The following is a 144,179-nucleotide window of genomic DNA, read 5'->3' as shown; positions in this document are numbered from 1 at the left end:
AATTGACATCCTCTTATCTTCCAAAACAATGCCCCTTTTTCAGTTGCGAGCTTGTTCTTTCGGATTTATCAAAATAATTATGGCCTCTGACTCGATATTGTTGCGCATAGCTTGATGAAGTTACCTCTCTGATGACCCACATTTATTTATAAATGCTTGCACGTAGCCATGTTTGATATTTTAAGTTATGGTCGATATACTGGGATGGGTACTCCAGTTACATCTCTATATCATCTGTTGAACCACCAGTGTCGAACACCTTGATTCCTTACTTGCTGCTTGTAGTCTCCCACCTCCCCCCCTCAGCCATTGCGTAGATAGTTCGACAAAATTATCCAAATCAATTTTAACCACCTGATTTTAGGGAATTAACTGTGCAAGTGAATGTGGCATTTCTGACTCAAATGGACCGAAACAAAAAGCACACCAATTCACTGCAATTTTGATGCACAAATTGAAGGAACGGTTTCTGTGACAGAGAAGTGTTGAATATGAGGCCAGCAAGGGGGAAAAAACAACATTATTTGGCATGCAACCCTCGTGAGGCCTACGGGGTTGGAGCAATCAGTCTCTCCGTGAGTCGCGCCGAATACGAGTTCCCCTGCTAAGGGGCTGGGGAGCCCGAGGTCATTCATAATTGGGATCTGTATAAAGTTGGCCAGGTATGGAACTGACAGGACAGACTCGGCTGGGATCTGATATATATGGTAAATATAATTGCTTAACAATAAACCAAGCTTTCTTTTTACCAACTCAGTTCGGACTCATTTGTGGCCTACTAAACTGATGCTGACAATGAGCCTGGCAGGTGATGGTGCAGAGTATTTAACCCATATTCCTGTGGGAACACATCTTGTATGTACACAAGTTTGAAGAGGGGCAATATTTCTATATTTTAGAGTTATTGTAAAAATTTTCCAGTTTAGGGGTGGCACAGTGGTTAGTACTGCAGCATCACGGTGCCGAGCACCTGGGTTCGATCCTGGCCCAGGGCCACTGTCCATGTAGAGTTTGCACACTCACCCCCACAACCCAAACATGTTCAGGGTAGGTGGATTGGCCACGCTAAATTGCCCCTTCATTGGAAAAAAAAACATTGACCAGTTCATAACACAAAGGAATCGCCTGTCAATTCTTAGTTGGAGGGAGAGGAATAGAAGGAGGCAGATAGAAGGACAGGGGTGGCAGATGCATGGCAACATCGCCATCTGTTGGGTTTCCCTCCCAGTCATCATCATCCTGACTTGGAAATTCATTCACTGTCGCCATGTCAAAATCCTGGCACTCTCTCCCTGGAACCGTGAGTGTATGTATACCAAATGGACTGCAGCGGTTCAAGAAGGTGGCTCAGTACTGCCTTCTCAAGGCAGTGATTACTACAAATGCTGACATAGCCAGCGACACCCACATTCCATGAAAATATATATATTTTTTTTAATCCCCAGTTGTAGTTCCGCTTGATATTAAAAGACAGCAAGTAAATTGTCACAGATGTAAAACAAAAACACTTTGCCTTCAGATGTTTGAGGATGTTACGGGTGCTATATAAATGCAAAGTGAATTTGTTGAATTGGCATGAAGTGCAAAGGGGCAAATGGGCATTTCCTGTTTCGTGGTCACCGGTATGTCTAAGAACGGATTATTTTAATTAAATATGCTTTCGTTCAGTGGAAATTCTCGTGTATTAGACAATGGGCTATTTAGCAATCTGGAAATTAAGAAGAAACTAAATGCAAACGCACAGTAAAGTTCACACACACCGAGAACAATTGCACAGGAGCAGGAGTGCCCTCTAGTGGTTTACACAAGGATTGATGGCTTCTGTCATCCGCCCACAATCCTGGGTGAATCCGACTGACAGTCTTCCTGAGGTTCCATTCGCACCAGACAGAATATCACATTTAAAAGTGGGACCACTTCAATTGTAAGCAGTTACTATAATGGTCTGAAAGTTCCATCAAAGGTCATTATTATTGAGAGCAGATCTCAGCTTCTGAAGGATTTTGTCATTTCATAATATTTTCCAGGCCTCGGGTAAAAAGGTTCCATTGACTGGTAAACGCTTCAGTCAATGTGTTGACCTCCTCTTTTCAATGAATGTCTGATAGAAGATCAACTAGAAACTTCATTGCTACGTCAAGAGTGCTCTGGCGTCATGTGTTCTGGTGTCTAACAAAGCAGGTTACATCGCTGTGTGTAATTCTTTTTATTCATTCAGGCGCTGTGGACGTAGGCCGGCATTCATTACACATCTCTATTTACCTTTGAGAAGGTGATGGTGAGCTGCTGTCTGGAACCGCTGCAGTCCCTGTGGTGTAGGTACACCCACTGTGCTGTTAGGATATTGACCCAGCGACAGTGAAGGAACAGTGATATATTTCCAAGTCAGGATCAAGACTTATTTGGAGGGGAACCTCTGGGTGGTGGTGTTTCCATATATCTGCTGCCCTTGTCCTTCTCAATGGTAGTGGTCATGTGTTTGGAAGGTGCTGTCTAGAAGCCTTGGTGAGTTGCTGCAGTTCATCTTGTAGATGGTACTCATGATTGCCATTGCTCATCAATGGTGGGGGTAATAAACAGTTTTGGAAGGAATGTCAATCAAGTGGGCTGTTTTGTCCTGGATGGTATCGAACTTGTTGAGTGTTGTTGGATCTGCACACACCCAGGCAAGTGGAGAGTATTCCATCAGACTCCTGACTTATGCCTTCTGGATAATGGACAGGCTTTGGGATGTCAGGAGGAGAATTCTTCGCTGACCTGCTCTTGTAGCCATTGTATTTATATAGTCCAGTTCAGTTTCTGGTCAATGGCAACCTTCAGGATGTTTAGAGTGGGGTATTCATTGGTGGAAATGCCATTGAATGTCAAGGGATGATGGTTAGATTCCCTCCTGTTGGAGATGGTCATTGTCATGGATTTGTGTGGTACGAATGTTATTTGTCATTTGTCTATTCAAGTCAGGATATTGTCCAGGTCTTGATGCATTTGGACATGGACTGCTTCAATATCTGAGGAGTCATGAATGGTGCTGAACATTGTGCAGTCAGCAAACATCCCCACTCCTCACCTTATGATGGAAGGGTGGATCCCTTCCATCATAAGGTGAGGAGTGGGGATGTTTGCTGACTGCACAATGTTCAGCATTGATGAAGCAGTTGAAGATGGTTGGGCCTAGGCCACTACCCTGAGGAACTCTTGTAGTGATGTCCTGGAGCTGAGATAATTAACCTCCAACCACGACAACCATCTTCCTTTGAGGTGTGACTCCAACCAATGGAGAGTTTCCCCCCCCCCCCCTGATTTCCAGTGAATCCATTTTAGATAGGGCTCCTTGATGCCATACTCGGTCAAATGCTGCCTTGATGCCAAGGGCAGTCACTCTCACTTCACCTCTGCAGTTCAGCTCTTTTGTCTACGTTTGAACCAAGGATGTTGTGTAAGCTCTGTAACACTGTCACAGGGAGATCCAATCTGCCTGTTAATTGAATATACTGATTGGGGCGGCACCTGCAACAGCCAAAGATGGAACGGTAAAAGACTATCCCACAAAGAGCCAATTACCCTTGGCCTGAGAAAAGATGGAGTGACCATATGTCCCCAATTTCCCTGAATGGCCCTGAGATGAGGCTATCAAGGATCACCCATAAACAATTCACCAGCCACATGATCTTGCATCACCTAGCTTTTGGTCAAGAAAGTGGGTGGGGCAATATAATGGGACAAACTCCAATTGCTGGAAGAAACGTCAATCTCTTGTTTTTAACCAATAGTATACGTGGGCACACTGAGGGCTGGCGTATGCGCATGTTATGCCCATCATCCTCAATGCCCAATTACCGCTCATAACTCCCAACCGCCTTCTCCCACCCCTCACCAAATCGCCTCAGCACAAACTCACCTGATCCTTCACAATTTCCCTGTGAAATTTGGTTAAACAGAAAACAATGTTGGGCTAATGGGGAGAATGGGACTAACGCAGTCATTTTCACCCACGGGCGGGTGTCGGGAGGGTCGCGGAGCCATCCATCGCGACGCTCCCAATCATGGGAATTAATGCGCAATGGCCACAGCAGCCCGCTTTTAAAAATGCCAGCAGCGACCGGCTTTCAGAATGTGGGTGCGCTGCACATGCTCATCAGTGCGCATGCCCGGAGTCCAGCAAGAAACACTGCCCCCTTCTGACGTCAGCATGCTGACCCAGGAGAAGATTTTTTATTTCGATGCAGTCTTCCTGCCTGAAGCAAGGCAGAGAACAGATCACGCGCCCCGAACACTGACATCACGTGCGATTGCGATTCCTCCATTTTGTCAGCACCAAACCAGCAACATTAAAATTTAAAATGGATCGTTTTGTAATAAGGAAGAGAGGGCCAGAGACACGAACAGGCCAGGATCTCAGAGCTAAACCTGCTAGAGAGAGTGGCTCAGGAGGGTCCACAGCAGGACAGAGCAGTGCTGGTGTGAGCTGGTCAGGAGGGTCCACAGCAGGACAGAGCAGTGCTGGTGTGAGCTGGTCAGGAGAGTCCACAGCAGGACAGAGCAGTGCTGGTGTGAGCTGGTCAGGAGAGTCCACAGCAGGACAGAGCAGTGCTGGTGTGAGCTCCAGGACCTCTGATGAACAACCCACACAGAAATGTAACATTGAATGACAAAGCAAGTGAGATTGTAAGGACCAAGCAGGCTCACCTGTCACATTAAAGGTGAGTGAAAATGGGGGGTCACGAAAGTCAGCCGACATGGGTCACGAAAGTCGGCCGACTTGGGTCACGACGGTCGGCTGGCATTGGTCCCAAAGGTTGGCCGGTTGATAAAAATGGGTCCCTGGAAATAAAGTCTGAAAAACAATGGACTAACGACTGGTGACTGAAGCTGTTGGAATATGCTCACTGCCTCAGATAGTGTGGGTGGGGAACAGGTTGCATGTCCCAGATTTAGTTTAGAAAATAGAGGGTGGAATTTGTGAAGGAACTGGGGTCTCACCTGTTGACTGGAGAGCCAGTGAGAGACACAGGCTGCTTCTTTTCAGGAAAGCCATCGGACACACACGCCAATCAGACTACGGCGATGACACCAGCGGGCCTTCCCCCAGAAACAAGATCCTGGGGGTTGGAAATCTCGCCTAATTGGCAATGCTAAACTATTCCTTAGTGTCCAAAGATGTGCAGGTTAGATGGGCTATGTGGATCAGAGGCCTCCTGTGCTCAGAAGCGCCACTGCAGAGACGGTAGCCTGCTGCCAGGAGGACAGGCACCGGAGCTCCAGGATCACGGACGATGTGGGTAAGTAATAGAGTAGAAGTACATAGACTCCCTACAATGCAGAATGAGGCCATTCGGCCCATCAGGTCTACATGGACCCTCTGAACGACCAACCTACCTAGGCCCACTCCCCACCCTATCAACGTAACCCCACCTAACCTGCACATCTTTGGACACTAAGGGGCAATTTAGAATGGCCAATCTACCTAACCTGCACATCTTTGGACAGTGGGAGAAAACCGGAGCACCCGGAGGAAACCACGCAGACACGGGAAGAAAGTGCAGACTCCACACAGACAGCCACCCAAGGCCAGAATTGAACCCGGGTCCCTGGTGCTCTGAGGCATCAGTGCTGACCACTTTGCCACCGTGCATGGGAAGGGAAGGGGTCATATGGTGGGGGTTCACCAGGATGGGGTGAAGGAGGTAGGGGATGGCTCTCAGCAGGTTGCCCACCTTCCTGATGTCCAGTCGAGGAATCAAGAGGTGACGAGATGGCCGCACAGTTATACCTGTTGTGCATGCTGCCTGTTGACAGACCTGCCCAATGAATTAATCCACAACCCTCTGCGAAACAGAATTCCAAAGATTTACAACCCTTTGGACATTTAGGACTGAGATGAGGAGAAATTACTGCACACAAAGATTTGTGGAACTTTGGAATTCTCTGCCCTTCTGAGGATCCCTCTGGGATGTCCCACCGTTGAATATATTTAAGGCTGAGATAGACTGTTTTGGTCACTCAGGGAATTTAGCGATATGGGGAGTGGGTGGGAAAGTTGAGTTGAAGTGGAAGACCCACCATGTTCGTATTGCATGGGGGAGCTTGAGGGGCCGAATGGACTACATCTATTTCTTACATTCTCATGTCCATCACATTCCCTATCCAATTTATTCACTTTTCCTGGATAAAATTCATGGCCCGTGTTCTTCTCACATCATTGTCAGAACCTCCTGTCTACTTTGCCATCTTCGTGCATTCCCAATGAACCCATATCTCCAAAGTTCTCCAGAAACCCGACCTCTTTCTCAATGTTCACGTGTAAGCCACACTCCAGAGAAAAGTCTTCACTAATCTTGGGCTGGATTCTCCTTTTTAGCGACTAAGTGCCGGTGCCAGCGGAATGTGTGGTCTTTTACAACTAAAAAATGGGCATGAAACCATCACCGATTCTGGGATGGGTGAGGGGCTAGCACCAGTGCCGAGTGAAACCCCTGCCTCCCGTGCCGAAAACTGCCAGATAATGGCCGTGTCCTGGGTCACGCATGCCTATGGCTGGCAACCTGCAAAGGTTGCGCTGTATAATATGGTGCGGCCATGCGTTGACCGAACCTGCCATCCGCGACCCCACAGCCCATCCCCTGGCCACCCCCCACCAGACCCCCCAGCCCTCGCAGAAGCCCCCCCCCAGCCAGCGGCATGGATCCCAGCCAAGTGTGGCGGTGCTGGACACAGTCCGCAGCCGCCACGCCGGGTCCCCACACGGTTGGGACCACACGTGTCTCGCGCCGTCGAGAACTTGGCCCATTGGGGACAGAGCATCGCGGGTGAGCCAATGCCAATGCAACGGCGTATGGCGCGATGATGCCATTTTCAAGGGGGCGGAGCATGACTGACTGGCGTCAAACCGATGCCGGCCCCGATTTCGGCGTCAGAGCCCAACCTCCGCCCAATCGCCAAACACGTTTTCGGCATCGGGCAACGGAGAAAACCGCCCCCTTGTCTTTATTTCCAATCAACATCCGCAATCTTCTATTAAAATTTCAGCCTTTCCTATTATAACTGTGGCTCTCACTACTTGACACATCTCTCACCTTTATACTTCCCAGATAGTCAAGTTGGCTCACCTGGTCTAACTGTTCCTCATTGAAATGGAAAGAATAGAAAGACTGAGATTTCCATAGAGAATCCCTCGCAACCCCAGGACACAAACACTTCACCAAAATATAGTCACTATTTAAAAGCGGGAAACAGCCAATCTCCACACAGCAAGACCTCGCAAACAGCAAGGAAAACACCACCCGGTAATCCATTTTCTAATCTTGGTTGAGGGATAAATCTTGGTTGTCACGGGATTTCGTACATCCGCCTGAGAGGGCAGCTGGGGCATCAGTTCAATGCATCATCCAAATGACAGTGCCTGCGACTGTGCAGCACTCCCTCAGTACTGCACCGAGCTACTAGCCGAGTTGAGGTGCTCAATAATTAACACAGAATGAAACAATGGGTCCATTTAAACGCAGCTCCCAGTCGCTTGCACTCTCCGCATTAAAATGGTCTACCTCGCAAAATAATTTATTCAACTTTCTCATCCAATATTACCACTGAACAGCACATTAAAAAGTGACAATCTGTATCTCAGCTGTCTCTGAAAATCCTGGGTGTTAGACACGGATATAAATCAGTTACACTCTAATTCTCTGAGGCTAACTTGCATTAATCTCAACAGGAGTGAATTCCATTCAAAAGACACTCATCCTATAACAGATTCTTAATGATGTCTAACATCACACAAGACTTTATATCTAAGCATACAATTACCTGAATACTTGACTAATAAACTAACACAGCAGGGATGATTCAACTGCTACCAGTTCAAATACCTACTTTGCTTTGATCTAAGCAGAAAACACTGAAAACCTGGTGATTAATCAGCCGGGCTGCATTGGGAGACATTTCCAGACAATGTTTGAACCATACTGGCAGTGCTCTGTTTATCTCAACACCATCACATAACTATCTGGACGAGGTCTTTCCAACCTTTCCCTACCAGGGGACACATTTCCAATTTTTCTTTCTCATTCAAACGGCAAAAGGAGAGTCCGAAGAGTACATAAGAAAGATGTTTATTCAGCATAACAGCAGTATTTGCACACGGCCCAGTTACACATCTCAGGGTCCTCACTCAGAGAAAGAAGCCTTTGCAAGTGATTTTCTGGCTATTATTGGCTAAAAAAGAATGGAACCATGTGAGAGAAGTTCCACCCAACATATATAGAAACATATAGAAAATAGATGCTGGAGGAGGCGATTCGGCCCTTCGAGCCTGCTCCACCATTCATCATGATCATATGGCTCATCATCAAGTTTAATACCCTAAAGCATCCTTCCTCAGATAAGGACATTAAAACTGCACACAATACTCCAGATGTGGCCTCACCAACGCCCTATACAATTGCAGTAAAACATCCCACGAGAGCACCATAATAGTGGAGAGGCGTTGGAGAAGGATGGTTAAATCATGTTAAGGATGCAGACAACTCAGGAAGGGTGAAAGGGAAGGTTTACCTTTGTTGCACCGTGACATGGAGTGTCATTTGTGACTTTGGTAAGAGCTGTTTCTGTCTTGCGGTGGGGAGGAAACCCGATTGGAGAGATTAATAAATGACATTCCAGGGAAGTTGGGCACTGATTTTGGAGGTAACAGCATGTTCAAGGACATTGGAGAGGAATGGAAGGTTAGAGATAGGACGGGGGTTTGCAAGGACAATGGCACCAAACGTTGTTATTGTGAGAAGAGGCGTGATGGGGACTGATTTAAAGGAGAAAGGAACTGAAGAGAGAGAATCATGAACAATATTGGCTAACATGGGGGCCATGAGGGGTAGCTGGGCAGATTAATGGGATTAGGGTCAAGGGGGCAGATTGTCTCAATCTCAGTGACCAATGAGTCCAAGAGCTCTTCGCACATATTGTTGGAGGGGATTGATACAAGGAGGTGTACAGAGATTGCCTTCACTGCGATTAAAGCAATGAGATTAGCAAGACCACGTGAGATGGCAAGGTCAGGGTGGTGGCTGTGAATCTGCACTGGGGAATTTACATTGAGGGAAAGATTTAGGGAGGATAAGAGGCCAGTAAACTCAGAGAGGGAACATGATGAGGTGAGATGATATGAGGGCTGTAATCACCGAGGATGAGAGGTTTTTCATTGCAGAGGCTCAGGGAGGAGTTTTATCATACTTTGGAGTGCGGGGGGCGACGCAGTAGGGAATGAGCCTTTTTATTAAGAGGTGAGAGAAATGAAACAAGGTGAGATGCTGAAAGGAGGAGAAAGTACCTGAGCAGTCGCGGGTCAGATCAAGATATGATCGCGTGGCAAGCACCACACCATCACTGTGGTGTTGGGCGTTCTGACACACAGATGAGCCAACACGGTTGTATATGGTACAATGCTATTTTATTTAAACTTTCTATGTACAGTTTTGTCTTGATACTCTGCACGTGGGGATTCCCTGTTTGTGATCTTGTAACAGGTGTTGTCCGTGTCTTTGTCCCCAGACCTACTGTCCACTAGGTGTCGTGTTTGTGCTTTTGTGTGGTTGCTGTCTTTGTGTGTGATTGGTTGTGGTGTTGTGTGCTCTGATTTGTCTGTTGGTGTGTCCATCATGATGTGTGTGTTTGAATATCATGACAATCACCATGATGCAGTGCAGGGTGAAAGAAAAAGCCAGGCAAAGAGATTTCATTAAGGGGATGAGGTGGGGTCAGCCCACAGCCAGGTTTCTCTTTCAGCCATGACGTCAATGCAATCATCCACAATGTTAGAAATGGCAAGAGCCTTGTTCACAATGAATGGAGCGAGATGTGTGAAGGGCAGGGAGAGGTGGTCTACTAGCAGAGTTCATAGGTCGGCAGTAGAAGGGGTGAGTTGGACAGGAAGTAGGTGGATACGTTTAACCCCTTGCAGTTTCACTGGGCAGAAGTTTGATGAGGGAGTATTTTATTACTAGTGTGTGCTCTAAGCAACAAGCCAAGCAATAACTTCCGCAGTGGAGATCTCTGAGCCCCCCACTGAATTTTGTCAGGAGGCAATCTTCAATGATGTGAGTCATTGATTGGGGGCCACCACTGCGGCAGTGTGGGTTCTCTGTAGGGCCCCATTTGCTGCACATAAGCCTTGGCCAGTGCGGAAACGGTTGAGGGGTGCCCAGTATTGGCATCGGCAGGTTGAAGCCGGGTGGGCTGGCTGTGGGATCTGTGATGAGGATGTGGTATTTGATATGTGTTTGATATGTAAATTCTATGATTCCATGAGCCATGATTTGCGGCCTGAAGCCTGTGGGGCCACCTTAAGTGGACCAATTAACGTTGGATTACAGTGGCGGCTTCGCTGGGCTGAGCGCCGGGAAGCTCGCGGCAGCTTCTGATCGCTGCCAAACTTAGAAACGTTTTCATTGAATCGCACCATTTATACAGTAAGAAAACTCAAAGGTAAATTTCCACATGAACCAATAAAGATAGCAAAATGGTAAAAACTAATGAAATGTAAGTGATTTTGCGAATGGAAACTTAAAAAATACCATTATCTCATGTAACCATGTGCAGGTTGCTGTACAGGTTTTGATATGATATCCTTTCCTGCTGCCGCTGGGCCTCTGCTGTTACTCCTTGGCGCAATGACCTTAGCCATACAGGTTGGTGTGCAGCAGGTGGATTGGCAAGAACCTTGTTTAACAGCAGGCTTGGGGTGCTGTAAACCTTCTCCAGATTTCTTGTTGCAATATCCCTCCTTATGTGAGGCAGTGGGATGTTAGCTCAAGACTTGGAGCGGGGGGTATCTACAAAATTGCTGTGGGATGAGTTGTACTGTACTCTGCAGTTGATTTGAACATCTGTACCCCACAGGTGCAGGTTTGCTGAGGAGGTTGTTTGTATTTTGATCTTTGCTGCTGTCTTGTTCAGGTGAGGGAGTGGGAAGGGGAGCCGGGTTTGCTGCTCTGAATGAGCCAACATCGAATGCTTTGATGGGCCTGTCAGAAGATGGAAAGAAAGGCACTGAGGGGAGTTGTCAGTTTAAAAAGGTACAGTAAAGCCTTGAATGGTAGCCAGAGAATAGGAAGGTTAAAGAGTGCTGAAAGGTTGAGGCAGGGATTTGGGAGGGCGGAGTACTAGAGAGTGGCGAAGTGATAGAAACAGATGATGGTGAAAAGGGACCTGAAAGTGGGGACGCCACTTCAGCACTCCCAGTGCTCAGCACTGGCCTCTTTGTGTCAATGTTTGACACAGTGCCCTGTCTCCCGATGGCCAGGTCTGTCTTTACACAGGTGCAGGCGGAACAGAGTTTGGTGGGATCCTTACACACCCCAAAAACAAGAGGACACCAATCTAGAACAACTCAGCAGTGACAACACGGATCTTTAATAATAATCTTTATTGGTGCCACAAGTAGGCTTACATTAATACTGCAATGAAGTTACTGTGAAAAGCCCCTAGTCGCCACATTCCGGCGCCAGTTCGGGTACACAGAGACAGAATTCAGAATGTCCAATTCACCTAACAAGCACGTCTTTTGGAAGCTGTGGGAGAAAACTGGAGCATCCGGGAAGAAACTCAAGCAGACACAGGGAGAACAGTCAGTGACCCAAGCCGGGAATTGAACCCCGATCCCTGGCGCTGTGCTACCGTGCCGCCCGTAATCTGAGGAGCCTGCCTCTATCCCTGTTGAAATCACTATCTTGTACAAACTTTAGTAAAAGGAAAAGTAAAGCTCTGCATCTGTACAGCAACCTGCACATGGTTACATGAGATAATGGTATTTTTTAAGTTTCCATTCGCAAAATCACTTACATTTCATTAGTTTTTACCATTTTGCTATCTTTTTTGGTTCATGTGGAAATTTACCTTTGAGCTTTCTTACTGTATAAATGGTGCGATTCAATGAAAACGTTTCTAAGTGTGGCAGCGATCAGAAGCTGACGCGAGCTTCCCGGCGCTCAGCCCAGCGAAGCCGCCACTGTAATCCAACGTTAATTGGTCCACTTAAGGTGGCCCCACAGGCTTCAGGCCGCAAATCATGGCTCATACAATCAGAGAATTTACAGTGCAGAAGGAGGCCATTCAGCACATCGAGTCTGCACCAGCCCTTGGAAAGAGCACCTCACTTAAGCCCACAGTTCCAACCTATCCCGGTTACCCAGTAACCCCACCGAACCTTTTTGGACACGAAGGGTAATTTAGCATGGCCAATCCACCTAACCTGCACGTCTTTGGACTGTAGGAGGAAACCGGAGCACCCGGAGGAAACCCACACAGACACAGGGAAAACGTGCAGACTCCGCACAGACACTGACCCAAACCAGGAATCGAACCTGGGACCGAGAAGCTGTGAAGCAACAGTGCTAACCACTGTGCTACCGTGCTGCCCAGCCAATTCACCGGAACCACACTCTGCAGTACCCTACCAACAAGATAAACTGCTCGAGCACAGCAAACGACACTCAGCTTGCAGGCATGGCGCCAAGGCGTCCGGCCCCACGATTCGGGATGCAGACCTAGGGAGGCTCCTAGAGGTGGTCTAGGACAGGAGGGATGTCCTGTTCCCCCGGGGGTCCCAGAGGGTAAACCACAGGGCAGCCATTGCCTTATGGGAGGAAATGGCAGCGGCCATCAGCTTGGGGAGCATGACCAGGAGGACCAGCACCTAGTGCCGCAGAAAGGTCAATGACCTACACCGGGTCACACAGGTGAGTTGGCACTGGACCACCCCATGGAAATGTGCCTGACACTGCCCCTGCCCCGCCCAGCACCGCACCGTACCATGCCCTGGACCACCCATGCTGCCCACACCGTCCCTCCCAAACCTCCCCCACCCCTATCCCGCAAACCAACCCCCTCACCCCAACTCCTACACCCCGTGGTGAACCATCGTGCAGCTAACGATGCCTTCCCTGTGTCCGCGCAGGAGAAGTTGTCCCACAACCGTCGGGTGGCGGGATGCCGGACATCAGGGGCGACATTCTCCGACCCCCGCTGGGTCGGAGAATCGCCGGGGGCTGGCGTGAATCCCGCCCCCGCCGGTTGCCGAAGTCTCCGGCACCAGAGATTCGGCGGGGGCGGGAATCGCGCCGCGCCGGTTGGCGGGCCCCCCCGCTCGATTCTCCAGCCCGGATGGGCCGAATTCCCGCCGATAAATTGCCTGTCCCGCCGGCGTAAATTAAATCACCTACCTTACTGGCGGGACCAGGCGGCGTGGGCGGGTTCCAGGGTCCTGGGGGGGGCGCGGGGCGATCTGGCCCTGGGGGGTGCCCCCACGGTGGCCTGGCCCACGATCGGGGCCCACCTATCCGCGGGCGGGCACTCTTTCCCTTCCGCCTCCGCCACGGTCTCCACCATGGCGGAGGCGGAAGACACTGCCTCCACTGCGCATGCGTGGGAAACTGTCAGCGGCCGCTGACGCTCCCGCGCATGCGCCGCCCCGAGATGTCATTTCCGTGCCAGCTGGCGGGGCAACAAAGGCCGTTTCCGCCAGCTGGCGGGGCGGAAATTCCTCCGCCGTCGGCCTAGCCCCTCAATGTTGGGGCTCTGCCCCCAAAGATGCGGAGCATTCCGCACCTTTGGGGCGGCGCGATGCCCGTCTGATTGGCGCCGTTTTGGGCGCCAGTCGGCGGACATCGCGCCGTTTCCGGAGAATTTCACCCCAGAATCCTCATTGCGCTCTCGCTTGAGCATGACAAGGCCAATGAGTCACGCCCATTGTTTGATGGAGAACAATGGGGAGTTTTGTCTGCAGAACTTGTGCACTGTGGGAGTCAGAAGGAGCGTGGGAAGAGTGTTATTTGCATTCTAACGTGTGGTCCTGGTGTCGGTCCACTGATGTAACCTCAGTAAAACCTGCATTAATAAGGGCATCCCTGGCATCCAAGATGGTAATGTGAGCTCTTGGTGCCCTTATCTCCTTCCTCCTCCCCGTATTTTCCCCAAACAATGTCCCCTCTGCACCTTGTGCCTTCCACAGGTCCCAAACTCGCTTCCGGGCAACCAGCCCAATGTGTCGGAAGGCCGGTGGGTTGGTGCTGCTTCCCGATACTCTATTTCATTCCAGAGTAGTGTCCAAACCTACACCTGCCACGTGGCTAAAATTCCCCCCAAAACCTCCTGAACAGTGTTGTGTATTCACTGGGTTGCTATTTCTCATATTTATCTCAGAACAATGTAGAGATTACTTAATTCTAAATCTAAACCATTCATTTAAAGACCTTTCAGGGCTCTTAACCACATCTGACCCACTTCCCGCAGCTCTATTCTCACCCCTTACCCTCCTCCCAGAACCAGGAGAAGGTGCCCCTTGTCCTCATTTTTCACCCCACCAGCCTCCACATTCAAAGATTAATCCTCCGCCAGTTCCGCCAACTGGTGGCAGCATGATGCCACCACCAAACACATCTTTCCCTCACTCCCATTGTCAGCATTTCACAGAGACCATTTCCTCTGGGATACCCTAATCCACTCCTCCATCACCCACAACACCTCACCCTCTTCCCATCTCATCTTCCCATCCAATTGCAGAAGTTGTAACACCTGACCCTTTACCTCCTCCCTGCTCACCATCCAAGGGCCTAAATATTCTTTTCAAGTGAGACAGCACTTCAGGTGCACCTCCTTCAATCTTGTTTGTTGTATTTGCTGCTCCAAAGCGCTCTACTCTACATAGGAGAGACTAAACACAGACTGGGTGATCGCTTTGTAGAACATCTTTGGTCCGTCCGCAAGTAGGATCCAGACCTTTCTGTCTCTTGCCATTTCAACTCACCATCCTGCTCTCACCTCCAAATGTCCGTCCTTGACAGTGAAGCCCAGCACAAACCCAGAGCACCTCATCTTCCGATTAGGCATGTTACAGCCTTCTAGACGTAACGTTGAGTTCAACAATTTCAGAATGTGAACTCTCTCCTCCATCTTCACCCCATTTTTATTTCTATCAATCTATTTTCATTCCTTCCATTGATCTGTTCTTTCCCCCACCATTGTTCCCCCTTCCCCCCATCCCACCTGGGCCATCTGTTCCCTGCTCCTAGTTTCCCTTTGACTCACTGCTCACCTTTCTTCTGCCATTAACACATTCTAATCTCTTTATGTGCCACTATCAGCACCTTTCTTAGCCTTAATCACCCCCATTTACTTTCCTTTTGTCTTTCTGTTCACAGCATCTTTGGGCAGTGAATGATATTGATTGGTTACCGGCTGATAACCTCTGCCAGTGTTGACCAACCTCCAGGAAGGTAGCGGAGGTGGGAACCTGTCGGGCTGCTTACTGTTGCTCTTTCTAGCTTTAGTCTATTTGCTCTGTTTAGGTCACCTTTGCTCATGAGTCGCCAGGTATCTTTATGATACCGCCACGTGGTTCAAGTTTAGGTTATGATTAATAACACAGCACACCGCTTAGTAAGGATTAAAACAACGGTCATTTATTATATACAACAAGCAATATTAATACCCTAATACTACTATTTATATAATAAACCTATCACTACTGGCCAATAGTTAACTTAGGAAGAGCCCACCAGGTCAGGGAAACAAATGGCTTGTCCAATCAAATCTGGCCCGCGGGATTCAAAAGGCTACTACAGGTCGGTGGCTAGGTGTCTCTACCGGATAGCGATCGTTGGATTCAAATTTACTGCTACCGGTGGCTGGTCTTTCGAAGGTCTCGAGCAGGCGAAGATGAGAGAGAGAGATCTGAACTTGGACCCCGCCTCCCGGGGCGGCCCTTGACCCTGAGTCCCAAGTGATTGGATTCTGTTCCCAGTCTCTGGGGTCGATGTGTCCAATGGTGAGGCGATTCCTCGATCGGGGGGTGGTCGCTCACCTGCCTTTGTTTCGGCCACTGCAGGCGCCGACAGGTCTGGCCCGGTATTCAATTGCTAATATGTTGCAATTGTTCCCGGGGATAGCCGATTTAACTGTGGATGTCTGAGTTGATTAGGTGTAAACAGTCCTGAATGCAACTGCGGATACCTGGGTGGAAGGGCTGTTGATAGCCCTGAGTATCGATCTGGGCCACGTTCCCAGAGCTGAATATGCGAACCTGTCTGCAGCTGCCTGCCTGTATCTTCTTGGCTGCTTTTCCCAGCAGTCTTTTGGGTTAGCCATTTTAAACTGGGTTTTGGCCAGATTAATCGGAACGCAGCCATTTTACATGGCTACATTACCTGACACTTATTTTCTCAGAAAATCCTCCTAATCCCGCCTTGAATCCCACCCCCACAGGACTACGAATATTCTGCCCGCAATCTTAAAATTAGCGCCAGGTGTCTCACGGGCCAAATCAAGAAATAACTGACCTGCACAAAAGGTAATGGAGATCTGGAATACTCTCCCCCAGAGAAAGGCTCCGGATGCTATTGTTTTATTGGTGCATCCAAAGCTGAGAGCAATAGATTTTTGGTGGGTGATTGTATTAAGGAATTCTGGGCGGGATTCTCCGACCCTCCGCCGGGTCAGAGAATCGCCGGGGGGCCGTGCGAATATGGCCACGTTGCCGGGACAGGATTCTCCGCAGAGCAGAGAATTGGTGCCATTGGGGCCGGCGCGACGCCGGTCGGGGGCCGCTCCACGCGGACCCCCCGCGATTCTCCGGCCAGGATAGGCCGAGCGGACGTTAAAAAAAAACAAGTCCCACCGGCGCCGTTCTAACATGCTCTGAGCCGGCGGGACCTCGGCCTTGAAGGGTCCGGGGGGCGGCCTGTTGGGGGGAGGGGGGTCCGACCCCAGGGGGGGAGGGCCTCCGATGTAGCCTGGGTCGCGATCGGGACCCACCGATCAGCGGGCCGGCCTCTCTGTCACCCGGCCTCCTTTCTTCCGCACCGGCACCTGTACTCCTGCGCCATGTTGGGTCGGGGCCGGCACGGACAAGGGAGACACCACGCATGTGCGGAAATCGCGCCGGTGGGATTGCGCATGCGCGGGTTCGCACCGGACCCACTGCGCATGCGCGCATCCCCCAGCGCCCTTTCCACGGCCGGATCAGCAGCTGGAGCGGCGTGAACCGCTGAAGCACCCTGCTGGCCCTCTGTAGGGGCCAGAATTGCTGATCCTGGGGCCGTGTTACTGCTGTCGAGACATGCAACAGCGTTTCCGACGACGTCAACACTTAGCCTCAGGATCAGAAAATCCCGCCCATGGAGTTTCTGATCTAATTGAATAGCCTGACAGGTTTGAAGGGCTGAATGGTCTATTCCTGTCCCTATGTGACATGCAAAGTTCTTGTTAAGGACTATGAAGAATCTTACATGGGAATACAACAGAGAAACTGACCACAAAAGAGAAACTGACCATCCAGCACATCAGTCCATGTTATTTTTTATCCTGCATTTAGGGAGCAACCAAATACCATGTCTCCGCCCTGTTCCTATGCCTCTTTGTCAACCTTTACGTTTTGTTAAAGGCTGCTCCCATTTGCATCATGCACTGGGGAGAGCAGAAGCAAAATGTTCTGAACTCACATCCTAAGGTGCGTTTCTGCCATTGCTGCTCGTGATCAGCTGATAGGAAATTCCAATGGATGTATTATTTTAATTGACAAAAATCAAAATTGACAGGTAAGAGAAAGGTCTCTCTCCTTTCTGCTACTCACTAACCCTCACTCTTTGAGACCAGCACCAACAGCAGAGGCCTCCAACCTGGCTCATCGGCCATATTTTCAACAAAGTGCCCCCGAAGGTGACGGTATCGAACCTCCTCCACCACCACACACACATCTCCAGACATTAAGACATCCCGTGAAGGGAGGAAGGAGGAAAATCCATCCCAGCTTCAGGAAGGCAATCGCAGCTGTCCGAAAGAGAGTTGTGCAACTGTTCCAGAAAACCTGGCTCATTAGCGGAGAGATTAGACAATTGATCTGATGGTAAGTGAAATTCTAACGACAGATGGACACCTTCCTGATGAGCTGAGAAAGTAGCAGTTTTAGCTGATGCGCAGACTAATTTACTCAGGGTGGTTAATCAGTGTCACTCACTGACAAAGATATTCATTGCAGTTTTTGTGGACACAAATTCGAAACAGCACTTCAGTTTCTGAATTATTGGTGGAATTGCGGATAGCGATGAGGACTGTCTGAGGATACAGCAGGATTTAGATTGTCTGGAGACTTGGGCGGAGAGATGGCAGATGGAGTTTAACCTGGACAAATGTGAGGTAATGCATTTTGGAAGGGCTAATGCAGGTAGGGAATATACAGTGAATGGTAGAACCCTCAAGAGTATTGAAAGTCAAAGAGATCTAGGAGTACAGGTCCACAGATCACTAAAAGGGGCTACACAGGTGGAGAAGGTAGTCAAGAAGGCATACGGCATGCTTGCCTTCATTGGCCGGGGCATTGAGTATAAGAATTGGCAAGTCATGTTGCAGCTGTATAGAACCTTAGTTAGGCCACACTTGGAGTATAGTGTTCAATTCTGGTCGCCACACTACCAGAAGGATGTGGAGGCTTTAGAGAGGGTGCAGAAGAGATTTACCAGAATGTTGCCTGGTATGGAGGGCATAAGCTATGAGGAGCGATTGAATAAACTCGGTTTGTTCTCACTGGAACGAAGGAGGTTGAGGGGCGACCTGATAGAGGTATACAAAATTATGAGGGGCATAGACAGAGTGGATAGTCAGAGGCTTTTCCCCAGGGTAGAGGGGTCAATTACTAGGGGGCATAGGTTTAAGGTGAGAGGGGCAAAGTTTAGAGTAGATGTACGAGGCAAGTTTTTTACGCAGAGGGTAGTGGGTGCCTGGAACTCACTACCGGAGGAGGTAGTGGAGGCAGGGACGATAGGGACATTTAAGGGGCATCTTGACAAATATATGAATAGGATGGGAATAGAAGGATACGGACCCAGGAAGTGTAGAAGATTGTAGTTTAGTCGGGCAGTATGGTCGGCACGGGCTTGGAGGGCCGAAGGGCCTGTTCCTGTGCTGTACATTTCTTTGTTTGTTGTTGTTGTTTGTATTAGAGGTGAAATTCAATTGCAGTGAGGGGTATAAATCAGATGAGACCATTTGACCCGTCTACATGGGTGGCGCAGTGGCACAGTGGTTACCAATAGACGGCACTGTGGCACAGTAGTTAGCAACGGGTGACACAGTGGTTAGCAATGAGCAGCATGGTGACACAGTGGTTAGCGATGGATGGCATGGTGGCACAGTGGTTAGCGATGGACGGCATGGTGGCAAAGTGGTTAGCAATGGGCAGCATGGTGGCACAGTGGTTAGCAATGGGTGGCAAGGTGACACAGTGGTTAGCAATGGGCAGCATGGTGGCACAGTGATTAGAGATGGACGGCATGGTGGTACAGTGGTTAGCGATGGACGGCATGGTGGCACAGTGATTAGAGATGGACGGCATGGTGGTACAGTGGTTAGCGATGGACGGCATGGTGGCACAGTGGTTAGCGATGGACAGCATGGTGGCACAGTGGTTAGCGATGGACGGCATGGTGGCACAGTGGTTAGCGATGGACAGCATGGTGGCACAGTGGTTAGCGATGGACGGCATGGTGGCACAGTGGTTAGCGATGGACGGCATGGTGGTACAGTGGTTAGAGATGGACGGCATGGTGGTACAGTGGTTAGCAATGGGCAGCATGGTGGTACAGTGGTTAGCAATTGGCGGCATGGTGGTACAGTGGTTAGCGATGGACGGAATGGTGGCACAGTGATTAGAGATGGATGGCATGGTGGTACAGTGGTTAGCGATGGACGGCATGGTGGCACAGTGGTTAGCGATGGACAGCATGGTGGCACAGTGGTTAGCGATGGACGGCATGGTGGCACAGTGGTTAGCGATGGACGGCATGGTGGTACAGTGGTTAGAGATGGACGGCATGGTGGTACAGTGGTTAGCAATGGGCAGCATGGTGGTACAGTGGTTAGCAATTGGCGGCATGGTGGTACAGTGGTTAGCGATGGATGGCATGGTGGTACAGTGGTTAGCAATGGGCGGCATGGTGGTACAGTGGTTAGCGATGGATGGCATGGTGGTACAGTGGTTAGCAATGGATGGCATGGTGGTACAGTGGTTAGCAATGAGCGGCATGGTGGTACAGTGGTTAGCAATGGGCGGCATGGTGGTACAGTGGTTAGCAATGAGCGGCATGGTGGTACAGTGGTTAGCAATGGGCGGCATGGTGGTACAGTGGTTAGCGATGGATGGCAAGGTGGTACAGTGGTTAGCAATGGACGGCATGGTGGTACAGTGGTTAGCAATGGGCGGCATGGTGATACAGTGGTTAGCGATGGATGGCATGGTGGTATAATAGTTAGCAATGAGCGGCATGGTGGTACAGTGGTTAGCAATGGATGGCATGGTGGCACAGTAGTTAGCGATGGATGGCATGGTGGTACAGTGGTTAGCAATGAGCGGCATGGTGGTACAGTGGTTAGCAATGGGCGGCATGGTGGTACAGTGGTTAGCGATAGATGGCATGGCGGCACAGTGGTTAGCAATGGACGGCATGGTGGCACAGTGGTTAGCAATGGGCAGCATGGTGGTACAGTGGTTAGCAATGGGCGGCATGGTGGCACAGTGGTTAGCAATGGATGGCATGGTGGCACAGTGATTAGCGATGGACGACATGGTGGCACAGTGGTTAGCAATGGGCAGCATGGTGGTACAGTGGTTAGCAATGGGCGGCATGGTGGCACAGTGGTTAGCAATGGGCAGCATGGTGGTACAGTGGTTAGCAATGGGCAGCATGGTGGCACAGTGGTTAGTAATGGGCGGCATGGTGGCACAGTGGTTAGCAATGGATGGCATGGTGGCACAGTGATTAGCGATGGACGGCATGGTTGTACAGTGGTTAGCAATGGGCAGCATGGTGGTACAGTGGTTAGCAATGGATGGCATGGTGGCACAGCGGTTAGCGATGGATGGCATGGTGGTACAGTGGTTAGCAATGGGCGGCATGGTGGTACAGTGGTTAGCAATGGGCGGCATGGTGGTACAGTGGTTAGCAATGGGCGGCATGGTGGTACAGTGGTTAGCAATGGGCGGCATGGTGGTACAGTGGTTAGCAATGGGCGGCATGGTGGTACAGTGGTTAGCGATGGATGGCATGGTGGCACAGTGGTTAGCGATGGATGGCAAGGTGGCACAGTGGTTAGCAACGGGTGGTGCAGTAGTCAGCAGTGCTGCCTCACAAAGCCAGGGACCCGGGTTCAACTCCAGTCTTGGGTGACTGTGTGGAGTTTGTACTTTCTCCCCGTGTCTGAGTGGGTTTCCTTCGGGTGCTCTGGCTTCCTCCCACAAACCAAAGACGTGCAGGTTTGGCGTATTGACCATGTTTAGTTGCCAATTCAATCTGTATTTTTGACGTTGATTGAGGGATGAATATTGGCCAGGAGACTGGTGGAAGCTCTCCTGCTCTTCAAAATATTTAAGGGGAAGATCAACTTGTATTTATACCCCAAAGCATTTCACAGAAACAATTAGCCAACAAAACATGACTCTAAACCACATGAAGAGGCAATAGCTTGGATTTTCATCGTCGAGGTGAGTATGGGAAGTCTGGGAAATTCCCAGCTCGATCGGCCGTTTCTGGAAAAGTGCTCTCCAAGGTGGGATCTTCATTGCTGGGGTGGGTCCAAGCTAGCGTCAGGCCAGCTGACTTGGGACGAAGTGTGGAGGCAGCCACAGAGGTTGTCGAGTCTGGTGGCGGGCTGTGTAAAAGGCCTGCCTCAGTGCTGTGGGACTGTCCCAATGGAAGAAAAATCACATAGGCCCTCACCCTGCACACCCCATTACACCCTCCAAACACTCCTCATGCCCCATCCATACTACTTCATGCCACCCACCCCGTATCCCCTCATATTCTCACGTCAAGCTCTGTCCTTCCACTCCCCCCCCCCCCCCCCCCACCCAAGGACCATTATTCCCCCTGTGCAAAGCTCTGTCGCTTCAAAGCCCATTGATCCACTGTACACTTCCTCAAACCAATAAACATCACAGTGTTCGCTTTCCCCTCTGCTTGAAAATAAGTCAGGGCAAGCTAATAAAAGTGTCAATCATCCAGGCCCTTTGCAGTTTCAAAAAGCAGCCTCAAGCCCTTGAAACCACTTTAGTGAAACCAACAAACATTGTGAAAATGATCGCAGGGACACTTTTATTCTTTCATGGGATGTGGGCATCACATACATGGCTGGTATCTGTTGTCCATTGAACTGAGTGCTTACGATGCCATTTTAGAGGGCAATTAAAAGTCAACCACATTGCTATGGATCCAGAGCCACAAGTAGGGCAGACTGAGCAAGGATGACAGATTTTCATTCCTAAAGGACATTAATGAAATTAACCAGGTGGATTATATTTTACAACAATCAATGATAGTTTCATAGTTTGTAGTTTTAGGAACTTCAAAGGGCACGGCTGGGTAACACTGTTAACAGCTTTTCCAGACTTTTTTTTAAGTAGAGGGGGAAATGATCAAAGAATTATATTTTTTCAAGCTTTATTTTAACACATATCACTTTACATTGTGGTGTACATGTTATAGAAAGTGTATCGTAGGTCAATGGCCCTGGAAATGTCAGAGCTTGGTACAAGTGCTTTAAGGGGACACAGTGTGTGGGTGGAAGAACAGAGCGTGGCATAGGAGTCAATAGGGGCCTGAGGCGATGAGTGGAAGGGCAGAGCTTAGCATAGACACTATGAGGGGTATAAGTGGCCGGGAGGTGGTAACTGGGCGTAGGAAGCGTGAGAGGGACTTTTTGAACTTACTTTTTAAAAAGGCATCTCATGCGCATGAGGGTTCATGACTCCTCTAAGGAGTCAATGAGCCATGACTCCTACAAAACACCTGACGGACTCCATAAAAATTGTAGAGGATTAGGAGATGTCCACCTTTGCAATGGAGGCAGTCAGGTCAGAGTGCAGGATGCAGGCATCTGACAAAATGCAGCCCACACCCTTTAACGAGACTGCCGAAAATCGCACAGCCCAGGAATGAGGTTGGGAATCCTGGAGTCGGGATCCACCCACCATTTCTAAAGGTATCCTGAGTGAATCCGAATCGGTGGAAATCCAGGCCTATAGGACAGATGGTGAAGAGCTTAGTCAATAGGGTTGTTTACCCTCCCAGAATGGACAGGGGCTTCTGGAATCAGCATCAATCACCCGGTGGCTATTGAAAGCAATCCAGAAAATTCTGAAATATTATTTTAAGCAAATACATTGATATCTGGCAAACTGGCGCTGATACAAATCGCGCAGGCACACTGCACTCATAAATGTCATTGCCTATTTTCCCCCACCGGGGAGGTTAAAGGCCAAACTCTTGTAAAGAGGAACAGTGAGTAACAGAATGGCGAGCATTATGATTCTGGGTGCTGGTTTGCTCAGGAGCAGGCTCAGAGCGACTGTCCCTGGCCTGTGAGGGGAGTGCGGTGTGACGGGGCACCTTCCAGAATATGTCCAGTCTATTGGTCAAAGATGTAAATTTAGGATAAAAGAGAAATTGAGAGATGGAGTGGTTGAGGGAGGGAATTGCAGACCACTCCTTAGGCCTCAGGCAGCTGGGGGCACGGCCACCAATGGTGCAGCGAAGAAAATGGAGATAGAGAAGAGGCAAAAATTCTGGAATACAAAGATCTCATGGAGTTGTCGGACTGGAGGAGGTTATGGAAACAGGGAAGGCCGAGGCCAGGGAGGGACTTGTAAACAAGAATGAGAATTTTAAAACGGAGGCGTAGCTGGACTGAACCAATCTAGGTTCGCAAACAGAGGGATGATAGAGGCAGTGAAAAAGACCAGCTTGTGGGTAAGGATACAGGAGACACAGTCAGGGGGTCCTATACCACATGATCCCCCATCATTCTGTGTCAATGGTGCTGACTCTTTGGTATCTAACAGGTGAAAAACTCTTGGTTGGTTGCCCATTGCAGCAGCAAAGAGGCCAGCCTCAGTTTTGAACCCTGGGCCTCAGCTGAATATGACGTGAAATCTTTGGAGGCCTTAGAAGGGATCTTGTTATTGCCTGCCATTCTTAAGCCTCAGGGATATTGGCTAGTTGGTCCAGAGACAATCACCCACAGGCAGGTAGTGAGATGGCAGGACTGTATGCCATGGTGGGTGCAAGGCTAGGTCAATGCAGGCTCAGGGTGGGGATAGAAATGGACGTTTATGTCCAGGCAAGGCAAGATTGGGCGGGCACAGGTGGGCATTCCAAAGCGGGGGAGGGGGGAACATTATGCCCAGGTGGGAACAGTTTTGTGGAGCCAGAAGATGCACTCCCAATATTTCTGGCAAATTCTCAATTGGAACTCAAGATCACGTGTGCAGAACATTCGCATCAAAAGCTCTGCCCTTAACATTGCCACCAGCGTCTTAATTCGATTACTAGGACCAGGCTGGCTCTTCATTCATGTCACAAATCCTCGAGGGTTGGCTTAGAATCTCCAGGAATTGATCATTTACTACCTGGGCACTGCTGATAGGAACAGCGGAGAGACAAATCATAACAGCCTTAAAATCATCATCTGTTTTGTCATTTTCTTTGAACACTTCCATTTATCAACAATAAAAATATTGAAGATGGAAGAAAAGGCTATTTGACTGGATCGTGATAGTGGGGGTGAAAAATCAAGTGAACAAAGAACAAAGAACAAAGAAATGTACAGCACAGGAACAGGCCCTTCGGCCCTCCAAGCCCGTGCCGACCATGCTGCCCGACTAAACTACAATCTTCTACACTTCCTGGGTCCGTATCCCTCTATTCCCATCCTATTCATGTATTTGTCAAGATGCCCCTTAAATGTCACTATCGTCCCTGCTTCCACCACCTCCTCCGGTAGCGAGTTCCAGGCACTCACTACCCTCTGCGTAAAAAACTTGCCTCGTACATCTACTCTAAACCTTGCCCCTCGCACCTTAAACCTATGCCCCCTAGTAATTGACCCCTCTACCCTGGGGAAAAGCCTCTGACTATCCACTCTGTCTATGTCCCTCATAATTTTGTAGACCTCTATCAGGTCTCCCCTCAACCTCCTTCGTTCCAGTGAGAACAAACGGAGTTTATTCAACCGCTCCTCATAGCTAATGCCCTCCATACCAGGCAACATTCTGGTAAATCTCTTCTGCACCCTCTCTAAAGCCTCCACATCCTTCTGGTAGTGTGGCGACCAGAATTGAACACTATACTCCAAGTGTGGCCTAACTAAGGTTCTATACAGCTGCAACATGACTTGCCAATTCTTATACTCAATGCCCCAGCCAATGAAGGCAAGCATGCCGTATGCCTTCTTGACTACCTTCTCCACCTGTGTTGCTCCTTTCAATGACCTGTGGACCTGTACTCCTAGATCTCTTTGACTTTCAATACTCTTGAGGGTTCTACCATTCACTGTATATTCCCTACCTGCATTAGACCTTCCAACATGCATTACCTCACATTTGTCCGGATTAAACTCCATCTGCCATCTCTCCGCCCAAGTCTCCAAACAATCTAAATCCTGCTGTATCCTCTGACAGTCCTCATCGCTATCCGCAATTCCACCAACCTTTGTAGCAACCTCGAGGAACACTTCAGGCCCTCGTGACAGTTCCAGAGAGCTCCATCACTCATGCTGAGTGTTGGCGCTATTACCAACCCTATCCGTCAACCTAACCACTCCATTAACATTAATTATCCCCATGTTACAATTGACTTTATATACCCAGAATTATAACAGCCAGAATGCATCTAACATACCTCTGCCATGAATAAAATTCAACAGGTTTGCTTCGATGTCACTAGCTTTCGGAGCGCTGCTCCTTCCTCAGGTGAATGAAGAGGCATGTTCCAGAAACATATATATAGACAGATTCAAAGATGCCAGACAATGCTTGGAATGCGAGCATTAGCAGGTGATTAAATCTTTACAGATCCAGAGATGGGGTAACCTCAGGTTAAAGAGGTGTGAATTGTGTCAAGCCAGGACAGTTGGTAGGATTTCGCAGGCCAGATGGTGGGGGACGAATGTAATGCGACATGAATCCCAGGTCCCGGTTGAGGCCGCACTCATGTGTGCGGAACTTGGCTATAAGTTTCTGCTCGGCGATTCTGCGTTGTCGCGCGTCCTCATTGTCTACCTCATACGCTGCAGGAAAGGATGTCCCGAAGCGTGGTACATTGGCGAGACCATGCAGACGCTGTGACAACGAATGAACGGACATTGCGCGACAATCACCAGGCAGGAATGTTCCCTTCCAGTCGGGGAACACTTCAGCAATCAAGGGCATTCAGCCTCGTTCTCCAAGGCGGCCTTCAGGACGCGCGACAACGCAGAATCGCCGAGCAGAAATTTATAGCCAAGTTCCGCACACATGAGTGCGGCCTCAACCGGGACCTGGGATTCATGTCGCATTACATTCATCCCCCACCATCTGGCCTGCGAAATCCTACCAACTGTCCTGGCTTGACACAATTCACACCTCTTTAACCTGATGTTACCCCATCTCTGGACCTTTAAAGATGTAATCACCTGATAATGGTCGCATTCCAAGCATTGTCTGGCAGCTTTGAATTTGTCTATATATTTGTTTCTGGAACATACCTGTTCATTCATCTGAGGAAGGAGCAGCGCTCCGAAAGCTAGTGACATCGAAACAAACCTATTGGACTTTAACCTGGTGTTGTAAGACTTCGTACTGTGCTCACCCCAGTCCAACGCCGGCATCTCCACATCATGAATAAAATTGAGTAAAAGGGATTGAAAGGTGGAGCTTAGTTGTTCAAAGCATGACATCGAACATCATCAGCTTTTAGTAACTGCAGCCAATTAAAAATCCAACCATAGGTTGGAAGAATAAATCATCACAGAAGGTGACAGGATCAGATCAGCTGTCTCTTCTAACCAGCACTCGATAGTTAATCCTTACTGACTTTAATGGAATTGATGGTCAGGCGCTGGGGGATAAGAGGTGAGCAGCCCAAAGCCAACTGTATCATCACCTGAAAGACACTTCTAGGCCCACCAAGCCCCGCACCCCCCAGCCCCAACTCCAGAGACTGATTTTACATGTGACTCACATTCAGTACTCAGCTTACAAATTCATACAGAGGCCATCAGCAACAACATTCTTATTAAGATGCAAAATCTTATCTGTTCTTTGTATTGTGACGAACTGAGAGGCAGCGACATAGTGGTATTGTCACTGGACTACTAATCCAGAGGCCCAGGGTAATGCTCTGAAGACGTGGGTTCGAATCCCACCAGGGCAGATGTGAAATTTGAATGCAATAAAAATTGACCAAGAAACCTTCGTCGATTGTCATAAAAACCCATCTGCTTCTCTAATGTTCTTTAGGGAAGGAAATCTGCCACCCTTACCTCGTCTGACCTGCATGTGACTCCAGATCCATAGCAATGTGGTTGACTCCTGATGGCATCACTGATTCCTGTTGGTAAAGTACCTCCTTTAAGACTGACAGCTCATAATTCCCCAATTATTATTATTTTGTCTTTATTCGTTCAGCCAGCGCCGCCCACATCCCATGAATGAATAAAGAAAAAATAATAAGAATAATTGGGGAATTATGAGCTTCCAGTCGGACGGAAAGTGAGACCAAGAAATACGACGAAGGACTGGATTGGCCAAAGGTGCATTACAAAAAAATGAAGACGGTGCTGATCAACTCAAAATTAACCAGGAAAGCAAAGCTGAGAATCCTGTAATGCTGCACCATACCAATTTTGACCTGCAGAGAAGCGAGGGTTGGATGAACTGTGAAGCAAGGCAGAGAAAAGATGAGGCTGCAGAGTTGTGGCTTTTGAGGCGAATAATGCCGATATCGTGAACGGGTCACGCCGCCAGTGGAGAGGTGCGAGAAAAAACTGAGCAGAAGAAATCTGTTGAGCAAGAGCAGGAAGAGATCGTTAGAATTTCTTGGGCACATAATAAAAGCTTACAATTTAGAAAGTCTGATATTGATGGGAAAGATCGATGGGTAAAAAGATCGAGGTGGACAAACAATAATCTTTCTAAAGTGGCTCACCAACTGGAGGAATGTAGCACCAACATAGATGATCCACGTCTCCAGAGCAAGAATACCACGGAGGTCCATAGCCAAGAATGCCCTCTTGGGTCATGGTATCCAAAGATAGAGGGATAGAGAAAAATCCCTATTGCATAGAGCTTACTAGCATTAATAGATTATGAAGGTGGGTAGCACGGTGGCGCAGTGGGTTAGCACTGCTGCCTCACGGCGCTGAAGCCCCAGGTTCGATCCTGGCTCTGGGTCACTGTCCGTGTGGAGTTTGCGCATTCTCCCTGTGTTTGCGTGGGTTTGCCCCCACAACCCAAAGATGCGCAGGGTAGGTGGATTGGCCACGCTAAATTGCCCCTTAATTGGAAAAATTGAATTGGATGCTCTAAATTTTATTTTTTTAATAAATTATTAAAGGAGTATTGATACCAGCATGACCTGACCATACTGGATAATCTCCAAACATTAATAGATTAGGTGTGGTGAACTGGCCAGAGCTGAGTAACCGCTTTCAAGGACGCTCACAAGCATGACATGAAGGCCCTAAACATGGACTATCACACCTGAGATTCAGCAGCTGGTGAAAGAGAGAAATGGCGGCACCTCCTGTGGGCTGGCGTTCACTATCGCAGTTACAGCAGCTCGGCAACAAGCGCCAACCCCAAAAACAACAACCCACAATGTGAATTGGCAGCTTCATGAGTGGTGTTTGTGGCAGAACCGACATCTCAAGGCATCACCCATCAACAAAGGTGCACCAAATGAAGACACCCCCACCGCCTCCTCCAGCCCCCCCCCCGCCCCCCCCCCCCCCCCCCGGCAACATAAATGGATTGCTTGATGCTTATTCATCATCTCTCGTAAATGGAAGGATGCAAAGACATGATACTCCACTACTGGGGCTCAATAGCATTACTAATGGGATGGTTTTCCTATTTGGGGAATTTAATTTGGGAATAGCCAGAAGAGCCAGTCATAGATATTCCCATTCCAATGCCATCCTGCAATGTAACAAAAGCTTCATCTGCGTCAACCCATCTTTGGTGCAGTTCTTAAAATATTTTCATCCTATTTATTTTATCTGAAATAAAACTGACACAAACTTTTGACAGAAGCAGAACAGAAAATGCTGGAAGTAGGACAGCACAGTGGCGCAGTGGTTAGCACTGCTGCCTCACGTTGCCGAGGACCTGGGTTCGATCCCAGCCCCAGGTCACAGTCCGTATGGAGTTTGCACATTCTCCCCGTGTCTGCGTGGGCCTCACCCCCACAACCCAAAGATGTGCAGGGTAGGTGGATTGGCCAATCAAAAATGCCCCTTAATTGGAAAAAAAAAGAATTGGGTACTCTAAATTTATTTTAAAAAAGAAAATGTTGGAAGTATTTATTCGGATAGATTTCACCTCTTGCCAGTGTTGAGAAATATCGCTGGTTTGGAGAAAGCAAGGGAGAGACAGACTTTCCCCAATAGAGTTCACCCTCGAACTCTAACTGGTCTTTCGCATTCTGACTCATTTATATATTGGAGCTCCAGCATTCTGTCATCACCTGTGTGTCCCACCATATTAAGGGCAGACTTTCACTGTGACACGCCTGTGTCGTACCCAGTCAACTGCTTCGGCAATCAATTTTTCAATCTGTTAAGTGTGCTGAGGTTGAAGTCGCGTTGTGATATTAGCAACAAGCACATTTAACATTGGCGTGTAACATTCCACTCCAATATTCCAGTCAAGTTCTTAACCCATTTATTGGAACACTTCTATGAACAGATGGAATAGAGGAATATCTTTCAAATGTGATCAGGCACATTATCAGACCAAACCACCACTGACAAGGCAAATCAGGGCGCTGAATTATAGCACTAATGCTTTTTGCTCAGTTAGAACCACATAACTTTCCAAAACAAGCAGCGAATGAGACCCATTAGTAGCCAGGGCAGACTTTAATATGGCAGCTTTTTCCATTTCCAGACCTTGATTATTGTTCTTCCCGACTCCCGCTCCTTACAATGGGTCAAATAAAAGGGCCAGTGGAATTCAAATGTAATTCACATAAGAGAAAGAAACAAAGGTATTTCAGACATATTCCTACCTGCCTGCTCTATCCTGACATTTACTACAGACCGTGTCTCATGCCACACTTTGCTGTGACTCCCACACTCCTTTCCATTATTGTCTTAATCTTGCCATCCACTCCCCCTACAAAATCTCTCTCTGCCCCTTGTCACAGCCATCTTCTCTCCCATCTTGCATTTCTCTTTAATCTCAGGTCCGTCTTCCCAGACACTCCCCTGGTTGTACGATTTTAGCCAGAATATTGGGTACAGATTTGCTCAGCTTACTTAAGGACTGCTATATTTGAACTGGAAGCAGGGAAGGTTCACTAGGCTGATTCCTGGGATGAAGGGAAGTCTTATTAAAGTCTTGATGTGGAGATGCCGGCATTGGACTGGATGGGCACAGTAAGAAGTCTTACAACACCAGGTTAAAGTCCAACAGGTTTGTTTTGAATCACTAGTTTCATCAGGTGAGTGAAGACGTGGGTTCCACAAACACATATGTAGACAAAGTCAACGATGCAAGATGATCCTTTGAATGTGAGTCTTTGCAGATAATTAAATCTTTACAGGTCCAGACAGTGTGACTGGAGGGAGGGATAATCACAGGATAAAGTGGTGTGAATTGTCTCAAGGCAGGACAATTGGTAGGATTTCGCAAGCCCAGGCCAGATGGTAGGGGGTGAAGGAAATGAGACATGAATCCAAGGTCCCAGTTAGACCATAAGACCATAAGACATAGGAGCAGAATTAGTCCACTCGGCCCATCGAGTCTGTTCCGCCATTCAATCATGGCTGATATTTTTCTCATCCCCATTCTCCTGCCTTCTCCCCATAACCCCTGATCCCCTTATTGATCAAGAATCTATCTATCTCTGTTTTAAAGACACTCAGTGATTTTGCCTCCACAGCCTTCTGCGGCAAAGAGTTCCACAGATTCACCACCCTCTGGCTGAAGAAATTCCTCCTCATCTGTTTTAAAGGATCGTCCCTTTAGTCTGAGATTGTGTCCTCTGCTTCTAGTTTTTCCTACAAGTGGAAACATTCTCTCCACGTCCACTCTATCCAGGTCACGCAGTATCCTGTAAGTTTCAATAAGATCCCCCTTCATCCTTCTAAACTCCGAGTACAGACCCAGAGTCCTCAACCATTTCTCATACAACAAGCTCTTCATTCCAGGGATCATTCTTGTGAACCTCCTCTGGACCCTTTGCAAGGTCAGCACATCCTTCCTTAGATACGGAGCCCAAAACTGCTCACAGTACTCCAAATGGGGTCTGACCACAGCCTAATACAGCCTCAGAAGTACATCCCTGGTCTTGTATTCTAGCCCTCTTGACATGAATGCAACATTGCATTTGCCTTCTTAACTGCCGACTGAACCTGCACGTTAACCTTAAGAGAATAGTGAACAAGGACTCCCAAGTCCCTTTGTGCTTCTGATTTCCTAAGCATCTTCCCATTTAGAAAATAGTCGACGTTTCCATTTCTCCTTCCGGTTGAGGCCGTACGCATGCGTGCGGAACTTGGCTGTCAGTTTCTGCTCGGAAATTCTGCATTGCCGCGCGTCCTGAAGGACGCCTTGGAGAATGCTTACCTGAACATCAGAGGCTGAATGCGAGATTCTTGGAGTTGAATTCTTTCTTTGTAAGATCACAGCAAAGCTTCATCGCTAAACCAGACTGAGATCATGAAAGACAACCCAATACCCAATAATTCTTTAAGAAGTAATCATTATTCGTAAGACAGTGAACATTAAAAGATGCTAATTATTCCAACCCCCAAGCTTCAAATTAGGTTTATCACCAGCCAGTATCCTAACCAATGGGATATTCAAGGACTTGTCGTTAATAAAACATCATAGAGAATGGATTTGTTACAAATTTTATTATTAATTGGCAAGGCGATGGGAACCAGAAAATAGCAATCAATGTTAATAATTCCAGTTGGAACCTTGGTGAAATATTTATTCCGAGGGAGTTTGACTGGGTGGATGAGGATGTTTCCCCTCAAAACTCCTCAGGATCTTATATGTTTCAATCAATCACCTTTTACTCTTCTAAACTCCAGTGGATTCAAGCCTAAACTGTCCAACCTTTCTTCATAAGACAGCTCACCTCGTCCAGGTGTTATGCTCATAAACCTTATCTGAACTGCTTCCAATACTTCGACATCCTTCCTTAAATAAGGTGACCAATACTGTACACAGTACTCCAGATGTGGGGCGCAATTCAGCGATTCTGTTGTGCCCGGCGCGTATCCAGGCGCAATGGGTAAATCGCGTGTGAGCCCGAACTCGAGCTCCTCACGCGAGTCTCCCGAATCGATATGTCCAGTGCGATCTGCGTTTCACCCTCACTGAGCCTGATCCAGGAACGATTATTTAAATGAGCTGTATGGCTTATTTAAATACCCAGACGCCGGATTGACCGATGTCCAGGACTCACCAGTCCCGCCTGGGAGATCTCAACAGGGCACCGTTTAGTACTGGTCCACATAAATGTGTAACAACACATGGGGATCTCTCAGGCCATTCGAGACCCTCGGGTGGTCGGGGACCTGGCACTTCCCCTGCCATCCGGGCACCTTGACACTGTCAGCCTGGCACTTCCAGGGTGCCCAGGTGGCATTGCCATGGTGCCAAGGAGGGTGCCAGGCTGTCTGTGCCAGGGTGCCGTGTGCTAGATTGGCATTGCCAGGGGTTAGGCCTGGCAGGGGCCTTGCCAGTTAGAGGGGGGTTGAGGGCGGGTTGATAGGCGCCTCCTCAAGGTCTCTGAAAGGGGTGGTGAAAGATCAGGGCGGCCTTTAAAAAGAGGAAATCCCTCTAAGTGCAATCTCGGTGGGGAGAAACTACCAGAGGCCAAAATAACGGCAAGTACCGTTGGGTCGCAGGGTATTTCTCAGTGCTGCAGCTGCCAAGAAACACCCCGCTAACCACGCTGTTCAGCGGACTTTACAATGCCCTATGTAACTGAAGCATAACCTCTCTACATTTGTATTCAATCCCCCTCACAAGAAACAATGACATTCTAGTCGCTTTGCTAATTACCTGCTGTACCTGCATACTAACCTTGGCAATTCATTCACTCGGACAGCCAGATTCCTCTGCATCTCAGAGTTCTGCAATATCACCATTTAGATAATAAGCTTCCTTTTAATTTCTTCCAAAATGAACAATTTCATATTCTCCCACATTATACTCCATTTGCCAGATTTTTGCCCACTCACTTAACCTATCTATGTCACTTTATGTCCTAATGTCACTTTCACAGTTTACTTTCCTACCTACCTTTTTATCATCAGCAAATTTAGCGACTACGCCTTCGGTCCTTTCATCCGAGTCATTTATATAAGTTGCAAACAGCTGAGGTCCCAGCACTGATCCCTGTGGTACACCGCTTGCCAACTAGAAAACTGCCCATTTATCCCAACTCTCTGCCTGCTTCATAGAATTTTTTTTATTTTTTTTATTTCATAGAATTTACATAGATTTCATAGAGTTTACAGTGCAGAAGGAGGCCATTCATCCCATCGAGTCTGCACCGGCTCTTGGAAAGAGCACCCTACCCAAGGTCCACACCTCCACCCTATCCCCATAACCCAGTAACCCCACCCAACACTAAGGGAAATTTTGGACACTAAGGGCAATTTATCACAGCCAATCCACCTAACCTGCACATCTTTGGACTGTGGGAGGAAACCGGAGCACCCGGAGGAAACCCACGCACACACGGGGAGGATGTGCAGACTCCGCACAGACAGTGACCCAAGCCGGAATCGAACCTGGGACCCTGGAGCTGTGAAGCAATTGTGCTATCCACAATGCTACCGTGCGGCCCACTTCCTGTTAGCCAGCCAATTTTCAAGCTATGCCACTATGTTACCCTTACACTATGAGCTTTTATTTTCCATACTAACCTCTGATGTGCTATCTTATCAAATGCCTTCTGGAAATCTAAGTACAGTACGTCCACCAGTTCCCCTTTATCCACAGCACGTTACGCTTTCAAAGTAGTCCAATAAATTCGTCCAGCATGATTTCCGTCTCACCGCCTGATTACCTTGAATTTATCGACGTGCTCCCCTATAAGGTATATTATATTTTTATATTATATTGTATTAAGAGCATCTAACATTTTCCCTAAGATAAATGTTAAGCTAACTGGTCTGTAGTTTCCTGCTTTCTTGTGGCCTGCCTAATCACCAGTGAATGGTTGGAAAGGAATTCTTGACAGAGGGCCTCGGAATTAAATAGAGGGTTTTTATGAATCTCTCCCTGTAGGTGGAGGAAGAAGAGAACTGAAAATTGAAGATGAAATCCAAAAGATAGTGGGGTCTCAATGCATTAGTCTCCAACAGATCCAAACATGAGGTGAGAAAAATGCACGCCATGGAGCACTTTGGGTACGATAATTTCAAGGTCATCTATTTTTCTCAAACACGCTACATTTAGCACACATTTCATGATTCAGATTACCGTCCCAAAATATTATTAGCTGGAAGAAATCTATCTGATTTGTATTTGAATAAATCAATGCCAAATGATTCCACTGCCTCCCGAGGGAGCTTGTTGCACAGATTGACCACTCACTGCAATAATATTTTGAATTAATTCCCCTTCAAGCACAGATCATGTCCTCTGCACAAAGTGAAGCAAGCTTGTCACAGCATTATCTATTCTTGGAGATGTTTGAAAATATCTCTGGGTTTGTCCAAAGTATCTCTGAGCTTGTTAAACGATTAAACTGCTGCAAATAATGGCAATACAACATTATGATTAATGGGGAAACCAGATTTGAGGGTCAGAATTGACAGTCTCAAAGGATGACTTTAAATTAAGTGAGGTAAATTTCAATGGGATTAAAAATAAATTGACCATAGGAACAATCTGGGCAAATTAACAGGCTGACAATAGGTAGTATGAAAAAGTTAGTGATGCTGTGGTGGCTCGAGGCAATACTAGGGAAACTTCCAGTATAACGAAACAAGGGTTTATTAGCAACATGTAACGGTCATTGACCTTCTTGGTCTCTGTATTCTTACAAGAGGTCAAATAGTTTACGCATCAAACAAGCGCTCTACACTGTAAATTATTTTCAACACCATTTTATTCTATACTTCAATCAAATACACTGGGCAGGATTCTCCGGCCTGTGACGGCAAAATCTCGTTTGGCGAGAATCCCCGTTCACGATGAAATTGGGGCGGCGCCGCTTTCTTGATGCTCTGCCCCCTCCAAAGCAGCATACTCTAGGAATATGCCGCACGCCGTATCGACGGCCTCAGGACGTTACCGGAGGCCCAACCCCCGATGCTCTACCCGAGGCGGGCCGAGTTCACGACGGCGTGGGTCTCTCATGCTATTTTGTGTCGGGAACACGGCGTGGCAGCTGCGGACTAAGACGAGCGCCGCAAAATGCGGGTGAGAGCTGGTCCGCGGGCAGGGGGGACATTGGCAGGGCTGTAGCTTCAGGGGTGGTGGGGGGGGGGGGGGGGGTTGCAAGCTTGGCCAAAGGGGGGGGGGCACTATTTGGCAGGCCGGGTCTGAATGCGGCCAGCGCCATGTTGCACTGCGCGGCCGTTACAGACTTCCGCCGTGTGCATGCACGATCATGGACCCAGCAATTCTCCGTCCGTATCGGCAGCTAGAGCCGGGTGCTCTACGTTACCTTCCTGCTAGCCCCCCACCAAATGCAGGATCAATGGCCAATTTGCGGTCATAAAACGTCACCAGGTATCAATGGTGGCTGCAGTAGAGGAAGGGCCACTACTGGACATGGGGGCTTTCCCTTGAGGACCTGTAGAGCATGACTGCGGAGGTGCCTATTTAATTCCTTTCCCTGCACGCTCACCAAACACAAGACCGGGCCTGATCACCGCACCAGTATCCCTTGGATCCACAATGCCCTGTCACCGAAATGCCAAACCGAGACTGCGTCGCCCGCAGAGAATTCCCTCACGGGCCTGGGTTGATGTGTTTCGGAATGTTCCTGCTGCTCGTGGATCTTCACTCCAATATGCGGCAGGGCAACGCTCAGCCACCTGTGCAGCCAACGGCTCATTAACACCTCTGAAGGTGCTACCCCGGTAGTGGTGTGAGGCGTAGTGCAGTAATAGAAGAGGAAACGGGCCTGACAGGTCCCCTGCGAATCCGAGGTCTGCTTTGGCATTCCTAACTTAAAAGTCTGTATCGCCAGTTCGGCCAATCCATTGGAGGACAGGTGGTAAGGCGCGGTCTCTACATGGGGGACCCCGTTCATCTTCATGAAAGCGTCGAATTCCACGCTCATGAAAGCCGTGTCGTTGTCCGACAGCTCGGGAAGTCCATGGGTGCTGAATGATTTTCGGAGCTTCTCAATCGTAGCCCTTCACGTCATTGAAGACATGCAGTGGACCGCCATCCACTTCGAATGGGCGTCCACGATGAGTAAGTACATGGCTCCTTGGAAAGGTCTCGCAGAATCTACCTGGAGTCGGGACCACGGTTGGCCCATGGGTAGAGTGGAGCTGCAGGGTGAAGCTTCTGGTGCTCCTGACACCGTGTATATTGTTTTGCCAATGCTTCGATGTCTGTATCTATCCCTGCCCACCATACATAACTCCGGGCCAGCATCTTGATCTTCAAGATGTGCGTTGTGGAGGTCATGCAGGATTTCCCCCAAGCTCCTCTCGGGTACAACCACCCGGGAGCCCCACAGCAGAATACCATCCATGACACTGGGCTCTGCCACCTTTGCGGTGAATGCATGCAGATCATCCAGGCGAGCGTGATGTGGCGAACCCTACCCAACAGTGGGTCGGTCTGCGTCCACGCGTTTACCTGGGCCACTGTGGCCGACAAAGAGTCCATGAAGTGTAACACCGTAATCACCTCATCTGATTTTTCCCTCCTCTCTGCTTCTTGCCCATTAACCAATCCTCTATCCATGCGAATATATAACCCCCATTGCATGAGCCCCTATCTTGGATATTAACCTATTGTAGGAAATCTAATCAAACGCCTTTTGGAAATCCAAGCATATTACATCCACTGGTCCCTCTTTAACTACCCTACTAGTTACATCCTGAAAAACCTCCAGTGAATTTGTCAAAAGGAATCTCCTATTCATGAAGCCATGTTGGTTTGCCCTAATCATACTATGATGTGTTCAGTGCATTGTTAAACTTCCGTAATAATAAATTCCAGCACTTTCCCGATGACTGATGTCAGGTTAACCGATGTGCAGCTTCCTCTTTTCTTGAATAGTGGTTTTAAATTTGTTAACTTCCAGTCTTATTGGACCATTCCAGAAACTAGGGAATTTTGGAAAATTATAGCCTGCTCAACCACTATCTCCCCAGCTATATATTTTCAAACCCGAGATACCATTTTGGGGATTTTTGGATAGGAGGTACACAGGGGCAGCCGGAGCCAGCCCTCTTGGCCAAGAGGAGGGAGTTTCAGACAAGGTTTGACCAGTTGTCCACCGGGAAAGCAGTGCGCCAGTTGAGAAGGGTAGGGGGGTGGTCTATGAGCACAGGGAGAAGGCATGTCAGCCAGCTCCGGAGGGAGGTGGCAGCGAAAGAAACTGTTCAGGTGCGGGATAAGATGGGGAAGACAGTGGTGGCCCCAAAGCAGATCAATAAAGTATTTGAAGAGTTGGACAAGAAGTTATATAGGTCGGAGCCACTGGGAGAGGAGCGAGAGATGAGGGAGCTCCTGGACGGGTTGGGTGAGGAGGATAGAGCAGGCTTGGAGGGACTGGTAGAGGAACAGGAGGTAAAGAAGGTGATTGGGGGGATGCAGGCAGGGAAGGCAGTGGGACCTGATGGGTCCCAGTGGAATTCTATAAGGAATTTAAGGATACGTTGGCGCCGCTGATGGTGGAAATATTCGAGGATGCGATTGGCGGATTTGTCTTGCCACAGACGATAGGGCAAACTTCGATTTCTCTGCTGTTAAAGAAGGATAAGGAGCTGCTGGGGTGTGGGTGGTATAGGCCCCTATCTCTACTGAATGTAGATGCCAAGATATTGGCAAAGGTTTTGGTGGTAAGGTTGGATGGGTGTCTCCCAAAGGTGATAGGAGAGGTTCATGAAGGTTGTTTTCAAACGTGAGGAGGTTGCTAAATGTAAATCCGGCAGAGGGAAGGGAGATGGAGGTGGTGGTGGCACTGGACGCAGAGAAGGCGTTTGATCGGGTAGAGTGGGATTATTTGATGGTAGTATTGGAAAGATTTGGAATCGGGCCGAGGTTCGCGGCATGGGTACGGCTGTTGTAGAAGGAACCGATAGCGAGTGTTCACACTAATAATTTGAATTCAGGACACTTTGCTCGGCACCGGGGTATAGGGTAGGGGCGTCCTATGAACCCCCCTCTGCTGTTTGTGGTGTACATAAATGATTTGGAGGAAAATGTAGCTGGTCTGATTAGAAAGTTCGCGGATGACGCAAAGATTGGTGGAGTGACAGATAATGTTGAGGATTGTCAGAGGCTACAGCAGGACATAGGTAGAATCATAGAATTATTAGTGCAGAACGAGGCCATTCGACCCATCGAATCTGCACCGGCCCTTTGAAAGGGCATCCTACTTAAGCCCACACCTCCACCCTATCCCCGGAACCCAGTAACCCCACCCAACCTTTTTGGACACTAAGGGCAATTTAGCATGGCCAATCCACCTAACCTGCACATCCTTGGACCATGGGAGGAAACGGAGCACCCGGAGGAAACCGGAGGGTAGCAGTAGAAGGGTGTTTTTCTGAATGGAAGGTTGTGACTAGTGGTGTTCTACAGGGATCTGTGTTGGGGCCTCTGGGGCGAAATTCTCCGTTATCGGCGCAAAGTCCGCCGATCGACGCAAAAAACGGCGCAAATCCGACTTGCGTCACGCCGCAGATATCGTCGCGAAGTCTCCGGCCTGAAATGGGCTAGCAGCGACGTGACGGGATCCGAGCTTGCTCACGTGGTTCACGCCGTGCAGCGTCATACACGCCGCACGGCGTGAAGGCTCATAAGGACGCGCTGCTCCCCCCCACACGACCGGAACACCCGACCGGAACACCCGACAGGATGGCCGGCCGCCGCTCAGCCCAGAGGTTCGAGTCACGGGCTGTGGAGGCGCTCCTGGACGCAGTGGAGCAGAGGAGGGAGGCCCTGTATCCCGGGCACGGCCGCAGAGTTGCCCCACGCCACAGCCGGCGTCTGTGGAGGGAGGTGGCAGAGGCCGTCACCGCTGCGGCCCTGACACCACGGACAGGCACCCAGTGCCACAAGAAGGTGAACAACCTCGTCAGAGCAGGCAGGGTGAGCCTCCCCCCCCTGCCCAATATCCATATCCCCCATATCCGCCATATCCCCCCTCCCCCATATCCCCCCTCCCCATATCCCCCATATCCCCCCTGCCCCATATCCCCCTCGCCATATCCACCATATCCCCCCTCCCCCATATCCCCCCTCCCCATATCCCCCCTCCCCCATATCCCTCATAGCCCCCTCCCCCATATCCCCCCTCCCCCATATCCCCCTCCCCCATATCTCCCATATCCCTCCTCCCCATATCCCCCCTCCCCCATATCCCCCTCCCCCATATCCCCCCACCCCCATATCCCCCTCCCCCATATCCCCCCTCCCCCATATCCCCACTCCCCCATATCCCGTCCCCCATATCCCCCCTCCCCCCTATCCCCATATCCCCCCTCCCCATATCCCCCATATCCCCCCTCCCCCATATCCCCCATATCCCCCCTCCCCATATCCTCCCTCCCCCATATCCCCCATATCCCCCCTCGCCCATATTCCCCCTCCCCATATCCCCTCCCCATATCCCCCATATCCCCCCTCCCCCATATTCCCCATATCCCCCCTCCCCCATATCCGCCCTCCCCATATCCCCCCTCCCCCATATCCCCCTCCCCCATATCCCCTCCCCATATCCCCCATATCCTCCCTCCCCCATATCCCCCATATCCCCCCTCACCCATATTCCCCCTCCCCATATCCCCCCTCCCCATATTCCCCCTCCCCATATCCCCCCTCCCCATATCCCCCTCCCCCATATCCCCCCTCCCCCATATCCCCCTCCCCATATCCCCCCTCCCCCATATCCCCCACCCCCATATCCCCCATATCCCCCCTCCCGCATATCCCCCCTCCCCCATATCCCCCATATCTCCCCTCCCCCATATCCCCAAGTGAATCCATCCGTAACCTTAACCTCTGCAATACACGCGCAACCGATGCGTGCATTCATTAACCTGTCTAACACTGTTGCCTTTTACCCCTGCCACCCCCCCGCCACAGGAGAAATACGCACACAACACCAGGGAGCATGTGAGGACTGGAGGAGGCCCCGCTGATGAGAGGCCACTAACCGAACACGAGGAAAGGGCCCTGGAACTGGCTGGCGGACCTGAGGACTGGGAGGTTGCTGATGCAGAGGTCGGGGGCGTACTAGCAAGTGAGCCACCGACAGCCCGTCCCCATATCCCCCCTCCCCTATATCCCCCTCCCCCATATCACCTGATCACTGCCTGCGTGTCTAATCATGCATGCTTCATTGTGTATCGCAGGAGCAAACGTCGAGGCACCCATCCCCACAGATGCACACAGCCCGCATGATGCCCCTCGGAGGCCACGGGAGACGGAGAAACCCGGACCCTCCGGATGCGACGCCCGCAGGATGCCCCTCGCACACCACGGGAGACGGAGAGACCCGGACCCTCCGGCATGCGACGCCCGCAGGATGCCCCTCGCACACCACGGGAGACGGAGAGACCCGGACCCTCCGGCATGCGATGCCCGCAGGATGACCCTCGGAGACCACGGGAGGCGGAGAGACCTGGAGCAACAGGGAGACGATGCCCCCGTCACGTGCGGGTGCGGCGACACAGGGGTGTGCCACCCAGCGACGAGAGGGGCAGCCACAGGCCCCCGTCACATCCGAGCCAGGACACCACTACCCAGGACACCACTACCCAGGACACCACTACCCAGGACACCACTACCCAGGGCACCACTACCCAGGACACCACTACCCGGGACACCACTACCCGGGACACCACTACCCGGGACAGCACTGCCCAGGACACCCCTACCCGGGACAGCACTACCCAGGAAGACGAAATACCGGACAGTGACACAGAGTGGATGGGTGGAGACGAACCCCCACCCCAAAGTGCCATGGACTCAGAGTGGGACGAAGAGCACGACACAACGCCACTGCTGTCACCAACACCCTCCCCCATCGCAGAAACACTCACCTCGGGTGGGCACTTTAGTGATGAGGCGTCTGCTACACTCACTGGTGCGCACAACACAGCCGTCCCGGTACAGCAGGTGGAGGTAGGAGCAGCAGAGGGGCCGGGCGGTCGGAGGGCAGCCCAGCCCAAGCGAACATCTGCCGCACAGATGGATCCCGGGTTCCTGGAGTTACCACACCCACCCATAGATCCGATGCAACCACCGACCCGGAAACGAGCGAAGAGGGTGACGGCCGGCTTGCGGCGGCTGCAGTCGCAGGTGGAGGAGTCCACCCGCGTCCAGGAGCTGGGAGTGGTGCCAGTCATACGTGCCACCCAGGCCGACACCGCACGGCTGGCGTACGCGGTGGAGGCAATGGGTGCGATGGTGTCAGACATGGGGAACGGTTTGCGAGGCCTGGGGCTTTCCGTGCAGGCGGCGTCTGTGGCCCAGGACATGGCTGCCCTCTCACAGGAGGCCATGAGCCAGTGCCAGCGCCAGATGGCAGAGGTGCTCAACGCCATGGCCCAGTCTCTGCAGGCCATGGCCCAGTCTCAGCAGGCCATGGCCCAGTCTCTGCAGGCCATGGCCCAGTCTCAGCAGGCCATAGCCCAGTCTCAGCAGGCCATAGCCCATTCTCTGCAGGCCATCGCTGAGGGCATCAGCGCCATTGGCCATGTGCGAGCCGGCGTCATACAGTCACAGACAGAGTTTGCCAATCCCCTGGGCTCTATGGCTGCAAACCTGCAGACCCCTGTCGATACCAGCACGGGCCTCCAGGACTGGCAGCGCCAGATGTCCGGGGGGCGTCGGATGGCCAGTCCGTTCGCATCCCCCACCCGTGTAGGGGCCTGGGGGCCATCGGGCACCCCGAGGGAGGAGGAGGTGTGGTCCGTCCCGGGTTCCCCTGGACGGGAGGTCCCGGAACACCGCGACACCTACTCCCCCCCTTCCGTCCCAGGTGCATCGGGTGGGCAACGGGCAAGACAGGCTGGCAGCTCGCCATCCCAGTCACGCGGGCCGCAGCCTGGCCCATCTAGGCCAGGACGCCCCAGGAAACGGCCGCCAAAGGGATCCAGTGTCAGAGGGCAGGAATCACAGGAGTCCACCTCCAGTTCTGCTGTACCGTCTGGGGAACCACGTAGACGTAGTCAAAGGGCCCGTAAGGCCAAACAATTAGACACTGAGTAAGTTGGCACGGGTGCAGGGCACAGATGAGTTTTAGGGGCTAGGGCACGTGCATGAACTCCTTTGGTTATTAAAGTCAATGTTACACCTACAGAAGCTGCCTTTGTGCTCTGTCCAAAGCGTGCGGTGGTGTCATGTACGTTGAGCACAAGTGTGTGTGTGAGGTGTGGTCTTACCTCAGCCCCAGGTGAGTCTGCCCCTTCCCCCTGGGCCGCCATCAACATCTCCCCGGGCAGAGGACGGGACCGTGCGCTGCAGTGTCACAGCCGCATGCAGGGATGGTCCGGGTGGATGGTGGTACTGTGGCCATGGGTCAGACATAGTCCAACGATGTGGAGCCAGGAGCTCATCGCAGGGCGGGTTGTCATCATCTTCCATGGCCTGCAATAGACACGCGTCCACCCGCAACTGTGTGAGCCCGGCCGTTGTGCCGCAGGTGGATCGACAATGGGGGGGGTGGTGTGCATGCGGGTGGGGTGGGTGAGGTTGGGGAGGGGGTGAGGGTGCTGGGTGGGTGGATGGGTGGGGGGTGTGGGTGGTCGGCTGTTGCCATGGTGTGCGGTCTGTGGCCGTACTACCCGATTCCCACGCCCATCTAGTCAGTGAAGCGGGCGGCTATCAGCCTGTCCCGTGCCCGCTGGGCCAGCCGGTAACGGTGGACAGCCACCCGCCTGTGTCTAGCCCGTCTGCCCTGACCATTGCCCCCATCCCCCTCATCTGGGGAGGACTGCGCCTCTTCCTGCTGCTCCTCCACTCCGCCCTCCTCTGCCTGCGGCACATCGCCCCTCTGCTGGGCGATGTTGTGCAGGACGCAGCACACCACAATGATGCGACCGACCCTATCTGACCGATACTGGAGGGCGCCCCCAGAGAGGTCCAGGCACCTGAAACGCATCTACAGCATGCCAAAGCACCTCTCTATCACTCCCCTTGTCGCTACATGGGCATCATTGTAGCGGTTCACCACCTCATTGCGTGGCCTCCGTATAGGCGTCATCAGCCACGATCGCAATGGTTAGCCCCTGTCGCCCAGCAACCAGCCCCTCAGCCGGGGATGGCGTCCCTCGTACATGCCGGTGATGGATGACCGCGACAGCACGTATGAGTCGTGTACACTGCCTGGGTAACGGGCGCAGACGTGCAGGATCATCATGCGGTGGTCGCAGACCACCTGTATGTTCATCGAATAGGTCCCCTTCCTATTGGTGAACACGGCCCTGTTATCTGAAGGTGGCCGCACGGCGACGTGCATCCCATCAATCGCGTCCTGGACCATGGGGAACCCGGCCACGGCAGAGAAGCCCACGGCCCGGGCATCTTGGCTGGCCCGGTTCACAGGGAAGCGGATGTAGCGGTGCGCCATGGCATATAGGGCATCTGTCACTGCCCGGATGCACCGATGCACCGATGTCTGCGATATGCCGGACAGGTCCCCACTCGGTGCCTGGAATGACCCCGTTGCATAAAAGTTCAGGGCCACCGTAACCTTGACGGACACGGGGAGAGGGTGTCCCCCGCCAGTGCCACGCGGTGACAGGTGTGCCAGCAGGTGGCAGATGTGTGCCATGGTTTCCCGCCTCTTCCGGAGTCTCCTCCTGCATTCCCGGTCCGTGAGGTCCTGGTATGACTGCCGGGGCCGGTGCACACGGGGCGCCCTCGGGTGCCTCCGTTGCCGTGGGGCCGCGACGTCCTCCTCCCCCTCCTCGTCCTGTCGGTCAGCTGTCCCTCCAGCCTGGGTGGCTGCCGCCTGCCCCTCTGCGGCAGCCTGCGCCGCCTCTCTGGCACGCTCCTCCTCCTCATCCAGGGCAACATGGACATTAGCGGCTGCCGCCATGGCGGCCAACATCGCTGGATGATCGGAAAACAAGACGGCCTGATTGAGGGGGGGGGGGGGAACGACGACATGTCATCATTGCCCATAACGCCTCCTCCCCCCAGCCAGGTGGCATGGACCGCATGGGTCCAACTGTTGGAGGCTGGCACCTGGCCAGGTGGACCAACTCACTTGCCCTCGCACCCCCCTCCCCGGCACGGACCCCATCCTCCTCCCATGCACGGACCCCCTCATCCTCCTCGCCGGCACGGGTCCCCCATCCTCCTCGCCGGCACGGACCCCCCCAATCCCCCTTCCAGGCCCTCCCCAGCACGGGCCCCCCATCCTCCTCCCCGGCACGGACCCCATCCTCCTCGCCGGCACGGGCCCCCCATCCTCCTCCCCGGCACGGACCCCATCCTCCTCCCCGGCACGGACTCCATCCTCCTCCCCGGCACGGACCCCATCCTCCTCCCAGCACGGACCCCCCCATCCTTCTCCCCGGCATGGACCCCCCCCCATCCCCCTCCCCGGCACGGACCCCCCCCCCATCCTCCTCCCCGGCACGGACCCCCCCATCCCCCTCCCCAGCCCTCCCCGTCACGGAGCCCCCCATCCTCCTCCCCTGCACGTACCCCCCCCCCCCATCCCCCTCCCCGGCACGGACCCCCCCCCATCCTCCTCCCCGGCACGGACCCCCCCCCCATCCCCCTCCCCGGCACAGACCCCCCCCATCCTCCTCCCCGGCACGGACCCCTCCCATCCTCCTCCCCGGCACTGACCACCCCCCATCCCCCTCCCCGGCCCTCCCCGGCACGGACCCCCCCATACTCCTCCCCGGTACGGACCCCCCCCATCCCCCTCCCCGGCCCTCCCCGGCACGTACCCCCCCATCCTCCTCCCCGGCACGGACCCCCCCCCATCCCCCTCCCCGGCACGGACCCCCCCATCCCCCTCCCCGGCACGGACCCCCCCCCCCATCCCCCTCCCCAGCACGGACCCCCCCCATCCTCCTCCCCGGCACGGACCCCCCCATCCTCCTCCCGGCATGGACCCCCCCCATCCCCCTCCCCAGCATGGACCCCCCCATCCTCCTCCCCGGCACGGACCCCCCCTCCCGGCACTCCCCCGGAGCCCAGCCCACTCTCACCACCCCCCAGGCCGTCACCCACCTCCACGCTGGTCGGCGTGAACCTGGAGCACAGATTGACGCCGATTAAAAGGAGGTTTAATTTACGTCGACGTGACCGGTCATCACGTCGACGGGCCTTCGGCCCATCCGGACGGGAGAATATCGGCAGGCCCAAAATCGGCTGCCTTGCGCAGATCGTGCCATTCTCCGACGTCAGCGGCGCCATTAACGCCCCGCCGACTTTTCTCCCTTCGGAGACTTTGGCAACCGGCGGGGGCGGGATTCACGGCGGCCAACGGCCATTCTCCGACCCGCTGGGGGGTCGGAGAATGACGCCCCTGATGTTTGTAGTGTACATAAACGATTTGGAGGAAAATGTAGCTGGTCTGATTAATCTGGTCATGGATAACACAAAGGTTGGTGGAGTGGCAGATAGTGTTGAGGATTGTCAGAGGATACATCAGGACATAGATAGGTTGGAGACTTGGGCAGAGAAATGGCCAATGGAGTTTAATCCGGGCAGATGTGAGGTAATGCATTTTGGTAGGTCTAACATAGAGGGGAAGTATACAGTGAATGGCAAAACTCTTTGGAATATAGAAAGTCAGAGAGATCTGGGCGTGCAGGTTGCCAGATTGAAAGTGGCAACACAAGTGGACAACGTAGTCAGGAAAGCATATGGAATGCTTGCCTTCATTGGGGCATCGAGTATAAAAACTGGCAAGTCATGCTTCAGTTGTAAAGAACCTTGATAACGCCGCATTTGGAATCGTCACACTACCAGAAGGATATGGAGGCTTTGGAGAGGGTGCAGAGGAGGTTTATCAGGATGTTGCCTGGTCTGGAAGGTATTAGCTTTGCGGAGAGGCTAAATAGACTCGGACTGTTTTCATTGGAACGACGGAGGTTGAGGGGTGACCTGATAGAGGTCTACAAGATTATGAGGGGCATGGATAGAGTGCATGAGCAGACACTATTTCCCAGGGTGGAGGGGTCAGTCACTAGGGGGGTATAGACTTAAGGTCCATGGGACAACATTTAGAGGAGATGTGCGAGGCAGGTTTTTTTTTACGCAGAGGGTGGAGTGTGCCTGGAACGCGTTGCCAGGGGGGGTTGTGGAAGCAGATACATTAGCGGCGTTCAAAAGGCATCTCGACAAATACATGGATAGGGTGGGTATAGAGGGATATGGCACGAGGAAGTGCTGAGGGTTTTGGCCAAGGGTGGTATCATGGGAACTGGAGATAAGGGGATCAGGGCTTACGAGGGGAAGGTCGTAGAATAGGATGAGAAGCATATCAGCTATGATCAAATGGCGGAGCAGATTCGATGACCTGAATGGCCCAATTCGGCTCCTATTTCTTCCTATTTTTGAGCACCAATTTTCATACCATCGGCGAACCTAGAGAGCAGGAAAGGAGGTTAGGGGAGCTGCCATTTAAGGTGGTGGGGACGAGCTTTAGATACCTCGGTATCTAGGTTGCGCGGAGCTGGGCCCAGAATCATAGATTGAACTTGGCCCGATTAGTCGGGGGAGATGAAGGCGGATTTTAGGACATGGGATGTTTTGCCGTTGTCAGAATGGATTTAGGTGCCTGTAGGTTTGGGATATTGGGAGGAGAGAGGTGCCGTCTTTCCCAGGGTTGCTGCCTCGGTGCTGCAAGATAAGCTTCTGTTGGAGGATGAAATAGGGGAGGGGAAGGTGTCAGATATTTACAAGGAACTGATGGAGAGGGAGAGCGCCCTGGTGGAGGATGTTAAGGGAGGAGGGGTTGAGAGAGGAGCTGGGGGCTGGGACATGGGCTGAGGCCTTTTGGAGGGTGAATGCGTCCTCACAGTAACTTCATTGCAGTGTTAATGTAAGCCTACTTGTGACAATAACGTTTATTAAATCATGTGCGAGGTTAAGCCTCATCCAGTTTAAAGTGGTGCACAGGGCCCACACGACGGTGGTGAGGATGAGCAAATTTTTTGAGGGGGTGGAGGAGAGGTGTGGGCGGTGCACGGAGGGGGTACCGAATCATGCCCACATGTTTTGGGCGTGTCCAAGACGGAGTGGGTTCTGACAGGGGTTCTCAGATGTTATGTCCGAGGTTCTGTTGGGTGAGGGCGGCCCTGAGTCTGGAGGTGGCGATATTTGGTGTGTCAGGAGACCCGTGATTCCGGGGGCAGGGAGAGAGAGACCGATGTATTGGCCTTTTCTTCCCTGACAGTCCGGAGACGGGTTTTGTTGGCGAGACTCTACACCGCCGAAGGCAGGAGTGTGACAAACCGACCTGGCAGAATTCCTGCGATTCGAGAAGATCTCGAAGCTATGCGGAGGGTTGTTAGAAGGGTTCACTCGGAGGTGGAAACCGTTCATCCATTACTTCAAGGAGGATTGAGGGGTCAGCGAGGGGGGGGGGGGGTAATTGGGTTAAAACGTGAAAGGTAGCATGTGATTGGGGGGTCGGTGTCGAGGGTTGGGTGATGTGATGTTCTTCTGATGCTCTTTGGTTGTTCTTTTGATATTTTGAATATTTATATTTTCGTTGAAAAGCCTTGAATAAAAATATATATTTTTTAATTGAGCCCCATCCCAGGCTGGACGATCGACCTGAACCCCTCCAGCCCCGCACATGTCCCCTGACATCAAGCCACAGAGATTTCACTGAATGCCCGGATTGTGCACTCACTGAGAAAAGCTGGACCAGCAAACAGCCAGCTCAACAATCCGAGCTGAAATGTCAGTGGTGTCGGTCCCTGTGCGCTGCACACCAGCAGAATGATGAGTTGACTTTGCAGGTGGCTTTGAAACCAGTCCCGTGAATAATGTTATCGCAGTCTGCCACACACAGTCTGAGCTTCAAGCGATGTGTCGATCTCATGAGCACGCAATTATTAAAGAACTGTTGTTTCAAGATAAAGGGATGAGATGACAGTGCTGTCGTGGTGTTACTAGACCAGCAATCCAATTCTGAAAATAAATCGCATTGGGCTCAAAACGTCAGCTCCGATTTAACCACCTGCGTTGTGCCTGGCATGGATCTGGACCCATCGGTTAAATACCGGGAAAGGCCAAAATCGACCCGGCCCACTCCGATGGTGAGCTCCAGATCACGCCCAAATATGGTGGGCATGTCATTAACTCTTATTTGCATTAATTTCCATCTTATTAGCGAGATTGAAGACGAATGCAACGGCCTCCCGGGAATTAACCTGCTCCCCAGTGAGAAATCACGCGGGAGTCATTTAGTATCCCTTTAGAAATAGGGAAAATGGGCGGCACGGTGGCACAGTGGTTAGCACTGCTGCCTCACAGCAAGGAGGACTCGGGGTTGATCCTGGCCCTGGGTCACTGTCCGTGGAGTCTCACCCCCACAACCCAAAATATGTGCCGGGTGGGTGGATTGGCCACGCTAAATTGCTCCTTAATTGGAAAAAAAAGTATTGGGAAACTGGCGCAATGGCTGCTGAGGGGAACTGAGGAGGTGAGCAGCCATTTTATGGCATGCAATCAAGGGCACTGGAGCTTGATTGGGAGACTGAAGGGCTCTGGGTCAGGGGTTGCCCCCAGGCCGAAATGGGGGGGGGCGGGGGGGGGGGGGGAAAGAGGGCGAGAGGTTTTTCATCTGTTAGGCCTTCAAGCCATCTTTAAATATTGTGGATATTCATAACAGGGGCAACTACAGCTGCTGCCTAAAAGCAAATTACTGCGGATGCTGGAATCTGAAACCAAACGGGAAAATGCTGGAAAATCTTAGCAGGTCTGGCAGCATCTAGAGGGAGAGAAAAGAGCTAACGTTCCGGGTTCAGGTGACCCTTTGTCAAAGCTAAAAGACATATAAAGTGGAAGATATTTATACTGTAGGGTGCGGGAATGAAGAATGAGTCATAGCCACAAAAACCAAGGGAACAAAGTGCTAATGGCAGTCCCCAGAGAGAACAAAAGGTGTGAAAGGCCAAACAGCAGAGAAACTAAAATCAGAGGGTAAACTGTGACACATGTAGATGTGGGGGAGGAGGGACATGGGTGGGAGAGATGGGAAGGGGGAAGCAAAGGGGGGATAAGATAGGGGGAGGAATATATATAAAGAAAGACAACATAAATGGTAAAAGACAGTTAAAATGAAATGGAATGAAAACAAAGGGGTCAAGGTGGAGTAGAGCTAATCATCCAAAGCTGACAGACAGATGTTGCCTGTCTGTCCAACCAAAATCTTCCAGGAGAGAGCCCTGTTCTTGATTCTATGCTGAAGGCCACTTTAACTCCCTTTCACTGTGAGCAGCCTCTAGCTTCACAGCTGAAGGCTATTGCTAATAATGAATTGACTCTGTTAGTTGTGAGAGCACTTCAGAGCAGCAGATTGTGTTTGCTGCTTGGTCCTGCTGGTGGCTGCATATCCCTGGAGGCGGCTGTTGCTGTTTCCTTCCTTTTCTGTAGCTGGAAAGAAGGACAGTTTTTTTAAAGATACTTGTGTCCTGGAACCCAGGGGGACATACGAGTCCAGACGTTGTGAAGCAAGAGGTGCTACGGGACCTGGTGCGAGAAAATAAAAATGAGCTGATATAGCTTTGTATTGGTACCAATATGAAACGGTGATGTTTCCTTGTTTAATGGTTAGTGTGATATGTGGAATGTTATGTAGTTGATTTTTAAATCTTTGTTACTGCTGACCGATAATAAACAAAATATTCTCATGTCTCAGACGATGATTATTGCATCGCATTTCACTCAAACTTTGAAGCCTGATCAGTTTGCCTGAACTCTGGAAGCGTCAACATCATAGAAGCAGAGACCGACAATCAAACACTCAAGAGCTGGGCTTCAGCACTGGGGATAACCCCGCGTCCAAATGGTGAGGGTGTGGATCAGGAGTGAGCACCTCAGCACAGTCTCCCTAATGTTCCTGGCAGAGGTCTGGAACTTGGGTCCAGGGGCTCTTGTTATGGCTGGGGGAGGGTGCGCAGAGTGAGGTTTTCCAGTACAACGGGCTCAGTGAACGGTACTCTGAGAGAAGGCGGAACATGTGAGGGTGGAGGAGGGTCGGGGGATTTGAGGGTCCCGAGGTGGAAGCCCTAACTGATTGTCGGTCTCTCTTCTTCTCCAATTCCTTACAGATATATGGCTGGTGCTGTCGGTCCCGCAGAGGCTGCCCTCGCCATGCTGGTGGCAGCCGAGGCAGGCAGATGCCAGAGAAGACGGCAGCAGCCTCGACACAGGCTGTAGGCGGCATCCCATATGCAAGGGGCTTGAACACCCGGCGGCCCATCAGCCCGAGGAGGAACCCAGTGGGCGACACCAGCAACGGTCAAGGTGTACAGACATCATTCGTCTTTTGAAGAGATGACGAACAGCATGTGCCGAGGAGACACCGTCTTAACAAAGAGACAGTGTGGCACCCCTGCCACGTCCTCGTGGACTTGGCACCCCATAGAGGAGGTGGCTATGACGGTCACTGCAGCTCTGAACCTCTATGTAACCCGTTCATTTCAGGGCTTGAGCAGGAACTGGTGCAGCATCTCACAAGCTACAGCCCACAAGTGCATCTGTGAGTTCATGGATGCCCAGTATGCCCGAGCATCAGACTTGATCAACATTGAACTGGACCCAGCCCACCAAGATACCCAGGCTGCAGGATTCTCCGCCATTGCCAGGGTGCCCCAAGTCTATGGGGCAATAGATGACACGTGTGTCACCTTACACGCACAGGGACATCAGGGAATGCCCTTCATTAACAGGAAGGGGTTCCACTCCCTAAGTGTTCAACTTGTGTGCGACCACTGCCTCCAGATCATGCATGTGCATGCATGACAGCTACATCCTGGGACACTCAGAGATCCCCAGCGTCTTTGAGGACTACTCCAGGATGACGGGTTGGCTCTTGGGGGATAAGGGGTACCCGCTGAGGGCCTAGCTGATGACGCCTGTGCGGAGGCCAGAAACCAAGGCGCGACCCGACATAACGAGACCCATGCTGCCACCCATGCTGTCATTGAGAGGTGCAATGGACTGCTGAAAATGCAGTTCCAATGCCTGGACCACTTTGGTGGTGATCTGCAGTACACCCCCCACAGGGTCTCCAGCTTTGTGGCAATCTGCTGTACCTTCCACAACCTGGCACAGCAGAGCGGCGACATGCCGGAGGAGGAGAAGGAGTGAGGAAGATTCCTCACTTGTAATAAGATTGTAATAGTGACCAATTCCTTCACCTGAGGAAGGAGCAGTGCTCCGAAAGCTAGTGTTTGAAACAAACACCTTTGGACTTTAACCTGGGGTTGTAAGACTTCTTACTGTTAATAAAGTAAGACTGAATCAGTTAAACTATAATCTATGATTAAGGTTTAACATGAATGCCACGTGCTAATTCTCTCTAACCTAAACTAGTCCTTGAGTTGTAATCTCTCTCTCTCCTCTGCTAACACTACCCAAGATTCCCTGAGCTTTGATATTTATACTGGGAACTCGTGATGCCCTCTAGTGTTTACATTACACTGAGATGTAATAATTAACCCTTTAGTGTTATGCCTAAATACATATCATTACAGTAACAACTCTGGATGGCCCGGCCCCATCAGATGGAGATCCTGCGCGACAATGGACATGTGGTCAGTGAGAGGGAAGGTTCATTTTATCTGACATGAACAACTCACTTGAGACTGGTCATCTGGGTGAAGGGGCAGTGGATCCTCACCTCTGTGGCATAGGCCAACCTTACTGTCGGTGATTTCTCTCTCCAAAGTCAATCCTGTGATTTCCAGGGCCCATCCCTCATAGGGGGTGAGGAAACAAATCTCTGGTACTACCCCCCCCCTCTCCCCCCCATCTTAGCCCTTAACCGCTTATTATGGGCTATCCTCTCCTGCGGGGACAAAGAGAGGGCATTGTAAGCTGCACGCTTGATGGATCAGGGAGTCTATAGCAGGTGGTATGTGTGGGCACCGCACCTGGGCATTAAGGGGCGGTGCTGGTGGGTGCCAATGGGCCCTGCGGATCAAGCACAAAGATCGGATGTGGGGAGGGTGCGAGGTGTCGACCAGTGATTTGTGGTTGGTGGGGTAGGGGGTTGGGAATTTGAGGGGTGACAGGCGGAACTGATTCCAGGAAAGAGATGGTAACTTACCTTTGCAGCTTTGTGGAGGTCATTGGTCTTCCTGCATTGTACGGTGGTCCTCCTGGTCATGCTGCCTGCACTGACAGCCGCTGCCTCCCAGGTGGTATTCATAACCCTGTTGTTGATCCTCCGACCCCCTCGAGCGAACAGGATGTACGGCTTGCATCAATGGCGACGAGGAGCCTAGCCAGGTTGGCATTCCCAGAGCGAGAAGCAGGTCTGCGTGCTGCCATGCTTGTGTGTTAACTGAGTGAGTGGTGAGGGAGCGTTTAAAAGCAGCTCCCTCGTGTTAGGGACGTGACAGTGAGACTCGAGTCTGGTGAATCAGACAGCAAGACAGCCAATAATGATGAGAAACTGGTGGTAGCTCATTTCTGGCACTAGTTGCCATCAAATATGGGCCATGATCTCACCCACGCGGCCGTCAACAAACACCCTACAAAACGTGCCCAAAATCACACTTAAAATAATTTTTGTGTAAATCGTGCTCGTTAACTCTCCACAGATGTTGCTGAGTTTTTCCAGCACTTGTTGCTTTTATTTCAGATCTCCAGCCTCTGTGGTATTTTGCTTTTGTAATAATGATCCAGCGGCCCAGGCTAATGATCTGGGACAAGGCTTCAAATGCCACCATGGCTGGTGGTGGGACATTAATACATTGATTTAAAAAATGTGGAATTGAAAGCTAATTTCAGTAACGGTGACTGTGGTGATTGTCCCATTAAGGACAACACAGCAGAAAATGGTCACCTGGCTTGGGTAGCCAATTGGGACTCAGAATGGGGAATCACCCCGGGGGTGGAGTTCCTTCTTACGCAGGCGATATGTAGAGTGAGCTAGCTGCAGCCATGAGTCTGCTAAACTGTTCTTATTAACAAATCCTTTTTGTGTCCACAAATGGAGTCTCTGAAAGTGCATCTTTACAGTGACCCTGAGGCTATCATTGATTGTCATTAAAAAAAAAAATCTCATCTGGTTCACTAATGTCCCTTTCAGGGAAGGAAATCTGCCATCCTTACCTGGTCTGGCCTACATGTGACTCCAGACCCACAGCAATGGGGTTGACTCCTAACTGCTCTCAAAACAAAACGGGGCATTTTGGGATGGGCAATAAATGCTGGCCTTGTCAGCAAAACCCACAACCTATGAACAAATAAAAAAATTGTTTGAGTCTTTTTTCAAAACTTACAGATGTTTTGAAAACTGGGTTGTTTACGTCATATGTAGTGATTATAGCAAGGCTGATGGAATACTATCTTTTATATGTGGAGGACTAATAATACAAGAAGCTGATGTCTTGTTACAACTATACAAATTCCTGGCTAGACCATACCTGGAGTGTAATGTTTCGTTCTGTGCACATCTGCAATATAATATTTAGGAAATATTGGCCCTTGGGTGGAGTCTCCAGAATTATATCAGTATTTGAAAGGTTTCATAAATGCAGCCTGCGTTCCCTTGAGTTTAGAAGGTTGAAGGGTGATCTGCTAGTTAAAGTGATAAAAGGATTCAATGACGTTTATCCAGAGAAGTGATTTGTTTTGGTGAAGGAATGAAGAAAAAGAGGGCATCATCTTAAACTTAGAGCAAGGCCACTTAGGAGTGAAATCAGGAAGCACTTGTTCCCAGAAAGGTTAGTGAAAATCTGTGATTCTCTCCCAAAAGTCTGTGCCAATTGAAATTTTCCAAACAGATTTTTATTGGGTATGGGGAAACATGGAAAAGGCAGGTAAGTCAAGTTGAAGAACAGATCACCCCAGTTTTAAACAGCAGTACACACTTGAGATTCTGAATGGCTTAATCTTGTTCCGACTGAAATTATTTCTGAGTTGATTAACAGTTTCTTCATGCCGGTGGGAAATTCCTGGTTTGCGTAAGTTTCCCTGAATTTTGAAGACGTTGAGTCAGTTAAAAATATGCTACTTAAAACTTCCAGTATCTTGCAATTGGTCAGAAGTTCTTTTGGATATGGGGCCCCAGTGAGTTTCAGCTCTGGTTTTATTAGTCTCTGTATCTGTCCTTGACTTTTTAATGATCTCCACATGTGGACTCCCAAGCCTGTCAGGATCTCCACGTTCTCTAATGTTTCACAAGTTAGAAAGTGCCCTATTCTATTCTTTTTGGGTCCCCGGTGGAGATGTCACACGTTCCCACATTAAAATCCACTTATCATGACATTTGTCCATTTACCTCATCTACTAATATTTCTTTGTAATTGTGTGTTTCTTTGTGTTCCCGTGATGTCCAAAGATGTGCAGGTTCGGTGGATTGGACATGCTAAATTGCCCCTTAGTGTCTATGGATGTGCAGTTTAGTTGGGGTTACAGGGATAGGGCAGAGGAGTGGGCCTTGGTAGGATGCTCTTTCAGAGGGTCGGTGCAGACCTGATGGGCCAATTGGCCTCCTTCTGCACTGTACGAATTATTTGGTTCTCTGGTCCTGTGACTGCCATACAACAAAGCAATGAAGCACACCTAGATCTTGTGAGTATGGGCTTCAGAGTGAACATGCCTTTTGTTAAATGGTGATATTGTGCATTTCACTTGTGTTATTGAATGAGAAAAGCCTTTAGACTAAAACGACTTGCATTTCTGTAACACTTTGAGACCACCAGATGTCTCAAAGCGATATGCATCCAGTGAAGTACCTTCTGTAGTGTAGTCACTGCTGTAATGTAGGGAACGTGGTGGCCAATTTGTGCACAGGAAGCTCTCACAGACAGCACTGTGAAAATTATCTTTTTTTTGTGATGTAGTTTGAGGAATAAATATTGGCAAAGACACCAGGGAGAACTCCCTTGCTCTTCTTTGAAATAGTGCCACAGGATCATTGACATCCACCCCAATTAGGTAACTGTGGTCTTAGTTTAATGTTTCATCCAAAAGACCACAGCTCCAACAGCGCAGCATTCCCTCAGTATGGAACTGGAGTGTCAGTCATGATTTTATTGTGAGGATTGAACCCTGAACCTTGTGATGCAGAGGCAAGTGTGCTACCTGCCAATCCATGACTGACACTCCAAAACAAATCAGAATTCATCATTTTAGTCACAACAATATAATAAAAGCAAATTACTGCTGATGCTGGAATGTGAAAAGGTATATCATCAATTTAGTGTATGATTCAAAATCTTCTTGAAGGATTGATAGGGAGAGTTCAACTGGACCATTCTAGGAGTGCTCTCGCTGGTAAGTAAGAGAAGTCGGGGGTTGGGGAAGAGAAAGGAAAGACTCCATTTAGAATAAATGGGTCACTGTCAGTGATGCTATTGAAAAATCTATGTAATTTTGAACTTAACACGCAAGTAAATTCTGTGAATCAGACAGCCTGATGGTGAGCCTTGCCTCAGGGATATACACTCCTGTGAGATGAGGCTCTGTGCCTGCTCTGTATATTTAGTATGTGCCGTATTATTACATTTTTCTTTACTTTTAAAATTTAATGTTTTCCCAGTGAAGTGAAGGTGAAATGTTTAAGAAGTTAAGATTTTCTTCTGCCCCAAAACAAATGACAAGAATAACAAGAACTTTCTCGGTAAAGCTGTCTAACGGATTTGATCCCGCGCAGCACACGGGCATCTTGTCACCTACCTACAGATGGGCCTTTCAATAAGAGTATAAGAAATGGGAAGCAGGATGAGGCCGTTCAGCCCTTTGAGCCCGCTGTGCTATTCATTATGACGTTCCAACTCAACTCCACCTTTCCGTATTATGACTTAATTCCTCCAAAAAGTCTCACCATCTCTGACTTTAATAAACTCAAAAAGTGAAATTTTCCAGCTCCGACACTGATGGGCATCAACGCAGGTGGGCAGAAAAATTTAGAAGTTGTTAAAAGTCAATGGCTCTCCAAGTGTTCCTGTTTCTCTCCGCAGTGATGCTTCATAGAATGTGGCATTGTCAGCAAGGCCAATATTTGTTGCCCATTCTTTTTTTTTTAATTATCTGTACCCAATTAATTTTTTCCAATTAAAGGGCAATTTAGCATGGCCAATCCACCTACCCTGGAGAGGAAACTCATGCAAACACGGGGAGAATGTATAAACACCACACAGACAGTGACCCAGAGCCGGGATCGAACCTGGGACCTTGGTGACGAGAAGCAACAGTGCTAAATTTGTTGCCCATTCTCAATTGCCCTTGAACTGTGAGTCTTGTTTGCCATTTCAGAGGGCATTCAGAGTGTCAACCCCATTGCTGTGTGCCTGGAATCACATGTAGGGCAGACCGGGAAAGGACGGCAGATTTCCTTCCCGAAAGAACATTAGAACAGGAGAATGGGGATGAGAAAATATCAGCCATGATTGAATGGTGGAGCAGACTCGATGGGCCAAGTGGCCTAATTCTGCTCCTGTGTCTTATGGTCTTAGTAAACCAGATGGGATTTTACAACAATCAATGATAATTTCATGGTCACCATTACTGGGACTACTTTATATTCCTGGGGCGGGATTCTCCACAATCGTCGCGATGTCCGCCGACCGCCGCCAAAAACGGCGCGAATCAGTCCGGCATCGTGCCGCCCCAAAGGTGCGGAATTCTCCGCATCTTGAGGGGCCGAGCCCTCACCTTGAGGGGCTAGGCCCGCGCCGGACTGATTGCCGCCCTGCCGGCTGGCGGGAAAGGCCTTTGGCGCCCTGCCAGCTGGCGCGGAAATGACTTTGCCGTGCGACGCATGCGCGGGAGCGTCAGCGGACGCTCACGGCATCCCCGCGCATGCGCAGTGGAGGGGATCTCTTCCGCCTCCGCCATAGTGAAGACCGTGGCGAAGGCGGAAGGAAAAGAGTGCCCCCACGGCACAGGCCTGCCCGCGGATCGGTGGGCCCCGATCGCGGGCCAGGCCACCGTGGGGGCACCCCCCGGGGCCAGATAGCCCCACGACCCCCCCAGGACCCCGGAGCCTGCCCGCGCCGCCTTGTCCCGCCGTTCGAAAGGTGGTTCAATCCACGCCGGCTGGCGTGGGTTGACAGCGGCGGGACTTCGGCCCATCGCGGACCGGAGAATCGCCGGGGGTGGGCCCGCCGACCGGCACGATTTCCGCCGACCGGCGCGGCGCGATTCCCGCCCCCGCTGAATCTCCGGTGGCGGAGAATTCGGGACACGGCGGGGGGGTCGGAGAATCGCACCCCAGATTTATTAATGGAATTTAAATTCCACCAGTTGCCGTGGTGAGATTTGAACCCATGTACCCAGGACATTAGTTGGTGCCTCTGCACAACTAATGCAGTAACAATACCGCGACAAAGATCAAAGAACAGTACAGCACAGGAACAGGCCCTTCGGCCCTCCAAGCCTGCGCCGATCATGATGCCTGTCTAAACTAAAACCGCCTGCACTTCCGGGGTCTGAATCACTCTATTTCTATCCTATTATGTATTCATCAAGATGCCCTTTAAACGTCGCTATAGTATCTGCTTCCACTACCTTCCCCGGGCAGCATGCTCCAGGCACTCACTACCTTATGTGTAAAAAACTTGCCTCGCACATCTTCTCTGAACTTTCCCCCTCACACCTTAAACCTATGTCTAGTAATTGACGCCACTGTCTGCCTCAATGATCTTTGTGTACAATAACCTTTTGTGTAGCAATTTATTGAATGATTTTTTGGGAAAATTGAAATGCGTTACATTGACAGGCTTCCCATTGTCCATCAGCAGTTACATCCTGGAAAACTTTATGACAGATTTAAAAACATGATTTCACTTTTATAAATCCATGTTGACTCTAATCATGTTATGTTTTTTCCATCATGTACACTGGGTTTGATGGCTGAATGAAATGTACACCCTGGGTAACTGATTGGAGGAGTTGTGTTCTCTGGTCTAGGATTAAAAGAGCTAAACTACGAGGATCGCGGGCGAAATTCTCCGTTATCGGCACAAAGTCCGCCGATCGGCACCAAAAATGGCGCAAATCCGACTTTCATCACGCCGCAAAGTCTCCAGCCCGGAATGGGCTAGCAGCGACGTGACGGGATCCTCGCTTGCTCACGTGCTTCACGCCGTGCGACGTCATACACGCCGCAAGGCGTGACGGCTCATCAGGACGAGCTGCTCCCCCCCACCCGACCAGAACACCCGACCGGAACACCCGACTGGATGGCTGACCGCCGCTCAGCCCCGAGGTTCGAGTCACGGGATGTGGAGGCGCTCCTGGACGCAGTGGAGCAGAGGAGGGAGGCCCTGTATCCCAGGCACGGCCGCAGAGTTGCCCCACGCCACAGCCGGCGTCTGTGGAGGGAGGTGGCAGAGGCTATCACCGCTGTGGCCCTGACACCACGGACAGGCACCCAGTGCCACAAGAAGGTGAACGACATAGATTACATTACATAGAACATACAGTGCAGAAGGAGGCCATTCGGCCCATCGAGTCTGCACCGACCCACATTAATCCCTCACTTCCACCCTATCCCCGCAACCCAATAACCCCTCCCAACCCTTATGGACACTACGGGCAATTTTTAGCATGGCCAATCCACCTAACCTGCACGTCTTTGGACTGTGGGAGGAAACCGGAGCACCCGGAGGAAACCCACGCAGACACGTGGAGAACGTGCAGACTCCGCACAGACAGTGACCCAGCGGGGAATCGAACCTGGGACCCTGGCGCTGTGAAGCCACAGTGCTATCCACTTGTGCTACCGTGCTGCCTCGTCAGAGCAGCCAGGGTGAGCCTCCCCCCCCTGCCCGATATCCGTATCCCCCCTCCCCCATATCCCCCCTCCCCCATATCCCCCCTCCCCATATCCCCCATATTCCCCCTCCCCATATCCCCCTCCCCCATATCCCCCCTCCCCATATCCCCCCTCCCCCATATCCCCTCCCCCATATCCCCCTCCCCATATCCCCCATATCCCCCCTCCCCCATATCCGACTTCCCCCATTTCCCCAAGTGAATCCAACCCTAACCTTAACCTCTGCAATACATGCGCAACCGATGGCGTGCATTCATATACCTGTCTAACACTGTTGCCTTTTACCCCTGCCACCACCCCCCCCCCCCACCCCACAGGAGAAGCGCGCACACAACAACAGGGAGCATGTGAGGACTGGAGGAGGCCCCGCTGATGAGAGGCCACTGACCGAACACGAGGAAAGGGCCCTGGAACTGGCTGGCGGACCTGAGGACCGGGAGGTTGCTGATGCAGAGGTCGGGGTGTACTAGCAAGTGAGCCACCGACAGCCCGTCCCCATATCCCCCCTCCCCTATATCCCCCTCCCCCATATCACCTGATCACTGCCTGATGTCTAACCATGCATGCTTCATTGTGTATCGCAGGAGCATACGTCGAAACACCCATCCCCGCAGATGCAGACCGCCCGCATGTTGCCCTTCGGAGACCACGGGAGAGGGAGAGACCCGGACCCTCCGGCATGCGACGCCCGCAGGATGCCCCTCGGAGGCCACGGGAGACGGAGAGACCCGGACCCTCCGGCATGCGATGCCCGCAGGATGTCCCTCGGAGACCACTGGAGACGGAGAGACCTGGAGCAACAGGGAGACGACGCCCCCATCTCGTGCGGGTGCGACGACGCAGGCGTGTGCCACCCAGCGACGAGAGGGGCAGCCACAGGCCCCCGTCACAGCCAAGCCAGGACACCACTCCCCAGGACACCACTACCCAGGACACCACTACCCAGGACACCCCTACCCGGGACAGCACTACCCAGGAAAACGAAATACCGGACAGTGACTCAGAGTGGATGGGTGGAGACGAACCCCCACCCCAAAGTGCCATGGACTCAGAGTGGGACGAAGAGCACGACACAACGCCACTGCTGTCACCAACACCCTCCACCATCGCAGAAACACTCACCTCGGTTGGGCACTTTAGTGATGAGGCGTCTGGTACACTCACTGGTGTGCACAACACAGCCGTCCCGGTACAGCAGGTGGAGGTAGGAGCAGCAGAGGGGCCGGGCGGTCGGAGGGCAGCCCAGCCCAAGCGAACATCTGCCGCCCAGATGGATCCCGGGTTCCTGGAGTTACCACACCCACTCATAGAACCGATGCAACCACCGAACCGGAGACGAGCGAAGAGGGTGACGGCCGGCTTGCGGCGGCTGCAGTCGCAGGTGGAGGAGTCCACCCACGTCCAGGAGCTGGGAGTGGTGCCGGTCATGCGTGCCACCCAGGCCGACACCGCACGGGTGGCGTCCGCGGTGGAGGCAATGGGTGCGACGGTGTCAGACATGGGGAACGGTTTGCGAGGCCTGGGGCTTTCCGTGCAGGCGGCATCTGTGGCCCAGGACATGGCTGCCCTCTCACAGGAGGCCATGAGCCAGTGCCAGCGCCAGATGGCAGAGGCGCTGAACGCCATGGCCCAGTCTCAGCAGTCCATAGCCCAGTCTCTGCAGGCCATGGCCCAGTCTCAGCAGGCCATGGCCCAATCTCAGCAGGCCATCGCTGAGGGCATCGGCGCCATTGGCCATGTGCGAGCCGGCGTTGCACAGTCACAGACAGGGTTTGCCAATCCCCTGAGCTCCATGGCTGCAAACCTGCAGACCCCTGTCGATACCAGCACGGGCCTCCAGGACTGGCAGCGCCAGATGTCGGGGGGGCGTCGGATGGCCAGTCCGTTCGCATCCCCCACCCATGTAGAGGCCTGGGGGCCATCGGGCACCCCGAGGAAGGAGGAGGTGCTGTGGTCCGTCCCGGGTCCCCCTGTAGGGGAGGTCCCGGAACACCGCGACACCTCGGACTCCCCCCCTTCCGTCCCAGGTGCATCGGGTGGGCAATGGGCAGGACAGGCTGGCAGCTCGCCATCCCAGTCGCCCGGGCCGCAGCCTGGCCCATCTAGGCCAGGACGCCCCAGGAAACGGCTGCCAAAGGGATCCCGTGTCAGAGGGCAGGAATCACAGGAGTCCACCTCCAGTTCTGCTGTGCCGTCTGGGGAACCACGTAGACATAGTCAAAGGGCCCGTAAGGCCAAACAATTAGACACTGAGTAAGTTGGCACGGGTGCAGGGCACAGATGGGTTTTAGGGGCTAGGGCACGTGCATGAATTCCTTTGGTTATTAAAGTCAATGTTACACCTACAGAAGCTGCCTTTGTGCTCTGTCCAAAGCGTGCGGGGGTGTCATGTACGTTGAGCGCAAGTGTGTGTGTGTGAGGGGTGGTCTTACCTCAGCCCCAGGTGAGTCTGCCCCCTTCCCCCTGGGCCGCCATCAACATCCCCCGGGCAGAGGACGGGACCGTGCGCTGCAGTGTCACAGCCGCATGCAGGGATGGTCCGGGTGGATGGTGGTACTGTGGCCATGGGTCAGACATAGTCCAACGATGTGGAGCCAGAATCTCATCGCAGGGCAGGTTGTCATCATCCTCCATGGCTTGCGATAGACACGCGTCCACCCGCAACTGTGTGAGCCCGGCCGTTGTGCCGCAGGTGGATCGGCAATGGGGGGGGTGGTGTGCATGCGGGTGGGGTGGGTGGGGTTGGGGAGGGGTGTGAGGGTGCTGGGTGGGTGGATGGGTGGGGGGTGTGGGTGGTCGGCTGTTGCCATGGTGTGCGGTCTGTGGCCATACTACCCGATTCCCACGCCCATCTAGTGAAGCGGGCGTCTATCAGTCTGTCCCGTGCCTGTTGGCCCAGCCGGTAACGGTGGACAGACACCCGCCTGTGTCTAGCCCGTCTGCCCTGACCATTGCCCCCATCCCCCTCATCTGGGGAGGACTGCGCCTCTTCCTGCTGCTCCTCCATTCTGCCCTCCTCTGCCTGCGGCACATCGCCCCTCTGCTGGGCTATATTGTGCAGGACGCAGCACACCACAATGATGCGGCCGACCCTATTTGACCGATACTGGAGGGCGCCCCCAGAGCGGTCCAGGCACCTGAAACGCATCTTCAGCACGCCAAAGCACCTCTCGATCACTCCCCTTGTCGCTACATGGGCATCATTGTAGCGGTTCTCCGCCTCATTGCGTGGCCTCCGTACAGGCGTCATCAGCCACGATCGCAATGGGTAGCCCCTGTTGCCCAGCAACCAGCCCCTCAGCCGGGGATGGCGTCCCTCGTACATGCCGGTGATGTATGACCGCGACAACACGTATGAGTCGTGTACACTGCCCGGGTAACGGGCGCAGACGTGCAGGATCATCATGCGGTGGTCGCAGACCACCTGTATGTTCATCGAATAGGTCCCCTTCCTATTGGTGAACACGGCCCTGTTATCTGCAGGTGGCCGCACGGCGACGTGCATCCCATCAATCGCGCCCTGGGCCATGGGGAACCCGGCCACGGCATGGCCCGGGCATCTTGGCTGGCCCGGTCCACAGGGAAGCGGATGTAGCGGTGCGCCATGGCATATAGGGCGTCTGTCACTGCCCGGATGCACCGGTGCACCGATGTCTGCGATATGCCGGACAGGTCCCCACTCGGTGCCTGGAATGACTCCGTTGCATAAAAGTTCAGGGCCACCGTAACCTTGACGGACACGGGGAGAGGGTGTCCCCCGCCAGTGCCACGCGGTGACAGGTGTGCCAGCAGGTGGCAGATGTGTACCACGGTTTCCCGCCTCATCCGGAGTCTCCTCCTGCATTCCCGGTCCGTGAAGTCCTGGTATGACTGCCGGGGCCGGTACACACGGGGCGCCATCGGGTGCCTCCGTTGCTATGGGGCCGCGACGTCCTCCTCCCCCTCCTCGTCCTGTCGGTCAGGTGTCCCTCCAGCCTGGGCGGCTGCCGCCTGCCCCTCTGCGGCAGCCTGCGCCGCCTCTCTGGCACGCTCCTCCTCCTCATCCAGGGTAACATAGACATTAGCGGCTGCCACCACGGCGGCCAACATCGCTGGCTGATCGGAAAACATGACGGCCTGGTGGGGGGGGGGGGAACGACGACATGTCATCATTGCCCATACCCCCTCCTCCCCCCAGCCAGGTGACATGGACCGCATGTGTCCAACTGTTGGAGGCTGGCACCTGGCCAGTTGGACCAACTCACTTGCCCTCGCACCACCCCTCCCCGGCACGGACCCCCCATCCTCCTCCCCGGCACGGACCCCATGGTCCGCTGGGGGGTCGGAGAATCTCGCCCCGGGTGAGTGGGTGAGAGTGGGAAGTGTGAAGTTATTCACTTTGGATGGGAAAGTAGAAATGAAGAATATTCTTTGAATGGTGAGATATTGGATAATGTTGATATTCAGAATGACCTGTCTGTCCTTATAGCTGAAGACTGATCTTGCATTCCCTTACATAGAGATTATGGGGTGATTTAATTGATGTAATTAAGGTGATTAAAGGTGGACAGAGCAGATAGAGAGAAATTGGGCCGGATTCTTCCGCCCCACCTACCACGGGCAGGACGTGGACCATGTAAAGGTTGACTGACCTCGAGCGGGAATTTCCGCTTGCCGGGCAAGCGTGGCTGGAGAATCCCGCCCATTATTTCCTCTGGTGGGACTGCCCTGAAGAACAGGGCATTACCTTAAAATTGGAGTTTGACCATTCAGAGGTGACATTACCACACATTTCTTCATAATAAGGGCAGTGGAAATCTGGAACTTTCTCCCACAAAATGTAGTTGAGGCTTGCGGGTAGGGCGGAGTGCCAACTGAAAATTTCAAAATGAACAAAGATTTTTTATTGAGGAAGTGTATTGAGGGATATGGAAATGAAGACTGGTTAATATATTTGTGGTATAGATCAGCTATAATCAAACTGAATGGTGGAATTAGCTTGAGGAGCTGAATGGCCTCCACCTGTTCTCATGTTCCTGTTGCTAAGCAATCAGTTATTCTGGATAACTGATGTGGGAATGCTCTAATTTTCATTTATTTTCCCCTTCTTTAAATTGAAAACAACCTGGTTCTTTGATGCTTTCTGTTTTAGGTTTGATTTTCTTTAGGAAAATGCAGTGATGACACTAGTTTCCAAATGTGCAACAGGTTTTATTTAAAGTGCTTTAAAATCTCTCTGCAGTCATTCATACTTACAACTCAGCTGTTAGTAACTTCTAGCAGTTTCTGTGGTTCTTTGCTCTGAGTCCACATCCAGACTTAACCAATCAAGCCTAGTGAGCTGGGATCAATTACCAGACAAGCATAACCTAACACAGAACAACTACTATACTGTCAATCTGGCTTCATGATGACACAACCATACTTAAACGTTGCCAAACCTCCAGCAATTCAAAACCAGAGTCTGGGTCTTCATACAGACATAATGCAAGTCTAGCCATTCAATATTGAAACTCCTGGGTAGCACACACGCACGCTTTTCCTGTGGTCATGAATATAATTTACTTCAGCATGGCCATTGATATTGGTACCATGGAACCTGAAAACTCAAGAGTATGAGCCGAAATGCTTCCAAACACTTGCCAAGTGCAGTTTTTATCATGCCGTAAATGTGAGGAGGTGAACACAGACATGCCATGAATATTCTGGAAGCATACAGAGTTTTCTGATTTTGATTCCAAACATCATTTAACGCTGATTTGGTGTACTAACTGTCATTTTGGATCTTGCTTAAGGCTTTCTCTTGAACTCACACAGTCGAAGAAGTGTTAAGCAGTATGAGCGATACTCACACCTTCTATTTAATGTAAATCAGTAAAGTTAAGGCATGGCAAGGCAGCTCGGTTTCATGGAATTCATGTCCTGTAGTACGTGGGAAATCATGGACACACCCGGTGACCTAGACAACTACATATACAGGAAGTATCACCTGCTGCAGAAACCTAAGATCCATGCGGCAGCTGAAGTCATTCCATTGCATCCGCAAGGCTGAGAGCTATGTGGAGAGCACACTCAATGAGGTGGTCACACCACAGGTTAGTAACATACAAACAGAAAGTGACTGGGTGACGACCATGCAGTCCACGAGAACCAGACAGGTAGTGTGAAAGCCCCCTGAGGTCTGGTTCACTAATTGGTGTTCCGTTTTCGGTACTGGTGAGGATATTTGTTCCTGGGGGAGGAGTCCAGTCAGAACCACGTTTGTGGCACCATGGGTAGTTCAGCTGTTCAGGGTGGAAGGAAGAGCAGTAGTGATGGCGGATTCATTAGTTAAAGGAATAGACCGGTGTTTCTGTGGCCGTGACACCAGGATAGCATATTGCCTCACTGGTGCCAGGGTTATCATAGATTATCATAGAATTTACAGTGCAGAAGGAGGCCATTCGGCCCATCGAGTCTGCACCGGCTCTTGGAAAGAGCACCCTACCCAAGGTCAACACCTCTACCCAACACTAAGGGCAATTTTGGACACTAAGGGGCAATTTATCATGGCCAATCCACCTACCCTGCACATCTTTGGACTGTGGGAGGAAACCGGAGCACCCGGAGGAAACCCACGCACACACGGGGAGGATGTGCAGACTCCGCACAGACAGTGACCCAAGCCAGAATCGAACCTGGGACCCTGGAACTGTGAAGCAATTGTGCTAACCACAATGCTACCATGCTGCCCTGATGTCATGTCATGGAGCGGCTGCAGCACATTCTTCTGGGGGACGATAAACAGCCAGCAATCATGGTCCCTATTGGTACCAAAGACTTGGTACGAAGGGGAATAGGGTCCTGAAAACAGATTACAGGGAGGTAGGAGCGAGATTGGAAAGCAGGACGTCGAAAGCAGTAATCTCAGGATTACTTCCATGTCCCACATGCTACTGAGCACAGAAATAGAAGAATTGTGCAATTAAACCTGTGGCTGGAAAAGCTGCTGTAGGAGGGAGGGTGTCAGTTTTCTGAGGCATTGGGCCCGGTCTGGGCAGATGGGATCTGCACAAGCTGGATGGGCCACATCTTAGCAGGACCAAGACTAACATCCTCACAGCAAGATTTGCTTGTGCTGTTAAACTGGATTGACTGCAGGGTCAGAAACTTTGAGGGACCTCAGATTCAAGGGAAGCAAAATTGTCAAAAGGAAGTAGATAAGTAGAAAGCAAAAAATAGAAGACAGATAATAATAATAATAACAACAACAACAGTGGATCGCACAGTTGCTTCACAGCTCAAGGGTCCCAGGTTCGATTGCCGGCTTGGGTCACTGTCTGTGTGGAGTCTGCACATTCTCCCTGCGTATCCTCTGGGTGCTCTAGTTTCCTCCCACAAGTCCCAAAAGATGTGCTTTTAGGTCATTTGGATACTCTGAATTCTCCTTCTGTGTACCCAAACAGGCGCTGGAGTGTGACAACTTGGGGCTTTTCACAGTAACTTCATTGCAGTGTTAATGTAAGCCTACTTGTGACAATGACGGCGCATGTGCTACGGTGCTGTGAGACGAAGCATAGAACATAGAGTGCAGAAAGAGGCCATTCGGCCCATCGAGTCTGCACCGACCGACTTAAGACAAGCATCAAATAGGATTTGAATGGAGAATAAAGTTAAAACAAAACACGGTTAAATGCATTCTCTCTGAATGCATGTATCATTCACAAAAAGGTTGATGATTTAATTTAATTACCACTACGGAGGACTGGCTACAGGACGACCAGTTTGGAAAATTGTATTTGGCATTTAGGAGGGTTAGGTAAAAAGGAAAAGAAGATGGATTTGCTTCTCCATGAGCAACAAGATCAGTACATTAGTAAGAGGGTCTTAGATTGAAGAATCAAGATATAGAATCAGTTTGGGTAGAGTTCAGAAACCACAAGGGGTTGGTGGGAGTTGTTTATAGGCCGCCAAACTGTAGTGGCAATGCTGGGCACAGTATAAATCTAGAAATTAGAGCTGCATGTAATGTGGGTAATAAAGTACAATGTGCGACTTCAATTTACACATAGACTGGTTAACCAAATCATCAGATAGGGTTAACCAAATCATCATTAATGCGGCAGAGAATGCATGAAATTAATGCGTGAAACGAAAGAGAAAATGCTGGAAAATCTCAGCAGGTCTGGCAGCATCTGTAGGGAGAGAAAAGAGCTAACGTTTCAAAGATGACTCTTTGTCAAAGAATTCCTGAAGATGTATGGGATGGGATTCAGTACGTTGAGGGATCAGTCTATCTTGAATTTAATGCTGTGTAATGAGAAAGGGCTAATTAATGACATTGCTATCAAGAAGCTTTTGGGAAATAGTGACCATAAAATGATAGAATTTCACATTGAGTTTGAATGCGATAAGAGTTCATTCTGAAACTAGGGTCTTAAATCTGAAGAGAATAAGCCTCATCCAGTTTAACGTGATACATAGAGTTCATATGATGGTGGTGAGGATGAGCAGGTTCTTTGCAGGGTAGAGGAAAGGTGTGGGCAGTGGGCGGTGGTCCTGCGAATCACGTCCATGTGTTTTGGGCATGTCAGAGACTGAGGGGGTTCTGGCAGGGGTTATTGGACGTGATGTCCGAGGTGCTGGGTGTGGAGGTGGTTCCGAGTCCAGAGGTGACAATATTCGGGGTGTCGGAAGACCCGGGAGTCCAGGGTGTGAGAGAGGCCGATGTTTTGGCCTTTGCCTCCCTGATAGCACAGAGATGGATTTTCCAAGGGTGAGAGGCCTCGGAGCCGCCAAAAGTGGGTGAGTGACCTGGCAGAATTCCTGAGGTTGGAGAAGAGGACGTTCGCTTTGAGGGGGTCGGCAGAGGGGTTCACCCAGAGGTGGAAGCCGTTTATCGATTTCTTGAAGGAAGCTTGAGGGGTCAGCAAGGGGGGGGGGTAAGGAGATTAAAATAGATTAGGCGGGATGCGAGGTGGGGTTGGCGTCATGAGAGTAAGTGGGGTGCGGTTGTTTTATTGTTTATTGAATTGTTCGGTTCTTCTGATTTTTTTTTTGTATGTGTGAAAATGCCTGAATTAAAAATCTGAAGAAAAGAAATTATAACGGTAGAGGGGCAAGTTGGCCATGGTGGATTGGAAAAATACTCTGAAAGTTTTTAGGATAGACAATGTCTAGTATTTAAAGAAATACTACAATCTACAACAGATATACATTCCTCTAAGGCACAAACACCCATAATAATCTTTACTAGTGTCACAAGTAGGCTTACATCAACACTACAATGAAGTTACTGTGAAAATACTCTAGTCGCCACATTCCGCTGCCTGTTTGGGTACACAGAGAGAATTCAGTATGTCCAATTCACCGAACAAGCATGTCTTTCGGGACTTGTGGGAACACCCAGAAGAAAGCCACGCACACACAAGGTGGTGCAGACTTCGCACAGACGTGACCCAAGCCAAGAATTGAACCTGGGTCCCTGGCAATGTGAAGCAACAGTGCTAACCACTGTGCTACCGTACCGCCCAAAGAGAAAGGTAAATCAGCCACGGTTAATTAAAGAAATTAAAGATTCCATTGAATCAAAGGAAGTGGCTTATAAGGATGCCAGACAAAGTGACAAGCCAGAGAATTGGGAGCAATCTGGGACCCAGCAAAAGCGAACCTGATTTAAAAAGTGATTAGGAAAGGGAAAAGAGAATATGAATGCAAAATAGCAAGGAACATACAGGCAGACTGTAAAAGCTTCTTTAGGAATGTGAAAAGGAAAAGATTAGCAAGGACAAATTTGGGAGTATTATAGATGGAGACAGGAGACTGTATAGGAGATAGGAGACTGTATAGGAGACAGAAGACTGTATAGAGGAGCACAGGGAAATGGCGGAGAAACTAAAAAGTTATTTTGCCTCTGTCTTCACGGACGAAGATACAAAAAACCTCCCAGAAATACAAGGCAACCAAGGGACTTGTGAAAAGAACTAAAAGAAATTAGTATTTGTGAAGAGGTAGTATTTGAAAATGCAACTGGATTGAAGGCAGATAAATCCCTGGGACGAGGTGAGCTACTCTCAGAATGTTGAAAGATGTAGCTAGAGAGATAATGGATGCATTGGTGATCATCTTTCAAAATACGATAGACCAGTTAGTTTGACATCCGGGGCGGGATTCACCCAGCCCGGGGCCGGGCCGGAGAATCCCCGCGAACGGGCCTCGCCGCCACAATGCCGGCGTGGCGCCAGCCGCGGGCCGCTCCACGGGGCCGGCTCACCGATTCTCCGGCCCGGATGGGCCGAGCGGCCGTAAGAAAAGAGCCGAATCCCGCCGGCGCCGTTCTACCCTGCTCTGGGCCGGCGGGACCTCGCCATGGAAGGGTCGGGTGGCGGCCTGTGGGAGCCAGCCTCCAATGTGACCTGGCCCGCGATCGGGGCCCACAGATCGGCGGGCCGGCCTCTGTGGCTGGGGGCTATCCTACCCGCCGGCCCCTGTAGTCCTGCACCATGTTGCATTGGGGCAGGAGCGCTGAAGGAGGCCATTGGACATGCGTGCGTTGGTGCCGGCGCCACTGCGCATGTCCTCATTGGTTCACATAAATGGGTCATTCTCAGGCTGGCAAGCTGTTACTAGTGGAACCATAAGAGTCAGTTCTAGGTCCACAGCTATTCAGAATCTATATAAATGATTTAGATGTGGGGACCAATTGTAATATCTCCAAATGTGCTGATGACACCAAACTTGGTGGGAACGCAAGTTGTGAAGAGGATGCAAGGAGGCTTTAAAAGGATTTGGACAGGCTAAATGAATGTGTTGGAGTATGGCAGATGGAATATAATGTGAATAAATGTGAAGTTAAAGAGAAAAAAGAGAAAGGCATAATATTTCTGAAATCATGAGAAGTTGGGCAGTGCGAGTGTCCAAAAGGACACGAGTGTTCTTGGTCATGAGTCACCAAAATCTAGCAAATAGGTGCAACAAGGATTTAGGAAGAGCAATGGTATGTGGTTGTATACGCCACAGACAAGTCTGAATTGAAGGGGTAAAAGGAAACTATGCGTGGGATTCTTCGGCCGCGCCCTCCTGTCAACCGGAAATTCCCACCCGAGGTTATATATGTTTATATGGTTCTCGTCCGATCCGTGGCGACCTTGCAATGGGTGCGGCAAAAAATCCAGCTCTTATGTTTATTGCGAAGCAATGATATTTACAATATACAACAGATTCCAGCCTGTCGGTTCCTTACCTGGCCGACTTTATATAGAATCATGAATGCCTTCAGGCTTCCCACTCCCTTAGCAGGGGAGTTCATACTCGACAAGACTCACGGGGGCGGCTGATATTTCCAACCCCATAAGTCTTGTGTGGGTTATAATAGTTGTCCTTCATCATGAGGGGATTTGAGTACTGGAGTAAAGGTATCTTGCTGCAGTTGTACAAAACCTTGGTGTGACCACACCTGGAGTATTGTGTACAGTTTTGGTCTCCTTATCTAAGAAAGGATATACTTGCCCATGGAGGGAATGCAATGCAAGTTCACCAGATTAATCCATGGGGTGGTTGAATACTGAGGGGTGACCTGATGGAGGTTCAAGATTATGAGTGGCATGGACAGGGTGGATAGGGAGCAGCTGTTCTCCTTAGTTGAAGGGTTAGTCATGAAGGGACACAGGTTCAAGATGAGGGGCAGCAGGTTTAAGGGTAATGTGAGAAAAGACATTTTTACCCAGAGGGTGGTGACCGGCTGGAAGGCACTGCCTGAGAGGGTGGTAGAGGAGGGTTGCTTCACATCCTGGATGAGCACTTGGCGCGTCAGAACATTCAAGGCTATAGACAAAGTGCTGGTAAATGGGATTAGGCAGGCAGGTCAGGTGTCTCTCAAGCATCGGTGCAGACTCAATGGGTTGAAGGGCCTCCTCTGCATGGTGTGATTCTGTAATGGCGGGATTGTCTTCGGGAGATTAAATTGAGGAGACTGGGCATGTATTTTCTAGAGCAGTGGTTCCCAGCCTGTTTTTATGTCATGGCATACCTTTATACTATAAAACATTGAGGCACACCTCCCATTTTCCACAACTGAACTGTCCTCTCGCAAAATCATTTATCGCTAAAATCTCCTAAAAACACATCAGTTTACCAACTAATACAATATTCATGCGTTTCAGAAGTTTACATTGAAAGCCTTATCACCAATTGCATGTCAATTTCTTTTGAAAATGTACACAATTAAAGTTTAATTGTTTTCAGTTTTTTAATGTTTGTATTCCTCAATGTGAAAATTCCTAAATGAATGCAATACTGTGTGCAGCATCTTAGCGACATCATTAATGTGACACTTGGGCCTATTTCTGTGAGCAGAGTCTCTTGATCTGGAGAGGAACTGATGACAGGGAATCTCGCAGGCCTTGCTCCACTGACAGGCCCCCTCCTTTTGTTTTTTTCTCCACATAAGCCAGTTTTAAGAATGGCAACTCACACAGGTAGGTTGTGGGAAATGGTAAGAGTACTGCTCTAATAATAATAACAATAATCTTTTATTGTCACAAGTAGGCTTACATTAACACTGCAATGAAGTTACCGTGAAAAGCCCCTAGTCACCACAATCCAACGCCTGTTGGGGTACAGAGAGGGAGAATTCGGAATGTCCAATTCACCTAACAACTGCATATTTCAGTACGTCCTACGGTACCCCATAGTCACTACCTGCCATTTGGAGAAAATACCTATTTATTCCTATTCCTTGTTTCCAACTGCCAACCAAAATTGCCAACCAGTTTTCTATCCAACTGAATACACTACCCCAAGTCCCATGCACTTTAATTTTACACACTAATCACTTATGTGGGACTTTGTCAAAAGCCTTCTGAAAGTCAAAATTTACAGTGCAGAAGGAGGCAATTTGGCCCATCGAGTCTGCACCGGTCCTTAGGAAAGACCAGCCCACTTAAGCCCAGCCCTCCACCCTATCCCCGTAACCCAGCAACCCCACCTAACCTTTTTGGACACTTATTCATTGCCAATCCACCTAACCTGCACATTTTTGGAGTGTGGGAGGAAACGAGAGCACCCAAAGGAAACCCACGCACACACGGGGAGGATGTGCACACTCCGCACAGACAGTGACCCAAGCCGGTAATCGAACCTGGGACCCTGGAGCTGTGAAGCAACTGTGCTATCGTGCTGCCCCCTTCACCCACTGGCTCCCCTTCATCAACTCAATTAGTTACATTCTTGAAGAATTCCAGTAGATTTGTCAGGCATGATTTCCCTATCATAAATCCATGCTGACTTGTCCGATTCTACCACTGTTTTCCAAGTGCTCTGCTCTTAAATCTTTTATAATGGAATCTGGAAATTTCCCCACTACTGATGTCAGGCTGACTGGTTTATGATTCCCTGTTTTCTCTCTAGCTCCATTTTTAAATAATGGGGTTACATTAGCCACCTACAATCTGTAGAACCTATAGGATTTTTTTAATTGACCACCAATGCATCCATTATTTCTAGGGCCACTTCCTTAAGTACTCTGGGATGTAGATTCTCAGGCGCTGGGGATTGATCGGCCTTCAATCCCATAAATTTTCCCAAACTCCATTACCCTACTAATACTGATTTCCTTTAGTTCCTCCCTCACTAAACCCGATGTTCCCCAACATTTATGGTGGCAGCCTACCAGTACCAACTGGAGCATTGGCCGGGAACCCGAGTGGCAAACGCCGATGTCATTACCGGACAACCCGCCATTAGTACCCAGAATAGAGGAGAATGTGATGACATTACATTTCCTGGACACCCTTCCAGTGGCCGCACAAAACATTTGTTTGTGGACTCAACGGGACCCGGTTTTATCAAAAATAAAACACATGGTGCTAACTGGTGAGATGGAAAAAACGGTCCAGGCGGAATTCAATCCTTACCGATGGAGAAGAGAGAATATCACTGTGAAAGACGGAATACTGCTATGGGGGGCTCGAGTAATAGTTCCAAGTCAAGGCCATACTAGCTGAACTACATCATGGGCACCCTGGAATCTCAAAAATGTAGATGCTGGTCAGAAGCTATGTCTGGTGGCCGGGCCTGGACACAAACATAGCGGCATTGGTATGGTGCCAAGAATGGGCAGCACGGTAGTACAAGTGGATAACACTGTGGCTTCACAGCGCCATGGTCCCAGGTTCGATTCCCCACTGGGTTACTGTCTGTGCGGAGTCTGCACATTCTCCCCGTGTCTGCGTGGGTTTCCTCCGGGTGCACCGGTTTCCTCCCACAGTCCAAAGATGTGCAGGTTAGGTGGATTGGCCCTTAGTGTCAAAAAAGGTTAGGAGGGGTTATTGGGTTACGGGGATAGGGTGGAAGTGAGGGCTTCAGTTGGTCAGTGCAACTCGATGGGCTGAATGGCCTCCTTCTGCACTGTATGTTCTATGCCAACAAGGGCAGAAGGTGCCACCGGCAGCCCCACTGCACCCATGGGAATGGCCGGGTAGACCATGGTCACAACATCATGTCGATTTTGAAGGCCCGTTTATGGGTTCAATGTTTTTTGTAATAGTAGACGCTGATTCCAAATGGCTGGATGTCTACAAAATGAACTCTGCATATTCAACACCTACCATCGAAAAACTTTGCACCTCATTTTCAATGCATGGTATTCCAGAGGGATTCGTTTCTGATAATGGATCGGTTTTCACCAGCCAGGACTTCTTCATGAAGTCAAATAGCATTCAGCACATAAGGGCGGCACCATACCACCCGGCATCAAATGGGTTGGCGGAGAGAGCCGTCCAGGCCTTAAAAGGCGGGTTGAAAAAACAGTCAGCAACATCAGTGGACACTAAACTGTTGCGCTGGCTATTTGACTACAGGACAACACCAGAACAGGAACAGCACCGGCGGTGCTACTCATGGGCAGACGACTCCAAACCAGGTTGAGTCTACTATTCCCGAATTTAGGTGGCAGAATAGAGCGACACCAAGAGGCCCAATGCAGGGGCCACGACAACACTCGCCGAGAGAGGCAGTTCAGCACGGGAGAAAAGGTGTGGGTCAGAAATTATGCCATTGGCCCCACATGGGTGGCAGGAACAGTCAAGGCCAGGACAGGACCTGTGTCGTCTAAGATGTGTGTAGGAAAACATGCAATAAAAAAAACACCTGGACCAGTCGCAGGCCTCAGATTAGTTTCCTCCCCCGGAGTTGATGCAGACCAGTACACCGAGGACCGTGGAGAGTCCTCCCCGACAAACTATTCACGCCCCTCCACCACTGGTGAGGATATCGGACTCGGACATGGACACAATGGATGATGCCGCAGCAGTCCCCCTGCCGCTGGAGGAAATGGGCCAACCACCCCTCAGACACTCACATCAGAAAAGACGGGCGCCTAGCCGTTATAGCCCCCCCCTACATCGGAGGCCAAAGTGGAGGATCTGGACCCGGCACAAAACCGAAGTGGGAGACCCATGTGTCATGAGGACCACGGGGGCTCCTCGGACTTTGGGGGGTGGGGGTGGGGTGTAATGACTTAGGCCAGGCCTTTGAGATTGGCCAATTAGAATAAGAGTTCCCTGATTAGTGGCCCAATCAGGGAACACCTTTCTCTGTATATAACAGGGAGTGTCAGATCCTCTGCACTCCTGGTGTAGACAGCAATCTAAATGCACCTGGTTGTTCGGCTGTTGCTTTTATAAATAAAAGGAATTCTGGTGAAGGGACTTCTGTCTCCGTGAATTTATTACAGTATGTTATCGGGGTCCTCCTTTGTGAAGTCAGAACCAAAGTATGTGTTTGGTTGCTCAGCCATTTCTTTGCTCCCTTTATAAATTCCCCTGTTTCTGACTGTAAGGGACATATATTTACCTTCACCATTTTATTTTCTTCACAAACCTGCAGAAACCTTTACAATCAGTTGTCATGTTCCCCACAAGTTTACTCTCATACTTGTTCCCCTTCTTAATAAATCCCTTGGTCCTCCTTTGCTGAAATCTAACCTGCTTCCAATCCTCAGGTCTGCTGTTTCTTCTCGTCAATTTGTCTGCCTCTTCCTTGAGTCTAATGCTATCCCTACTTTCCCTTGGAAGCCATGATTTGGCCACCTTGCCCACTTGACATTTGCACAAATCAGGAATAAACAATTGTTGCAGGTTCACCCGTGGCGCTCCTTGAATGTTTGCCATTGCCTAGCCACAGTCATCCCTTTAATTAACATGGCACATAGAACATACAGTGCAGAAGGAGGCCATTCAGCCCATCGAGTCTGCACCGACCCACTTAAGCCCTCACTTCCACCCCATCCCCGTCACCCAATAACCCCATCTAACCTGTTTGGTCATTAAGGACAAATTTATCATGGTGAATCCACCTAACCTGCACGTCTTTGAACTGTGGGAGGAAACCGGAGCACCCGGATGAAACACAAGCAGACGCGGTGAGAACACGCAGACTGCTCACAGACAGTGACCCAGCGGGGAATTCGACCTGGGACCCTGGCGCTGTGAAGCCACAGTGCTATCCACTTGTGCTACCGAGCTGCCCGCTTGTTTCCCAGTCCATCAAAGCCAATTCATGCCTCATACCATCGTACTTTCCTGTATTTAGATTCAGGACCCTAGTCTCAGAATCAACTATGTCACTCTCCATCTTGAGGAAGAATTCTGTCATATTATAAAAGCAAATTATTGCGGATGCTGGAATCTGAAACCAAAAAAGAAAATGCTGGAAAATCTCAGCAGATCTGGCAGCATCTGTAGGGAGAGCCAAGAGCTAACGTTTCGAGTCCAGATGACCATTTGTTCGATTCCCGGCTTGGGTCACTATCTGTGCGGAGTCTGCACGTTCTCCTCGTATCTGCGTGGGTTTCCTCCGACAAGTCCCAAAAGACATGCTGTTAGGTGAATTGGACATTCTGAATTCTCCCTGTGTACCCGAACAGGCGCTGTGATGTGGTGACTAGGGGCTTTTCACAGTAACTTCATTGCAGTGTTAATGTAAGCCTACTTGTGACAATAAAGATTATTATTATTTCTCATTACACAATACCCAATCTGGGATGGCGTGTTTCCTAGTTGGTTTCTCAATGTATTGGTCCATAAAACCATCTCGTATACACTCCAGGAATTCCACCTCTCTGGTATTATTACTAATTTGACCTGCAAAATCTGTATGCAGCTTAAATTCACCCATAATTACAGATGTTCCTTTATTATATCTGTCTCTAATTTTCTGTTAAATGTTATTTCCAGCATCACCACTACACTTTGGAGGTCGATATACAAACCCCACTAACGTTTTGTTCCCCTTGGTGTGTTGCTCGTTTTTAGCCTTAGTTTAATTGCTCTTATTCTGTCACCTTTGCTCTTGAGTCAGCAGGTATCTTTCTGATACCGCCACGTGGTTCAAGTCCGAGTAATGATTAATAATCCAACACACCGCTTAGTAAGAGTTAAATCAACGCTCATTTATTATATACAGCAATCAATACTTATACATTAATTCTACCTCTAAGCTACTTCCTACAACTAACAGGCCAATACTTAACTTTGGAAATGGCCCACCAGGTCAGGGAAATGAATGGCCTTTCGTATGGGTTCTGAGCCTGCGGGATTCAAAGCTGGTACAGGTCGATAGTCAGGAGTGTCTATCTGGTAGCGATCGTTGGAGTAAGACTTAAGTTTCGTTCGGCTGTTGTTGGCGAGAATGAAGAAGGGTGCAGCCGGGAGGAGAAGAAGGGCCGATTTGAACTTGGCCCCTATTCTTATAGTCCCCAGGAGCTTCCCGCCTCTCGGGGCGGACCTTGTACCTGGTTCCAAGTGATTGGACTTGGTCCCAATCACTTGGTTCGATATTCTCCAATACTGGAGCGATTCCTTGATCGAGGGGTGGTCGTTTACCTCTCTTTGTGTCAGCTCCTGCTGGCGCCGAAAGGTCTGGGTCGGCTTTGTGTGTCTATGTTGTATCAATTGTTCCCGGGGATTGCTACTTTATATGCAGATGGCTGGGGTGTTGTTATGTTGATGGCTGCAGGTATCGGTTTGGTCTGGCTTCTCCAGAGGCGAATACACTGCTTTACCTGCAGCTGTCTGTTTGAGTCCTATTGGCTGATTTTCCCATCAGCCTCTTCCGTTCGCCATTTTAAATCGGGGTTTGGCCATTCTAATCGGGAGTCAGCCATTTTACATGGCTACAGGTGTTTCTCAATTCTACCCAAACAGATTCCACATTGCCAGAGCTAATATCCGTCCTCACTGTTGTGTTAACCAGCACTTCCACTCCACCGTCTTTTCCTTTTTGGCTGTTCTTCGTAAATGCTGGAAACCCCTTGATGTTAAGTTCCCATCCCTGGTCACCCTGCAGCTATGTCTCCATAATCCTGACTATATCATAGATATCCTGTCAGTGTGATTAGGTACCTACTTTATTGCGAATGCCCCTCATATTAAAGCACAAAGCCTTATGGCTTGTCTTTTTTAAATTACTTGTCCCGTTCCCATTGTCTTTCAATGAGGCCCTTTGATTCTGACCCTTGATTTCTCTGCTGATCACTTTTCTTATTCCCCTTTTTGTTTGTTGTCCTTGTCCATGATTCCCCCGCCTCTGACTCCTTGCATAGGGCACCATTCCCCTGCAATTTTAATTTAAACCCTCCCCAGCCACTCTAGTAACGGATCTAGTTTGTACAGGTCCCAATGTCGCATGAATCTGAAACTCTTCCCCTCACACCATCTCTTCAGCTGGCGCCGCGAAGCAACAATGCTAACCACTGTGCTACAGTGCAGCGGCAGCTGGGGACACTGTGGAACATCAGTGAAGCGGAGAGTATCAAAGACTCAAGGCATGTACTCCAACGATTACCTTCTTCCCTTCTCAGCAAACTCCCTCAGTCACCAAACTCCAATTTAAGCCTTGGAGAACGCTTACCCGGAGATCAGAGGCTGAATGCCCTTGACTGCTGAAGTGTTCCCCGACTGGAAGGGAACATTCCTGCCTGGTGATTGTTGCGCGATGTCCGTTCATTCGTTGTCGCAGTGTCTGCATGGTCTCGCCAATGTACCACGCTTCAGGACATCCTTTCCTGCAGCGTATGAGGTAGACAACGTTGGCCGAGTCGCACGAGTATGTACCGCGTACCTGGTGGGTGGTATTCTCATGTGTAATAGTGGTATCCATGTCGATGATCTGGCACGTCTTGCAGAGATTGCCATGGCAGGGTTGTGTGGTGTCGGGGAACACTTCAGCAGTCAAGGGCATTCAGCCTCTGATCTCCGGGTAAGCGTTCTCCAAGGCGGCCTTCAGGACGCGCGACAACGCAGAATCGCCGAGCAGAAACTTATAGCCAAGTTCCGCACACATGAGTGCGGCCTCAACCGGGACCTGGGATTCATGTCGCATTACATTCATCCCCTACCATCTGGCCTGCAAAATCCTACCAACTGTCCTGGCTTGATACAATTCACACCTCTTTAACCTGGGGTTACCCCATCTCTGGATCTGTAAAGATTTAATCACCTGCTAATGGTCGCATTCCAAGCATTGTTTGGCATCTTTGAATTTGTCTATATATGTGTTTCTGGAACATATCTCTTCATTCACCTGAGGAAGGAGCAGCGCTCCGAAAGCTAGTGACATCGAAACAAACCTGTTGGACTTTTACCTGGTGTTGTAAGACTTCGTACCATAGTGGAAGGGACAGGCAGTTTGATATGATATGCCAGTCTTTGGGATATCCAGCCTACATACCTAGCATCACACTGATACTGAAATTCATGTAGCACATTACTCATTTGTGTGATAGACAGTACGTCCTTTTAGCATGACGGCAGCATCATGTTCGTGGTGACCATTCCAGGACTTGTTGGCCAAGGAAGGTGCGTTCATAACACAGTCGAACAGGTTAAATATCCTCCCAACATATACCACTGGCAGGCAGTAAGGGTGGGAGAGATTCCAGCTGCTCGGTAATATGTCGACAAGAAATTCAGTCAGACAGAGTAACCACACTTAAGTTAGCAGAGAGTTGAACTCACAGAGAACTGTGCTATTAGTTCAGTAAACCTGATTGAACTAACTTCAAGGTCTGGAGTATCTTTCTGATCCAAGCTGCATCCAATTGCAGCCAGTGTTAGACCAGTGTACCTAACACGACACGATACCAGGAGACTACTAATTTAAGGTGGCTTACCTCAGTCTGTTCCGTGACGACCAGCAAATGTATCCCGGCACCATGGAGAAGATTCAGGCTCCTCACCAGCTCAGGACCTCCGGCAATCTCAGTGCCAACTGGCGGATATTCAAGCAAAAGTTTCTGCTGTACATCGAAGCCTCAGACCTCGATGGTGCGTCTGATGCAAGAAAGATCGCGCTTCTCCTCTCAACAGCGGGTGATCAAGCCATCGAACTCTTCAACTCGTTTAACTTCACCGAAGGCCAGGACAAGACAAAGTTTCAGACCATCCTGGACAAGTTCGATAGTCACTGTGAAGTGGACACCAATGAAATCTTCGAGTGCTACATATTCCAAAAACGTCTTCAAGGGAAATATGAATCTTTTAATGCCTTCTTAACTAGCCTCCGCCTGCTAGCACTGTCCTGCAACTGGTGACATTGCTGACTCCATGATCAGAGACCAAATCGTGTTTGGAGTTCACTCTGATCCTCTGAAAGACGCTCTTAAAAATCAAGCATTTGACCCTGCCAGTCGCGATTGAAACATGTACAGTGCATGAGCACGAAAATCGGTATTCCCAATACAAATCGGCTGAAAATGAGAAACTTGCCTCCCACAAGGCAGTGAGTGTGCAGGCCATCTCCCGGATGCAGCGCCTCAGTATTGAAGACAGCGGCCATTTTGCACGCTTTTTCCGGAGCCCCACGCATGTGCGATGAGAACGGGATAACGAAGCGGCCAACACCCACACTGCACAGGTGCAGACGTCTGCCGACCGCACTGCGCATGTGAGATGACGTACACCGTGTCACGACGCCGACATCATGACGTGCCCTAACTGTGGCAACACCCACTTAAAGGGACACTGCCCTGCAAGAGGCAGGCAATGTTTAAACTGCAGGAAGCCTGGACACCATGCAGCCTTGAGCAGGTCTGCACCACCAGTCAGGGGCCAGCACTCCCCATTCTGACGACGGCGCGTCCAGATTGTGCAACTGTGATATGGTACGAATTAAGTAATGGCATGATGAGAAAACTGGTCAATGGGAAGACTGGTCAAATGGTTTGATACAATACCAGAAAGACTGAAACTACTCATTCCAGCTCCCCAGGCCCAGGTAAAGAATGCTGCCCTAACCATTTTCAGACTAGTATGGCCGTAGGCCAACTCTGCATAACTTGAAGTCTGAAAAGATCAGCGAAGGTCGAGCCATTCCAAAACACCGGACCTCGGCAACTCCTGATAAAACTAACTCGTCATAACCCAGGGCCGTAGGAATTTAAAACAAAGACAAGTTCAGGAAGAAACAAGTCTATTCTAACCTTTCAATGTTCCCTCCGAGGACTAAATAATGGTATGAGTGATATGACCAAACATGGTCTGGTCTTTGCTTCCGTTTGTATTTCCGATCAAACTCCTGACCATCCTGTTGTCACATAATCTTGATAAAGATAATGTATAAATATTGAGCTAATTCTTCGCGAAAGTGCGGAACTTGTGAAAGACTCAGCAGTTTTGTTGATTGCTCTCTGACTTCAAGTTTCAGCCATTACTGCAAGCAGTTGTTTTCAAAAATAAAGCGTGTTATTCTGTCTTAACGAGTGTGTTGAATTTTTCTACCACAGAAGCGGGAAAATATTGACTTTGACACAACGACGATTACAGGATTCTGATCCTGGCAGTACAACCGACGACGGCGCGACCAGAATGTGCAACGATGATTACAGGATTCTGATCCTGGCAATACAACGGATCCAAAGGACGAGTGCCTGGAGTTCGCCTACCGAGTGGGCATCATTACTACACGTGAACATGCCACACCTAACTCATCTCGCATTCAGTCCATCCTCGCTGTGGATTCAGATTACAAATGGTGTGTGGTGATGCAGGTCAACCACTGCTCCATCCAGTTTAAGCTGGACACAGGTGCTTCTGCCAACCTCCTCTCACAGGCAGACTTCAAATGCATCAAGAAGCCCGCCAAAGTCCTTCCAGCAGCCTGCCAGCTCCTGAACTATAACGGTAATGCCATCACGGCACTGGGGTCCTGCCATCTATTTGTCTCCCATGCACGGCTAAGGTTTGAAATTGTGAAGCCGGACAGGGCATCCCTACTGGGCGTGCATGCCTGCAAAAAGCTAAACCTGGTGCAGCGGGTTTATTCAACAACATCCTCCAACGTGGATCTTCATGCTGGCATTGACGACATCCTCGCTCAGTATCCAGATGTGTTTGATGGGATGGGCACTTTGCCGCCATATCGGTACAAGATCCTATTGCGACCTGATGTCCATGCACCACGCCGGGCCCCGGCCCCGCTGAAGGAATAGCTCAAGGAGCTGCAGCAGCAGGGGATCATTTCCAGGCTAACCAAATCGTCTGACTGGGCCAGCTTCATGGTGGTGGTTAAAAAACCCTCTGGAGACCTGCGCATCTGCATTGATCCAAGGATCTTAACCAGAATATAATGCGGGAACACTACCCCATCCCGAAGCGGGAGGAATTCACCAGTGAGCTGGCACATGCACGGGTTTTTCACGAAGTTAGATGCGCCACATGGATTCTGGCATATCCAGGTGGATGAGTCCAGCAGAAGGCTCTGCACCTTCAACACACCGTTTGGCAGGTACTGCTATAACCGTATGCCGTTCGGCATTGGAGATATTTCATTGCATCATGGAGCAGATGATGGAGAGCATCGAAGGGGTGCATGTGTATGTGGACGACGTCATCATATGGTCCACGATCCCCGAGGAGCACGTTTCCCGTCCCCAGCAGGTATTCCGCCGTGTCCACGCCAATGGCCTGAAGCTGAACAGGGTCAAATGCTGATTTGGCATGACGACACTCAAGTTCCTAGGAGATCGACTTCCGGTTGCGGCTCTGCCTAGGTAGGTTGCACGTTCGGCAGCTCCCACCAAGAACGGACTTTTGGGCCCTTTTGAGGAGCCCCAGCGGCACCTGTACGATGGTTCCCTGTGTGGGAAGGTGATAGTAAGGTTCCCCCAGCACTGTATGGAGTGGACCAGGAGTGGAGCGACCAAAAAAGTGGTTTTGGGCAGCGAAGAGAGCAGGGGGGAAAAGCAAGATGGCGGCGGGAGGAGATCAAGCAGCGTGGGCGCAGTGGTGGTGGAAGCAGCAAGAGTTCCTTAAAAACTGCTTTGCGGAGCTGAGAGCAGAAATGCCGGCACCAATGAAGGCGTCGATCGAAAAGCTGGTGGAGACCCAGAAGGCCCAAGGGGCGGCGATTCGAGAGGTACGGCAAAATGCCTCAGAGAACGAGGACGAGATTTTGGACCTGGCAGTGAAGGTGGAGGCGCACGAGGCGCTACACAAGAAGTGGCAGGAGAAGTTTGAGAACCTGGAGAACAGGTCGAGGAGGAAGAATCTTCGGATTCTGGGTCTCCCTGAAGGAGTGGAGGGGTCCGACGCTGGGGCATATGTAGTTACAATGCTCAACACGCTGAAGGGCGCGGGAGTTTTCCCAAGGCCCCTGGAGCTGGATGGAGCTCATCGAGTCCTGGCAAGGAGACCTGAAGCCAACGAGCCATCAAGGGCTGTAGTGGTGAAGTTCCACCGCTTTATGGACAGAGAGTGCATCCTGAGATGGGCGAAGAATAACATAGCAGCAGATGGGAGAATACGGAGATCCGTGTCTACCAGGATTGAAGTGCGGAGGTGGCCAAGAAGAGGGCTGGTTTTAATCGGGCCAAGGCGGTTTTCCATCGGAAGGGGGTGAAGTTTGGAATGTTGCAGCCAGCTCGATTGTGGGTCACGTTTCAGGACCGTCACCGCTATTTTGAGACGCCAGATGAGGCGTGGACCTTTATTCAGCCGGAAAAGCTGGACTCCAACTGAGGGTTTGTTGTTGGGGGTGGGGGGGGGGGGGGTGTTTACTGTATTTTGGGGGTGTTCTTCTTCTGATTTTGGGTTGGGAAGAGGGGAAATGGGAAGGGGTGAGTGGATATGATGTGGGGGCTGTGTGAGAGTGTGGGCGCCGGTACTGTAGGGGCAGGTCCCCGCTGATGAAGGGGGGATTGGAAGCCCGGGGTTGGGGAGCTGGGGCGAGGTCGCAGAAAAGGAGATGTGCCATAGGGGGCGGGGCCGGCTCGGATGGAAAGTGCGGGCTTTTTCCCACGCTGAGGAGGGGCGGGGCCTGGTGGGAAGGGTGGTGCTGGAGGAGAGCGCACATTGATCGACAGGGGGGGATTCACATACTGGGGGGTCGTTGGAATAGCGGGAGTGGCCGGGGTCAGCAGGAGTCAGCTGACTTACGGGAGTGTAATGGCAAAATGGCAGGACGGCGATCTGGCTGGGGGGTGGGGGGGGTGGGGGGGTGAGAACTGGGTTGCTGCTGTATTGGTCAGAGGGGAGCTGGAGGTAGAAGAGGGAGTCGGGGCGGGGATCCGTCACCTGGGGGACTGGAGGGTGCGGGAGGCCTAAAATAGGGGACGGCTAGTCGGTGGGGGGTGGGGGGGCGAGTAGCCCCTGATCCGGCCGATATCGTGGAATGTGGGGGACCTGAATGGGCCGGTCAAGAGGGCCCGGGTGTTCGCGCACTTAAAGGGACTGAAGGCAGACGTGGTCATGCTCCAGGAGACAGACTTGAAGGTGGCAGATCAGGTCAGGCTGAGAAAGGGATGGGTAGGGCAGGTCTTTCACTCGGGGCTGGATGCGAAGAACAGAGGGGTTGCGATACTTGTGGGGAAGCCTGTGTCATTTGAGGCGATGAATATTGTGGCGGATAATGGAGGTCGATACGTGATGGTGAGTGGTAGGTTGCAGGGGATGCGGGTGGTACTGGTGAACATATATGCCCCGAATTGGGATGATGCCGGATTTATGAAACGTATGTTGGGTCGGATTCTGGATCTGGAGGCAGGGAGCTTTGATAATGGACCCAGCACTGGACCGTTCCAGGTCCAGGACGGGTAAGAGGCGGGCTGCGGCCAAGGTGCTCAGGGGGTTTATGGACCAGATGGGGGGAGTGGATCCATGGAGGTTTGCCAGGCAGGTAGCCAGAGAATTTTATTTTTTCTCCCACGTCCATAAAGCCTATTCCCGGATAGATTTCTTTAAAATGAGTAGGGCACCGATCCCGAAAGTGGAGGGAACGGAATATTCGGCTATAGCCATCTCGGATCACGCCCCGCATTGGTTGGAGCTGGAGTTGGGGGAGGAGAGGGACCAGCGCCCATTGTGGCACTTCGATGTGGGACTGTTGGCAGATGAGGAGGTGTGCAGGCGGATCCGGGGGTGTATTCAAAGATACATGGAGGCCATCGACAATGGGGAGGTGCAGGTAGGGGTAGACTGGGAGGCTCTGAAGGCGGTGGTTAGGGGAGAGCTAATTTCCATTAGGGCCCATAGGGAGAAGAGAGAGAGGAGGGAGAGGGAGAGATTGGTGGGGGAGATTTTAAGGGTGGACAGGAGCTATGCAGAGACCCCCGAGGAGGGGCTGCTTCGGGAGCGACGAAACCTCCAAATGGAATTTGGTCTATTGACCACGGGAAAAGCAGAGGCGCAGTGGAGGAAAATGCAGGGGGCGGTATATGAGTATGGGGAGAAGGCGAGCCGGATGCTGGCACATCAGCTTCGTAAGAGGGAGGCAGCGAGGGAGATTGGTGGAATTAGAGATAGAGGAGGGAATACGGTGCGGAGTTCGGTGAGAATAAACAAGGTATTTTGAGACTTCTATGGGGATCTGTACAGGTCTGAGGGGATGTGGCGATTCTTGGACCAACTGAGGTTCCCGAGGGTGGGGGAGGAGCAGGTGGCTGGTTTGGGGGCGCCAATTGGGCTGGAGGAGCTGGTTAAAGGATTGGGGAGCATGCAGGCGGGAAAGGCCCCGGGACTGGACGGGTTCCCGGTTGAATTCTACAGAAAGTATGTGGACCTGCTGGGCCCGTTGCTGGTGAGAACTTTTAATGAGGCATGGGAGGAGGGGATCCTGCCCCCGACAATGTCCCGGGCGCTGATCTCGTTGATTTTGAAGCGGGATAAGGATCCATTGCAATGTGGATCGTATAGGCCGATTTTGCTCCTCAATGTAGAATCTAAGTTGTTGGCGAAGGTGTTGGCTACGGGAATTGAGGACTGTGTCCCGGGGGTGATCCATGAGGACCAGACGGGGTTTGTGAAGGGCAGGCAGTTAAACACGAATGTGCGGAGGCTCTTAAATGGGATCATGATGCCCTCGGTGGAGGGGGAAGTGGAGGTAGTGGCGGCTATGGACACGGAGAAGGCCTTTGATCAGGTGGAGTGGGAGTATCTCTGGGAAGTGCTTGGGAGGTTTGGGTTTGGGGAAGGGTTCATAAGATGGGTCAGGCTGTTATATAGGGCCCCAATGGCTATGGACCGGCGGAGGTCGGAGTACTTTAGGTTGTACCGCGGGACGAGGCAGGGGTGTCCCTTATCCCCCTTGTTGTTTGCACTGGCAATTGAGCCGCTGGCCATGGCACTGAGGGAGTCTAGGAATTGGAGGGGATTGGTCCGGGGGGGGGCGATGAGGAACACCGGGTGTCATTATATGCTGATGATCTGTTGTTATATGTTGCAGACCCAGTGGAGGAGATGGCGGAGATTATGCGATGACGCCTCATCCTGGGCACTGGTTGCCTACGCATCAAGGGCAATGACGCCCACCGAACAAAGGTATGCACAAATCGAGAAGGAATGCCCGGGCCTTCTCACTGGCATTCTCAGGTTTCACGACTATGTCTACGGCCTGCCGTCATTCACAGTAGAGACGGATCACAGGCCCCTGGTCCACATTATCCGCAAGGATCTTAATGACATGACACCTCGGTTGCAGCGCATCCTCATCAAACTCAGAAGGTACGACTTTGACCTGGTCTACACGCCTGGCAAGGAGCTGATCATTGCCGACACACTGTCCCGCTCCATCACCGTGCCTAGTGAACCACTGAACGTCATCCGGCAAATTGAGTCACAGGTTGAGTCACAGGTGCAGCTGTGTGCTAGCACCCTCCCGGCATCTGATGAGAAGGTGATTTGTATCCGTGAGGAGACAGCCAAAGACACCCTCTTGCAGCGTGTTATGCAGCACCTAGCCAATGGCTGGCAAAAAGGGCAGTGCCCTCAATTTTTCAATGTAAAGGACGACCTAACAGTGGTTGATGGTATCCTCCTCAAACTGGACCGGATTGTAATTCCACAGAGTCTCCAGTGCTTGGTGCTCCGTCAAATCCATAAGGACCACCTGGGTGTGGAAAAGTGCAGACGCAGAGCCAGGCAGGCTGCCTACTGGCCCGGGATCAGCCGGGACATCGCGAACATGGTCCTTAACTGTGCGACTTGTCAACGCTTCCAGCCAGCACAGAGTAAGGAGACACTTCAGCAGCATGAAATCGAAACCTCTCCGTGGTCCAAGGTTGGCATCGATCTCTTTCATGCAAATGGTCATGATTACATGTTAATCATTGATTACTTTTCCAATTACCCTGAAGTCGTGAAGCTCTCAGACCTCACATCTCGGACCGTCGTCAAGGCCTGTAAGGAGACGTTCTCCAGGCATGGTATCCCACTCACTGTCATAAGTGACAATGGCCCGTGCTTCAGCAGCCATGAATGGTCTCTGTTTGCCCAGTCGTATCGGTTTAAACACGTCACTTCCAGCCCACACTATCCGCAGTCATACGGAAAAGTTCAGAAAGGGGTGCACATAGTGAAGCAGCTCATCTGCAAGGCCTCGGATTCTGTGTCTGACATTCACCTTGCGCTGCTTGCGTACAGGGTGACCCCACTGTCCACTGGCATGTCGCCGGCTCAACTCCTGATGAACAGGGACCTGCGAACGACACTTCCAGCCATACACGTGCCCAACCTGGATCACCTCCCGGTGCTGCAGAAGGTGCAGCAACTCCGAGATCGGTAAAAACAGGGCTATGATTCTCATGCCACCAATTTGCCCGTGTTATCCCTGTCAGATACTGTTCCAGTCAAGATCCCTGATGGAGGCTGGTCAGCTCCAGCTGCCCCCCGCTCGTATGTTGTGCGTCTGGCTGATGGATCTGTTGTGCGATGCAACAGACGGGCACTGTGCAAAGTTGCCTGGCTGCAACCACATTCTTCTCCGTTTCCTTCTGTTGTTTTGCCACCTCCTGATACCTCGACTCATGAGGCCGCCAGCCAGGCTTCAATCCGCCCATCAAGGCGCTGTCGTCCCCACCACCACCTCTCCGGGGTCGACCAGGATCAGACGCAAGCCACAGAGACTGGACTTATGAACATTTGTTCTGTTTGCTATGTTCTGTGTTCTCGCATTAGACAGCTGTTTTCACATGTACATATGTTCACATATGTCTTTTTCAAGTACAGTTCAAAACTGGGGGTACTGAAATTTCCCAGTGGAGTATATGGAATCGAGGAAAGGTTGGTAAATTGGACTTCCCAACAGAGAGCCGCACTCACGGGTGGGAAAATCTCATCCTTGTAGGCTGCGATTTTCCCAATTGTTAGGTAGTAAATCAGAGCTTGGTACAGCGCCCATTTTATCCGAAATGTGACAGGAGTGGCTATCGGTGCGCTGGTAGCAAGTTGAACACCCCCAGTTTACCCTATCTACATACAAAAGAGCTTTACGTTGGCACCTGTTGGTGGCTTGATCTTGAGAAAGTGCAAAATCCAAAATCCCCACCTGCGTTACCAAAGGTTGAATCGGTCTTTCCACTGTTAGAGTGTGAATCTGAAGATCCTTTGTGTCCACTTTCAGCGGAACATTCAGCAGCACAGGTGACATTTTACCTATGGAGAACAAAACAAAACATAGATTATGCAAGTAACCTTTAATTTTACAAGTAGGACATTCTGCTTCCTACACACCTCATGTGTTAGCTATTTAAAAAAGGCTGGATGGTTTGTTGTGATTATCCTCTTTCTATTCCCCAGTCTCAAACATGAAGAGAAGTCCAGAGTGTTCACACAAATAACAGAATACACCGCCCGCCTGGCAGCTTAACAAAGCCATACAGCCGACATCAGAAAATCACCTCAAACCTATTTCTGAATTTGCTTAGCTTCAAATTTTAAAAAAAGTCACCTGAACTCTGAAAGCACACTCAGAGTTTGGAGAAAAGGAGGTTGTTTCACTGATCAGTACAACATTTTGTTGATTGCCTTCTGTCATAGAGTACAGGCAGGGAGCAGGAGAAATATGTTCCTTCAACGCAAAATCTTCGAGAATGGGTGCAAGGCCACAGGGAGGTCACTGGAGGTTAGCACTCTTATGTCAATGGACAGGATAGCTTTCCTTCGACTGCTGTTTATAGTTTAGTTGAAGTAGATTTATATGGCATTCGCCTTGGCTTCCTTTTAGACTGGCATGTGTCAGACAGCCTAAATGTAAAACTTCCCAAAGCCACTGCATTAACCCACTTATACACTGATGTCAACATGTATTTTCAGAGTTCTGCTTCGCTATACCAATATTATAAATGTGTGTCTGTGCAAGTAGTGTAAGCTTGTGCCTGATAGTAGTGTTAGTGCATGATGGTAGTGTAAGCACGTGTCTGATAATAGCGTATGTTTGTGTGTGCGTGGGGGGAATCCAAGGCTCCCCCAAAAAGGTCTACAAAGAAGAAGATACATGGGGGCCTGGCCCTCCCTAATCTACACAGTACTACCACTGGGCAGCCACGGCAGGAAGACTGAAGGGATGGGTGAAAGAACCAGACAGTGAATGAGGGAGGATGGAGGACACCCCCTGTGCAGGAACAACCCTCCGGGCTCCTGGCCACGACAGCACTCCCATCCCCGCGAACAAAACACTCAAAAAGCCCAGTGGCGGTAGCCACCTCCAGAACCTGGAACCAGATGACCACTGTGCTGCCCGCACCAGCCATACTTGACGCCACCTTCAAGAGCTGGAGACAGGATGGGGGGACTCTGACTTTTAGCACCTGTATGCAGAAGACAGACTAAGGAACCCACCCAGAGGAACTGACGGAGAAAATGCAGCTAATTAACGGAAACAAACACCGAAATTGACAGGTTAGGAACTTTCTCCGCAAGGAGACGACAACTTACCACGGATCCCGGAAAAATCAATGTTAAAGGAGCTACTGGACGTGGGCAATCTGGGGAGGGGAAATTGCGGGGACCTGTACGGTCAACTATCAGAAAGGACACGTTCTCCAGTGGACAAAACACGGGAAAAATGGGAGGAAGAGCTAGGGACGGAAATAGGGTGGGGAGCGAAGCACTGAACAAGGCCAACAGCACCTCCTCCTGCGCAAGGCTCAGCCTCATGCACCTCAAAAGTGGTGTACCGACCGAGCTCACCTGACCAGAACTCGAATGAGCACATTCTTCCCAGAGGTGGAGGATAAATGTGAATGGTGCCAGGGAGGCCCAGCCAACCACACCCACATGTTCTGGGCATGCCCCTGACTTGTCGGGTTTTCGACAGCCCCCTTAGAGGCGATGTCCAAGGTTGTGGGGTAAGGGTGGAGCTGTGCCCGAGAGTGGCAATCTTCGGGACATCGGACCAGCCAGATCTACACATGGGGAAGAGGGCTAACACCCTAGCCTTTGCAGAATATTGCTCGGCTGGTGATCAGCAGCACCACCCACAGCTGCAGACTGGCTGGCAAACCTGTTGGAATTTCTCCACTTGGAGAAGGTCAAATTGGCTATCCGAAGGTCAGAGGATGGCTTCCACAAAGCATGGTAGCCATTCACCAACTTGTTCCAGGAACTGTTTGAGACCAACAGCCAATAGAAGGGAAAGGGCGGACATATGGGAGCCTACAAAACCGCAGGGAACAGACAGGAAAGGGAGCAGAGGCCGGAAAACATCCGAAACAGATATCAGGGACCCCAAAGCAAGGCCACAAAAATCGGAACACCCAAAAAAACACCGAAAGGGAGATGGGTGTGGGGGAGGGGAGGGGAAAGCACCGAATACAAGTAAATAGAAGATAATTGCCCACTGTTGTATAAAAAGCAACCCAAGAAAAGATTGTTGAACAATAAAAAGAGGGTGGCGGGATATGGGGGGGGGGGGGGGGGGGGGGGAGTGTGGGCCGATGCCAAGGGTAATATCTTGTATATAATGATAGCTTATTGTCACAAGTAGGCTTCAATGAAGTTACTGTGAAAAGCCCTTAGTCGCCATATTCCGGCGCCTGTTCGGGGAGGCTGGTACGGGAATTAAACCCGCGCTGCTGGCCTTGTTCTGCATTACAAGCCAGCTGTTTAGCCCACTGTGCTTCCTTCAGAATCCTTGGATACATCTCATCTGGTCACAATATCTCATTCCTCACTTCCACTCTAAGGTGCGTCCCTCCAGCTTCCAAGCGAGCTTTCTCCAATTGATTTTTCCTCTCTGCCTCGGACTCTGGAGTTAATTTTCCAGTAAGACTGCTTTGCTGAATTGTTGCTCAGTCCTCCAGCATTTTAGTTTTTCTCTGCATTTTCTACGAGCCCTTGGGTTTTTCCACAAGCTGCCATGTTGGTTACAGTTTGGTAGGGGCTGAAGACGTCTTTTGTAGTTATACATTGGGCAATTGTAAGTTTTTATTGACTCTTAGAACTATTTACAAATATACCATAAAAGGGGCTAGGAGCTATCTCCATGCTTGCTGGTACACACAGCTCTGTCCAACACTAGACTGACCCTGGATACAGGTCATGTGCTCTCTTACATCACTGTGCGGTCAGTACTGTTCTCAGTCCCACATTCGCCCTATGTGAGCCAGACCCTTATACCGCAGTCCACACCTTGCTTTCCATCCACCTCACCATGGCCACCTCTCACCTTGATCCGATCTCTGGCCAGCTCTCCCTTTTGTTGCAGCATTACCCCTCAAACTCACTATCACCCTGTGAGCCATCACCCTCCACCTTTCATTTTTTAACCTTCGCTCTATTGCTCTTAATCTTCCCTCCAGTACAACTCTTGAACAACTCAATTACTCACAGCCTTCCATCTAGCACCCTCGACGTGCACCCACCATTACCGACAGGCTGCCAGCATCATCCTCAAACATAGAATCATAGAATCATAGAATTTACAGTGCAGAAGGAGGCCATTCGGCCCATCGAGTCTGCACCGGCTCTTGGAAAGAGCACCCTACCCAAGGTCAACACCTCCACCCTATCCCCATAACCCAGTAACCCCACCCAACACTAAGGGCAATTTTGGACACTAAGGGCAATTTATCATGGCCAATCCGCCTAACCTGCACATCTTTGGACTGTGGGAGGAAACCGGAGCACCCGGAGGAAACCCACGCACACACGGGGAGGATGTGCAGACTCCGCATAGACAGTGACCCAAGCCAGAATCGAACCTGGGACCCTGGAGCTGTGAAGCAATTGTGCTATCCACAAGGCTACCGTGCTGCCCTCATCCCGCCATCATCTTCGGCCTTTTCTCAATCGCCCTGGGTATGCCCTCGGTGCCCTTTGACTCACCCATCCTTGCCCTGATCTCAATCACTCGAGCCCTCCCTTCCATCAGGCCCAACTCCCATCAGTTACACATGACCTTCCCTGTATAATTCAGCCCCCTCCCACTGTCCCGCACGACCATCCTGCAGACAGTCGGGACCCACCTCCCCCCTCAGACTGCCACCAACTAACCTCAAAGAAGGAACTCAAGCTCCTCACCCTTGTTCCTATGACCTTGCATATACAAGGAATATAGCTCCTACTCACTCCAAATCCACCTCGGAGACAACTTCATGGCACTATGTCACCTTTAACCAGCCGTGAAAGCGAAAGCACGTGTTTCATTCTCACTGCGAACTTCACAATCTGGCAAACTTGTGTCCAGTGAACACCAAAAATCAACCGTGACTGCATTGAATGGCAGAGCAGACTTGATATGGTCTCCTCCTGCTCCTATTTATTGCGTTCTTGTGTTAAAGCATATTCTAGATACATTCCCGCTACATGTTATCGGGAACCACAATCCGCCTTCAAGTCAGCGCCAATTTAATATTGAAATTTTATCCCAGGTTGGAAAACTGACATTGACGTATTAATTAATTTCCTCCCCCTCACCCCGCCATGTCATTTTTCCCACCCAGCACCATCACTACATTTCCTCCATTGCCCTAATCTTGGGAGCGAAGCTTTCTCCAGTGGCAGAGAGGAAAGTCAGCCCTACGTCCTGACCAATGTCAATCTTTCAGCTACCATCGCTCAAACAGATTGCTCATTATCACATTGCTGTTTCTGTGCACATTGCCTGGTGAGGTCATAATCAGATCAGCATGCTCTTCGTGAATGGCGGAACAGGCTCGAGGGGCCAAATGGTCGACTCCTGCTCCTAATGGGATGGTTTGTGTGTTCATATGACTGATAGAAACTAGGAACTATCAGATAACTGGATACTTCCAATTGTAGAGGACATCAGGTATACTTACAAGAATTAAAGGTATACTTACTAATGCTGAAATAAAGAAAATAAATTGTGCAGACCTGCAATTTGTGACACAAACTTTAAAGAAGCGTTTAAATCGAAACCTGAAGAGAAAGGTTAGTATCAGTAAAGACTAAAGGTCCACAGAAAATAATGGTGCCTTTCCATACATTCACCTGTCTTTGTTAACTGCCCCTTTAGGCAGTTACCAAGTAACAGCAAAAGAAGGAACAATCAGAGCATGATTGGAAAAGGAGTAGGTCATCCAGACCCTTGAGCCTGTTCCACCGTTTAATTACATCACGGTTGATGTGTTCCTTGACTCCAATTACTTATCTTGGCTCCACATCCCTTGATCTTTTTACCCATAACATAAAAATTATCTTTCAGTCTTGAGAATTTAAATTGGCCCCAAGCCTCCATAGACATTTAGTGAGTGAGTTCCTGATTTCCTTCATCCTTTATGTATAGAGGAGGTCCCTGACTTCACTCCTAACAGACTTTGCTCTCATTTTAAAATTAAACTAAAAGGAATAGGAACAGGAGTAGGCCGTTTGGCCCCTCAAGGATGCTCTGCCATGGCTAATTCAACATTCCTCACATCCACATTCCTGCCCTTCCCCCGTAGCCCTTGATTCCCTTCCTGGTCAGGAATCTAACAATTGCAGCCTTAAAAATACACAAGGACCCTGCCCCCACAGCCCTGTTCAAGGAATTCCAAAGACTCCCAATGCTCTGGGAGACGAAATTCCTCCACAATTCTGCCTTAAATTGGCACCCCTTTATTCTGAGACTATGGGAGCGATAGTCCGAGCCCCGTGGCGTAGAATCGCCGCAACCACGCCATGAAGCCCCGACGCCGGCGCGTGATTCTCCGAGGTGCGGAGAATTGGCCCCATTTGCGCCGGCACAGTGCCGGCCGCGGGCCGCTGGAATCGGCGGGGCCACCGATTCTCCAGCCCGGATGGGCCGAGCGGCCGCGCGGATACAACAGAGTCGCTGCCGACGGGAACTCTGCGCGAAGGCTCAGGTGGTGGCCTGTGGAGAGGGGAGTCTCCAATGGGGTCTGGCCTGTGATCGGGGCCCACCGATCAGCGGGCCGGCCTCTCCCTCCCCGGCCTACTTTCCTGCATGGCCGGCCCCTGAACACCGACGCCATGTTGAGTCGGGGCCGGCGCGCTAAAGAAGTCCCCCTTTCATGCGCAGGTTGGCGCGGCGCCCAGTTAGCGCCGGGAAAGGAGGCCGGAGCGGCGTGAACCGCTCCAGCGCCATGCTGGCCCCCTGTGGGGGCCAGAATCGGTCGTCCCCATGCCCTTTTCGCGCCGTCGTGAAACACGACGGCGTTCATGACAGCACGAACACTTGGGCTCCATTTGGGAGATCGCTCCCTATGCCTCTGGTCTTAGACTCTCCCATGAGGGGAAACATTCCCGTACCAGCCTCCCCGAACAGGCGCCGGAATGTGGCGACTAGGGGCTTTTCACAGTAACTTCATTTGAAGCCTACTTGTGACAATAAACGATTTTCATTTCATTTTTCCTCTCAGTATTTACCCTGTCAGGGCCCTTAAGAATCCTATATGTTTCAATGAGATCATCTCTCATTTTTCTAAATTCAACTGAGTGAGTCCCAACCTGTTTAACCTTTACTCATAAGACAATTGCTCCATACCAGGGATCATCTTCATGAGGCTTCTCTGAACTGTCTCCAATGAAATAATATATTTCCTTAAATAGGGGGACCAAAACTGCTCACAATACTCCAGATGTGATCTCACCAGTATCTTGTACAGTTGCAGAAAGACTTTCCAACTCATATACTCCAACCCCTTGAAATAAGGGCCAACATTCCATTAACCTTCCTGATTACCTGCTGCACCTGTGTGCTAGCTATCGGTGTTTCATGTACAAGTACCCCCAAGTCCCTTTGTGCTGCAGTTTTTCTCCATTCATATAGTACTCTGTTCTTTTGTTCTCCTTTCCAAAATGAACAATTTCACATTTTCCCACATTATACTCCATTTGCCAACTTTTTGTCCACTTACTTAAACCTATCAATATCTCTTTGCAAACTGCCTGTATCCCTCTCGCAACTTGGTGTTCCACCTATTTTTATGCCATCAGCTAATTTGGTTACAAGTACATTAGCTTCCTTAGTCCTTGTGGAACCCCACTGGTTACAGGCCACTAACCTGAACCCCTTATTCCCCACCTCACTGTTTCCTGTCTATGCCAATATACTACCTCCAACATCATGGGCTATTGTCTTATCACCATTTCGGAGGTACCTTGGCGAACACCTTCTAGAAGCCCAAATACAACGGCCGTGATTCTCTGTTGCCTGAATCAGGAACAGCGATCGTGCGGGGAATGTCGCCCGACGCCGAAATCACGGCAGATGCCAGTTAGATGCTGGGTCGTGTTGCTAAATCGGCATCATCGAGACACCTGCCATGTGAGTCGCAACCCTGCTTAAATGTCACATCAGGCCCACCTGCGATGCTCCGTCTCCGATGGCCCGGGTTCCCGATGGCATGGGCCATGTGTGGTCTCAGCGGTCGTGAGCCTGGCATGGCGGCTGCAGAGAGAGAGAGAGAGAGAGGGGAGAGAGAGAGAGAGGGCGTACGGACAGTGTCCGCCATACTCCACCAAGAGCCATGCCGCTGGCCAGGGGACTTCAGCCAGGCTGGGGGGGGGGGTGCGGTGGAGGTGGGGGGGGGGGGGGCGGTGGAGAGTAATGGGTTGTGGCCAGGAGGTGGCTGTGGTGTCGGGGTGGAAGGGTACTCGGCCCAGAACAACCAGCGCCATCGGTGCATGTGTTGGGGGGTGTAGGCGTACGCCCGGCTGCAGCTTGTCAGCCCTGCACATTTTCAGCACACACCCGGCAATTCTACCACCATTTTTCACGCGTTCCACGAGTGTTTCACATGCCGCCTCTGCTAGCCCCCCAGCGGTAGCGGAATCGGCGCGGGTGTGGAGCCGATTTTTCCGTCATGGAACACCACAGAATCTCTGTTGGCGCCAGCACTTAGATGCAGGAACGGAGAATCCAGCCCAACACATCTACTGGTTCCCCTCTGGTTCAGACTGCCTCAAAAAAACTGGAATAAATTAGGCAGACATGATTTCCCTTTCATGAAGCCATGCTGACTCTGTCTGAATAGATAATGGTTTTCCAAATGTGCTGCTATTACTTCCTTAATAATTGATTCAAACCTTTTCCCAACAATAGATGCTAGGCAAATCAGCCTATAATTAGCGGCTTTTTGCCTCCCTCCCTTTTTGAATAGCAGTGTCACATTTTCAGTTTTCCAATCCTCGGTACTTCTCCAGAATTCAAGGATTTTTGGAAAATTACAACCAATGCATCCAGTATCTCAGTAGCTACTTCTGTTAAGATTCTAGGATGCATGCCATCAGGGCTAGGGGCTTAACTGCCTTTAGCCCTATTAGCTTGTCTAATACTACTTCACTAGTGATGGCGATAGTATTTGATTGTTCCCCTATATTCTTCAGTACTCATGGGATTTGTGGAGTATCTTCCACCTAAAGCCTGATGCAAAATATCTGTTTAACTCCTCTGCCATTTCCTTAGTTCCCCGTAACTATCTCCTCAGATTCATTTTCTAAGGGGCCTATGACACTTTGACTTCTCTCTCCTAATTTTATATTTAAAGAAGCTCTTATTGTCAGTTTTTATATTCCTCGCTAGTTTGCCCTCAATTTGTTTTCTCTCCCTTTATTATCTTGATAGTCCTCCTTTGCTGAATTCTGAATTTATCCCAGTCTTTGGGGTTCTCCCTAACCTTTGTCTCCTTATATTCTTATACTTTCAACTTAATACGCTCCTCAACATCCGCGGTTAGTCATCATTGGTTTATCCCTCTCTTAGAATATCCCCTCCTTGACCTCCGGTGGCAGCTATGAAGGAGTAGGTCGCACATTTGGGTGACTCCCGCTCGGATTGGAACTTTTTCCCCGATTTTCTGTCAGATCTGATTTGGAAAATTGATGTTGGATGCAACTGTGACGATGAATCCTACATCAGTGCATGGAGAGGCGGACCAGGAGTGCTCGCAAAGGAAGAAATAGGCGAACAGAGAAGGCTTGGGCTGAAGTTGCAGCGGGAAAAAGCATGGCGGAGGACCGGAGTCCTGGCCTGACGACCCAGCGGTCGACGGAGCAGCTGATGCAGGAGGGCTTCGCCAAGCAGAAACAGGACTGTTTGGACCCGTTTAAGGAGTCAATTGGAACTCAGACTGGATGCTCAAGACCAGGCGGTCCACTACTTCCAAGGATTACTCTGATTAATCGTTAGTAAACCTTCCTCATTACTCATTATGAGATCCAAGTAGCCTGTTCCCTGGTTGGTTCCATGAGATATTGCTCCAGGAAACTATCCATAGAATTCCTAGAGTGCAGAAGGAGGTCATCTGGCCCATCGAGTCTGCACTGACCCTCTGAAAGAGCGCCCTACCTAGGCCCTCCCCCCCGCCCCATCCCTGTAACCCCACCTAACCTGCACATCTTTGGACACTAAGTGGCAATTGAGCATGGCCAATCCACTTAACCTGCACATCTTTGGACTGTGAGGGAAACTCCACACAGACATGGGGAGAAAGTAAAAACTCAGGCAGCACAGTGCTGCAGTGGTTAGCACTGCTGCCTCACAGTGCCAAGGAACGGGTTCGATTATGGCCTATTTGCACATTCTCCTCGTATCTGCATGGGTGTCACCCCCAAACCAGATAGATGTGCAGGGGGAACTGGCCATGCTAAATTGCCACTTAATTGGAAAAGAGAATTGGGTACTCTAAATTTATTATTTAAAAAAAGAAATTGAAAACTCCACGCAGAGTGACCCAAGACTGGAATTGAACCCAGGTTCCTGGCGCTGTGAGGCAGCAGTGCTAACCACTGTGCCACTGCATCACCCATCCCTAATACACCGTGAATTAATTGTCATAGCTACCCTTTCCAACTTGATTAACCTAATGAACATGAAGATTAAAGTCACCCACCAGACTACCAAATACTAGCCCTCGGGCATCAAACCCAGGCCTGCCAGGTGTAACCTGTCCAGTTTGTACTAATCTCAGCTCCCCCAGATCCGGTCTCGATATCCCAGGAATTTTAAACCCTCCCCCTCAACACCATCTTTCCAGCCATGTATCCATTCGATATATCCTGCTATTTCTATTCTGATTAGCACGCAGTACCTTTGAGGTCCAACTTTTCAACTTGCTTCCTAACTCCCTAGGTTCAGCTTTTAGGACCTCGGGCACGGTTCTCCGACCCCCCACCGGGTCGGAGAATCACCGGGGGCTGGCGTGAATCCCGCCCCGTGTCTCGAATTCTCGGCCACCAGAGATTCGGCGGGGGCGGGAATCGCGCCGCGCCGGTCGGCGGGAATCGCACCGGTCGGCGGGCCCACCCCTGGCGATTCTCCGGCCCGCGATGGGCCAAAGTCCCGCCGCTGTCAACCCTCGCCAGCCGGCGTGGATTAAACCTCCTTTTCAATGGCTGGACAAGGCGGCGCGGGCAGATTCCGGGGTCCTGGGGGGGGGTCCTGGGCGATCTGGCCCCGGGGGGGTGCCCCCACGGTGGCCTGGCCCGCGATCGGGACCCACCGATCCGCGGGTGGGCCTGTGCCATGGGGGCACTCTTATTCTTCAGCCTTCGCCATGGTCTTCACTATGGCGGAGGCGGAAGAGATCCTCTCCCCTGCGCATGCGCGGGGATGCCGTGAGCGTCCGCTGACACTCCCGCGCATGCGTCGCCCGGTGAAGTCCTTTCGGCGCCGACTGGCGTGGCGCCAATGGCCTTTCTCGCTAGCCGGAGGAGCGGAAACCGCTCTGGCGCGGGCCTAGCCCCTCAAGGTGAGGGCTTGGCCCCTAAAGGTGCGGTGAATTCTGCACCTTTGGGGCAGCCCGACGCCGGCCTGATCCGCGCCGTTTTTGGCGCCGGGTAGCGGACATTGCGCCGTTTGCGGAGAATCCCCTCATCCCTTTTCGTTACCTGTGTCATTGATACCAACAAGACTGCCAGAATGCCCTGTAATATCCTTCACCCAGCACCAGGGAGGCAACATGCCATCCTGGAGTCTAGTTTGCAGCCACAGAAACACCTATCTATTCCCTTTACAATTGAATCCCCTATAAAAATTGCATTCCCACAAGACTCACTCCTCCCCTGTGCCACAGTGACAAAGGTGGTGCAACAAAATTGGCTGATGCTGCTTTCCCCTCAGAGGCCATTCCCCTCCAACTGTACCCAAAGTGGTATATCTATTTTGCAGGGAAATAGCCATAGGAGATTCCTGCACTGCCTGTCTAGTTCTCTTGCTCTGCCTGGTGGTCACCCATTCGCTTCCTGCCTGTGGAGTCTGAGCCTGCAATGTGACCACATCCCTATATGTGCTATCCATGATATTCTCCGCCTCACAGATATTACACAGTGTCCCCAGCCTCCGCTCCAGCTTTGAAATCCAGGCTTTCATGCTGGCCCCGGACACAAGAAATATGTCAGCTTCCCACATAGAACAGGATGAACAAACCACAGCTTTGTGCTCTCCTGCAATGACTTAACCTTTTGGTTTAAACTTTAAAAGGACTCAAAATCAAATTATATCATTTAGGGCCCTTCTTCCCTCGATCTCGTTAACACAGAATGTAACCCTTACAAACTATAAACCACAAAATAAAGACTTTACAAACCATCAGCAATAATAGTAGTAGCAATAATAACCGTCTGTACTCATCCAGTCAGCATCTTGCACTTGCCCCGCATCACTTTTGAATGCTGACTTCTCCTCAGGAGCTCCAGCTCTAGATTGAGTGAAGGTACACTGGCTCCTTTTAAAGTTTTCCAGCGGCTCTGCTCAGCTGCTCCACACCCGATTCACTCTCTCTTTGACATCAGATGCTCTGTATCTTCAGAGTTACTTAAAGTACTTCTTTACTCTTGCACTCCAAAATCCCTAAGATCTTACTTGTATTTTAAAGAGGTGCTCACCAATCAGAGAAAAAAAGGGACTGACCACCTCTGCCCTCTTTCACCAAACGACTTATTTGACCAAACTCCAGCTGCACTAATGCAACAAAGCAGCACTCCAGTGCAGATAAGGCAGAACTGAAGGAGCCCTTCTTTTATAGAACATAGAACATAGAACAGTACAGCACAGGACAGGCCCTTCGGCCCTCGATGTTGTGCCGAGCATTGTCCGAAACCAAGATCAAGCTATCCCACTCCCTGTCATTCTGGTGTGCTCCATGTGCCTATCCAATAACCACTTGAAAGTTCCTAAAGTGTTCGACTCCACTATCACAGCAGGCAGTCCATTCCACACCCTAACCACTCTCAGAGTAAAGAACCTCCCTCGGACATCCCTCCTATATCTCCCACCCTGAACCTTATAGTTATGCCCTCTTGTAACAGTTACATCCACCCGAGGAAATAGTCTCTGAACGTCCACTCTATCTATCCCCCTCATTATCTTACAAACATCTATTAAGTCGCCTCTCATCCTCCTCCGCTCCAATGAGAAAAGCCCTAGCTCCCTCAACCTTTCCACATAAGACCTATCCTGCAAACCAGGCAGCATCCTGATAAATCTCCTTTGCACCCTTTCCAATGCTTCCGCATCCTTCCTGTAATGAGGTGACCAGAACAGCACACAATACTCCAAATGTGGTCTCACCAGGGTCATGTATAGTTGCAGCATAACCCCGCGGCTCTTAAACTCAAGCCCCCTGTTAATAAACGCTAACACCCTGTAGGCCTTCTTCACAGCTCTATCCACTTGAGTGGCAACCTTCAGAGATCTGTTGACATGAACCCCAAGATCTCTCTGTTCCTCCACATTCCTCAGAACCCTGGCTTTGACCCTGTAATCCGCATTCAAATTCTTTCCCAAAATGAATCACCTCGCACTTACCAGGGTTAAACTCCATCTGCCATTTTTCGGCCCAGCTCTGCGTCTATCAATGTCTCTTTGCAGCCTACAACAGCCCTCCACCTCATCCACTACTCCACCAATCTTGGTGTCATCAGCAAATTTACTGACCCACCCTTCAGCCCCCTCCTCCAAGTCATTGATAAAATTCACAAATAGCAGAGGACCCAGCACTGATCCCTGTGGTACACCACTGGTAACTGGTCTCCAGTCTGAAAATTTTCCATCCACCACCACCATCTGTCTTATCCAATTACTTATCCAATTGGTCAAATTTCCCTCTATCCCACACCTCCTTACTTTCTTCATGAGCCGACCATGGGGAACCTTATCAAACGCCTTACTAAAATCCATGTATAATACATCAACTGCTCTACCTTCATCTACACACTTAGTTACCTCCTCAAAGAATTCAATCAAATTTGTGAGGCAAGACTTACCCTTCACAAATCCGTGTTGACTATCCCGGATTAAGCTGCAACTTTCCAAATGGTCATAAATCCTATCCTTCAGGACCTTTTCCATTATCATCACGACCACAAAAGTAAGACTAACTGGCCTATAATTACCAGGGTCATTCCTATTCACTTTCTTGAACAGAGGAACAACACTCGCCACTCTCCAGTCCTCTGGCACTATCCCCATGGACAGCGAGGACCCAAAGATCAAAGGCTCTGCAATCTCATCCCTTGCCTCCCAAAGAATCCTTGGGTATATCCCATCTGGCCCAGGGGACTTGTCGACCCTCAGGTTTTTCAAAATTGCTAATACATCCTTCCTCAGAACATTTACTTCCTCCAGCCTACCCGCCTGTATCACACTCTCATCCTCAAAAACATGACCCCTCTCCTTTGTGAACACTGAAGAAAAATATTCATTCAATGCCTCTCCTATTTCTTCGGACTCCATGTACAAGTTCCTACTACTGTCCTTGACCGGCCCTACCCTCACCCTGGTCATTCTTTTATTTCTCACGTACGTGTAAAAAGCCTTGGGGTTTTCTTTGATCTGACCCGCCAAGGACTTCTCATGTCCCCTTCTAGTTCTCCTAAGCCCTTTTTCAGCTCATTCCTTGCTACCTTGTAACCCTCAAGCGAGCCTACTGAACCTTGTTTTCTCATCCTTACATACTCTTCCTTTTTCCTCTTGACAAGACATTCAACCTCTTTTGTAAACCGTGGTTCCCTCACATGGCCATTTCCTCCCTGCCTGACAGGGACATACATATCAAGGACACAAAGTATTTGTTCCTTGAACAAGCTCCACTTTTCATTTGTGCCTTTCCCTGACAGTTTCAGTTCCCATCTTATGCTCCCTAATTCTTGCCTAATCGCATCATAATTACCCCTCTCCCAATTATAAACCTTGCCCTGCCGTATGGCCCTATCCTCTCCATTGCAATAGTGAAAGACACCGAATTGTGGTCACTATCTCCAAAGTGCTCTCCCACAAACAAATCTAACACTTGGCCTGGTTCATTACCCAGTAAAAAATCCAATGTGGCTCCCCTCTTGTCGGCCTATCCACACATCGTGTCAGGAAACCCTCCTGCACATACTGTACAAAACCTGCCCCATCCGAACTGTTCGACCTATAGAGGTTCCAATCAATATTTGGAAAGTTAAAGTCACCCATGACAACTATCCTGAGACCTCCACACCTATCCATAATCTGTTTTGCAATTTCTTCCTCCACATCTCTATTACTATTTGGGGGCCTATAGAAAACTCCTAACAATGTGACTGCTCCTTTCCTATTCCTAACTTCGGCCCATATTACCGGAGTAGGCAGATCCCCTTCAAACTGCCTTTCTGCAGCCGTTAAGCTATCCTCGATTAACAATGCTACTCCTCCACCTCTTTTACCACCTTCCCTACTCTTACTGAAACATCTATACCCCAGAACGTCCAACAACCATTCCTGTCCCTGTTCTAACCATGTCTCCGTAATGGCCACAACATTGTAGTCCCAAGTACCATCCACGCTCCAAGTTCACCTACCTTATTCCGGATGCTCCTTGCATTGAAGTAGACACACTTCAACCCACCTTTCTGTCTGCCGGTACACTCCTGCGACCTTGATACCCTCCTCAGTACCTCACTAATCTCAACACTGGCTTCTGGAACACAGCTCGTTTTCCCAGCCCCCAGACAAATTACTTTAACGCCCCCCCACCCCCCCCCCCCCCCACCCCGAAGAGCCGTAGCAAATTTCCCTCCCAGGATATTGGTACCCCTCTGGTTCAGGTGCAAATCGTCCTGTCTGTACAGGTCCCACCTTCCCCAGAATGTGTTCCAATTATCCACGTACCTGAAACTCTCCCTCCTACACCATCCCTGCAGCCACGTGTTTATCAGCACTCTCTCCCTGTTCCTCACCTCACTAGCACGTGGCACCGGCAACAAACCAGAGATGCCAACATGGTTCGTCCTGGCTCTCACCTTCCACCCTAGCTCCCTAAATTCCTGTTTTAAATCCCCGTCCCTTCTCTTACCTATGTCATTGGTACCAATGTGTACCACGACTTGTGACTGCTCCCCCTCCCCAGTGCTGGAGATCCGTTCACCATGACTTAACCCTGGTAGGTCGTCCCCTTCAACAGTATCCAAAATGGTATACTTGTTACTGAGGGGAATGACCACAGAGGATCCCTGCACTGACTGCTTCCTCCCAGCCCCTCTCACCATCACCCATCTACCTTGATTCTTCGGAGTAACTACATCCCTGAAGCTACTATCTATGACCACCTCTGCCTCCGAAGTTCATCCAGCTCCAGCTCCAGTTCCCTAACGCGGGTTCTGACGAGCTGGAGATGGGTGCACTTCCCACAGATGAAATCAGCAGGGACACTGACGGCGTCCCTCACCTCAAACATTCTGCAGGAGGAACATTGCACTGCCTTCCCTGCCATCCCCTCTAGATAAAAAAAAGAAAGAAAGAGCTTACCTGTTATTTACTCTACCCCTTAGGTTAAAGGAGGTGGAAGGGTGGGGGACACTACAAGTGTAGTGTCTAGGGTTTAGAAATTGCCCAACTTACATACAGGTAAAAATAAAACACTGCGCCCCACACGAGAACAGCAATCAGCTGTTAAGAGCCTGCGCAAACAATTTAAACCTTTACTACTTACCCAGCAGTCACTCTGTCCTCACTCCGACCAGATTCAGCTGGAAACTCCCAACAGTAAGTTTTTTTTAAAATTTACTCCCCTTCTCAGCAACCACTGCACCCCGCACGATAACACCTCAGGGAAAAGGAAAACTACTTACCATTCACCAGCCAATCACTTACCTGCAGGCTGTGATGTCACGGTTCAACTTCTTTCTACTTCTACCCTAATTCCAGACTTCTGAAACTGGATTAAACCAGTTGTCTAACTAATTTCAGCTGAGAGCCTGTAAACTCTTGTTTTAAAGCTGCAATTAAATCTCACCCAGTTAAAAGAGCAATCTTGAGTTAATTGCTAAATTAAATAACAAACTATAATTTTGATTGAAATTAGCCCTCAAATTAAATTAAATTATTCTTTAAAACTTACCCCTTGTGAGTCCCTGTTTCACCAAACTTCAGCTGCACTTCTAATGTCACAAGGCAGCACTCCAGTGCAGAAATGTTGTCTCTTTGTTCTGTCTTCCCCACTCAAGGAAATAATTTCCCTGTATCCACCTATTGGAACCGTTTATCATTTCAAACACCTTAATTCAATCCCCCCTCAACTCTCTAAACTCAATTCAATACCAAACGTTTATGCAATCTTCATAATTTAACCCGATAGCCCCCAGCATCATTCTGATAAATCTATGCTACATTGGGAAGGCTAACATATCCTTCCTGCGGTAACATGCCAATCGAGAGCTACACATTACTGCAGAGCAACTAAAAGCATTTGAAATGTCATTTCCTTACTTTTCAATTCCAACATTCTCGCGATAAAGGCTAACATTCTATTAGCATTCCTTCATTGCTTTTTTACCTGTCCACTAGCTTTTAATAATTTCTGTATGTGAACACCTTTGTTTCACTACAACTCCCCACTTCTCACCATTGAAAACGTAATCAGATATCCTCGATCCAAAAGGGGTGACCTCACACTTCCCCACTTTGGACTCTCTCTGCTACTGTTTTAGTTACTCACTGTTGAGTTGTGTGCATTGTAATGTAAAGGTGCTCGGTAGAGCAAGGGATAACATGGGACTGGGGAATAGTACCGCCCACTCTATGATGCACAGAGTCACATGGCAATAGACTCAGTGAACAGTCTAGAAACGGAGCTTTGTAAGTAAGCAACATACCTGTATGACCATACCTTGGAACTGTAAATAGTTCAAGGTCACCAATAAAGGATCCATGTTCAAACATACAAGTCTCAAGATCTCCTCATTGATACAAATAAAGAACTCATAAATAGATCAAACGGAGGCAGCGAACAGAACCATAAATATAACACTCAGCTATTCTGTGTATACTTTTCTCTCTAATTTCCTGCTACCATGTATTCCATCTCTATACCCTTTAGGAACAGTGGGTGCGCTTCTCCGCTCCTGCGCCGGTTGGGAGAATCGGCTGGCGCGCCATTTTTCCACGTGACGCCGGTCCGACGCCCTCCCGCGATTCATCCAAGCGGCGAGAACGGCCCCGTCGTGTTCTGCGCGGCGCAGGCCGGAGATTCGCCCGAGTCACCCAAAATGGTGATTCTCCGCTATCCCCGCTATTCTCTGGCCCGAATGAGCCGAAGTCCCGATGGCGTGACCCTAGTTCACGCCGTCGCCGTTCACACCTGGTAAATAAAGTCGTCAGCCAGCAAGCAGTGAGGAGGTGAGCGGACTTTCCCGGAGCTCCTGCAGCCCGGGTCGGCTTCCCCGAGAACACTGCGGCCAACGGGGGGGTGGGAGGGGGGGTGAGGGAGAGTGTGGAGGTGGTTGGGGGGGGGGGGGAGAGAGGGGGGGGAGGTGGGAGGGGGGGAGGGAGGGTGTGGAGGTGGGCGGGGGGGGTAGAGAGGGGGGGAGGTGGGAGGGGGGGAGGGAGGGTGTGGAGGTGGGAGGGGGGAGGGAGGGAGTGGAGGTGGGGGGCTGAGGGAGGGAGTGGAGGTGAGAGGGGTGAGGGAGGGAGTGGAGTTGGGAGGGGGAGGGAGGGAGTGGAGGTGCGAGGGGTGAAGGAGAGTGTGGAGGGTGTCATCCATCCACGGATGCCACATGTCAACCGCCCTGATATGGCAGGACGGTGACGAGGACACGGCCGCAGGTTGCCGTGTGGCTGATGGGCACAGGCGACTGGCACACTGGTGAGGAGGATTGTGTGAACTGACCGTTGGACGCAGACAGTGACCAGGTGTCAGACTGGCTGCGTATCTGCAGCGCGACCAGGCCACCGGGGCACACAGGTATCCCATGCAACCCGGCTGGCGAGGTGTGGAAGAACCTCCGTGTAACATGTTGTTTCTCTGCCCGCACCACCCTCCTGCAGGTCACCATGTATGCCAACCAGACGGCGATGTTCACTGCCGTGGTTGGAGCCGCAGCTCTGGAGTTTGCCATCCGGCAGCGTAGAGTCAGACAGCCCACAGTGGCTGCAGATGCAGCGGTTGCCGGTGCAGCAGAGGGGATGGCCGCGGAGTGGCCCGTCGTCGCCGCGCAGACCGCAGGCGCTCAGGACCCGAATGTACAGGGGGATGCCGAGGGGAACATTGACCCCCCCCCCGACGGCGAGGAATGCACAGGAGGCGGGCACTGATATTGAAGTGCTTGGTGGGGGGGGGGGGGGGAGGGGGGGAGGAGGAGGAAGAGGAGGAGGAGGAGGAGGAGGTGCCACTGATGGTGGTGCCAGGGCGCCACAGGTGTCCAGCAAGGCCTAGGGTGTACCGTGACAGAATGTCGTTCGAGGCCCTACCGGACATCACATGCAGGAGGAGACTACGGTGCAGCAGGGAGACGGTCGCACATATATGCCAGCTCGTGGCGCACCTCGCACCACTTGGAATGGGAGGAGGACACGCGATACCAGTCTCCGTCAAGGTGACGGTGGCCCTAAACTTTTATGCTACCGGTTCCTTCCAGGCGCCGAGCGGGGACCTATCAGGGATCTCACAGGCATCGGTCCACAGGTGCATCAGGGCCATGACCGACGCCTTGTACGCCATCGCGGACAGGTACATTAAATTGCCCGAGGACCGAGCACAGCAGGAAGCACGGGCACGTGGATTTGCCAAGGTGGCCAGGATACCGATGGTCCAGGGTGTCATTGATGGTGTGCACGTCCCCATGCGCCCACCTGCAGACAACAGGGAAGCGTTCATGAACAGAAAGGGCGCATACTCCATGAACATTCAGGTGGTGTGCGACGCCCACATGAAGATCATGCACGTGTGTGCAAAGTACCCCGGGAGTGTGCATGACGCCTATATTCTGGCACAGTCATTCATCCCCGCAATGTTCGATGGATACCGCCCCCCCCGGCTGAGGGGCTGGTTGCTCGGCGACAAGGGCTATCCGTTGAGGTCATGGCTGCTGACGCCAATACGGAGGCCTCAGACCAACGCGGAGAGCCTATACAACGAGGCCCATGCAGCAACCAGGGGTGTGGTGGAGCGGTGCTTCGGGCTGCTGAAGATGCGATTCAGATGCCTGGACCGATCAGGAGGGACCCTGCAGTACCAACCCGACAGGGTCGTCGCATGGTTGTGGTCTGCTGTGCGCTGCACAACATTGCCATGCAGAGGGGAGATGACCTGGTGGAGGAGTCGGAGGGAGGACCTGACGGCACCGGAGCTAACACAAACGAAGGGGAGGAGGAGGATGGCGTGCATCAGGGTGGGGGGAGGGGCGCAGGCCACAGACACTGCCCGGGTGCTGGTTACGTCCAGGAGGCTGCACAACGGCATCGTCGAGGACAGCGGGCACATGGCGCGTAGGTGGCCACACGGTTCACGCACCGTGGGGGAGGGATTCGCTGAACACTGCCACTTGCACCGCCAGTCCTGCACACGGGCACCACGCTGCACCCACCACCACCCCCCACGCACCCCCGCACCACGTTCACGGCACCAATTCCACATCACCTTACCACTGCGGCACTACGGGATTGCACAACAGTGATGATTGGGTAAGCGGGTGTGATCAGTGCCATGTTGAATGATGACGGCCCGCCCTGCGATGAGCTGTGTGCTCAGATTCGCCAGCCAAGGTCTGACTCATGGCAATAGCTGAACCATGCACTCCGGCGGTCACAGCCTTCGTAACGGGCATTTCATCACGTGCCCGTGTGGGGTAGCTGGCGTCGGAGTGCCGAGGACTACGGTGTCCGATTTTGGGAGGCAGGGGGAAAGGGACAGCACATCCGGAACAGACCTTGAACCGCTCGTTAACCACAGCGCCACTCGGTCACCCTCACGAGCCCCCTGGCACCGGACATAGCACAGAGTCTTACAAGTTAAGTGCAACAGTGAGTTTATTTGTGACATTCACATACAGATGCCCTACCCCCTACAACTAAACTGTGCCCTGCACCCGTGCCAACTTATTATGTGCCTAACTTCTTTGCCTTACGGGCCTTACCACTACGTCTAGGTGTCTCCCCAGATGGTACAGCAGGAGTGGAGGTGGACTGCTGAGAATCACACCCTTCGACATGGCTCCCTGTCGGCACGCGTTTCCTGTGGCGGCCCGGCCTCGATGGGCCAGGCTACTCGGCGGGCGTGCTGGATGGCGTGGTGCCACCCTGTCCTGCCCGCTGCCCACCAGATGCGCCAGGGACGGAACGGGGGGAGGCCGAGTGTACTGGGACGTCCCTTGATGGAGTTACCGGGATGGGCCCCAGAACCTCCTCCTCCCTCGGGGAGCCCGGTGACCCCGGGGCCTCACTGTGGGACGGAGGTGCGATCGGAGACATGCCCCGTCGCACCACCGATACCTGGCGGCCTGCAGCGGTATCGACCACAGTCCGAATGTTCGCAGAGATGGAGCCCAGCGACATTCCTGCCAGGGATTGGGCTATCTCAACCTGTGAGTGCGCTACGCAATCCATCACGTGCGCCAGGCGGTCTATGCTCTCCGCGACTGACTGGTGGGATAGTGCCATCGCCTGCTGGGACCGGGCCATAGCATGGTGAGACTCGGCCAGGGCCCGGAGAGCGGCGGCAATGTCGTGTTGGCTCTGGGAGATGGCTGCCTGTGAGAGGGCAACCCTCTCCTGGGCCATGGATGACGCGTGCACGTGAAGCCCAACGCCTTGCAGAACCTGACCAATGGAGTATACCATTTCACCCATTGCCTCCACCGCGGACGCCGCCCGTGCGGTGTCGGCCTGGGTGGCTGCGATGAGCGGCACCTCTCCCTGCTTCTGGACGCGAATGGACTCCTCCAACTGCGTGTGCAGGTCCTGGAAGATGGCCCTCATCCCGTTATTCAGTCCCTGGGTGTCCACATGCATCGGTTGTCCAGGTGGGTCAAGTACATCCAAGAACCCAGGAGCCGTCTGGGCGACAGCTGTTTGCTGGGCCTGGGCTGCCCTCCGGCCGTCCAGCCCCTCGGCTGCTCCAAACTCCACCTGCCGTACCGGCTCGGCTGTGGGGTGCGCACCAGACTGTGACCCCGGAGCCTCATCACTTATCTGCCCAACCAAGGTGAGTGTCTCTGCGATGGTGGATGGTGTGGGAGACAGCAGTGCCGCTAGCTCGAGGTCATCGTCCGTTAGGAAGTCTGGTGTGTACTGGTCCCCCTCATGGCCCGGCGCAAGGTGCACGCGGCCCATGTCATGTCGCCCTCTAGGTGAATCCGTGGACTGTGTGGCCATCCTCTGTGCGTCACCGTCCACTGTCCCCGTCCTGTCCCCGTCACTGTCGTGGCTCATGGACCTACCTTCGGGCAATGCACGGCCATCACTTTCGTCGCTGTCCGTCCTGTGCCCCTCAGTATTGTCTCTGTCCGTCCTCTGTGCGTCCCCGTCCAGCGTCCCAGACTGAGAGGATGGCCCTCCTGTCCGACCGACTGCCACCCTCTGGCGTGCGTCCCTGGGTGCGCTTGAGGTTGGAGATGGTCGGCTGTGTCTTGGCCGGGATGACCCTGGACGTTCGGCGGCTGGCCCTGGGGAACACAACGATACGGGGTTCGTTAGACACGCTGGGCCGGGTGTATGGTGGTGGTGGGGGCAGTGTGTGATGGGGGGAGGGGATCGGGGGTGCAGTGGCCAGAGTGTGAGGGGGAGGGGATCGATGGTGCAGTGGCCAGAGTGTGAGGGGGGCGGGCGGTGAGGACATGCAGGGTTGTCTCACTTACTTCTGCGCCTCCGACCTGGCATGTCACGACCTCCCGGGTGGCGGATCCCCCAGCGAGGTCCAGGGCCCTCTGCTTGTGAACATTTATGGGGTGCAGCGCAGGAGAACCCCCTCTGGTTCTCATACGCTCACGGTGGTTGTGAGCTGTCTTGTCCTGGGGGCGGGTTGGATAAAGCATCACAATTAGGTGGGTATCATCAGGGCAGTTGGAGCCATGCCATGGCATCTCTCCAGGGGGGGTCCCGGTGCTCATGTGGGTCGAGTACAAAGTTGTGCACCCTGAACCCCCCCCACCCACTCCCCACCCACCCACCCCCCCACCCCACTTGCCCCACTCATGCCTGGGGGGGGGGGTTGCTTGTGACCCGGGGGCGCCCTCATGGCACTTACCCTGGCAGACCGAGTGAGGTCGTGCAGCTTCTTCCGACACGGCTCCCTGGACAGGGGGGGTGTGCCCCACAGCACTCACAGCATTGCCAACTTCACGCCAACCGCGCCTCACCATGCTGGATGGCTGGCGATGCCCACGTCATGGGCAGAAGGTGGCCTTTCGGTTTCCTACCTCCTCGAGGAGGGTGTCCATGTCCGTGTCCCGGAACCTCGTTGCGGCTCGTCGGAGCTCAACCATCTCTCCTCCTTCTCATCCTCCGCGGTCCTTCCGTGGATTGCGCCATTTATGGCGCAGCGTGCGTCATTTGGGCGTCGCGCGCTTACGCCGCTGCTTTCGCGCCACTCCCCCCCGAGTTCCTCGCGGCCCCGCTCCTAGCCCATTTTCGGGCCTTGAATCGATCACGAACGGGGCCGTTTCGCGCTGTCGTGAAATTCAACGGCGTTAACGACGGCGTGGGCACTTAGTCGCGGGAGCGGAGAATCGCGCCCAGTATTTACCAATTTCCAAGTGCGTGGCTGACAAGTGTAAACAGTATTGATAACCTCGATAATGACCATTTCCAGAGATTTTACATTCCACACATCTGAGACAACATTGGGATTTTCCCAGAACTGCTTCAGCTTAAGCGTAGTGTAAACCCCAATTAGACGTTGTAGTGCACAAAGACTCCGTGAGACGAATAGAGTGAAGTCGATGAGGCTTTTTTAAGCGTGTCTGTTCCCCAGCAGCCCGATAGTAAACTGGCCTGCGGGGGAAGGCACCGGCTTCTTATACTTCGCCTTCAGGGCGGAGCATGAGGTCAACGGCCAACCAGGACCCGGGATCTGTCAGCCAATGACATTAGGGCTTCCAGTCCCACATGACCCCCAATACATACTACCACAGACGTTAAATCAGGTCCCCGACCTCCCGTCCAGACAAGTAGCAATGGCAGAGACAGAACAGCAGTAAGGAAATTCTGGGTCAATGAATGTTGCGCATCTGGAATAAAAATAAAGAATTCTAGAGATTTTAGTCAACCTGAAATGCTGGGCAAAGCTTTACGACCCAGTCGCGGCAGGAGGCAGGGCTGGAAAATACCGCAAACCATTAAAAAATTCCATTCTGTTCAGCAGGAGTGAAAATTCCCGTCAGAGGGAGGGGCAGCCTGTTAACTCTGTTTCTCGCTCCACAGATTCTATCAGGCCTGCTGAGTATTTCCAGTAGGTTTTTTTTTAACACATTAATATTGTCTTTATGCAACAGCCCTTTCCAAAGAAATTGCTTACTGAGATAGCCTTGGTGTTAGAAATGAAAAGCTTCACTCTTAAAATGACAACACTCCACATCAGCAGGTTATACAGTGGTGAGGTCACTAGACCAGTAATCCAAAGGCCACAACTAATCCTTCAGGGACATGGGTTCAAATCCCACCATCGCAGCCGGTGGGATTTAAATTCAATGATTAAATATTGAATTAAAAACTAGTCTTAGTCATGGTGGCCAGGAACCAATAGCCTTTAAAAAACACACCTGAGGCGAAATTCTCCGGTATCGGCGCGATGTCCGCCGACCAGCGCCAAAAACGGCGCAAATCAGTCCGGCATCGCACCGCCCCAAATGTGCGGAATCCTCCGCCCCTTGATCGGCCGAGTCCTAACCTTGAGGGGCTAGGCCCGAGCCGGACTGATTTCCACCCCGACAGCTGCCGTAAGTGCCCCGCCAGCTGGCGCGGAAATGACATTGCCTGGCGGCGCATACGTGGGCGCGTTAGCAGCCGCTCACGGCATCCCCGTGCATGCGCTGTGGAGGGAGTCTCTTCCGCCTCCGCCATGGTGGAGACTGTGGCGAAGGCGGAAGGAAAAGAGTGCCCCCACAGCACAGGCCCGCCCGCGGATCGGTGGGCCCCGATCGCGGGCCAGGCCACCGTGGGGGCACCCCCTGGGGCCAGATCGCCCCGTGCCCCCCACGGGACCCCAGAGCCTGCCCGCGCCGCCTTGTCCCGCCGGTAAGAGAGGTGGTTTAATCCACGCCGGTGGGACAGGCATTCTAGCAGCGGGACTTCGGCCCATCCGGGCCGGAGAATCGCGGGGGGGGGGCCCGCCAACCGGCGCGGCGCGATTCCCGCCCCCGCCGAATCTCCGGTGCCGGAGAATTTGGCAACCGGCGGGGGCGGGATTCACGCCAGCCCCAGGCGATCGGGTCGGAAAATCTCGCCCCTGGTTACTAATGTCCTTTAGGGAAGGAAATCTGTCATCCTTGCCTGGTCTGGCCTACATGTGAGTCCAGGCCCACAACAATGTGGTTGACTCTTAACTCCCCTTCTGAAATAGCTCAGCAAGACACTGAGTTCAAGGGCAATTATAGATGGACACCAAAAGCTGGCCTTGTCTGTGATAACCACATCCCATGGATTAATGGATAAATAAATAAATACCTCAAGTTATATCAAAGCACTTCACCGGCAATGAGGTATTTCTGAATATAGTCAGTGTTGCAATGTAAGAAATATGGCAGCCAACCAGAGCACAGCAAGCTCGCACATAATGACCAAATTATCTGTACTGCTGATGTTGGTTGAGGGATAATGACTGACCAGGACACCATACTTCAAATAGTTATGGAGGAGAGTTATTTCACCCATCGAAGAGGGCACACCAGCTCTTTGTTTAACATCACATCCACAGGACATACAATTGTGGCCGATCTAATTTCAACCTCAACAGCACTTCCAACAATGCGACACTCCCACAGTATTGCACAGGAGTGTCAGCCTAGACCTCATGGACTGGGGCTTGAGTCCGCAACTTGCTGAGTGCTGGGCACTGATCACCACCTCACCCCTCTGCACTGAAATGCCAATGAGAGTACTTTTAAAACTTAAAATTTAAAAAGCTATTATTTTTCAAATGAGCGTTAATGTTCTGTGCACTCAGTGTTGTGCAAAAACAAATGTCCAATAAGAACATAAGAACTAGGAGCAGGAGAAGGCCATCAGGCCCCTCGAGACTGCCCCGCCATTGAATAAGATCATAGCTGATCTTTTTGTGGACTCAGATCCACTTACCCACCCGCTCACCATAACCCTTAATTCCTTTACTGTTCAAAAATCTATCAATCTTTTGATGTGCCATCAATAACGACAGAGGACGAGTTGAGAGTGAAACTGTGGCTTTAATTAGCTTAAAGATACCTGCTGGCAGCCGGCCCCAGACTGAAGGCAGGGCCGGAGGTTAGCCACCTTTATACCCGAGCCCAAGGGGAGGAGCCACAGGCGGAGCCAGCAGGGGCAAGCCCAGGCATGTTACATACAGCAAGTATAAAACAATAGAGTGGTTTGCCACATTCACCCCCTGTTAAAAAAAGGAGTCCGGCGGGGGTGAAGTGGACGGGTTGAATTATATATCGAGTCTGTCGGGGGCTTTGACTTTCTGCTGTGACCGCCGCAGTCCCGGCTGTGGTGTGGATACTGGTGTCGGATGAAGTGTTGAGGCCTGCATGTCCAGGAGCGTGTCGTCTTCTGCGTCACTAAGCAGATGAGTGCCTGGCGACGGACCCTGAGGCTCTGGTGTGCCATGCACTGGGACTAGCGGAGTATGCCGTGGCCCTGGTGCACCATGGGTAGCAATGGAGGGAGACACTGTAGAGTTGGGGGTAGTGGTGCTGGTCGCTGAGGAAACTTCGGGTGCCAAATCCCGAAAGGAGACTGTGTCCTCCCGCCAGTCATGGTGAGCCATGTAGGCACATTGGGGATTAGCATCTGACTTCTGACTCCTCGCATGCTTCCGGAGGGGGACGGGCCCTGGGACCATCAGCCAGGACGGGAGCGAGACCCCTGAGGTGGACTTCCTGGGGAAGACAAACATTCTCTCATGAGGAGTCACATTGGTGGCAGTGCAAAGGAGCGACCGGGTGGAGTGGAGTGCATCGGGAAGGACCTCCTGCCAGAATGAGACAGGGAGACATCTAGACCGTAGGGCAAGAAGGACGGCCTTCCAGACGGTCGCGTTCTCCCTCTCCACCTGTCCGTTCCCCCGGGGGTTGTAGCTGGTAGTCCTGCTTGAGGCGATGCCCTTGGTAAGCAGGTACTGACACAGCTCGTCACTCATGAAGGAGGAACCCCGATCACTATGGATGGAGTTGGGGAAACCGAACAAGGTGAAGTGGCCGTGCAGGGCCTTGATGACTGTGGCAGAGGTCATGTCAGGGCATGGGATGGCGAAAGGAAAACGTGAGTACTCATCAATGTCGTTGAGGAAGTACACATTACGGTCAGTGAAGGGGAGGGGCCCTTTGAAATCGACGCTGAGGCGCTCAAAGGGGCGGGAGGCCTTTACCAGATGTGCTCTGTCTGGCCGATAGAAGCGTGGTTTGCACTCCACGCAGACCTGCCAGTCCCTGGTCATGGTCCTGACCTCCTCGATGGAGTAAGGGCCTTGAGAGAGTGGAAAAACCGGGTGAGGTCATTGTGGAGAGCCCAAATGCGGCCTACTTGTGCACTGGCACATGTACCGTGGAATAGGGCATCTGGGAGCTCATTGAGCTTCCCATGTCGATACAAGATATCATAATTATAGGCGGAGTTCGATCCTCCACCTTAGGATCTTGTCATTCTTGATCTTGTCCCGCTATGTGTTATTGAACATGAAGGCAACCAACCGTTGGTCAGTTAGGAGAGTTAATCGCCTGCCGTCCAGGTAATGCCTCCAATGTTGCACAGCTTCCACAATGGCTTGGTCTTCCTTTTCGATGGAGGAGCTCTGGAGGGTACGGGAGAAGAAAGCCACGGGCCTGCCCGCCTGGCTGAGGGTAACGGCCAGGGCAAAGTCGGACACATCGCTCTCCACCTGGAATGGGATGGACTCGTCTACTGCGTGCATTGCGGCCTTGTAGATATCTGCTTTGATGCGGTTGAAGGCCAGGCGGGCCTCAGCCGTCAGGGGGAAAAGGGTGGATTTAATGAGTGGGCGGGCGTTGTCCGCATAATTGGGGACCTACTGGGCATAGTAGGAAAAGAACCCCAGGTATCTCTTCAGGGCCTTGAGACAGTGGGGAAGGGGAAGCTCCAGAAGGGGGAACGGACAGGTGGAGAGGGAGAACGCGACCGTCTGGAAGGCCGTCCTTCTTGCCCTACGGTCTAGATGTCTCCCTGGGGCGCTGTCGCCTCGCGGCAAGGAGATGCCTAGCGTACACCTCGTTGACTTTCTTGACATACTGTCCTTTCAACAGCGTTATCGCATCCGCGTACGAGTCAGCATCCCTGATAATAAGGTATAATTGCGGGCTCACCCGGGAATTGAGAATTTGCAGCTTGTGGGTCTCGGCGATGGCGATGGCGGAGGATTCGGTGTAGGATTCGAAGCAGCGTAGCAGTGTTCGAACGTGATAGTGGCTTCAACTGCTTGGGGGTCCAGCTCCAGGCGATCAGGTTTGAGTAATTGGTCTATCTTAAAACTTTAAGCTGATTAAATTGATGTACCATCAATAATGACAGAGGACGAGTTGAGAGTGAAACTGTGGCTTTAATTAGCTTAAAGATATCTGCTGGCAGCTGGCCCCAGACTGAAGGCAGGGCCGGAGGTTGGTCACCTTTATACCCGAGCCCGAGGGGAAGAGCCACAGGCGGAGCCAGCAGGGGCAAGCCCAGGCATGTTACATACAGCAGGTATAATACAATACAGTGGTTTACCACATCTTTGCCTTAAAAACAGTTAACGAGGTAGCCTCAACTGCTTCACTGGGCAGGGAATTACACAGATTCACAACCTTTTGGGTGAAGAAGTTCCTCCTCAACTCAGTCCTAAATCTGCTCCCCCTTATTTTGAGGCTATGCCCTGAGTTCTAATTTCACCCGTCAGTGGAAGTCACCTCCCTGTTTCAATCTTATCAATTCCCTGCATAATTTGAAATGTTTCTATAAGATCCCCCCTCATTCTTCTAAATTCCAATTAATATAATCCCAGTCTATTTATAAGCCAATTCTCTCAAGTCCGTAATCAACCGAGTGAATCTCCTCTGTACACCCTCCAGTGCCAGTACATCCTTTCGCAAGTAAGGAGACCAAAACAGTCTACAGTATTCCAGGTGTGACCTCACCAGCACCCTATACAGCTGCAACATAACCTCCCTGTTTTTAAACTCCATCCCTCTAACAATGAAGGACAAAATTCCATTTACCTTCTTAATTACCTGCTGCACCTGCAAACCAACTTTTTGCGATTCATGCCCAAGGATACCCACGTCCCTCTGCACAGCAGCATGCTGCAATTTTTTACCACTTAAATAATAGTCCATTTTGCTGTTATTCCTACCAAAATGGATGACCTCACATTTATCAACATTGAACTCCATCTACCAGACCCTTGCCCACTCACTTAAACTATCTATATCCCTCTGCAGACTTTCAGTGTCCTCTGCACACTTGGCTCTACCACTCATCTTAGTGTCATCTCCGAACTTTGACACATTACACTTGGTCCCCAACTCCAAATCATCTTTGTAAATTGTAAACAACAATTGCAGTCCAAACACAGATCCCTGAGGCACACCACTCGCCACTGATCGTCGACCAGAAAAACACCCATTTATCCCCACTTTTTGCTTTCTGTTAGTTAACCAATCCTCAAGCCATGCTGATACATTACACTATGTTTAACACGTTTTACCTTAATGCATGTCATATGATAGATACATAAATCAGTATGATTAAACTGCTTGGAATAAATTCACTTGGTGCTAAGCAATGCATTTCGTGCAGCAACATGGCAGGTACTGCATGTTGATACTACTTAACATACTTACGACATGACCTGATCGGCAGGATCATCCTTCAAGCCATTTAAGGGCTTTTGATTGAAGAGGATGTGGGTTTGTGAAGCCATCATCGGTTCTTCAGCCTCCCCTTCTGTTGTGAGCTCCCTCTTCCTCAAATCATGAAAAGATTGGTGACATGTGGACTGATTCCTGAGACCAATATTTAGGCTTGCATTTTTACAGCACTTTTCACATCTTCAGGTCATCCCAACTTACATGACAGCTCTTTTTAAAATGTAGCCACTGTATCCTATCACCTAATTAGGACCACCGGAAAACACAGTGTACAATTGGGGATTGGTGGAAATAATTTTGCACTTACTTTTTCCAATACCGTACCTGGAATTTGAATGGTTAATCATGAAGTTTGAAGAGCTCTCCAGATGATCCACTTGAATCCAAAGTGATCGAGGACCCTCCTCCTTCAGGCACCATGTTCTAAGAGGGCATTGGCAACCATGGACTTCTCACTGGATTGGTCCATGGATATGTCTGCAGTACGGCTGTCCAGGAAGCCCAACAGCAGCCAATGAACTGCCCGATGGGGGCTTAATCCCAATGGGGCTTCCAGAGATAGATGGCAGGGTTTCCACCAATTCTATCGCGAACGTTAAATTCCACCTGTTAACTCTGTTTCTCTCTCCACAGAGGTTGCCACCCTGATCAGCATTTCCTGTTTTTATTTATTTAGAATTAAAAAGGTCATTGTTATTTATTCATCCTGATCCAGTGATCCTTGGTTGACCGGCCTTTACACCATGCTGCTTTTAATTGCATGTTTTCAGAGCTGCTTGTTTTTTAACCAGCTTTTCCTCGTTTCCTTGTTTGACATGTACGTAGTTTAGTTTTCCAATGCAACAGTGGCACAATTACCTTTGAGCTTAAACTGCCCCCTGTTGCTGACTTTAGGCTGTAATCCTCACAGGAATAAAGTTTACAACAAAATTAGTTAAACAAGGAATATTAACGTTTTCACAAACTTGAAATTTTAATTTGGTCAGAAGACGAAACAGAAAAAATAAAATAACATTCAGGAAAATGATGATTAAAAGTCACTGGCCGGGATTTTCCGTCAGCAGGTGCCTCCACTTCGCCTGCAGCGCACTCACACTCACGTATTTCCCGACAGCGTGGGGGTGGCCAAAATGGGAATCCCTATTGGCCGGTTGCCAGGACAAAGGATCCTGCTGCCGGCGGGGGAGCACTGCAGAATCCCACCCACTTTAGCTCAAAACCAGCGACCTGAATCTAATTTTTCTAGCAGAACTCGGTCACAGCAGGAGATTCCCAGGTGGAAAGTAGAACACTGAAGGAATGTCCTCATAGCATCCCTGAAGAGATCAAACATCCCTAGTGATTCATGGGAGACCATAACACTTGACTTCCCAAAATGGAGAATGCTCATTCGACTAGGCACCGAGCATACTGAAAGACTTTGTCACGAGAGTTCAGAAGCGAAGTCAAGGCATTGGAAGAAATGCACAAATTTCCAAACAGCCCATCTACCCAATGTTTCAAGCACCAGCTGCCCCACATGTGGCAGAATCTGCAGATCATGCACTGGCCTTATCAGCCATCTCAAATCCCATTGAGCAGGAGTGGAAGCAAGTCATCTTCAATCTCGAGGAACTGCCTTATAAGAAGATATAAATCCATTCTTCATGTCCAGTCAGTGAAGTGAGGTGGCCTTTCTGGGTGCTCTGAGTAGATGTTCCAGGCAGAAATCTCCATCAAATCATCTACAACAAAAATAAGGTCTCACTAAAAATTAGGCCACCACATTTTTGGAAATGCCACCCAGTAATCAGAGTGAGCTGGAATTTAAACCTCTGACCCCAATATCAGCCTTCTCAATTAGCAATCAATTCAGAACATGGTATTTAAAAAAATTATAAATCTGTCAAAACTGAAGTTCAGCAAAAGGCAGCTTGATGCATTCTCAATTCAACTAATGTCTAGGAGGTTGCAAGTCTCCATTACCAGAGAACGACAGATACTTGAACACATGTCTCTCAGGGTATTACCAACATATTTCACATCCAATGAACGATCTTGAAAGTGCAATCACTGGTTGCTATGTCGGTGAATCCAGAGCGACTTTGTACTTAGCAAGATCGTGAAACAGAAAAATGAGTGACAATTAGAATGCTTTCGGTGCAATTGATGAGGGGATGAATGCTGCCCGTGATGTTAAGATGACTCCATACTCATCATTGCATAGTGCTGTGGGATCTTTTATAATCTATCTCAACAGGAAGGTGGGAATCAATTGAATACAAATCCTGGCTTGACAATTCGGGAATTTCTCACAGCGTGCTTCCATCAAGAGATGTGATTCTATTTTAGTGAACTTTTTCCTCCTGCGATGGTCTCTCGACACACCCCAGAAACCCACTCCACATCCCCCACAAACAGAAGCTAAGAACTTGTATGGCGCAATTCTAAAGCCCCGTTGCACCCGGCTTGGTGTTGGGACGAGGCCATTGAATCTTGCGAGAGGCCTCTCACGTGATCCGTGACGCCCGAAACGTCGAGCTGGATTCAACAGAATTTTGTGAGACGTTGTTATTTGGAATTCACTCTTGCTGGGCGTGATCCATTTCTGCATATTTAAATGAGCCGGATTCACCGGCAGCCGGGACTCACCGGCCGTGCATGGGAGAACTCGCCAGGGCACCAATTAATACTGGTCCACACAAACGTGGACCAGGCATAACGGCACCTGAGGGGTCTCCCAGGCCATTGGAGACACCCGGTGGTTGGGCACTGCCAGGATGCCAGGCTGGCAGGAGCAGGTGCTCAAGTGCCAGAGGGAGTACCAGGATACCACCCTACCATGTTCCCAACCATCCGGGGGTCTGCAATAGCCTGGGAGACTCCCCATCCCCCCTCAGGGTACCGTTATGCCTGCTCCATATTTGTGTGGACCAGTACTAAACGGCACATTGGCGAGGTCTTCCAGCCGCGGCCAGTGAGTCCCAGCCACAGGTGAATCCGTACTTGCGATGCATTTAAGCATGAAGGGAAATGAAAGTAAATAATCCAGACACCTGACTGTCTGGAAGCTATTACCCTGCCAACCACAGCCTACTAAAAGCTGTTTTGCTCTAAAGGTGAATAGATGCCTTGCAAATCAAAGGATCTGGTGGTTTAAAGTCTTGTGATGTGGTTTTCGCTTTCTGTGAAGTAACAGCTGCTGCTTTCTACACCGCTGTCTGTGGCGACAGGTGTAAGGGACAGATACGTGGAACAGAAGTGATTTTTCACTGGTTCTGCCTGGACTGTTCTTTAGCTTCCAGGCAGGTGTGACTGATGGGGGGAGGGTGCCTCTGGTATGGTGGGGGTCTCTGATGGTGGGGATCTCTAATATGGGGTCTCTAATATTGGGGGAGTTATGATATGGGAGTCTGATGAGGGTCTCAGGTGGGGGGTCTGATGGGGGTCACTGGTGAGGGGGTCTGGTGGGGGTCTCTGATGGTGGTGGTCCCTGATTAGGGTCCCTGGTGGGAGTCACCGCTGGGGGTCTCTGGTGGGGGTCTCTGATGGGGGTCCCTGGTGGGTGTCCCCGGTGGAGGTCTCTGATGGAGGTCTCCGATGGGGAGGTCTAATGGGGAAGCTGGGTGTGGGGTGGGCAGGATTCGCGCTGTGCAGGGGGAGTGGTGTCCTCCGATGAACTTTGGGGGCACCTACATTAAATACTTACCCCCTGGCTCACCGCAAGGTCCACCGCATCAGGGCCACGCTGACAAATCTCGCCCAAATCCATACCCGTGTGAATCACGGCCCGGAGGCCAGAGCATCACCGAGGCATGGAGAATCCGGTGTACGGCCCATTAATAAGATGCAAAGAGGTTGAAATTACCAATTTTGCATCCTCCCCCTGGTGCAGGGCACAAACCAGGGGCGGGATTCTCCGACCCCACGCCGGATTGGAGAATCGCCGGGGGCTGGCGTGAATCCCGCCCCCGCCTGTTGCCAAATTCTCCGGCACCAGAAATTCGGCAGGGGCGGGAATCGCGCCGCGCTGGTCGGTGAGCCCCCCCCCCGGCGATCCTCCGGCTCGCAGTGGGCCGACGTCCCGCTGCTGGAATGCCTATCCTGCCAGCGAGAATCAAGCCACCTCTCTTACCGGCGGGACTAGGCGGCGCGGGCAGGCTCCGGGGTCCTGGGGGGCGATCTGGCCCCGGGGGGGGGCCCCCACGGTGGCCTGGCCCGCGATCAGGGCGCACGGGTGGGCCTGTGCCGTGGTGGCCCTCTTTTCCCTCTGCCTCAGCCACAGCCTTCACCATGGCCGACGTGTAAGAGACCCCCCCCCCCCCCCCGCCCCCCCCTCCACTGTGCATGTACGGGGATGACGTCAGCAGCCGCTGACGCTCCCGAACATGCGCGGACTTCCGCCGGCCAGCGAAGTCCTTTCGGCCCGGTCATGTCCCGCCAGCCAGCTGCACGTCAACCACTCCGGCGCGGGCCTAGCCCCTCAAGGCGAGGGCTTGGCCCCTAAAGGTGCGGAGAAATGCACCTTTGGGGCGGCCCAACGCCGGAGTGGTTCCCGCCACTCCATCCCGCCGGGACCCCCGCCCCGCCGGGTAGGGGAGAATCCCGGCCCAGTTCTCCAGGTGGCTAGTGGACTGATACGTTATTGTTCAGTACGCTAACTGTGTTGCAGCAATGAGGAATGTGGCACACTGGATATATAAGTTGCATAAAGCAATATAGTTTCTATTTCTTTTTTAAAATTTATACCAAAATAACAGCATCCATGACTAGATTGTGCAAATAATTATCACCCTTGTACTATTTGACAATGGAATATTAATCGTAAATCTGCCGAAGACCAAAATAAGACAGTATCAATTTAATTACGGCTGTAAGTACAAAAAGATTTCATGAAACTTCCCAAAACAAGTTATGTGCCAAAATAATTGCATCTTAAAAAGTGATGAAATTGCACCTATTCGAGGACGATTTCCAGTATATGCTCCCAGAAGGTGGGCTTCTGCACTTATAAGTGCAGAATAATAAGTGTACTTATTATTCATGAAGGCCCTGCCTTCTCAACCTTGTCCCTCGCCTGAGGTGTGGTGATCCTCAGGTTAAATCACCACCAGTCAGCTCTCCCCCTCAAAGGAAAAGCAGCCTATGGTCATCTGGGACTATGACGAATTTACCTTTACTTATTAAGTTTAGGACTCACTTCAGAGACTTGAGCACATAATCCAAGTTGATGCTTCAGTGCAATGCTCTGTGAGTCCAGAACTGTTGGATTTGCCATCTTTCAGATGTGACAATGACAAATTCTGTCTGCACTGCGAGTGCCTGCTTGGCTGAACTGAGAGTGCTTTTGGAGTTGGGTGAAAACAGGGAGTTAGGTGAAGCTGAAAAGACTGAGTGCGGAGCTCCGTCTCAGTTTGGACAGGAGCGGAGCACAGCTGAATTTCATAAACACCAAGGTCGGATTCCTGTTCTCATTGGCTACGCAGTCAGCATCACAGTGAAACAGTCGTGAGTATAAAAAGTGGTTTTGGTTTTTTTGGAGGAGGGGATAACTGAGAAATAGCACAAAATAAATGAAATTCAGGTCATTATAATAAACTAATGTAAGAAAACAATGTAGGGTAAGGAAAGTAATGTTAGCGTAAGGGAGGTAAGTAAGTACATATGATGTAATTGCTGCCACTGAGACGTGGTTGACAGGGGGGCAGGCTTGGTAGATCAATATTCTAGAATACCAAATCTTCAGGCGAGATAGGGGAGGTCGCAATTTTGATCAGGGAATCATTTATACCAGTAAAGAGGGGCGACATCTTAGAAGGCTGTTCAACTGAAGCCTTATGGGTAGAACTTAAAAACCAAAAAGGAGCAATCACATTGCTGGGAGTGTTCTATAGGTCCCCTAACAGAAATAGAAGAGTGGATATGCTGCAAATTTCAGAGAAGTGTTGTAGAAGCCAAGTATTTCGAATACAACTAGTATAGGTAAAAGATAGTTGTTTAAGCATAAATGTTGAGCCCCAGTTTTAAATACCCATTTATACAGCATAATTCACTTTTACTGAAGTCCGTTGTTCTGGCAAATGCATATTTTCAAGATAATTTGACACTGCTTGTGCTAATTGTCAAGGACAGGGACTGACTACACGGCAACATGAAGGCACCATTGTTCACAATGCAGATAACAGCTAGGTCAGAAAAGCTGATGTTGCACATTGAAGATGGACGGCTTGCCATCAAATCAAATGTGTTTGAGTCTAACCCAAACCAATTAGGATTATATTGGGGTGTGATTAGATGACTTAAGACAGATATGAAAGTGTATAACTGAAAAGTTTCCCCCACCATTTTAGTTTAGTTTTTCGTGTGTTGTCTGTGGTTTTATTGTCTTTGAAGGTGTGTTGTGCTGTGTTGTCTTTCTGTTAGTTTAGTCAGTTTTTGCCTTTGATTCTAGTCTCCAGTTGTTTTTTGGTTTTAGTGTTTAGTTTTTAGGTAATTGTCTTTGGGGGTTCTGTCAGCCTAACAGTCTGTGTCAATGATGTTAGTCCACTTTTGACTTTGAGTTTGAGTTTAGCTGAAGATTAGCTTTCTCTCTCTCTTCATGTTTCATTGCCAGACTTTGACCTTTAAAAAGTTACTTTCGAGCTGTCTGCCTAAGCAAAGAAAGATAATGTCTGTAATTCTCTGAAAGCTTCGAATTGTCTACGAATTGCCTTTTAAATGACTTTCAAATTGTAATCAAGCGACTACAAATAAAACAATTCTTTTTGGCACCTGAGGAGTTTATACTGCAAATTTCTGCTGAGTTCCAGTATTCGCAAAGTGCTACTGATAACCGAATAGCAGAGATGATATAAATTCCTTCAATTATACACAGTCGAATAATACAAGGAATCGAACAACTTAACACAGTCTACAAATAGTACAAATCTTACAACTTGTCGTATTGCGCCAGGACTTGATTAATCAACTAAGCTTCCCCAAACTTGGTGTAGTTCGACAGGTTAAGATTCCTATAAATTAAAGATTCCTTCATTTTGGCGTAGTCAGGAATATAACCAGCGTGACTGAACATTGCAATTCTTTGACAAACATGCTTTCTGTACAAAGGAATCGAACAACTTAACACAGTCTACAAATAGTACAAATCTTATAACTTGTCGTATTGCGCCAGGACTTGATTCATCAACTAAGCTTCCCCCAAACTTGGCGTAGTTCGACAGGTTAACATCCCTATAAATGAAAGTTTCCTTCATTTTGGCGTAGTCAGGCAGAAGGGGGGAGTACTGAACGACCTTCGGAGGCCCAGATGACGACGGAAAGCTTCGAAGATAATCGGAGGAGGTCAGGAACCTTCGGGAAGCTTCGGAGATAATCGGAGGAGGCCCAGAAGACAGCTGGAACCCACGGCTAGACTGGGGTAAGAAATATCTTTTTCACCCATTAAAAGTCTTAAAGCCGCATCAATCAGTACTTCGACCCTTGAAAAGAACATTTTTTATAGACTGTTAAATAAATCAAGTGCCAGTCGTTCAGACTATCAGACGTGACTGGAAGATTAGTCACTGCAGTAACTAAAATAAAACGGCAGTCAGCGATCAAGAAAAGTTATGGCTGATCCAAATCAAAGTGTAGATTCAGAGCCTTTAGCAGACAGAAAATTACTCCCCACTACATCCAAGGGGGGTGCTGGAATACCAGATGTTTCTGTTGAAGATATGTTGGGGGATTTTAGATCTTTCATTCGTAAACAATTTGGACTGTCTGAAGTTGCTACAAAAATTGAATCAAAATATGATATCCCCAAAGGACAGTGGTCCCTTGATAATATCAAGAAGGCATGGGGTAAGACCACACGGTTAAACGGTGGAAGACGTATGAAATGGTCTTTTGCAGTAATGGCACAGCTCCAAAAACATCAAGAGACAATTGCTAAAATTAAATTTGATCATGAGTATAGGTCCACTAAAGACCAACTAATTGCAGTTGTTGAAGAATTGCGAGATGCAAAATCCAAACTTGAGCATTATGATGAAATTAGAACAGATTTGCAAAATAAAACCTCTGAACTCCAGCAGTTATCTGTTCAAATCGGAGAATTTCAAAATCACGTTTTTAAAGTGGAGTCAAAATACCAACAGTTGCAATTAAATACTGAACGAAGTGATGATGAGTATAGGTCTACTAAAAAACAACTAATTGCAGTTGTTGAAGAATTGCAAGATGCAAAATCCAAACTTGAATATTATGATGAAATTAAAACAGATTTGCAAGTTGCAAAATCCAAACTTGAGCATTATGATGAAATTAAAACAGAATTGCGAGATGCAAAATCCAAACTTGAGACAGATTTGCAAAACAAAACCTCTGAACTTCAGCAGTTATCTTTTCAAATAACAGAATTCCAAAATCAAGTTGTTAAAGTGGAGACAAAATACCGACAATTGCAATTAAAAACTGAGCAAATTGAACTTGAAAATTGCAAGTTAATCGAAGAAAGATGTGTTTTAGCTGAACACTGCAAAATTTCTGTGCAGAAATTTGAACAAACAGCACAAACTCAGAAAGCAGCCCAAGCGCCCCACCTAGTGGCACAATCGGCAATTGCACAGCCAAGAACAAATGTCACGAATAAATCAGTTCCTTTGTCAGATGAATCAGACGAAGATAGTGTTCAAATCCAGCCCATGTTACCTGCGGCTCCAGCGGCGGCTGTTGCAGCACCTGCAGGAATATCAGCAGTAACTACAATTTCACCACCAGCGCTAGAGCAAACATGTACCCTTGCTTCATTAAAATCACGTAAGGAAATACCACAATGTCTTTTCTGTGGTAGAGTAGGACACTGGATGGCAAAATGCTATCAAAAACAACGGATGGTTTCGAGAGATGATAATGAAGTAGACAATGTTCACTACAATACATCTCCACCTCGTGGTCAACCATGTAACACGTACCAACAAGACACACCCAGTTTGGCTTCTGGTCAGCAACACTGGCTAAGCAACTACAACCATGGTTTGCTTTTACAGTTAATCAACAACAGTATCATAATAGCCCAACTGTTTACCACATGGCTTTACAGAATCATCTCAGGCAACTGCCTGTTCGGCCTTCCACCATTATCCAATATGAAGATGATGTTCTGATAACCTCTATCAATAAAGATGATCATGACAAAGATTTACGGATGGTCTTGAACCACCTCAGTACTAACAGTCACAAAGCTAGCTTTCACAAAGCACAAATTGCCCAGAAAGATGTTAACTTGGGACAGAAAATTTCCAAACGAAAAAGGGAACTTACTCAGAAGAGAACGGCTGCCATCAAAGCAGCTAAAGAAACCTCAATGTATCGCTAAAAAATTGCCAAGAACTGTCAACTTAAGAAAACTGTCATTATTCTGAACGTTGCTTTATTAATTTAAAGAAATTAACATATCTTGTTAGCTGTGTTTCCTTTAACAGAATCGGCAAATTCATCTACAGAAAATCAAGATACAGCACAAGATTGGTTCAGTTATATATTTAATAAGTTATTGTATTTGATATTTTAAAATAAATGTTTGGAATTAGCCTGGAAATTAAAACTTCAAACAATGTGGAAGCTGGTTTAAAAAAAAACCCAACAATCTTTGATTAAAAGCCAAAAGAACATATCGTTCAAAGAAATTTGATAACGGGAATTTGGCAGCAATCCAACTTTTACTCCCAGTCCATTTGAGTGACAAAAAAAAAGTTTAAAGTTGCGAATGGCATCATTCCAAGCTATACGTCTCTTTTTGTCTCTGCAAGAAAATTAACCCTTTCAACAAGCTTTTGTGTATTATCCAGAAGATGTCAAAGACTTGACATCAATTTTGATAATCATTTTACCATTTATTACTAGATCATATGTTCAACTTTTATTGTATAATAATTTTACATGAAGTTATTATTAATTACCAATGTGATCAAATTTGATTAATTTATTAATTATAATAATTATTTTGAAATGCCTGTTGCAATGTTAATTCCATTTTATTGTTTAAAACTGCAATGATTCTTTGCGCTTTTACCTATCCTATCGAATTAATGATGTATTTTAATCTTTTCTGATATATCTCAATTTTTCGATTTATCAAAGGGCCGACTGTAGAAGCCAAGTATTTTGAATACAACTAGTATAGGTAAAAGATAGTTGTTTAAGCATAAATGTTGAGCCCCAGTTTTAAATACCCATTTATACAGCATAATTCACTTTTACTGAAGTCCGTTGTTCTGGCAAATGCATATTTTCAAGATAATTTGACACTGCTTGTGCTAATTGTCAAGGACAGGGACTGACTACACGGCAACATGAAGGCACCATTGTTCACAATGCAGATAACAGCTAGGTCAGAAAAGCTGATGTTGCACATTGAAGATGGACGGCTTGCCATCAAATCAAATGTGTTTGAGTCTAACCCAAACCAATTAGGATTATATTGGGGTGTGATTAGATGACTTAAGACAGATATGAAAGTGTATAACTGAAAAGTTTCCCCCACCATTTTAGTTTAGTTTTTCGTGTGTTGTCTGTGGTTTTATTGTCTTTGAAGGTGTGTTGTGCTGTGTTGTCTTTCTGTTAGTTTAGTCAGTTTTTGCCTTTGATTCTAGTCTCCAGTTGTTTTTTGGTTTTAGTGTTTAGTTTTTAGGTAATTGTCTTTGGGGGTTCTGTCAGCCTAACAGTCTGTGTCAGTGATGTTAGTCCACTTTTGACTTTGAGTTTGAGTTTAGCTGAAGATTAGCTTTCTCTCTCTCTTCATATTTCATTGCCAGACTTTGACCTTTAAAAAGTTACTTTCGAGCTGTCTGCCTAAGCAAAGAAAGATAATGTCTGTAATTCTCTGAAAGCTTCGAATTGTCTACGAATTGCCTTTTAAATGACTTTCAAATTGTAATCAAGCGACTACAAATAAAACAATTCTTTTTGGCACCTGAGGAGTTTATACTGCAAATTTCTGCTGAGTTCCAGTATTCGCAAAGTGCTTCTGATAACCGAATAGCAGAGATGATATAAATTCCTTCAACTATACACAGTCGGCTAATACAAGGAATCGAACAACTTAACACAGTCTACAAATAGTACAAATCTTACAACTTGTCGTATTGCGCCAGGACTTGATTAATCAACTAAGCTTCCCCAAACTTGGTGTAGTTCGACAGGTTAAGATTCCTATAAATTAAAGATTCCTTCAAGTGTAGTGATAATGGGGGATTTCAACTTCCCCAATATTAATTGTGGTGGCCACAGTGTGAAAGGTTTAGAGGGATCAAAGTTCAAAACTGGGGGAAGGCCGATTTTAATACTATCAGTTATGTTTTGGTCAGAGAGGACTGGGAGCAGACACTTTTAGGTAAATCTGTGACAGAACAATGAGACGCATTCAAGAAGGAAATAGGGAGAGTACAGGGCCAACATGTTCCAATCAAGAAGAAGGGTGGGACCAACAAATCCAGTGAACCCTGGATATCGAGGGATATACAGCATTGGATATGGAGATAAAGAGAGGTTTATGGCAGATATCGAGGGCTCAATACAGCAGAAGCCCTAGAGCCGTCCAGAATGTGCAAAAGGAAACTTAAAAAGGAAATTAGGAGAGTGCAAAGGGGACAGGAAAGGATACTGGCAGGTAGAATAAAGGAAAACCCTAACTTGTTTTACAAGTATATTAAAGGTAAAAGGATAACCAAGGAAAGAGTAGGGCCCGTTAAGGGCCACAGTTTTAATTTGGGTGTGGAGCCAGAGGGTGTAGGTAGGATTCTAAATGAGTACTTCGTGTCAGTGTTTACTCGTGAGAGGGACAATGTGGGTATAGAAATCAGGGAGAAGGACTGTAATAAAATTAGAGATTATCATAGACAGAGAGAATATTCTGAGTGGTCTGGCAGGCTTAAAAGTAGACAAATCTCCAAGGCCAAGTGAAATGTATCCCAGATTGTTAAGTGAGGCAAGGAAGGAAATAGCAGGGAAGCTGGCAATAATTTTCAATTACTCTCTGGCCACAGGAGAGGTGCCAGAGGACCGGAGGATAGCCAATGTGGTACCTATAGAACTTGAACGGGAGAGACAACAGGAACGCACGGTAGGGTAGAAATAACAAAACTATAGCTCATCTCTCTGAAGGACCATCTTCCCCGACTTGCACCCAGGTCAGGGTTTTTAGACTGAGTAATTTCTCCTTGTTAAGGGGAAACCCCGCCCCCATTAACAGGGAGAGGTCATACTCAGCTGTGTCAGGGGGGACACGTATGGAGCACAGTCCTTGGCCTCCCAAAAGGATTGTGACAGTGCCATTATTCAAGAAGGGAGGAAGGGATAAACCAGGAAATTACAGGCCAGTCAGTCAAACCTCAGTGGTGGGGGAATTCTGAGAGACAGAATTAATCTGCATTTGGAGAGGCAGGGATTAATCAAGAACAGTCAGTGAGGGTTTGTTAAGGGAAGGTCATGTCTGACCAACTTGACTGAATTTTTCGAAGAGGTGACCAGGAGTGTAGATGAGGAAAATGTATTTGACGTAGTCTACTTGGATTTCAGCAAGGCTTTTGATAAGATCCCACATGGGAGACTGATAGCAAAGGTAAGAGCCCATGGGATCCAAGGAAATTTAGTAAATTAGAACCAAAATTGGCTGAGTGGCAGGAAGCAGGGGGTGATGGTCGAGGGGTGTTCTTCTGACTGGAAGCCTGTGTCCAGTGGGGTCTCGCAAGGATCTAGAACAAGAGGTCTTTAGAATAAGAGGTAGTAAATTTAAAACAGAGTTGAGGAGAAACTACTTCTCCCAAAGGGTTGTGAATCTGTGGAATTCGCTACCCCAGAGTGTGGTGGATGCTGAGGCAGGAGTAAATTTAAGGAAGAGGTAGACAGATTTTTAATTGGTAATAGGTTGGAGAGTTATGGAGAACGGGTAGGACAGTGGAGTTAAGGCAAGGAGGCAGAGCAGACTCGATGGCCAAATAGCCTAATTCTGTTCCTATATCTTATGAACTTATGATTAGTTTGGAGCCCTTCTATAAATAATTTTTTTCTATAAATAATTTAGATAATTTAGATAATAATTTAGAAGGCTGATCAGTAAGTTTGTGGAAGATACAAAAATTGGTGAGGTGCTGAAATAGTGAGGAGGATGGCCTTTGATTACAGGAGGATATACATAGGCTGGTCAGTGGCAAATGGAGTTCAATCCAGAAAAGTGTGAGGTGATGCACATAGGCAGGACAAACAAGGCAAGGGATTACATGATAAACGGCAGCACCCTGGGAAGCACTGAAGATCAGAGAGATCTTGGTGTGTATTTGCATCCGTCCCTTAAGGTAGCAAGCAGGTGGATACAGTGGTTCAGAAGGCATATGGTATACTTGCCTTTATTAGCCGAGGCATAGAGATTAAGAGTAGGGAGATTATTCTGGAACTGTATAAAACGTTGGATAGGCCACAGCTGGAATATTGTGTGTAGCTCTGGAATCCACATTATCGGAAGGATGTGATAGCACTGGAAAGGGTGCAGAGGAGATTTACCAGAATGTTAGTCTGGGCTGGAAAGTTTTAGTTATGAAGAGAGATTGGATAGACTTGGATTGTTTTCCTTGGAACATGAAGGGTGGCAAGTAGCACAGAGGTTAGTATTGTTGCTTCATAGCGCCAGAGACCTGGGTTCAATTCCCGGCTTGGGTCACTGTTATTGTGAAGTCTGCACGTTCTCCCTCTGTCTGTGTGAGTTTCCCCCGGGTGCTCCGGTTTCCTCCCACAAGTCCAGAAAGACGATAGCTGTTAGGTAAATTGGACATTCTGAATTCTCCCTCAGTGTACCCGAACAGGTGCCGGAATGTGGCAACTAGGGGATTTTCACAGTAACTGCATTGCAATGTTAATGTAAGCCTACTTCTGACACTAATAAAGATTATGTATTAAACTCTGAGGGACATAGATAGAGTAGACAGGGACAAGTTTTTCTCCTTGGTGGAGGGATCAATAACCAGGGGGATACATTTAAGTTAAGGGTATGCAGGTTTAGAGGGGATGCGAGAAAAATCGCTTTCACCCAGACGGTGGAAGGGGTTTGGAAATCACTGCCTGAAAGAATGGTGGAGACAGAGACCCTCATAACATTTGAGAAATATTTCGATGTGCACTTGTGATCCCAGGGCATACAAGGCTATGGGCGAAGCGCAGGAAAATTGGATTCGAATGGTTAGGTGGGATCCGGGCCATGGATCACTGTCTGTGTGGCGTTTGCATAGTCTCCCTGTGTCTGCATGCATTTCACCCCCACAACCCAAAGATGTGCTGGTTAGGTGGATTGGCCACGCTAAATTGCCCCTTAATTGAGATTTTATTTTTTTAATTTCTATTAAAAAAAAATGGTTAGGTGGTTGTGTTTGACTGGTGCAGACGTGATGGGCTGAAGGGCCATTTCTGTACTGTATGACTCTATGGCTCCAAAGCGCCTTTAATGACAGAATGTCCCGCGGTGTTTTCAGAGCGCCAGGGACCCGGATTCAATTCCCTGCTGGGTCACTGTCTGTGCGGAGTCTGCACGTTCTCCCCGTGTCTGCGTAGGTTTCCTCCGGGTGCTCCGGTTTCCTCCCACAGTCCAAAAATGTGCAGGTTCGGTGAATTGGCCGCGCTAAATTGCCCTTAGTGTCCAAAAAGGTTAGGTGGGTGAGGTACCCTCAATAATGATGCTTAGAGATTAAACTGTAAAGAAGGCTTTATTAGGCTAATAACTATGCTACAGATTTGGACGAGAGCTGACTGCTATACAGACCATGAGGCAGGCCTTTATGTATGGCTCCCAGATGGGCGGAGCCAGAGGCGGAGTCCCCAGGGTTCCAAGCCTGGTCTTAAAGGGGACATCACCTTACATGATGATAAGGCAGTAACCATCCTCACATTCACCCCCTGTTTAAAAAGGAGTCCGGCGGGGGTGAAGTGCCATCATAGGTCCATCCGTCTCGGCGGCCGGATCGTCCTCCTCGATCTCCTCAGTTCGGGCGGTGGTGCGGCGGGCACGGACGTCCCGGTTGAGGGCACATCCGGGAGCACAGCGGTCGGAGCTTCGTTCCGGGTCGGGGCAGAGGAACTAGGCAGGGCCGGGGGTAGCGGAGCCGGCGCCGGCGGGGTGTGTAAAGGGGGGGCGCAAGGGGGGGCGCACGGTAGGAGCTCACCAACGGGTGGTAGGGCCGGAAGGAGGGGTGTTGTAGGGGGCGACGGGTCCTGCAGGGGAGCGGCGCGGGAAGGGGCGTCTGTGGTGGAGGATCCAGCGGGCGCCAGATCCCGGAGGGAAACCGTATCTTGCCTGCCGTCGGAGTACTCCACGTAGGCGTAACTGGGGTTGGCGTGGAGCAGTCGGACCTTTTCAACTAGGGGGTCCGTTTTATGGCTCCTCGCGTGCCTCCGGAGAAGAACAGGTCCCGGAGCCGTCAGCCAAGGTGGAAGCGAGACCCCGGAGGTAGACTTCCTGGGGAAGAGAAACAATCGCTCATGAGGGGTCTCATTTGTGGCCGTGCAGAGGAGTGACCTAATGGAGTGTAGGGCATCGGGTAGGACCTCCTGCCAGCGGGTGGTTGGGAGATATCTCGACCGCAGGGCCAGAAGGACAGCCTTCCACACGGTCGAGTTCTCCCTCTCCACCTGCCCGTTTCCCCGTGGGTTATAGCTGGTCGTTCTGCTCGAGGCGATGCCTTTACCTTTGCTGAGCAGATACTGACGCAGTTCATCGCTCATGAACGATGTACCCCGGTCGCTGTGGATATAAGCAGGGAAACCGAACAGGGTGAAGATGCTGTGCAGTGCCTTAATCACCGTGGCTGAGGTCATGTCGGTGCAGGGAATGGCGAATGGGAAACGGGAGAACTCATCGATCACGGTGAGGAAATAGGCATAACGGTTGGTGGACGGGAGGGGCCACTTGAAGTCCACGCTCAGTCGCTCAAAGGAGCCCGAGGCCTTCACGAGCCGAACCTTGTCTGGCCGATAGAAGTGCGGTTTGCACTCCGCACAGACCTGGCAGGCCCTGACCATGGCCTTGACCTCCTTGGTTGAGTAAGGTAGGTTGCGGGACTTGATGAAATGGACGAGCCGGGTAACCCCCGAGTGGCAGAGGTCATTGTGGATGGCTTGCAGGCGGTCCTCCTGCGCGTTGGCGCATGTGCCGCGGGACAGGGCATCTGGGGGCTCGTTGAGCTCCCCTGGACGATACTTGATATCGTACGAGTAGGTGGAGAGTTCGATCCTCCACCTCAAAATTTTATCGTTTTTTATTTTGCCCCGTTGCGTGTTATCGAACATATAGGCGACCGACCGTTGGTCGGTGACGAGGGTAAACCTACTACCGGCGAGGTAGTGTCTCCAGCGCCGCACAGCCTCCACAATGGCTTGTGCCTCCTTTTCGACTGCAGAGTGTCGAATCTCGGAGGCGGTGAGGGTTCGGGAGAAGAACGCTACTGGTCTGCCTCCTTGATTGAGGGTAGCAGCCAGGGCGATGTCTGATGCATCGCTCTCTACCTGGAAAGGGATGGTTTCGTCCACCGCGTGCATGGCGGCCTTGATGATGTCGGCCTTGATGCGGTTGAAGGCCAATTGAGCCTCAGCCGAGAGGGGAAAAGTGGTGGTCTTTAGGAGTGGGCGGGCTTTGTCCGCATACTTGGGGACCCACTGGGCGTAATAGGAGAAAAGCCCCAAGCACCGTTTGAGGGCCTTGAGGCTGCGGGGGAGAGGGAGTTCCTTAAGGGGGCGCATGCGGTCGGGGTCGGGACCTAGGACCCCGTCTTCCACGACATAGCCGAGGATGGCCAGCCGGGTGGTGTGGAAAACGCATTTGCCCTCGTTATAGGTCAGGTTAAGGGCTCGGGCGGTCTGGAGGAACTTTTTGAGGTTAGCGTCATGGTCCTGCTGATCATGGCCGCAGATGGTGACATTGTCCAAGTACGGGTATGTAGCCCACAAACCTTACTGGTCCACCATTTGGTCCATCGCCCTTTGAAAGACGGAGACCCCATTTGTGACACCAAAGGGGACCCTGAGGAAGTGGAAGAGCCGGCCGGCTGCTTCGAAGGCAGTATAGGGGCGGTCTTTTGGTCGGATGGGGAGCTGGTGGTAGGCAGATTTGAGGTCGACCGTGGAAAAGACTCGGTATTGGGCGATCCGATTTACCATTTCCGCGATGCGAGGAAGGGGGTACGCATCAAGCTGCGTGAATCGGTTTATGGTCTGGCTATAATCCACGACCATCCGTTTCTTCTCCCCGGACCGGACTACCACCACTTGCGCTCTCCAAGGGCTGTTGCTAGCCTCGATGACTCCCTCTCCCAGTAAACGCTGGACCTCTGACTTGATAAAAGCCATATCTTGGGCACTGTAGCGCCGGCTCCTGGTGGCGACGGGCTTACAGTCGGGAGTGAGGTTAGCGAATAGAGAGGGGGGTGCGACTTTCAGTGTCGCAAGGCAGCACACCGTGAGGGGGGGGCAAGGGTCCGCCGAACTTCAGTGTCAGGCTTCGGTGGCTGCACTGGAAATCCAGTCCGAGCAGCAGGGGGGCACAGAGGTGAGGGAGGATATAAAATTTGAAACGGGTGTATTTGGCACCCTGGATCGAGAGATCCGCAATACAGTACCCCGTGATTTGTACCGAGTGGGACCCAGATGCGAGGGCTATGGTTTGGGATGTGGGATGTGTGCGTAGGGAGCAGCGCCTTACCGTTTCAGGGTGGATAAAGCTCTCCATGCTCCCGGAGTCGAAGAGGCATGCAGTGCCGTGCCCGTTGACCTGGACCTGCATCATGGAGTTCTGCAGGTGTTTTGGCCGAGTTTGATCGAGGTTGATCGCACCCAGTCGCGGGTAGTCGGAGTCGTAAAATGGCCGCTGCCGTTGGTCGCACGTGTCGGGTCGAGAAGATGGCCGCCAACCAGATGGCCTCTCCCATGATTCGCACGAGGCTGATGACGCGTCAGAAGAGGACGTGTCGGGTCGGTGCGCAGCAGCATTGCGAGGCCTGCGGGCCTGAGAGCCTGATTTTCGGGCCGGCTGTTCTTTGTTTTTCTGGCCCCTGGGTCTGGCCAGGCAGACCCTCGCAAAGTACCCTTTCTTCCCGCAGTCGCTGCAGATCGCGGAGCGGGCTGGGCAGCGTGGGCATGTGTGCTGGCCCTGCCCGCAGAAGTAGCAAGGTGTGCCCCCATGGTGAGCGGGTCGCCGCGTGGCGCAGGCCTGTAATACGGGCGAGTCTGAGGAAGTCCGGGGGGGGCTGGCAGAGTCCGCGGGGTACGTACCCAAGTTATGTCGGGCCACCTCCAGCGAGGAGGCGAGCGTTAGCGTCTCCTGGAGGTCTTTTGCCCCGTTTTCGAGCAGTCGCTGCCGGATGTAGGTCGAGCGGATGCCGGACACGAAAGAATCTCTGATGTGCAGGTTCATATGGACTTCCCCTGTCACATCCTGATGGTCACAGTCCCTGGCCAGCGCGGTGAATTTCTCAACAAACTCGTCGAGCGATTCCCCCGAGCGCTGCCGGCAGGTAGAGAGCAGATGCCGGGCGTGCACCTCATTGACGGGTTTGACAAACCGCATGCGGAGCAACTCAATCGCTTCCTCATAAATCGTCGCCTTTTCGAGCGTGGCAGAGATTCTGTGACTCACCCGGGCGTGGAGTAGACGCAGCTTGCGTGGCCCCAGGATGGGAGTCTCTGTGGAGCCCAGGTAGGCCTCGAAGCACCGCAGCCAGTATTTAAAAATGTCCTTTGCCTCCGGCGTTCGTGCTTCCAGATTGACCTTCTCTGGTTTTAGGCTGCGTCCATCCTGAATCTAGTTTCGCCTAATAAATTGAGGTACCCTCAATAATGATGCTTAGAGATTAAACTGTAAAGAAGGCATTATTAGGCTAATAACTATGCTACAGATTTGGACGAGAGCTGACTGCTATACAGACCATGAGGCAGGCCTTTATGTATGGCTCCCAGATGGGCGGAGCCAGAGGCGGAGTCCCCAGGGTTCCAAGCCTGGTCTTAAAGGGGACATCACCTTACATGATGATAAGGCAGTAACCGTTCATCACAGTGGGGTTACTGGGTTACGAGGATAGGTTGGAAGTGTGGGCTTAAGTGGGGCGCTCTTTCCAAGGGTCTGTGCAGAATCGATGGGCTGAATGGCTTCCTTCTGCACTGTACATTCTATGATTCTATGATAAAGACACTATCAAGTAACATTCAACACCAAACCATATATCAGGACTGCAGGACAGACCAAAGAGGTACGTTTTAATGAGCTTCTTAAAGAAGTAAGAAGAGGCGAGGGGGAGGAGAGGTTTAGGGAGTGAATTCCAGTGTTTAGTATTTACAATCCAAGCCAATTGGTCAAGCCAAAACAAAGACGTAGAGCCTTCCTTCAATGAGAGAGTTTATTAATTGTTCACTCAACCCAGTGTCCCAGCTGTCCCCTTTTTATAATCTTTCAATGTATAGACCAAAAGCTAACAAATAAAACAGGCATGAGTGGGAGTGACAACTCTTGGAGGGGCACTTTATGAAAAGTCAAAACATGAAAGTAAGCTTATGTGATCAAACCAAAATCTTGTTTCTGGCATAGTTTAGCGGCACTGTCGCTTCACAGCGCCAGGTTCCCAGGTTCAATTCCCGCTTGCGTCACTGTCTGTGCGGAGCCTTCACGTTCTCCCTGTGTCTTCGTGGGTTTCCTCCGGGTGCTCCGATTTCCTCCCACAAATCCCGAAAGACGTGCTGTTAGGTAATCTGGGCATTCTGAATTCTCCCTCCATGTATCTGAACAGGTGCCGGAATGTGGTGACTAGGGGATTTTCACAGTTACTTCATTGCAGTGTTAATGTAAGCCTACTTGTGACAATAAAGGCAGCACGGTATCATAGTGGTTAGTACAATTACTTCACAGCTCCAGGGTCCCGGGTTTGATTCCCAGCTTGGGTCACTGTCTGTGTGGAGTCTGCACGTTCTCCCCGTGTATGCATGGGTTTCCTCTGGGTGCTCTGGTTTCCTCCCACAGTCCAAAGGTGTGCAGGTTAGGTGGATTGGCTATGCTAAATTGTCCTTAGTGTCCTAAATTGCCCTTAGTGTTGGGTGGGGTTACTGGGTTCTGGGGATAGGGTGGAGGTGTGGGCTTGGTGAGTGTGTGAGACACATCCAGAGTGGGAATTGGAACTTGGTAATTTGGTGCAGTGAGGTAATTTGGTGCAGAGTGGGAGAAGGTGCTTTTTCCCTACCGTTTTGTTCTCTTTCTTCTGGCCTGTAACTGTTAATCTGCAGGGAGAGAGCCAGAGAGCATCCTGGGAAGGTAAGTGATTTTTATTTTTATGACCTTTTCAGATTGGTGGTGGTGGGGGGGGGGGGGGGGGGGGGGCGGACTGTAAGTGACATTACAGTAAAGCTGTGACCTGATTGGCTGGTTGGTAATCTGTTAAATTTGAAAAAGAAATAATTGAAAAAATCTAATTGATTAACTAGATAGTGGAGTAACTAAACCTGAGGGCAGAGATCGGTATTTAGTATTTAAGTTTACATGAAAAATCATCTAGCGTCAGGTCCATATCGTTAATTGTAACTCAATCTAACAAGAAATCAAGTGTTTATTTTAAATTAATTAATTAGTGCTTAAATGTCACTCAGCGGGGTGCAGTGCTCCAACTGTGAGATGTGGCAGATCTGTGACGCTTCCAGCATTCCGGTCGACTACATCTGCAGCAAGTGTAACCAATGGCAACTCCTCACAGACTGCGTGGTTCAATTGGAGCTGCAATTGGATGCACTTAGGAGCATTCTAGTGGCAGAAAGCGTCATTTTTTTAATTTCATAGATAGGAGTTACAGAGATGTGGTCACACCCAAGGTGCAGGCAGAAGGGGGAGGCAGTCAGTGCAGGAATCCCCGTGATTGTCCCCCTTTCGAACAGGTATACCCCTTTGGGTGCTGTTGGGGGGAATAGCCTATCAGGGGAAAACAGCAGCAGCCAGAGCAGTGGCACCACGGCTGGCTCTGATGTTCAGCAGGGAGGGTCAAAGCGCAGAAGAGCAATAGCCATAGGGCACTCTATAGTCAGGGGCACAGATAGGCACTTCTGTGGATGTGAAAGAGACTCCAGGATGGTATGTTGCCTCCCTGGTGCCAGGGTCCAGGATGTCTCCGAACGGGTAGTGGGCATCCTGAAGGGGGAGGGCAAACAGGCAGAGGTTGTTGTACATATCGGTACTAACGACATAGGCAGGAAGGGGCATGAGGTCCTGCAGCAGGAGTTCAGGGAACTAGGCAGAAAAATAAAAGATAGGACCTCTAGGGTTGTAATCTCGGGATTACTCCCTGTGCAACGTGCCAGTGAGGCTAGAAATAGGAAGATAGATAGGCTAAACATGTGGCTAAACAGCTGGTGTAGGAGGGAGGGTTTCTGTTATCTGGACCACTGGGAGCTCTTCTGGGGCAGGTGTGACCTGTATAAGAAGGACGGGTTGCATCTAAACTGGAGAGGCATAAATATCCTGGCCACGAGCTTTGCTAGTGTCACACGGGAGGGTTTAAACTAGTATGGCAGAGGGGTGGGTACCGGAGCAATAGGTCAGAAGGTGAAAACATTGAGGGAGAACTAGGGAATAGGACCAGTATGGCTCTGAGGAAGAGCAGACAGGGAGATGTTGCGGGACTGATGGCCTAAAGTGCATATGTTTTAATGCAAAAAGTATAACAGGTAAGGCAAATGAACTTAGAGCTTGGATTAGTGCTTGGGAGTATGATGTTGTTGACATAACAGAGGGAAGGACAGGATTGGCAGCTGAACATTCCAGGATTTAGATGTCTGAAACATCTAAATCCGGGATAGAGGGGGATGTAAAAGGGGTGGAGCAGTTGCGCTACTGGTTAGGGAGACTATCACAGATGTACTGCGGGAGGGCAGCGAGGCTATATGGGTAGAGATCAGGAATAAGAAGGGTGCAGCCGCAATGTTGGGGGTTTATTACAGGCCACCAATAGCCAGCGGGAGATAGAGGAGCAGATAGGTAGGCAGATTTTGGAAAGAAGTAAAAGCAACAGGGTTGTTGCGATGGGAGACTTTAACTTCCCCAATATTGACTGGGACACACTTAGTGCTAGGGGCTTGGACGGGGCAGAGTTTGTAAGGAGCACCCAGGAGGGCTTCTTAAAGCAATATGTAGATAGTCCAACTAGGGAAGAGGCCAAACTGGACCTGGTATTGGGGAATGAGCCCGGCCAGGTGGTAGAAGTTTCAGTAGGGGAGCATTTCGGGAACAATGACCACAATTCAGTAAGTTTTAAAGTGCTGGTGGACGAGGATAAGAATGGTCCTAGGGTGAATGTGCTAAATTGAGGGAAGGCTAATTATAACAATATTAGGCAGGAACTGAAGAACCGAGATTGGGGGCGGATGTTTGACGGTAAATCAACATCTGACATGTGGGAGGCTTTCAAATGTCGGTTGAAAGGAATTCAGGACCGGCATGTTCCTGTGCGGAAGGATGACAAATACGGCAAATTTCAGGAACTTTGGATAACGAGAGATATTGTAGGCCTCATCAAAAAGAAAAAGGAGGCATTTGTCAGGACTAGAAGGCTGGGAACAGACAAAGCCTGTGTGGAATATAAGGAAAGTAGAAAGGAACTTAAGCAAGGAGTCAGGAGGGCTAAAAGGGGTCACAAAAAGTCATTGGCAAATAGGGTTAAGGAAAATCCCAAGGCTTTTTACACGTACATAAAAAGCAAGAGGATAGCCAGAGAAAGGGTTGGCCCACTGAAGGACAGGCAAGGGAATCTGTGTGGAACCAGAGGAAATGGGCGAGGTCCTAAATGAATACTTTGCTTCAGTATTCACCAAAAAGAAGGAATTGGTGGATATTGAGTCTGGAGAAGGGTGTGTAGATAGCCTGGGTCACATTGAGATCCAAAAAGACGAGATGTTGGGAGTCTTGTAAAATATTAAGGTGCATAAGTCCCCAGGGCCTGATGTGATCTACCCCAGAATATTGAAGGAGGCTAGAGAGGAAATTGATGTGGCCTTGACAGAAATCTTTGGATTCTCACTGTCTTGAGGTGATGTCCCAGAGGACTGGAGAATAGCCAATGTTGTTCCTTTGTTTAAGAAGGGTAGCAAGGATAATCCAGGGAACTACAGGCTGGTGAGCCTTACGTCAGTGGTCGAGAAATTACTGGAGAGAATTCTTAGAGACAGGATCTACTCCCATTTGGAAGCAAATGGACGTATTAGCGAGTGGCAGCACGGTTTTGTGAAGGGGAGATCATGCCTCACTAACTTGATAAAGTTTTTCAAGGAGGTCTTTTCTGATTGGAGGGCTGTGACTCGTGGTGTTCCGCAGGGATCAGTGCTGGGACCTTTGCTGTTCATAGTACATATAAATGATTTGGAGGAAAATGTAACTGGTCTGATTAGTAAGTTTGCAGACGACACAAAGGTCGGTGGAATTGCGGATAGCATTGAGGACTGTCAGAGGATACAGCAGGATTTAGATTGTTTGGAGACTTGGGCGGAGGGATGGCAGATGGAGTTTAATCCGGACAAATGTGGGGTGATGCATTTTGGAAGGTCTAATGCAGGTAGGGAATATACAGTGAATGGTAGAACCCTCAAGAGTATTGACAGTCAGAGAGATCTAGGTGTACAGGTCCACAGGTCACTGAAAGGGGCAACGCAGGTGGAGAAGGTAGTCAAGAAGGCATACGGCATGCTTGCCTTCATTGGCCGGGGGATTGAGTATAAAAATTGGCCAGTCATGTTGCAGCTGTATAGAACCTTAGTTAGGCCACACTTGGAGTATAGTGTTCAATTCTGGTCGCCACACTACCAGAAGGATGTGGAGGCTTTAGGGAGGGTGCAGAAGAGACTTACCAGGATGTTGCCTGGTATGGAGGGCATTAGCTATGAGGAGAGGTTGAATAAACCCGGTTTGTTCTCACTGGAATAACAGAGGTTGAGGGGTGACCTGATAGAGGTCTACAAAATTATGAGGGGCCTAGACAGAGTGGATAGTCAGAGACTTTTTCCCAGGGTAGAGGAGTCAATTACTAGGGGGCATAGGTTTAAGGTGCGAGGGGCAAGGTTTAGAGTAGATGTACGAGGCAAGTTTTTTACACAGAGGGTAATGGGTCCCTGGAACCCGCTGCCCGAGGAGGTGGTGGAAGCACGGGCAATAGTGACATTTAAGAGGCATCTTGACAAATAGATGAATAGGATGGGAATAGAGGGATACGGATCCCGGAAGTGCGGAAGATTTTAGTTTGGACGGGCAGCATGGTCGGCACAGGCTTGGACGGCCGAATGGCCTGTTCCTGTGCTGTACTTTTCTTTGTTCTTTGTTCTTGGGTAGGGTGCTCTTTCCAAGAGCCGGTGCAGATTCGATGGGCCGAACGGCCTCCTTCTGCACTGTAAACTCTATGATCTATGAATAAAGATTATTATTATTATGATTATGCTCTCCCGTGCGCCCCCTCGCCCCCCCCCCCCACCCCACCCCGAGTCATCTATTTATATTCTTTAAGAAAATCAAATAAAGAAACAAAACAAAACTGATAGGGATGACAGCCGCAGGTGGGGCACTGTAACAAAAATTAAACGTCAAAAGGCAACTTAACTAGTTAGATTAAAATGTCATTCCCGGGGGTGACGGTGCACCCCAGACCTGAGTCCCTTATTTATTTGTGCTCAAAGACAATTAATACCACCGCCTGTTTCTCTTAACCGGAATGCAATCAATAAGACATTGACCATTGTCACTTAGGATCTAGGGAGCTGAAGGTATGGCCAGAAATGATGGATTAAGTAATGGGTGAATGGGACTTACATTAGTTAAAGCAATTGATCAAGGCCCCATCGGCCTTCTCAGATGATATAAAACATCTCAGCCCATATAAATAAGCAGCAAGACCTGGGCAATATCGAGGCTTGGGCTGACAAGTGGCGAGTAACGCCTGGGCAACACAAGTGCCAGGCAATAACCATCTCCTACAAGAGAGGATCTAACCATCACCCCTTGACATTCAATGACATTACCATCTCTAAATCCCCTACTATCAACATCCTGGGGTAACCATTGATCAGAGACTGAATTGGCCTAGACAGGTAAATCCTGTGGCTACAAGAGGCTAGTAATTCTGCAGTAAGTAACTCACCAGCTGACTCACCAAAGCCTGCCAACAACCTACAAGATGCAAGCCAGGAGTGTAATGGTATACTCTCCAACTGCCTGGATGAGTAAAGCTCCAACAACACTTACGAAGATTGACACCATCCAGGATAAAGCAGCCTGCTCAATTGGCAGCCCGTTTACAATCCTAAACATTCACTCCTTCCACTATTGACACACAGTAGCAGCCATTTGTACCAAGATGAACTGTAGGAACTCACCAAGACTCCTGAGGTAACACCTTCCAAACTCACAATTGCTAAAAGCTAGAAGGACAAGGCAGCCGACACATGGGAACACCAGCAACAGGAAGTTCCCTTCCAAGTCACAAACCATCCTGATTTGGAAATATATCGCTCTTCCCCCACTGTCGCTGGGTAAAAATCCTGGAACTATCTCCCTAACAACATTGTGGGTGTACAGGAACTGCAGTGGCTCAAGAAGGCAGCTCACCACCACCTTCTCAAGAGCAATTAGGGGTGGTCAATAAATGTCGGCCAAAACCAGCGACGCCTACATCCTGTGATTAATTTTTGTTTAAATCTCGTGTCTTATTTTGGAGAAGAGTTCTTTTATTAATATCCATAGAATCCCTACAGTGCAGAAGGAGGCCATTTGGCCCATCATGTCTGCACAGACCCTCTGATAGGCTCACTCCCCCGCCCTCTACCCGAAACCCCACCTAACCGGCACGTCTTTGGACTGTGGGAGGAAACTGGTGCACCCGGAGGAAACCCACAGAGACACGGGGAGAATGTGCAAACTCCACACAGACAGTCACAAAAGGCCAAATCAAACCCGGGTCCCCGGCACTGTGAGGCAACAGTGTTAACCACTGTATCATCGTGCTGTCTTGGAGTCTTGATCAATATTTATCCTCAACCAACACCACAAAAGCAGACCATTTGGTTATTATCTCATTCCTGTCTGTGGGATCTTTCTGTGCGCGGGTACACTGCCACGTTTCCCATATTACAAAAGTGACGACATTTCAAAATTGCTTAGTTTACTGTAAAGCACTTTCGGATGCCCCGAGGCCATGAAAGATGCAACATAAATGTATGTCCTTTTTCCTTAAGGCAAATCACATCTAAATTTACAGTTAGATAGATATTTGCTACATTTATAATTTTCAGATGTACAGAAATTGCCAATTCATATCTTGTTTGCCCATGAGGATGCTTTTCATTCAGTTCTCTGCCTGAAGGCAAATCCTTGATGATTACTCACTAAAACCATGACAAAGTCCGGTGATTTTTCACCGTGGGTAGGGCAGGGTCTATCTCAGCTGGAACAGGGATTTAACCCTGTGCAATTGGCATCAATTTTATGCTGAACAACAGCTGATTAAACTAACCAATACCTGGTTAAACTAACCAATCCAGCATGGTAACACAATCACAGATTTTTGCAGTACTTGTGCCTGTTTGAAGTACAAAGCATTTGCAATTCTGATATCTGCTTGACATTTAAATGGAGCTGCTAACTTTGCTGTGAATTACAATACATTCCTTTTGCTTTCAAAATGATGCATGCTTGACTCTTTGCAATAAAAGCAGAGAATTTGTAAACAGTCAGGGAAGAGAAATACTACATTAAGCTGATAAGAAAAACACATCACAGCTCCAACATGTCTGCAAATATAATGACACCCATGCCTAACTGTTCAAAATATACAAAAGCCATTAGAATTTGAGGCATGAATGGAAAATGCTGGAAATGCTCAACTCACCTGGCAGCATCTATGGAGCAGGAAACAGAATTGATGTTCGAACCAGATCTCTGCATCCAGCATCCGCAGTAATTTGCTTTTATCCAGGGTGCATACTTGGACTTTCTTCGATTCATCAGAAACCAGCGAGGCAGTAGATGCACCATTCGTGTTCAACCTTCTTCCAGTTTTCAGCGTGAGCG

The 144,179-nt window shown here is 50.2% G+C and overlaps 1 long non-coding RNA gene across 1 annotated transcript; it reads right to left on the bottom strand.

The window, feature by feature from the left end:
- Positions 1–46,681: 46,681 nt before the first annotated feature.
- On the bottom strand, positions 46,682–103,865 carry LOC140392396 (uncharacterized). The gene is made up of 3 exons (XR_011935329.1): positions 103,771–103,865; positions 87,957–88,063; positions 46,682–46,798 (listed from the first exon to the last, which is right to left on the bottom strand). It is a non-coding gene; the product is annotated as an uncharacterized lncRNA (long non-coding RNA).
- Positions 103,866–144,179: the final 40,314 nt, after the last annotated feature.

Source organism: Scyliorhinus torazame, chromosome 16 (assembly GCF_047496885.1).
Source record: "Scyliorhinus torazame isolate Kashiwa2021f chromosome 16, sScyTor2.1, whole genome shotgun sequence".
Taxonomy (NCBI): domain Eukaryota; kingdom Metazoa; phylum Chordata; class Chondrichthyes; order Carcharhiniformes; family Scyliorhinidae; genus Scyliorhinus; species Scyliorhinus torazame.
Note: the sequence above shows the minus strand (reverse complement) of the source record. Positions and strands in the feature narration are given on the sequence as shown.